At 41.0% G+C, this 144,179-nt stretch overlaps 4 protein-coding genes and 1 pseudogene across 10 annotated transcripts in view; 4 read left to right on the forward strand and 1 right to left on the reverse strand.

Moving 5' to 3' along the window:
• Positions 1 to 15,064, forward strand: part of srgap1a (SLIT-ROBO Rho GTPase activating protein 1a) — an 88,432-nt gene extending 73,368 nt beyond the window's left edge. For 2 of the 4 annotated variants that reach the window (XM_071526277.1, XM_071526286.1), the window contains exons 19-22: positions 4,327 to 4,507; positions 6,368 to 6,505; positions 10,629 to 11,013; positions 11,993 to 15,064. In XM_071526277.1, the coding sequence (XP_071382378.1) occupies positions 4,327 to 4,507; positions 6,368 to 6,505; positions 10,629 to 11,013; positions 11,993 to 12,400 (1,112 nt within the window). In that variant the 3' untranslated portion in view covers positions 12,401 to 15,064. Of the gene's footprint in view, positions 1 to 4,326; positions 4,508 to 6,367; positions 6,506 to 10,625; positions 11,014 to 11,992 lie in introns of all 4 variants that reach the window. The other 2 variants (XM_071526294.1, XM_071526270.1) reach the window with 2 other exon arrangements.
• A 1,056-nt stretch (positions 15,065 to 16,120) lies between these two features.
• cfap263 (cilia and flagella associated protein 263) lies at positions 16,121 to 20,840 on the reverse strand. The gene is made up of 9 exons (XM_071526363.1): positions 20,761 to 20,840; positions 19,997 to 20,132; positions 18,815 to 18,976; positions 18,551 to 18,706; positions 17,772 to 17,882; positions 17,424 to 17,528; positions 17,128 to 17,235; positions 16,653 to 16,808; positions 16,121 to 16,282 (listed from the first exon to the last, which is right to left on the reverse strand). Exons 1-9 carry the CDS (start codon positions 20,838 to 20,840, stop codon positions 16,121 to 16,123), a joined length of 1,176 nt encoding a protein of 391 aa, XP_071382464.1.
• A 1,356-nt stretch (positions 20,841 to 22,196) lies between these two features.
• Positions 22,197 to 30,559, forward strand: parp12a (poly (ADP-ribose) polymerase family, member 12a). Of its 4 annotated transcripts, XM_071526493.1 has the most exons (12): positions 22,197 to 22,598; positions 25,234 to 25,369; positions 25,553 to 25,816; positions 25,883 to 25,897; positions 25,969 to 26,065; positions 26,224 to 26,371; positions 26,572 to 26,740; positions 26,942 to 27,177; positions 27,352 to 27,439; positions 27,549 to 27,679; positions 28,405 to 28,556; positions 29,254 to 30,559. In XM_071526493.1, the coding sequence occupies exons 1-12, from the start codon at positions 22,279 to 22,281 to the stop codon at positions 29,508 to 29,510; spliced, it is 2,013 nt and encodes a 670-aa protein (XP_071382594.1). In that variant the 5' UTR covers positions 22,197 to 22,278; the 3' UTR covers positions 29,511 to 30,559. The 4 variants fall into 4 exon arrangements, with proteins under 4 accessions (XP_071382594.1, XP_071382569.1, XP_071382588.1 ...); XM_071526468.1 differs by lacking the exon at positions 25,883 to 25,897 and having other exon boundaries at positions 25,553 to 25,823; positions 25,925 to 26,065; positions 26,224 to 26,416; positions 29,254 to 30,558; XM_071526487.1 differs by lacking the exon at positions 25,883 to 25,897 and having other exon boundaries at positions 25,553 to 25,823; positions 25,925 to 26,065; positions 26,224 to 26,401; positions 29,254 to 30,558.
• Positions 30,560 to 45,926: 15,367 nt separating this feature from the next.
• LOC139649866 (thromboxane-A synthase-like) lies at positions 45,927 to 60,061 on the forward strand (annotated as a pseudogene).
• An 11,985-nt stretch (positions 60,062 to 72,046) lies between these two features.
• LOC139649815 (thromboxane-A synthase-like) lies at positions 72,047 to 104,737 on the forward strand. Its single transcript, XM_071526321.1, has 13 exons — positions 72,047 to 72,147; positions 77,106 to 77,199; positions 79,655 to 79,707; positions 91,392 to 91,494; positions 92,313 to 92,432; positions 97,126 to 97,214; positions 97,683 to 97,831; positions 98,205 to 98,329; positions 99,620 to 99,976; positions 102,638 to 102,726; positions 102,971 to 103,108; positions 103,713 to 103,875; positions 104,624 to 104,737. Exons 1-13 carry the CDS (start codon positions 72,047 to 72,049, stop codon positions 104,735 to 104,737), a joined length of 1,695 nt encoding a protein of 564 aa, XP_071382422.1.
• The last annotated feature ends 39,442 nt before the right edge of the window (positions 104,738 to 144,179 follow it).

Below are 144,179 nucleotides of genomic sequence, written 5' to 3' on the forward strand. Positions count from 1 at the left end.
CCATTCATATTCTAATGGTTCTGCTTCTCCCTTGGGGCCGTGGGACACCTCCACATCCCCCTTACACAAATTCCATGGTGGTCTCCACCAGTCGGATCCCCTTGGGTAGAGGAATGTTATTTTCTTAGGGTCACAGCCATGGGTCAGATATTCAAAAAGAGTCCTCCGGAAATTTCCTTAAATTCTTGCCCAATTACCTCAAGTAATTTTTAGATTTCTTTTTATGTCTTTGCTGGAGTTTGTGTCAATAACAGTCAGGTTGTAATAGCTCCCCAAAGATTATACTGTCTGTATTGAGTCTGCTTTTAACTACATCGCCATGTGTCCAAGAGAAATAGCATGAAACAAACCTCCAAAACCACCAGACACACGTAGACACTGCAGGACACCATAGACTTCTCTCAGACATAGTGGGAAGAATACGAGTTGTCTGATCTTACATATGGTCCTTTGTTTGAGACCAACGGATACAAGTTGGTCTGGTCCAAATCAAACAGTGACTGAGTTAGTTGAAACCAGAAGCTCAATTGGGATCAGGTGTTGCTGGTTAACATCTAGAGCTGGCAGAAAACAAAGGATAAAAGTTACAGTTCATTATAACGTGATAAATGTTTGCGATGGAGACCCGATCAAATCCAGACAGCGTGGGCAGAAATAGTGGGTCTCAAGTTGAGCCACCCAAGCCTTCACATCCTACCTTAGTAAGAATGTCTGACTCCCCTAAACCTGTTTCCATGGTGATAACAGTCTAAATCGCAGAGTCCTTTCATATCCAAACATATTGTTTTTTTCCCGGGACTTTTTTCCTCCCCGCCATCATTCATCATCAGTTGCCTCAAACAGAATTTATTCAAGAGCGCCACAATGGAAATGCGGGTGATCTATTCCTCATTACATCTGCTGTTAATCACTCTACTTCCAAATCAAACTCATTATCGGCATGTCCTCTGTAACTGAACGGGATATCTGATTAGACGGGGAAACTTCTGTATGTCAGGTTTCCCATTCTAAAGCACAGATGGCAGCGATCAACTCCCAGAGTAATTAATGGAAGATGAAGATGTTTTCCAACCCATCCCATGCTACCATGGTATCCTTCCAGAAATCTCCCACATGGACTGACCGAGTCCCTCCCTGTGGAGTCTTTAGCTGTGGTCAGGCTATTGTCATCAGTTATTTTTAAATCCCCATGATCTCATTTGGATTTAAGACACAAAAGCGAACCGCTTCTCCCGTTCAGTTCCTAGTTCTAAACTCAAGTCTGTAATGATTCGGCTATTATGTTGCTATTCTGATTCAATTAGGTTTTGATGTTTTTACTTTTTTGTTAGCTATTGTTAAAGCAGACAGTATATCATCCATCTCTGCGGTACAGACTGAAATATGTATGTTTTGTTCTCTCCTCTCTTCTCCAATCCCTAAGATGTGTTTGCCCTCTTTTGTCAGGGCAAAGTGAAAAAGCGATAGAGAGAGAGAGAGAGAGAGGGAGAGGAGTAAGTCATTCCACGTGTTGGTCTAAGTAGCTGTCCGGAAATTCCCTCGTCTTGTCAGCTCAGGCCCCCTGCAGTGTGTTAGAGTCCATTAGCTCTGATGGATGATCTGGACTGGACCACATTTACACACATACAGCCACATGCAGGAAGCCAAGCTATTTGGTTGTTGCTTTTATCAGGTGTTGGTGGGGAGGCAATGGTGTGTGTGTGTGTGTGTGTTTGTGTGTGTGTGTGTGTGCGTGCGTGCGTTTATGGGCAAAAATGAAGAGAAGGACGATGACTGTCGATTTTTCAGATGTTGTCGTTTCTATAACTCAAAGCAATTTCAGATTCTATAGTACTTGTTTTATTCAGCTATATATAGTTGTTGGACCCTAAACATAATCCTGTTGGGTGCTGACATACATGACAGTCTCATGTACCACAGCTGTCATGACAGGAGACAGAGTATCTGTTTTCAGAGTGGCACTTCTCGTTCGCCGTCAATACATTGATATCCCATCTGCTGGTAAATACGCTGCAAGGTCAGAGGTGAACTAACTGGCACATTGATTATATATCACCTTGCAGCGGTATGTCCTTGTTGTTACAGACCCTGGCAGGCATTGGATTGCACATGTTAAGGGCAGTGTATCTTACTGTCCGGGGGGGGTTATGTGCCTTCACCCCACCCTCCATCTCTCCAAGTCCAGTCCGGTGCCTCCTGCTCTGTGGCAGGTACAGCAAGACAAGGCTAAGCAGGGCCTAAGATTAATGCTTGTCTGGAGGAGAAAAGGGTGGGAAGGAGGGCGCAAGGGAGAGATGGAGAAAGAGAGCAGGAGTTTTATATCTTCTCCCATATTATTGATCGTAGCTGTATCTCACAGCAGGCTTGCGCTCCCCTATTGATATGCATGGATGTGGAGCGACACTCATACCCAGACCGCTTCACTGGACTGTGTGAGACATCTCGCAATGTGCGGCTCTTACACTGTAGCCCTCTCCACTCTCTCCGGTTCAGTGTTTCTGACTCCGGTCGCAGTGTGAGTGTGTAACTTGGGCGCTTGGGTCTGATGCTTTTCTCTTTTTATAATTGTACAACATGACAGGGGGAATCCTTTACCACACACTGCGATTTGAGTTCATAGTCTGCTGCCTTCGGCCAGTGCGGTGCCACAGCAGCGTTAGAGTCTGCCTTTGGTGAAGACCTTGGATGAGCTTTTGTAGAGAGGAAGAAGAAGACAGATGGATAGACAGACAGATAGACAAACAGATTAAAGTGAGAGAAAGAGATGGAGAAAAGAGGGAGCGGAAGAGAAGAGATGAAGATGAAAGGCCGGGAAGGGAAGGAGAGAGATTTCCTGTATCGATCATGGTGCCGTCAACTTTATTAACAGACTGTCTGCTGGAGTGCGGCCCAATTAATTCAGACAGTAAATTCCTGCTGTCACATCTCATTGAAGCCGTGTCACATCCAGCCCGTCAGTCCTGACAGCCCAGTGAAGCAGGGAGGGTGGCAAGTGAAGGGTCGGGAAAAAAGATAAAAATAGAATAAAAATAGATAGGGTAAATAGAATAAAAAAGCGATAGGGTAAGAGTGGAGCACGGAGATAGGAGAGAAAGAGCAAGAAGGAGATGAAGAGGAGGATATGAGGAGAAATGAAGAGAGGGAAATGCGCGCACACGCTCCGCTCGGCTCCGAATCACCGCCGTCTTTCCTCTCACGTGACTTTTTCTGCTCATCTGGGAATTACTTTCCAGCTCCCGCAAAAGATATATCATGATGGCTTTTTCACAGTCTGTGCTGGCTTCAGCCGTTTGCCTCGTGCCCTACTATTATAGATAGAGACCCTCTGTCAGGGAGGGGCGGCAGGGAAAGGCTGTGTCTGTCCAGGGACCCCCTGTCTGACTTAATAGGATCCTGGGGTGGGAAAGTGAGATGGGAGGAGGGCAGAGGTAGGAGGGAGGGAGGAATAAAGAAGCTATTTTTAGACCCGGTGTTGCTCTTGTGCATACATATTGGTTTGGAGATTTGGCTGGTACCTTTTTGAATCTCATGTCGCTCTGGTAGAAACCACACAGAGAAACCACTCTCTTTAGAAACCACTCTCTTTGACACTGACATAAGACTGATGTTCACTGATTAAAAATGAAAAATAATGAGATAAGACAAAATGAGTCCAAAAAAATGAAAACATTTATCACATTTACTGCTCAATGCACTACTAGTTAGTATTTTCTGTCCTAACTTTTGCTGGTCTTTCCCATGGTCATTTCCCATGTCAGTGATACAGAGGTCTAGTTTAAGTGTACAGTTATTGAGCAGACATCAAGCCTGTCCAGTGATCCATGCAGTGGCTGACAAGCCTCTGAGTCATATAGATCTACTCTCACCAGGTTCTATATTTATCCCTGATGAAGCCCCCGAGGGCCTGTTGTGGCCCTGGCCTGCTGTTGTGGAGCTGGGTTACTATTGACTACAACTAAAATAACCAACTGACACCTTCTCTCATGCACATGCACGCTTGTCCACCATGTGCATGAACACTCACACGTGAGCATGCACACACACCAATATGCCAATACTAGTACTATACTACTATGCATCTTCATAAGACTGCGGCATAAGTGTAGCGATGGGACAATATATCAAAATTCAGTATATTGCAATACACATGAAGTATATTGTCCCATCCCTAGTTATAAGATCTGATTTTATTTCATATTATAATACTGTAACATTTGTATCAGAAGTGGAAATACAGTATGTGCACATGCGATAATAGCCGTCTTTATTTCATATCCCTGCTTTCTCTGACCTACCTGACAGTCTAATCCCCGTCTCTGTTGACAGAGGGCGAGCCCATTGAAGCCATTGCCAAGTTTGACTACGTCGGGCGCTCGTCCCGGGAGTTGTCCTTCAAGAAGGGCGCCTCCCTGCTGCTGTACCAGCGGGCGTCTGAGGACTGGTGGGAGGGACGGCACAACGGCATCGACGGCCTGGTGCCACACCAGTACATCGTGGTGCAAGACATGTGAGTGCTTTATTTTTTATGAGCGTAATTTAATACATGATTGAGTAATTCAGGAATATGTCATTCAGCATTAAGTTGATGGAAGTGGAATTATTAAAGTCCCCATGAAATGAACTCCCATTGCTTTTAATTCCTGGAATTCGTATCTTTCATGGTGACCTTATGCTACACCAGTCGGTGTAAATATAAATTTCTAACCAATAAAACCATCAGATTTTTCTGATGGTTCCACACCCCTCCTATCAAATAAAATTGCCTTTCTCTCCCTGATTCCATTGGTTTAGACTTTTGAATGATCCTTCACTGCATTATGTCCCGCCCACATCCTGTTTCAACAGGAAATGCATCAAATCCAGGAAGTAAAGATGCCATTTAATGTGGTCTTTAATGTGAAAGTAAATGAAATTCCAATAAAAAATATAGTATTATTATTATTTAACGTTTTTTTTTTTTTTTTTGCCAGAATAAATTTCATCAACTCATACAGGTGGTACAGTGAGGAAATGTTGCTGTCTCTTCCCCCAGTTGATAACTAGATTCCCCTCAGGCTGCATAAAGTAGCACAAACTCCACTTAGAGCCTCAGATTTGAGGTTAAAATCTTCCATCTCTCCTTGTGTTATCCCTATGGGTTAATCAACACACTTGTCCTTGTTGACATTCCTCCATCAGAGGCCTTGGCCCACCCAGTTGACTGCAGGGTCGTGTGTAGAGGGCCTTCAGCCTTGTTTGTCCCGCCCTCTGCTGTTGTCCCCGCTCTCCTGCGGAGCGTTCTCCATCTCCGTAGTCCTTAACCAGCCCTTCTGTCACCGTCTGCCGCTCTCGGCCCTCTGAGACACGCGCTCCGCCCTGGCAACCGCCCGGCAACTGTTGGCGCCTAATGGAGTGGATTTACTGTCTCATTAGGAACGGGAACAGAATCGCTCCCATCGTTTAGTAGCTGGCCAGGAAAAGGCTCGTTCAGAATGCCCTCCCCCTCCTCCGTCTCCTTCTTCTCCTCTTCCCCCCGCGTGACGTATGCTGCCGTCCCGTCAGCGCCTCTATCAATAATTCACCAGGAGGGACAGTGCTGATGGGGTGTTTTCTTAGTTAATGAAAGAGCAGGGGAATTTACAGCCGTAAGGGAGCGGGTTGTCCCCTGGCATAGCGACGTCCTGCTCTGTACTTAAGCAGAGGAGACTGAGGAGTGTGAGAGGACACAGGCAGAGTGTGGAGCAGACAGCGTTTTGATCCTCACTTGTCCCATTAAAGAGCCTGGAATAAAACATGCAGAGAGATATCTGAGAGTCCACTTCAGCACTGTCTGTCAGACAGGATGTCTGTTCTCAAGACTTGGCTATTGGGGCGTCCAGACGTGTCTACCTTTGCCTATGTGTCTGTAAATATTTTTTAGTGCCTCTGCTCTGTGAATGTGCTTGTCCCCGCTCTGTCTCTGCCTGTGTTTTATATCTGCTAATACACATCATCAGAGGCAGCAATTCAGCTTAGCAGCTCTGATTACTGCCACCTGACAGGCACTAACTGTACCCAGTGCCCAGTCCTCTCTGAAACTCATACAGCTGGCTAGTGTGTGTGTGTGTGTGTGTGTGTGTGTGTGTGTGTGTGTGTTTGTGTGTCACCGCCACAATGCAGCACTAGAATACTGAGAGGCTGAGGAATATGACTCATCTGTCTCTCTGGACCTTGGGAGAGAGGAGAGCTGCTGACACCACAGGAAACTCTGATATCAAATGCTGTCATCTGAGAAATGGTGCGAAAATGACAGATTGACTGATTTGCCCGTTTCTTCCTCCCTCTCTCTCTCTCTCTTCTCTCTCTCTCTCTCTCTCTCTCTCTCCCTCTCTCTCTCTTTGTGTTCCAGAGATGACAACTTCTCAGACACTCTGAGTCAGAAAGCGGACAGCGAGGCCAGCAGCGGCCATGCTGGCGATGATAAATGCTCAGGCAAAGACATCGGCTCACCCACTGACACCAGGATCTCTGAGGCCTACATCACCAGGTAGCTTTCCAAACTGTTGGACAACTGCAGCATATGGGACTGTACCAGTAATGCTTCTCCGGTCACACCCAACAGTTTCTGTAATGTCCTTTAATTAATAATCGTGGCATTTTCATATACATAAATGTCCATTTGGCTACTCTCCTGCAGAAACTCAAACTTCATTAACAGAAAGACATCGTATTACTGGCAAAACTGATTGAAACTGTGAAGTGATCTCTGGGAAGTGCAGTGCAAAAACACCACAGTAACGACAGGGCTTATAATAACTTATAATAACTTGTGACTCATGACTAAATTGTCATGATGGGTCTTTAGGATTTATTACTGCACACACAAACATTGAACCACACAGAGTTTTCTGAGTTAACAAGCCTCCTACAGTGTTGATTAGTGCCAATCCTTCTCACACCATCATGAACCATGTATGACCAGCACACACCTTGAGTCCACACTGGATGAGCTTTAGCTAATGAGAGACGGCCAATCCAATAACACACTTCCATCCTCGCTGCCTGTCTGCCAGGCAGAGATTCTATCTGCAGTGCCACAGATGTGTGTATGCATGTAGGCATGAATACATGCACACACCTAAACACACTAACTCACAAACTTAAAAACTCTAATTTAAATTTCAAAGAAGAGATTCCCTCTTCAGTGTGATGGGGGACATAGACTAAGATAATGTATGTTGCTGAAAATAATTCTTCAGACATTTTCTTCAATGTGATAACTCACACAAAAAGCTGTTTAATAGCATATCAGTGATGAATGGACCTGGCACCACCTGTTATATGAATAGAGATAAAGAAAGGAGCCAGGAAAGAATCATATGCGCCATAATCCCCACTGTTATATCTGCTGCCTGCTCCTGTCATATCCTTAGCTCACCTCTCTCAGCCTAATAGCCACTGGAGGAATAAACCTCTCCCACTCTAATTTGTTCCCAGTGAACAGACTGTTCCTTCCACAGATGGTTATCAAGGCAGCATCATGTTGTGAAAGTATATTAAATGGCGATTTCTATAGTGGTGCTTAGTCATGAACAGGTCACGCCGGAACACACACACACACATGCACACAGAGAAAAGGCCCACACAAAGCAGACACGCACACGTTCAATCACACCTCAATCTTTTTGGCAGAGAGTGTGTAGTTTGCTGGTGGCGTGCCAGTATTTTGTCTGCTGCTCCTCTATTCATTGCTGCATTCTCATTTCTTGCGGTGGAGTAAGCGACCTTGAAACGTCTGCTACTAGCTCTCGCCAAAACACAAGAATAGATACTGACTATTGAGAAGCATGCTCGCTCGCCCTCTGCTTCCCTGTTGAAATGTTGATGAGTCGTACCACAAGGAGCAGTATTTACAGCACTGCAGGTATTCTGCATGTGTGTCTTCCATGCTTCGGGTGAGGAATACTTGAATGAGGAATCTCTCTCAAATCAGTCTTAATGAAATCCCTCAAACTCCCTTAGCCAGTCTACACAACACTGTCTACCTGTCACTCCTCCCCCTGGCTCTGATAGTAGGCTCTCCCCTGCCCCTCTCTCCCTGTGTTTCTGTACAGTTGGGACCATCTCTCCCCTCTCCTCCCCTTTCTCTGTCTACTGTTCCATTCCGACGAATCCTCAGAAGTGCTGAATCATTTATATCCGAAGCTTTATTTAGATATTTTCCTCTCCCGGTGTTCTTAATCAACAGTGCACTCACCAGACAGACAGACAGACCCCTGGTTGGTGAAGTGCCCAGTAGAGTTCGGTGTCATGATGATAACAAGCTTTGGTAAACAACATAAAAGCAGCCACACAGAGCCACTAACAAAGTGATGATCTTATTAAAACTGCATACATTTCATCTAATGCAATTATCAGGCTGCTCATTATGCAGATGCCTAACATTTTTAGTGGAGTGGATGTACACTGATGGGATCATATCAGTTAAAAACTGCAGTCTTCTGTTTTGAGGGAGAGGAACTCATGGAATGTCTTATGATTTACATTATGATTAGCCAAGACCCCCGCAGATAAACAAGGGGTGAGCTGTCAATAGGGTGACGGTTCATACAGCAGCGTGCGAAGCTGCCTGTTGTTGTCTTTGCTGAGCTCGGTCCCAGAGGGGCTTGTGAATGTAGACCGCTCCCCCTGCAGGCCATCCGTGGTTCCTGCAGTTGTTTACCTTTCCAGGTTTCTCTCTGCAGTCAGAAAAAAAAATAAAAATCTGTCTCAGTCTCATTTTCTCTCAGCAGGCACATCAGCCTGCGCTGCTCCACCGCTGAGTCTGGTGAAGTCTTTATTTTCCAGTCAGTTAATATCCACTGTCAGTGCTGTCAACAAGTTTGTTATGCACAGGGAAATCTTGTATATACATTTACAATATAAGCATGTAGATTAGCAGTTGGTTGCAGAGTCTGCTTGTTGTTTGGTGAAATGATATTTGGGGAGATGCTGCAGCACACTTTGTGTACTGTGATGCATTATTTTGTGTGAAGAGCTGCAGTAAGGCTCTCCAAGACCCTCATGGTCCTTCATATCCGCACTCATTATGACTCTGTGTTTAGCATGATTATGAAGCTCCCCATATCTCTTAATGATAATGGCTGAAACCGTGTTCATTAAGCAGACGTAAGCTGGCGAGTGAAGCCACTTGCCTCGGAGACGTGATTAAAGGATGAGTAACCGACTGACAGTTTATCGCCACAAAGAACAAATAATGTAGACAGAAGACTAATCAAGATACTTAGGAATCAAACATCTATGTAGCAGATTTAAAGTATTATTAAATTAATAGTTTGGTTGATAGATGAGATATCTACCTGTGGGAAAATTTGACACTGTGAAAAAGTGATTGCATGATAGTAAAATGTAAATCTGTGTTTCTCAGATGTTGTGTAATGAATATCAAGTAACGATATCAGTTATTAATTAATTAATTTCCTTGCAAACAATCAAGTATCCTCCCCAGCCATCCTGCCACCTGGCTGTTAGTGACAATGGTGATGATAGTGGTTTTGATTAGACATTACAGTTCAGACTCTGGCTGTCTCCAGCTACAGTAGTGCCGGCAGTCATAAATATGCAGAGCAGAGCCTATTAGAGCCATAGTGAGGGTGACACGCTGCTCCATTGGCCCATTATGGAGGAATAGAACTGCTTCAAGGGAGTAATAGTTACTGTGGAGCAACACCATATGGGTGTGTGTGCATGTGGGTGTGTGTCAGGGAGTGTGTCTGATCAGGTGTGTGTGTGCATGCATGCTCATCCATTTCTCTGTGTTTCAGATGAGGTGTGTGTGTGTCTCAGATTAGGTGTGTATGGGGGTGTGCTGGGCCAGGTTCAGATAGAGGACAGCCGTACTGCTGAGCCAGCTGTAGCTTCTCCCAGGGAGCCTCTTTTGGTGCTCTGAGGAACCACAGGCCTCTTACATCTGGCTGACAGCCAGGCTCCGTTGTACCTGCTCTCCAAACAAGCTTGTTGGAGCTCTTCAGCACCGGCATTAGGGCTTCAGACCTGAACTCTACCATGACATGGAGGGGTCTCGCAATACTCATGATTGTTTTTCCCATAGGGGCAAACATTTAATGAGGATTTACTGTATGTAGAAAATCCTTGTAATGGCAATTTTGGTGATTTTCATGGTTTAAGGATTACATGGTCTTCTATGGGTTGAGAAAATTCCACAACTCCTTGGGCTTATGTAAATATTCTGTTACATGTATGTTACAAAGACTGAGTTGTGACTGTGTATTGATTAGATTGCGTTATTAGTCAAAAAATAAAGAACATTTTCGCTTAGCAAAGTTGTTGTTTTTACTGACTGGCGGTCGCTGCCATGTTGGATCTCACCTCCTTGGGCTGGTGCTCCCGATACTAAGTGCCATTCTCATTTCACTCCTTGGGCTTATGAAACCCAAATAAACTCACAACGCATGGTGGTCAATTGGAAAAAAAACTTTTTCTCAGTTTTTTTCTCAATTGCTGAGAAGTTGATATTTGGGTATATTTGTTGTATATTTGCATACAAGGTTTTCACCCGACAGCGACGATATGATAACTGTGATGCCATGAATAGACCTGATTTCCATGTCTGTTTTTCCCTCTTCTGCCCCGTGCTTCTACCCCAGCAGGCACAGGAAAAGATCTGACCCTCCATCCCGCCGGCCCCCCGCCCGCCCTAGCGATGTCCACTGTATGGTGCATCCCTCCCAGCAGGGTCACGGAGGCCACGGAGGCCACGGAGGCACCCCGGAGATGGGCTCCCCGGTTCTGGGCCACTTCAGCCCGCGAGACATGCTGCGGAGCCGCAACCACATGCCCATGGACAGCCCCGAACGCCGGCGCCGCACGGGCCACGGCAGCCTGACCAACATCAGTCGCCACGAGTCCCTGAAGAAGATGGAGAGCCCCCCGATCCGCCGCTCCACCTCCTCGGGCCAGTACACGGGCTTTTCTGACAGCCACCACCACCACCACCATGGCGGCAAGCCCCTGGACCCGGAGACCATCGCACAGGTCAGCGTGGGACGAGCGGCGCCCCGACCGCAGCTCCCTCCACCATCACAGCCCTGCCCCGCCCTGTAAAAACATAGTCAGTCCCTGTCTTCTGCTACCTCTGGCTGCTACTGTGTCTGTGCTAAATCTGCTCCAAAAAAACTAGCTTCACAGGCAGACAGCGGGGGGCGTAGCTTGACACTGAGACTCATATCAAGCTGCAGTGTATATATAGTCTTGCTTGTCAGCATGCAAAGAGCTCAGTGCTGTTTTGTCAGAAAATAGAAAGCCATTACAAAGTACATCAATGTCTGACTGGTAATAATTTGTGTTAGAGTAGACCCCAATTACTACATCAGAGCTGACAGGAATGTGACGGCTCTAATTTGACTGCAGTCACATGCGTATGGATAGTAGAGCCGTCAACGTTGCTTGTATAGAGCCTTAATTAGAAAGCTGAGGTCACAGAGAGGACATTTAACTGTGCTGGCTGTCTGTCTGCCAACCCGGAGGATGCTCAGATGAACATATCTCGTCATCTCTGCATCTCCTTCGCTATCCAAAGTCATTAGCATGCCCAGGGTGGGACGGCAGTACGAAGCAATACTCGCTGCTCACTCTCTGCATGTATGATGCATGCTGGATGTTTTCCTGGAATTCTGTCATTGTGTTCCTCTGTTAACATCTCTTCTTTTTATGCATTTCTTTTGTTACCCTACTCTACCTTCTCTCCTCTCTCGCTGCTTCTCTTTCCATATCTCCTCCTGTTGTTTCTTATCTTCCAATCCTCTCCCACTTTCAACCCCCCCCCCCCTCCCTCCCCCTATCCGTCTAACTCTCATTATCTTCTTTTCATATACCCTCTCTCTCTCTCTCTCTCTCTCTCTCTCTCTCTCTCTCTCTCTCTCTCTCTCTCTCTCTCTCTCTCTCTCTCTCTCTCTCTCTCTCTCTCTCTCTCTCTCTCTCTCACACACCCTCTCTCTCTCTCTGTCGCCTGCAGGACATAGAAGAGACAATGAACACGGCTCTGAACGAGCTGCGTGAGCTGGAGAGGCAGAGCTCAGCCAAGCACGCCCCGGACGTGGTGCTGGACACCCTGGAGCAGCGGCAGACCTCTGGCAGTAGCGGCGGGGGTCCCACCCCAGCCAGCTCCAGCGAGTCTCTCAGCCCCATCCATAACGTCATGCTGAGGTCCACCGCCAACACTGAGCCACCCATCCGCCGCAGCACCAGCTCTTCCAGCGACACTATGAGCACCTTCAAGCCTGTGGTAGCGCCTCGCATGGGGGTGCAGCTCAAACCTCCGGCCCTGAGGCCCAAGCCCATGGTCCTGCCCAAGACCAGCCAGGCCGCGCAGCCTCCCGCTCCATCTCCTCAGGACCCTCTGGATAAGTCCTGCACCATGTAAACTCTGGGACAGGAACCGTAGATTGAATATCAGCTAAATTGTCAATAATAAACTTCAGTGGAAATAGGGGCTGAGGGGATTCCAGGACTGTAGCAACATGCTAGCAATGTCAATAAAGTGGTTGTTGTAATAACAATAACAATATCTAAGAAAGTGTAACATACATTACCTGGACAGAAAAAGACTCATTTTGAGTACAATGGTAGCTGATTGCTTTGCGAGACGGGTGTGTGTGTGTTGTTGTGGTGTCTTGAAGTCAAACATGAGATCCGAGGGGCATTCTGATGGTCTGAGAGACTGGTGAGTCACAGGACAGACGGACATACTGGACTGATTATTTCAGATGGACAAATCTGTCTAAATAACAACCTTGTATGGATTATACAGTAATATGTTGCTATGCCTAGATTAATATTATCTAATGTATGTCTTTTTTTTTTTTTTTTTTTAAATATAAATGTAAACAACAAATCACAAAGGCTTCCTTCAAGGTTTTAGAAATTTTACACTGGTAGTTTACAGCCATCAGACAACTATGGGACTTTGAAAAAATAAAACAGTGCAAGTAGCTCCTCTGTTTACCACTGAACCTGAAGAGGAGCTTGATGGGAACTGTAGTTTTTGTCAGTGTAACCAGAGTGGCGTTCTCACACATAGAAATAGAATTAAATATGTATTTTAAGCTCTTGCCTACAGTAAATCTAGTAAGGCTTTTGAAGGTTTGGTGCACTGACTCAAAGGCCTTACTGACTTTCAGATGTAGCTGATTCAAATGTTTAAATTGCCATTGTAAAGGTGCTGTGACTACCGGGACAGGAATGGTTTGAAGGTCGGACTGAAAAAGGGGCTGAAGAGCCTGTAACAAAAGGCAACTAAAAGGGTACTAAGGGTCGATAAACGAACAGTATTGATACCAGTATGCTTTTTCATTGGTCTGTATACTCGACACCTTTATACAGCCGAGCATACTGTAGGTTATATCTCAGAAATGTACAAAGATCGCCTATGTGCTGGTTTCACTCCAATTTATTTTAGCACATAACTATTTCCATATTGCCTGGAATTAAATAAGACTATTGGATAAAACCACTATGTAAAAAAACAAAACCTCTCCATCGTGAACATTCTGTGAACATTTCGATGCATTCTTGAATTACTGCATCAATAATAACTTATCTGTGTAACCTATGGAGAGCAGTGTGAAAGTGGTTTGTACTTAAAAGCTATTACGACAAATCATCTCCTACCTGTATACAACACATATGACGTTATAGGGTATGGAGCACATGCCACAGCTTCTTTTACGCCTTGCTTGGCTTTATCTACCCAAAGACATGACTGTACACGTTAAAGCATGGATGTCGACTGCAGTGTCTCCCCTCCATATATGATGCAGGCATTCTTCATAGTGACTGATGTGTATAGACTCATGGCAGCGCCCTGTGGGAGTGCTGCCCGTAGCCATGGACCTGATGACTGTTAATGTAAAAGCCTCCTAATGTGTTCACCTTCGCTTCTTATGCTCCTCCTCCTCAAGATCTCCACATCTTCAACTTATTTGGGAAAACAGTAGCTTGCTTGAGTCCCTCTGGTCTGTTTTTTTATGTTTGGGGTGAGAGTTGAATTCTTCCATTTGCTCTGCGCTGATGTCGAGGCTTTCTCTGTGGAATTTCTCTTTATTTGTGGATGATGAAAACCCCTCCTGAGTGATTGATGAGTGGCAGCGCCAGCCGGACACATGTGGCAGAGAATGGCACGTGTGGAATGAGAGGAACACACACGCGTTCAGCTCATATGCATCTGGGCCGGCTAAAATGAAATAACCCCATAATGCTGTATGTGCCAGAGTTCCACCTGTGTGACTGCACCACCCTTAGGTGTGTCTTTTTTTGAAGTACCCCCTTATACTGTAGAAATAGCAGAACTGGGTGCATGTCATGGGAGTGTTTGGCTAGCAGCCATAGCATAATAACACAAATAATTTGGTTTAAGTTTGCAATGCTCTCTAACAGCAGGTTTACACTATATCTTTCCACTTGACAGATATTTTGTTTTGTGTATAATTATCAAAAGTTAATATGATTTGAATTCTGAATTACTAACCATTTTATTATTTTTGTATTCATTTTTAAAATTTTGTTTGAGTTTTTTTTTTTTCCTTGTTAGAAATTATTAAAATTTAGAACAAATGATGTAGAAAAAAAAAAGTATCCAGAGATACAGGTGTCCTACCTATGAAGCCAGTTGTAAAAATGTGTGCTGTTGTCACTATGTAACATCATAAACAGTAGGAGTCAATTATGCCCTGTCTGTAGGCTGTTAGCTACTCTGTGGTGTCTATGTACATCTGTAGTATGTACAGTACTTGTGAAAGTGCCTTTGAAAAATGTTTTAGAGGAACTTCAGACATATTCTGTACGGTTGCATTCTCATTTCAGACCCTGTGTTTTGAGCAAGTGCAGTGCAGGAGGAAGATGAATGAATAAATAATGATGCCATTTTCAAAAAAAGAAGTTATATGAATGAAAGAATAATAAACAGCTTACCCATTGTGACATTGCACTTTTATGTATAGAACTGTATATATGGCATGTAACATCATAACTTTTAGAGTTCTTTGAGGGCTTGTTCCTCAAAGGATTTCTTTCTAATAAAGGAAATAGTTTGTCGAGTCTGAAGTGTGTTTTTTTCCCCCCGCTGATAGTACAGTATATTTCAAATCAGAGAATATTGTGTAGGTTTTAAATTTTAAATAGGGATGGGTGGATTTTTCTTTTAATATATACAGAACATTGCTATTCCATTCTCCATAATGCTGCATGGCAAAAAAAAAAACCTTTCAAATTTCCACAAGATGCATAATGGTTAGGACATAAGATTACTATTAGACAGGGTGAGGGCTTCAGGCCCATGGTGCATTATTACTCATCATTAATTTATGTAGCTTCCATTGCTATGTAGCCTGCTGGTAGTGAAGTAGTTGAAGTACACAAATACTCTGTCATAATGATCAAGCAATCCATAAAAGTACTCAAATGTATCAAATGTGCTTAAATATACAAAGGATAATATAAAGAAAAGTATGACACATTCAAGAAAATTCATGTACCTCTATGGTGTACAGTACTAAGATGTTAATGGTCCAATTAGGTCCATTGTGATTCTGTTGTCTTATAGATGGCAAGCTCAAAGTAAAAAAAAGTAAAAATTGCATCATTAATGAACTGATCGCATTTTGTATGAAAAACATTTTTCTTCAAGGTAATTAATAATTACCTTAGTTAATTAGATAAATATGGTGTTGTAAAATGGTACATTTACTTTGAAATTTGCACATGTAACTACCAAAGTAAACTACTTTCCTCCACCACCTTTTCATTCTAAAGAAGAGCATCTTTTAACAGTCACAAATAATACATCAACACAGTTGGAAATACCACATTACGTCCCAGTAGCACCCAGAACAAGATCTTAGCATTAAAGATTCATTGGCTGAGAAAGTTTTATAGTGAAAGGCAGAGGGCTGCTGTTGTTCCTGATTGATGCTGCCCATTCACAACATATATGTCACATGTTGGATGAAACTACTGAGATGTGGTGCATGAACAGATTTGACAGTAAGACATTTTGTCTTTATCAGGCTTTTTTTTTTATTATTCAATGTGGGAATGCATAAACACCATAGTATTCTTTAATGAATCTGGTAGGCTTTTTGGTTCTCTACTTGCTGGATTGTCTTGGTGGAGTACAGGGTTCAGGTATGTTGGGCAGCTTTACCGGAGGTTGCCATGCCCCAGTTCTGTCTCCAGCCTCAGCGTTGTTTGCAGCAGTGAGAGCGGCTCTTTGCTTGTACCAGTCCTTGGTGTGGGACTGCAAGGCCAACTGGTGAAAACAGAAAGGAGAATGGCTTTTTTCCAGCTGGATTCAGACTTGTTTTGAACTGAACAACTGAACAACTTGGTATTTTTCAAAACTGCCGAGTGGGCGGAGACAGGCATTTTCTGTCTGGTTCATCGCCCTTTAAAGTGAAAAAGAAATTGTAGCATTACGGATGCTTGGTTATGTGCTTGCCTTGGAAACCACACCTGTTCTGTCACACTTTGAGTCTTATTTACCCCCATTTTACACAAATAACAGAGAATAAAGGAGAGTGTTGATTCCATTTGGGGGAAAAAAAGAGGTGTGGCTGAATACTTCCTTAGCGATAGTTTTGTATTCTCTATTTGAAAAAAAAAAAGAGGCAACGGCTTACCTTGGCAATCTCGGCCTTCCTCTCCCAGCTTTGTACGCTGTGCTGCAGCTTCTTGTGTTTGACCTTGACCTGGATGTAGTCGAGGACATCTGGCACTTGGTATTCTGTCAGCCGGCTGTGCAGGTTCTGGTTGAGGGCCGCTGCCTTTGAACACTCCTAGAGAGGAGGGACAGGGGTGACAAAGAGGAGGGACGGGAAGCAGGAGTTTTTGGGAGACGAGAAGTAGAGAAAATGGGGAATGGGAGGTGGAGGGATGTGGTTGAGGAATGAAAGGAGGATATAGAGGAGGAGGAGATACATGGAGGGTTTGGGAAGAGGAAAAAGACAAGGCAAGGTTCGGTGGAGGCACTTAGAGATCTGAAAGAATTAGATGGGAGTTTCTGTGATTTCAATTTCAGTTGGGGAGCCACATTTGGGTTGAGTTAGGGTTCATTAACTGAGTTTTGATTGGTGTATCGCTGGACCAATAGCAGACCTCCTCAGCATGCCGCGTCTCCTCCTCGATCTTCGCTAGCATCTCCTTCCTTTTGGTGATGTCACTGCTCAGCTGCTGGAACTCGCATGTCACACTCTGCAGCTTCTTCTGCTTGCACGTGCACATACACACACGCACATACGTTCATGCACACACACACACACACAGATTTGGTGGGTTGGGTTAGCTAACATGAAGGAGATACACTATAGTGCAAAGGTGGGATAGGTTTTGTATGTCAAGAGTGAATTGCATTGTGAACATGATCTCTCTCACACAAAACAGCGATGAGTTACCTTGTATGAGCTGAGCATCTGCCGTGCGATATCAGCTTGTTTTTTGACTTGAAGTGGATCCATGTTTTGGTCATCACTCTGGTCCGGATGCTGCTGGAAATTTGCCTAGATACAACACACGCCACCATACACTGTTATACTCATTAACTAGTAAAAATAACGTGAAGTAATATCCACTACTAGTTCTACCAATTACCTTATTAAGTAAGTAAATAGCTACATGAATAAGTAAGTAGCTAATTAACTAACCCTGGTTAGAAAAAACAGATAGCACTTCAGATAGACTTTCTCTTTTTCACTTGATGTTATCCTCGCTAGGCTATATTTACCCTCACTTCCCCTCTCTACCTCATTCTGGATGTCTTCCCTCTCTTTTTGCTGTCGGAGCTGCAGCTGGAGCTTTTTCGCCTGGGCCTTCAAAGCCTGGTTCTTCAGATGAAGCTTCTGCAGCTGGCTGTCCTGTGTGTGTGTGTGTGTGTGTGTGTGTGTGTGTGTGTGTGCGTGTGTGTGTACACAAACAGAAAGCAGAGAAAATTAGAAGAAAGAGGAAGATGAATATGGATAGCTAAAGGGATACTTTGACATGTGTGTAGCATGATGTTATTTTTCTTCACCAGACTTTTGCTACCATGTGAGGGAAGATTTGCTGTGTTAGTACTTCAGTTAAAAAGAAAAAAAACATCATGCTAGTATCATTAACATTCCTCACCCCACTCAATTGCTACTGCTATGCACAAGACAGTATCTTGCAGCTAGCTCTAGCCATAGATTTGAATGAGGAATGCTAATAATGCTAACTTGGGTAAAAGCACAAATGCAGGATTTTTTCCAGTACCTGACAAAGAAAAATAATTAAATGATATATTTTTAGTCAAAATATCAAGTGATCCACAACATTATATCACATTTAGGCCAAAACATATGAATACTATATTTGAAAATGGTAGAAAATATTTGAGCTATGTGAGGTGTGCTTATGTTTTAACTAATTCAGACTAGTTGCTTTGACCGGCCTCAAAGATAATGACATCTTTTGTAAGATAAGTAGAATTAAGTGGTCCGATTGTGTTTCACAATGTATTCGTCAGCTACTTTGCACATGCTAACTCCATTATATGGCATCTAACCTTTGCCTTGATCTTGTCATTGAGGTAGCGGAGCACCTTCTCAGGTCCCATCATCCCCCCTTTGTTCTCCCTCAGAGGTTTGGCAATGTCGCGTTCAAACTCATACTTGGCCTTCCTGATCTCTGCCAGGCACATTTCTGCCTCTTCCAGAGAGGCCTGGAGGGACAAACAGGGGCAGTGAGGAGAGGTGCGTGTCAGTGTGTGTGTGTGTGTGGGGGGGGGGGGTGGGGGTGGGGGTGGGGGGGTATTTGTGTGTGTTGCAACCTTGTAGTTGCCCTGGTTTCTCTCAGATTTGAATTTGAGTTTTTCCAGGTCTCCTTGTGTCTCCTCCACCTCTCTCTGTGCCACATAACATTTTTGTTCCAAGGCCATCTGATGGAAGTGGTCCGACACAATGGACTGGGATCTCTGCCTCCTTCCGCAACCCTGACACACACACACACACACACACAGGACAACTGATAAACATGCAGATGTGGAATTCTAAGGCTTCACACTGCAAAAAATGACAAGCTGCCTGTGCAGTGTTTCCAGACATATCAAGCTTATTTTGTGATATTTTTAGTCAAATTATCTCCCTGCACTGGCAGATAATCTTGCTGTTTTCAATACATTTCGCTTGATACATGACAATATGACTCCTTTCAAGAAATCATCATAAAACCATGAAGAAAATATTGAAACAAGAAACTTTCTCCAAGACAATTTCATGAGGAAATGTCCTGAAACAAGTTACATTACCCTGAAAAAAAGTCAAATTTGTTGAAACCGGTAAAATCATCTGCCAGTGCATTAAGATGATTTCACTAGCAGCAATAGAACGGTTTCCACTGCATTGGTCAATAACTCCACCATTTTTTGACCGATTCCTTAGCTACTTTCAAACAAAGTTGTTATAATATAGCAACAACTTCAAATGGCTGTAATTTGTCAAATCTCAACATATTATTATGTGGTTTGACAGGTCGTGTTAATATGATGTTTCTGACCACCCTTACATATTTCAAGCTGATTGATTATTGTGGCATGATTTACAAACATTTGAACTTTTTGTGCCGAAGTTGAAAAATTCAGTGGTCAGTAACTCTGCCACTTTTCGACTGATAGCTTAGCTGCTTTCAAACAAAGTAAAGGCAAGTCCAATACGCCTGCATGCCAATTGGGGAAATTTGGGTTTCCCTGCTTCACAGTGGAAACCTAATAACTTAACAAATTTGTCAGTTTTTGCAGTGCAGCAGTGCAGTGCAGACAGGTCAGCATCTGACCTAGAAACAGAAGGGAGATGTTCAGAAGGAAGATGTCCTGATACAGTAGATCATAAGCTACAGCTCTATGATCTAACTCCAGGCTGCTCTGTCATTAGGGACAATCATGATAGATAGCTACTGAGTTTTGTGCTGGGCCCTGGGAATCCTTACTGCGGTCTTGTCTCTGGGTGTCACTTACCCCAACCTCCAGCTGGGAGGCTCCAGCTCCCCCCTGGCCCTCTCCTGCAGGCTGGGGTGCCAGGTCCCGAGGGTCCAGGCGGTTGATGAACCGGTCTAACATGTCAGTCTCTGCCTGAAGGAATGCATTGGAGCGCCTTGGGAGGACAATAAAAGGAGTAAGGGAGAATAACACACCATTTCACAATCAACGAGAGAACATATGCAGGCTGGCAGAGCTGGAAGACTGAAAATTGAAATGATTCGAAGGAGTTAATCTTTTAGTTCAAACTGTTTACAATTTGACCACCACTAGATGTCACTGTTTGTTCACTCCCATTCATTTCTGTGGGGAAAATGAGAATGAAATCTTGAGATGTTAAAAGATTATGAAAAAGTTGCTTAACGATACATCCCCATATTTCCTACTCAAACATTTCAAAGTTGGAACATAGTCTAGCTGGAAGGATGTAACGTTAGGACCTAAACTGTAGCCAGCTCGTTAGACTAGAAATAGTTAAAGTTTGATGGGGAGCACTCATTAAAAACATTTCACTTTCTACTGTTAACTAACTAGTTATTGTATCAAAAATCAAGCTTTAACTAGAATGAAACAGCATTAACATTATAGGTATCTAACGTTATTGTTAAGTAGGCTATAGTCACAGTTAATCGTTCCACTTTAACGTTAGGTTTGAATTACGGAGTACGGTAGGCTATGTAAATATTCGCCCATATGGAAAGCAAAGGTTTCTGTGAATATGCTGTGGTAGCTATTTTCATTACTGTAGTTTGTAGAGAAGTTCTTTCTCTTCTTGTGTGACCTCCTTGCTTTTCTCTTCCATCTCAGAAAGCTCGTCCTCCATGGTTGCTAGAGTACACTGATCCCCTCCAGTGGTTGCTAGGGCTAATGCTGCCTTCAAGCTCCAGGAAGCTCGTGCGTCCGATTTACGACGTCGTAACTACTCTTGCTTCACATTCAAGTAGGATGGGTTTGGTCGTAAATAATAAGGAAAATGGACCGTGATGCAAAAGTAGCTTTTGGTGGCTGTTATTTTATTTCATATATCAAGCGGCACAGAGCTACTTTGCGCTGCGGAGGCAGAACGAAGAGGATAGAATGCGCATCAGCCATGTAATCGCTAAAGTTGTTGGCTTCCGTGCTGTCTGTCGCTTAAACCTCACATCTTGGTAACTCGGTTATCATAGATAAATTCCAACTGCCCCAGTCGCACCACTATTTTGGATCGTTAATGTGCGCTCAAATAAAAAATACAATATTTCCGACAGCACCTGAAGGTAGCATATCTCTGTGATGAAGCCTGCAGTGACACCATGCGTCCACGAGGAGTCTTACAGATAAACTGATGCCTCTGTAATACATATAGGCTACATGACCTATAGCCTATGATAGGTCTACTGTGAATATTTTCATTGATCCCAGATAGATTTCTGATGGTTTTATCATTGTCATCTGTTTGCTAATTTCATGTTTTAATTTGAATTTGATTTTCCTAAATAAAATGCAGATCTATATTTCTTGCTTTACACCTAAGTAACAAAATGTTATTTCCATAAATCTAAATTTTCCTTGATGGACTATATGGGAAATTATAGTAGCCTATTTAATCTTCTCATATAGCCTAAAGAAATCAAGACATTCATTATCTGTACATATGTTTTTTGTGTAACTCATATAACTCTATAAACCGCACATATCCCTTAGCTATCAAGCGTTTTTTTTGTTTGTATACTTTTTTGTGTTATTCTGTGAATTTTCAATAAAAACAATGTGGGAAAAGTTACATACTGTTGCTTCCCAGTGTAGCCCACCATAGGCTACTAGTGGGATAAATAGAGCTCCAGTTGCCGAATAAAATAAAATAAATTAAATCACAGGCTATCTATTTAGGCTACAGGCTATCTTATAAAATTCCTACTGGGACTTAACAATGTCTGTGGAACTCAGCATTGAGTCTATCATATCCTGTTTTTGTATACTATTATTATATTCTTATAGTGTGTTGAAATAGTAGGAGTATAAGATATTTTGTGTCCATATGTCCTGGCTACTAACATTAGTTGTGTTGAAAAATAACACAAATGTGCGTCGTCCTACACAGATGTGTTAAAAATGACACATGCCTTTTGTGTATAGCCCGGCCTCTTTATCGCTTCCTTTTATTTTTAAGTTTCGGATTCGTTTCTGTTTAAGTCGATCTGTTGTGGTGACTGAGGCAAAACAGGCTGCTCCTACATGCCTGCTGCTATCGAGTTGTTGTGGTTCATTCACAGGCGACCAGGATGACCTCAGTCGTTTCTAAGCTTGTTTTCGAGACCGTGTGCGAAAACCAAGGCTGTCTGGACTTTAAGCGGCTCCATGAGTTGATCGGCCAGCGTTTGACAGTCGCGGGACCGGTCCTGCACAGCGTCCTCTTCGACGACGGGAAAATCGCCATTCAAGAAGGAAGGGAGAAGGCGTCGAGAGGTCAATCCATCAGCCCGGACAGTCTGATAGTGGCCAAAACCCCCGTGCGGCTCTGTCAGAAGCTCCCGGCAGACTGTCCGCAGTGCGACCAGCTGCACCTGTGCAGGTATTATGTTTGCGGCAACTGCAGATTCGGGTAAGTTTCGGGTTTTCACTTTTGTCTTTTGCCATTACGAAGAACAACTAGCCTATAGTACCTCTATGATAACTTCTACAAGGATGCAAATATAACCAAATCATAGCCCACCACCGAAAATCACATGATGCTGATAACAGATTTTTAAAAAAAAGTTACCTATAGGCCTAGTTCATCATATAGCCTAGGCCTTGTCTGTTCACCAGTAACACGGATATGCCTACTTGTGATCCTGAAGACGGAAGACTGATAATCAGTAGCCTACATTTGTTTTCGGTTTAGTAACTTTGTCAACAAAACTGAGCACGGAGCAGAGTGGGAGTGAGATGATATAGGCCTAATACAGGCATCAGAGTAAGAGTTCAGTTTCCAATATTTGTTCAACACAGTGTGTGTGTGTGTGTGTGTGTGTGTGTGTGGGGGGGGGGGGGTAGCTGCTGCGTCCTTCACCTTAAAGTAGGCTAGGCTACCCAGTTATGGCAGAGATAGTAACTGTTTCACTCCAATGTAAAAGTTGATAATTGTTTTTATATCCAGATGATGATGGCCTTCGTCTTTATTCTTCAATCTTTTAAGCCACAGGGAGGCGACTCATTGCTGGAGAATGTTCAGGAAGGAATCAGGAAGAAAAAATAATAAAAGACTGGCATGTTGTTTGTCTTGTTTTTATTTTTCTTTCACTTTAGACTTGTGTTCACAGGTCTTGACTAACCTGTCCAAGATCCTATGATGTTGTGAATTTTTTTTTTTGAGTGTGTCTGAATTGTTATATGAATATGAAGCTTCAAATTTATTGCGACGGAAGAGTCTACATTTTTGGCTGGACCCAGCCCTATTAACGCGAATGTCTGTGACTGACACTGAGTGATGAAGTTACACCATTGGTCGGCTGTGGCACGTGGCACACCCGTAAACGGTCCAGCCATATACCAGGTTTTGGAATAGATCTTTGATTAGGCCGACCTTTAGGCTACAAAGTTATGAGAACGGTCTCATTTCAGTTTTGTTATACAGTAGCACTCATGATAAATGCTGCTATTGAAAGAAAGTACATTATAAAGAATATTTTTTAGTAAAATATAACATTCAAAGTAAGATGAACCATTTTGCTTTTCTGCTGAAAGACTGATGAAAAACAATAGGAACAATGGAAAACAATAGAAACATTAAAACAGTCTTTGACAAAAATTATTAAGATTCCTCTAATGTATGTGCAATTCAGTTCATTATTTGGATTTACTTTCAAGCTGCTTTAAAAAAAAAGTGTTGCATCTATAAATTTTAATTCTAATATTTGACCACAAGATGGCAGTAATTCACATTCGACTAAAATTTCCCCTCACCACTGTATTGAGTGCTATGGAATGAAGTTGAATAAGACTATAGACAATATAGTGCTGTCTTGCAGATTTTGCTTTACTGATGACAATATTTACAAACACACACACACACAAAGAGGTAAAGGGGAAATACGCAGATGTCAATAAATGCAATGATTATATTCTTAATGCAGATTTTTAGGCCTTCGGATAAGATGATCATTACGTATCTGTATGCTCATCTGCCTGTGTCTGTGTGTGTGTGTGTGTACACAGTGGAAAATAACCTTTATCACACTGATAGAGAAAAGTTGCTCAATAAAGAATTCAAGCTGAGATCTCTGTGTTCTTTCAATAAAGGTTATTTATTAGTGCACAGCACAGTGGCAAATGCAGTTTTCTGAATAGTGAAGCAAAAAAAGTATACAAGTATGATTTTCAACACAAAGACAAGCAGTGTGTAAGGGAGGGTGTACTGTCTTATCAGTCCTGTGTCCTTGAGTGTCTTCTGGAGACAGGAACGGAGCACTAAGGTCTGGTAAACAAGTTTCATGAAGGATTCAGTACTTTTCCACTCCGCGAACAGACACACACTTTCTTTTTCATTGGACTAATAAGTAGGATATTCAATCCTCATCTCTGCCATAAGGTGAAGGAACCAGCAGCTACCCTAAACCTTATTAACAGCTGCTGCTAATGAATTCATACGCTCACTTAATGCATTGCATGGAGGGACTTATGGCCAAAATATTGCCATACAAGCCCTGTCAGTGGGGTTTCATGAAATTCTACAGCCACGATACACTGGCAACACTATGGGGATTTTGATGTGATGAACTGTGTAACTTTTCATACTTTAACCCAAAGGTGGTAAATACTCACACGTGTGTATGCACAATAAAGATATTATACTGCCTGCAAGAAAGCAGATCCTCTCTCAGCCCCTCGTCTCCATACTCTGCTCCATGCTCGGACATGTTGACAAAGTTACAAAATTGAAATGATGAACTGTCACAATAAACTCTCTATGGCGTTTCGCAGATATATCTTAAGTCCCTATAGGCATATTATAGTGACACCATAGGAGATAACAAAAAACAACAAACAGTACCATTAAGTGTGATATGGTCATGATAAAGTCTGTATTGAGTACCACAGTCACACTGTGAGTCTTAGGCCTATGTATGTACAGAAACTATGTATGTCAGCTACTGTATTGTATTGTAGACATCATTTAAGTGCTATCTTCATAGGGTTATTCAGTAAAACTAAAATCCTTTACTGAAAGTATGTGTTGTTTTTATCATTACTTTAAGAAACAAGTGCAAAAATTCCCACATTCTGGCTTCTTCATACAATGCGGCCCTTTTGACGAGATTTGGACTTCAAGACCTGACTGAGAAACAGCTGTTCCAGTTGTTACTGCAGAATGATCCCTATCTGCTTCCTGAGGTACATTGCACTGAACAGTTGGATGGGAATTGAGGTTGTGTTGGAATGGCGTAAATGAAGGAACTAAAGAAGCCTTAATCAATGCTTTAATGAATGAATCAATCAATCTATCAATCAATCAGTTGTCATACATTTTCCTTGTGATGTGATTGCATGGTCATCCTCCTCTCTTCCCACCTCCAGATATGCCCACATTACAACAAGGGCAACGGTGAACATGGATCTTGTAAGTTCGCAGCCTCCTGTACCAACCTTCACCTCTGCCAGCACTTTGTCCAAGGTGACTGTAAGTTTGGGCCTTCATGTAAGAGGGCCCATAATATGGATGCTCATGTCATGAAGATCCTCAATGGCCGAGGATTCAGCCACGAGAATATTAAAATCATCGAGAAGATCTACAGAAATAAGTTCATCATCTCAGGTCAACAGGAGAGACAAGCTGTTGCTGTTCCTGGTACAGTACTTTTTATAGAAAAATTAGGAACTGTTTGTGTTACGTGGTCAGAGCAATAGCCTACACAGCACATTGTGTGTATGTATGTGCGTCTCTTGCAGCGTACCCGGTGGTGAGAGACCGCACTCGCCACCCTTCCAACAAGTCCTCCACTAGTTCTGCTGGCGCCACCAATCCCATCAGTGAGACTGACAGGGATGAAATCTGCCTGTACTTCATTCGCAGACACTGCAGCTTCAAAGGTAACACTGCTGCTGCTACAAGCCACTTGTGATTCCTCACTAAATGAAATGTGTACATCTGGATGTAGAGAGGGAGAGAAAAAGAGACTATGTGCTTTTGTGTGCCACTGTCTAGATGGGTCTATACTATCTTTGTATGTTTGTGTCATTTTTCCCAGAAAAGTGTGTCCGTGTCCATTACCACCTACCTTACAAGTGGCAGGTTCTAGATGTTGATGGCGTGACCTGGAAGGACTTGCCCAATATGGAGGACATTGAGAAGGCCTACTGTGACCCAGGACAAGACACAAGCTGTACCGATCAACCGTCTCAATCCTCGCTGGCTTTTGGATTCCTGTCTATCCAACCAAGGTGCATGAACGATATAACAGACCACAGAGGTGTAGATAGTGTAACTGTTATTCTTACGGATATATTGTCCAGCCCAACATTGGTGTAACTCTGTAGAACTGCCTACTCCCCCTGTGAGAATTGTTGATTTAGACATTGTCGCTGCTTATTTTCAGGTCTGCACCCCAGTCAGTGGACTTCTTGAAAATGAGGTATGGAGGGTCTCCAGTTCGTCGCCTGTCCACTGCCTCATCTGTCTCTAAACCTCCTCACTTCATCCTTGCCACACAGTGGCTGTGGTACTGGAAGGAAGAGAATGGGAAATGGGTGGAGTATGGAATTGAGGTCAGTTAATAGTTTTAAGGCAGACTGAGCAGCTACGGTATGTGTCTTATGTATTCAGTGATGATCAGATGAAACACAAACACAACTTTCAGATTTGCTCCCTCCCTCCTTTCACTCTGTGATAATAAAAATTTTCCTGTTTAATGATTGAAAGATGTTACACTTACTTTGTTCTACACTCTATTTATGTTTTCTCTGTAGGAAAGTGGTGATGCGCCTGCCTCTGTCACTTCTCAAACTCTGGAGAATGTTTATCTCGCAGACAGAGAGACGGATATTCCTTTTGGTGCTGGCAAACAAAAGTATATTCTCTACTTCAAAGGTACGCCTGGAGCCCAGCAGATGTACCAGCAGAATATACAATACAAAACCAAACGAGAGGTCAGAAGGAGGCCTCGCTTTGTCTCTGCTCACGAAGTGGAGCTTAAGCTGAAGAGGTATTTTCAAATGGAGGGAGATTATTTGCATTGTCCTTGCAGTGAGAAATTAGTAACCTATTTTGGATACCACTACCTCTACAGTAGAGGTATCCAAAATAGGTTACTAATTTCTCACTGGTCTCAGCTGACTCAACCAGCCAGATAATTCTTGTGTTCATGTCTCCTTGGTAGCACATCATCAGACAGCTCCACTTCCTCCACAGCTGAAGCTGTCCCAGCCCACTGGGACAAGAATGCCCTACTTGATTTCTCATACAAGGTATTTGTATAGCATGTACTTTTGTGTTGAAATGTTCCTGTTTTTAGTCTATGTTTTTCTCCAGTGCATTGAATATATATATTTATCTGCACTGCATTATATCTTTCAGCTGGTTCCTCTCTCCAACTCTATGAAGGAGTATGGCATGGTTGAGAAGTTGTTTAAGCTCACCATGCCACACAGTGTAATAAACAGCATCAAGAGGATCCAGAACCCCTCTCTGTGGAGAATGTTTCAATGGTAAAACACATGCAGGGCCTCTTGGGTGGGGTGAGGTGGGGGGCACCCAGCACACCTGAGCAGAGCCAGGAGTTCATAGTGATGGCAAGCCACAAGCCTGCCTTTTATGTAAAGATCCATGGCCTGAATAGGCCTACATGTGCTATACGAGTATACTCCAACTAGAGGTCTGTGCAGGATTGTTTTTTTCCTACAGCGCAGCTGAGGGCATCACAAGGCAAATTCAGGTCAGGCAGTTAGTCAGTCAGGTAACGCTTAGTGAGATGATGCGCTTTGTCAGATGGCCTCTAGAGGGCGTCTTTGACTGTGAGATGCAGTGTTTCTCATACAGAGGGACAAAATCAAAAGTTGGTCACTCTATAGAAATGGATCTAAATCGATCTCTAATGTGCCTGATGTGCGCATCACGTCAGAGATGTACAGACAGCAGACCAGCAGCACTGAAATCCACAGAGTCTCCTGGTGTGAAAACAAAATGAAACTTAACATTCCACAGTTAGTAACGGGATTTGCAGACAGCAACTCTGTCCCTATGAACTTTAACAGTAGGTGACATTGTACGGCATTGAATTATTGTTAGTGGAATTAGGTAATTTAACCGTGTCTCAGTGCTTTCGGTGCATAGAATTGAACACATGCAATGTGATATTGGGTCATAAATGACAGTGATTTTATTCATTTCAACATTTCTTTTTAGTCCTGTGTAATTTTTGACTTTGCTTCAGGCAGAAGGAGCAGATGAAGGAGAAAAATGGAGGGAAACCTGTGGATGAGCGGTACTTGTTCCATGGGACAGATGAGTCCCTGATTGATGCCATCTGTGAGCAAAACTTTGACTGGAGGGTCTGTGGTGTCCATGGCACACACTATGGCAAAGGTATGTATGTATGTCCCTAAGCACCCGTTCCAATAGTATGATAAATACTGACAAGATACAACAGAAACATGTTTTTTCTAATGCACAAATATTATGCTCTGCCTGTTCTGGGCCTGGGTATATGGTTTAGCACAGTATAGCACAGGATTGGTACCCTTTGGTTTTCCATTGCAATTTTGAACATATGGGACCCTGTCCAGAGCGCCCATGTGTAACTATAGCAACAGTAGCACCATTGCAACCAGTGTCAACAGCACACTTTAGAATTAAGATTGGTCTGCAATCTGCAATTTTTCGTAGGCCCATAGTGTGATTAGCACTTGTATTTCATCTGTTTCCCTTTGCAGTGTGTTGTCATTGTTTTTCCATTGCTTGTTGATGTTTTGTCTCTTTCTCAACTTTCTCTGACTTTCCACTTGTTTACACCAGCTGGGTACTGGGTTGTAACTGACCATTGACCCTGTGCATTGCTCGTGTGATGACAGCAATCCTGCCAGCACCCTTTGAAAGCGGGCTGGTATCAAACACATTAGGACGCTTTTACTGTACCCTAACCATACTGAACCGTGAACAAAAAACAAATGGAAAACCATAGCCTACTTTACCATGACAGCACTTGTGTAGTGGAAAAAGCTAATTATATTTGTGTTCTCTTTTGGATTGTGATAACAGTACTCATACCTTTTTTACTGTATAGGGAGCTACTTCGCCAACGCGGCCTCCTACTCAGACAGATATGCCAAAATCAAAAGCAGCAAGAATAAGATCATGTTTGTTGCTCTGGTCCTGGTGGGGGAGTTCACCAAGGGAAGCAGCAGCTACGTCCGACCCCCTGCAAAAGGAACCACCAACCGCTTATACGATAGCTGTGTTGACTCCGAGACCAACCCCAACATCTTTGTTGTCTTCGATAAACTCCAGATTTATCCTGAGTACCTCATTGATTACTCATGAAACCTGATGCTGTTGTTGCATTACTACTCTGATGATGTTATTCAGGTGTAAAAACGTTCTTATAAGATGGTCTTAACTTTGGCTGGTAGCTAATTTTGACCTGAGGGCTGCAGTTTGTTGTTCTGTAACTTTGTGTGAAGTCTTCTTAGGGGTCTTGTGGATTTTAATTCTGTACTGAATACATGTAGAAATACCAACGAGAAATGTGTCAAGATTAGAATTTAATTCCTATATATCTATACTGTAGATATTTTTTTGTGTATGATTATTATCATGCATGATGAATGTATTAAGTATTAGAAAGCTCACAGTTACATTCTACCTATTTTTGCATTGAAGAATTTACACTCAAAAAATAGATTCCTTGGCAAATTGCTGCTTTGATATTTGGTGTCTGAAAGGTACTTGGGACTAGAAATTATCTCGAGTTTGAGTTTATCTTGAGTTTATGAATGGGTCATCATGGAATAAACACAGAGTTGGTTACTAAAGTATGTCATTTTTGTAACTTATTTTCATTGTGTAGCCAGCATAGAGAAGATTAACCTCTAACCTTTCTGCCCACCACACTGATTAGAAAGGTGAACTGCCCTTGGACCAACCTCACTTATGCTAATGTTATTTATCATTTAAGTGTGGTAATGCTGTTGCTCTGTTGTTCGTATTCAGTCCTTCCAATTAACCTCCAGGAAAAACACACAAGATAGGCACTAGAGGCACCATTTTAAGTGGAAGATAGCCTAACTATTATGATTAGATCTACCATTTTACTCAGCCTAGTAGTTTTTACAACCCTAACCCATGGATCAGCTGGATTGTTGTTGTTTTTTTGACCATCTAACAAGAGAAATTAGCTTCTAATTGCCTAGTGGAATACTTCTCCCATGTCTCTTCTGGTGATTTTCAAAAATATACCATTTTTAGGTCCAAGAGTGGTGAAAGACTTCAACTCGGGAACCTTTAAGCACCATATGTGAAAGGAACATCTTCCATATTCATCTCTTTTTCAGATGTAGCCCCATGGTTAATAACTAAATATGTGAATATGAATAAATGACAATATTGAATTTTGACTATTTTCAGTTCAGTTTGAAAACTTAACATTTCAGCCTTCTCAGTGAAATAAAAACATATTTCATATGGACTAGTGCAGTGCCCGTTTGCACCGCTGCTGCACAGAGCGCTGTTCGCTTGTTTATTCATATTGAACGTGTCGCGTGTCCACATTGTACCAAATCTGACACTGCACTTCCTTGGGTCCCCAGCAATACACCTGCAAAGTGTGAAGTTGATCGGACGAACGGTTCTCGCGTTATGCAACGGACACACAGACAGACAGACAGATTCCTTGCTTTATAGTATGATGTGTTAAAAATGGCTGACACTCTTTCTATGCCTCTTCCCTGTGAGCTGTAAAACGTTAGCCCTGTTAGGAGCTCGCCGCACTGTAAAACGCCTGTTGGGAGGGAAGAGGTGTAGCCATTTTAAAGACATCTATATATGAAAACAACTAGGGCACAAAGGTGTGATTTTATACTTTATTGCAAATACTTTCAAAGAATATGTTTTACTCATGTAAGAGAAAAGCGTTCAATGACGTCAGAAAGCTTGTCAGATTGGCGAAATTAGGTCGGGAAACCTTGTCTAAATGAAGTCAAAGTGCCGCAAAGACTGTTTTCCGCGCAGTTTTTGATGGAAGGACTCGGGACTAGCAGTCAGTCAGACAGTAACGCTTTGTGAGATGGCCTCTGGAGGACATCTTGTTTGTCTGCGAGCCAAATACAAGCTGAGTGCCACTTAATCTCCCACACACCGGGTCCCACTCTCTGCAGGTCATTTACGAACGTCAACGTCTAACTTTAATGGTAGGTAACTTTATCTTGTGCTAGCCTAATTACTGGCACTAAATAATTTAATCGATAACCGTGTCGCAATGCTCAGCTAGCCATGCTACAACGCATCACATTGAATGTAATTACTGAATAGAAATGAATTTAATTGAATGGAACTGAATTGAATTGTACACCTACACCGCTTGTTTGAGCCCAGTGTCCCTTTTATCCCAAAATAGGGTCTCTCTTGACAGAAACAAGAGGATGATCGGGGAACATGTAACACAGTGTCACTTTGTATGTTACTCCAATTGGAACATGCAATGCTTTATATATGTTCATATATGTTTATATATGTTCAGCACTAGTGTTACTAGTGTTATTCCTAACAACTGCTCGTGACAAATTTTCTTGCTTTTAGTTTTATTTAAACGACCATGCAGTCAAGCTTGTCAATATAATGAGTTAGTGAAGTTATAACTTCAATAACTTTGGGTCTGTAGGGTCTTGAAATCTGTTGGACATATAGCCTGCATTGCCTGTGTATTAAAATCATCATCATCATCATCATCACCTTCACAGATAAAATTGAAATTTCCAGAAGGGGATATTATTTGTAAGATTAGATGAGTGGAAAGAATCTGCTCAAAGAATGGAAGCTATTTCAACAGGATTTAATACTAAAAGTACTAATGTGAAGTTTACCAGTGGCAATTGTCAAATAGAGTGTAGGCTATTCTAAGGAAAGTTGTTGTTAATGTAATTAGTAATTATGAAAAGATCAGTTTCATTACCAGAAAATAGCAACAAAGTATCATCTGTATAACAACGTACCAACGGATCTGGTAAAAAAATGTATTAACAGCTGTGTTTAACGTTCCTTTTCCCATAGACACATAACAGACATGCATAAATTGGAGAAAAACAGGATCCTATCGGAACACCAAGTACAATCTGTCCTGAAAAGAAAACTTTATTATGAAGTGTCCACTCCATGAGCTGAATGAGAAAATCATTAGGACGAAATATGTTAGTAGAACTATCATGTGTCATAGCTAACGGATCCTTTTAGTTGACAACAGGCTATTGTACAGTCATTGGACATCCATAGTTGCTAAAAAAAAACATTCTGTACGTTATCCTATATTGGGGGGAAGCTACTTAACCAAGTCCTTCCAGTAATTAAATAATCAATATTATGATGCAGGTTCAGTAAGTGTCCCATTGTCCCATATGATGGGAGTGTAAAATATTTTTGGAAAAAAGATACAAATTTAAACTTTTTCCAACCCTCAGTCTGTAGAATGGGCCATTTAGCTTTCTTATTGACTGTAATTTTCGAGTCAAAGAAATATTGCAATTCAACAGAAAAAGGTGAATATTCTGTGGGAATGTTATATTTGTATAATGAACACATAATCCTAAAGCCAAATCAGTAGGAACTGTAGCCTAAGGAATTCCTGTTTGGACAAGTGGCCCATCTGGTTTCTCTCTGATTCTCGTGATCCTCTTTTTTCATGCACAACATCCAATATTTGTGCATAAATGTAATCTGCTGTAGGCACATGGTGACTTTCCTTTGTAATTAGGTCACAAAACATTAAGTCACATTCACTGGACCCTTAAAACCAATAACCTGCTCTAAATTAATTTTCTAAAGACATGCACTTCTCCCAAGCCAAGGCATAATATAACATAGGGAAGTTCATGCTAGCCTGAAAGCTATATGTCACTGATGGATTATATAAGCAACATTTTATGACCTACATTAATCAGAAACTATCAAATTCATATCAAATTTGTCCTTTTTACAAGTTTCATTAATTAGATTTTTTATTTGATCTATAAATTCAAGTTAATTGACTAAAATGCAACAGCAAGAGGTACATTTTAAGAAAAAGTGTAATTTTTAGTGGGGATGTTTAGCCTAATTTTTATTCTGTAGAAGGGTTTAATCCATGTTTCGGTTGATACAATTATTATATAATTGATATTACTATTTTAATCTCACTATCTTGACACTGATGTGTATGAGCATCAAGTGACAAGGTAAGGATGTATTGATAGATGGAAAAAGTGTGTTTTTACTGTACCTTGTTACAACCTGCACTTTCCTCTGCCTGACATTGATAACAAGAATGTTTTGTTTTCAGAATGCGTCTTCCTGGTCACCTGCAACAACAAACATAAACATATAAGGTTTGTTATCAGTGTTACATGATGCCATATGTTCTGTGAGAATAACCTGCAGTGTACACAGGAGATAAGAGCAATTTTCTGTAATGTAGCCTCATCTCTAACAAAAAATTACAGTAATGTCCCTGTGACGGCTGCACCAAATCGCCGCATATAAGTGTCAGTACAATTGTGGATTGATGTACAGTTGAGGATGGCAATTGCAAGAAGTGATTTTTAGTGGATTCCCTCTGCCCCGGTCTGCTCCTGCTGGAAGCCCTTCTGCTGCCCACTGCAAGTTGTTGGCTGGCCCAAACTACAGGGCCTGATTGAACTCTGATCAACAACCTGGATTCTAGTGGGTCTATTGAAGAGCTGGAGAGATTTATTGAGGTGAGCTATCGAAAAGCAAACGGGAATATGTCTCAGAAAGATATAAACTTTGGGAACACTGGTGAAAGAGACAAGAAGAAGATCCTAAAGGATATCAATGAGGATTCCAGACCCTCCCCAGGCAAAAGAGCGCGTTCTGACAGTAATGGGAGTGAGCCAACAATGGAGGTAGAAATTCCTCTGCTGCAATCCATTGATAAAAGGCTTGCAAAGCTTGAGATATTGGATGTCATGAGAGAGGAATTGGGCAAGCTCAGAGCGAACCTAGAATATAGTCAGATGCAAATTGATGATTTGATGTCTGAGAACGTGGTGCCAAAATGCTCAATGCTATCCAATTATGAAGGAGCACCGGAGATTAAATGCACATTACCTCATTGATTGTTGACAAGTTGTACATAAACAACCAGTTGTATAGGGACTCAAAGGTTACTCCGTGGTTATTCTAGATCTGTGTATGGTCTGATGGGTTGTCTAGCCCTGGACTCATGATGAGTTTTTGGTTTTCTGTAGCATGTCAAAGCCAAGTAGGAAACAGGTACGCTCAATTGATTTGTCATTGCCAAGGAAAGGATTGCATCTAGCACATTTCTGATTTAATGATGAATAATAATGTGCATATTTTAGCCATAACTGAAACGCATTTAGATGACATAATTAATGATGGACAGATTCACCTTGAGGGATTCAATATGATGAGAAGAGATAGGAACAGGTATGGAGGAGCAGTGGCTTTATATATAAAATATATCAAAATCATATTTGCCTTCAAAGGAGAGACAACCTTTGTGTTGGTCAAGTAACCGAGGTCGAGGTAATATGGGTAGTAATATGGAGTGATACAAACAATACAAATAGAATAAAATTGTCAAGGTTTGCTGAGACCTGCAACTTAAACCAAATGGTTAGAAGTGCAACAAGATTTTCCACTAGAAACCATGAGAAAATTGAGACGTGTATTGATTTGATTTTTAGCAGTTTACCAATGCAGTGTTCTGAAGGATATTCCATTCCTGTGGGTTGGACAGATCACAATATTGTGACGATAACTAAAAACCCCAGAGTTCCCAAGAAACCACCGTGTATTGTTGTTAAGAGATTTTTTAACAATTTTAACCAATGTGAATTTCAGAAGGATTTAGCTGCGGTTCCTTGGGAATTGGTGTATCTTGAGGATAATTTGGATCATGCCACTGAATGTTTCACTCAACTCTTAACAGGTGTGATGGAGCATCATGCTCCAGTCAGGAAAAGAACTGTTAAAGCACGTACAGCCCCCTGGATAGATGATGAGGTAAGTAAGGCTTTTATGGAAAGAAACAGGGCAAAAGTTGTTGCATCAAATTCAAAATTGGATTTAGATAGACAGAACTATAAAAAAAACTCCATAATTATGTACTTAAATTAAATCGCAATAAGAAGGTTTCATTTTACAAGAATGCATTCAGAGATTGTAAAAATGATTCAAAGAATACATGGAATATTGTACGAGGACTGCTTGGAACATCTGTCTCAGCTCCTCCATCTAATGTTGATGTTGATGGGCACATACTAACAAAACCAAATGATGTGGCAAACCATTTTGCAGATTACTTTGTTACTAAAGTGAATATGTTGAGAGAAAAGGTTAAAAACTCAAGTTCTATGAAAACCATTGTGCAGTCTATTGATGATAATATCATGAAGGGTAGAACCTGCTCTATGGCTCTTTCACTAGTGTGTAAGGAGGAGGTGGTTCAATTGTTGGAGGCACTTACTGATGGAAAATCAGTTGGCTATGACTTTGTAGACAACAAATTACTTCAATTGGCTGCCCAGCAAATAGCAACTCCATTAACGTTCCTGTTTAAGTGGTCGCTTGAACAGGGACATGTCCCAAAGAGTTGGAAGCATGCCAAACTTTGTCCCATTCCTAAAGATAATAAGCAACCTTTGATGGTGGACAGTAGCCGCTCTATAAGCATTCTCCCTGCAATTGGTAAACTGTTGGAAACAAATCTGGCATTACATGGAGAATAATGATTTACTCACTATTCATCAACATGCATATACAGTAGAAGTGGACATACTGCTACAGCTCTTGTGGATATGACTGACCAGTGGCTGGGACAGATGGATAAGGGTAATATAGTTGGGGCTTTATTCATTGATTTTAGTGCTGCATTTGATCTGGTTGATCATAATATACTGGTAGAGAAACCTTTGCATTATGGTTTCCAAGAAACTGCACTAAACTGGGTGAAATCTTACCTAACAGATAGAATGCAGTCTACGTTCATCAATGGGTCTTTTTCCTTTTCACATATTATAAAGTGTGGTGTACCGCAAGACAGCTGCCTCGGTCCACTTCTCTATTTAATTTATACAAATGACTTTCCACACCTACTATCTAAGTCCAGCACTACAGTATTTGCTGATGACACTACTGTGCATACAGCTGGACTTTCAGCAGCACAAATAGAGGAGGCCCTCCAAATGGACCTACTAAATATTAATCACTGGGTCTGTAGCAACAAACTGGTCCTGAATGCCAGGAAGACCAAAATTATGCCAAAATTATGGTGCCTGGATCTAGGAAAAAGGGGCTTGAACAGATCCAGTTAAAAGTTTTTTCTGAGGGGGAACGCATTGAACAGGTTTCAGTTATTAAACGTTTAGGTATTCACTTAGATAATCGTTTATCATGGACTCCCCATGTCAGTCACTTATCAAAAAAGGTCACTAGCACAGCGTGTATGATTCGACGGATAGCTGGTTATTTGCATATGGAAGTACTGAAGCAGTCAACCCAAGCCTTAATTGGCAGTCAGGTCAACTATTGCTCAGCCATTTGGGGCAATGCAGCTATTGGTGAGATAGGAAGGCTCCAAAAGGCACAGAATAAGTCAGCTAGAATTGTCTTGAGATGCATGTGACACCCTGGTGACTGAATTACATAGTACTCTAGGGTGGTTGGCTGTAAATGACACCATTGACAAAAGCATGTTATAACGTACATCATACGAAGAAACCAAGAGCTATTTATGACCGACTCCATTGGTGAGTGATAGACATTCTGTCAATACGAGAACAACTACAGGCGCAAATTATGTTATGCCAAAGACAAAATTAGAGCTTGGTAAAAGAGCATTCTCTTATCAGGCTTGTCAAAGGTGGTATAAACTACCTGACACCACTAGGGTAATGCCCATGAATAATTAAAAAAAAATATCTTAAGTTAATGTATGTGAGACAATAGAAATATGTAGTTAATTATGATATAGTTCATTGTTCATTATATGTTCATTGGTTCCCTGCTGTATACGGGACATCAATTGTTGTACTTTGTTTTTTTTGTTTTTTTGCACAATGTATGGGGCTAATTGTGGGTTTTAAGGTTTTAAGTGTTTTAATTGTACACATATTGTTTGTTTCTGTTTGTATCTATTAAAGTGATGGTTTTATGTTGAGGACTCTTGGAAGAATAGCCCAGTTGGGCTAAAAGAGATCCTAATAAAAAATCAAATTAAATCAAACATATAATGTAAATGGTATAGTTGTTGGCGCTATAATTACACAGCAGTTGTCTACTTGCCTCACATAGCTAACCAGACATTCATAATCCCTCTCATTGCCTGGTCTTACTTCAGGTGAATATTATCTGTTTAGATTGAGTAAATGTCTTTATTAGTCAGTATAAAAACCTCATCCTGCTCCTCTCTTCTTATCTCAGGCATTTCTCATTGTGTTCATTTGGGCTGCATGTAAACACTGAAAATTTACTTTGAGGAAAGTCAAAGCCTTTCAGAGCCTGGGCATGACAAATGCTGATGTGCTGATTCAGAGGTGTTAGCCCCTCAGGGCCAATTACACTTTACATATTAGAATTAGTGTCTTATTATCTTGATTTACTGACATGGATCAAACCACAGACTGTTCAATAGAAATTTTCATGCTCAATTTTCATGCTCAAAGGCAACTTACCTTATCAGGGACTACAGCCTAAGGACACTCTGTTTGGTCAGCTGCCACTGTACCACTAAAGCCAATAACCTGCTCTAAACTAAATTTCTAAAGACATACTTTGTTCTGTAGAAAACACGCCATTCTAGTTTTAAAAATGCTAGGTTTTTTCCCTTATCACTAATTGGTAGAATTGAAACTATCCGAATGAATGTTTTGCCCAGACTGCTTTTTCTATTTCAATCTTTGCCAGTGGGAGTCCCTATGGTAGCATTCAACACTCTTGACAAATTGATATCAAGATTCATATGGCAAAATAAAAAACCTAGAGTTAGACTCAAGACTTTGTTACTACCAAAGCAAAAAGGGGGCCTTAATCTGCCCAACATTAAATTCTACTATTGGGCAGCACAGCTGAGGACCCTGATAGCATGGATAACAAATGATATGGAAACGGGTTGGGTGAGTATAGAGCAAAATTCATGCCCCAGTATTTCCCTGGAAGGGCTACCATTCCTGAGTCAAGCATATTGGAAGAAATTAAAAGTAGATAATGAATGGATTAAATTCACAATGAAAACCTGGCTAGTTATTAGAAAACGACTAAACCTTTTTAATTCTATATCCAGAGCTTTAAAAATAGTGGCTATTCCGGAATTCCTACCTGGCAAAATAGATAACGGCTTCAGAAAATGGGCAGATAAAGGGCTAACTATTGTGGATCAGCTTTTTTGTGGGGAAACCTTGAAATCATATGTACATCTTCAGAAAGAATTTGGTCTGTCAGGGATGGATTTTTTTAGATTTCTTCAAGTGCGACACTACTTACTCACATGCAGATTGGGAGCAGATATGTAAACTACCATCTAATTTAGAAAAGATTTTTATGTTGACTATGGAGGGAGTGATAAAAAAGAACCTGATAGCCCACTTATACAGATGGCTTCAAGATAACGTAACAGGAAATACTATGGAAACGAAACAGAAATGGGAATTGAATATTTGTATCACTGATGAAATGTGGGAAAAGACATGCCTTGAGGGTCACAGGCTAACAAGCAGTCCTACCTGGAGGGAGTTTGAATGGAAAACTAGAATGAGAGTATTTAAGACTCCTCTTGTGTTAGCGAGATACAGCAACACCTCAGAATTATGCTGGAGAGAATGCGGGAAGATTGGCGACCATACCCATATTTTTTGGGATTGTCCCAAATTGTATCAATATTGGAGAGACATTCAGGCAGAGATCAAGCAAATCATCGGGGTAGACCTGCCTCTAGAGCCAGCATTCTTTATTTTAGGAGAGACTCCAGAGGATATAGATACCAAACATCAGACATATTTACTTGGGGTGTTGCTGCTGATCGCAAAGAAGATGATTATGGTGTTATGGAGAAATGTAAAGCCACCAACTGTCCAACAATGGAGGGAAAGGTTAAAAAGTGTATATTTGATGGAAAGCATAACAGCTAAACTCCAACTAAGGACTGATGTTTTCAACATTAAGTGGACACCGGTAATACTACAGTTACCGAGACTGAATAAGGACACATCTTCTCCGTAATCTCAGTGGAGGGGAGGAGTTTGACGGGTGCAGTCTACATGTAATTGTAGCCATGTATACGGATGTGACTGTGATTGTGTATGAGTGCGTGTAAAGTGATGGTACAGTGACAAACTAATGGAGATTTCTCTTGACCCTCTCTTCTTTAACATCCAGAGCTTCCCAATGGGCATATGAAGAAGTGTATGGTTAAACATTTGGGTGATTGCATATTGGTTAGGATGAGGTTATTTGGGTGCCTACGTCTGTGATGCCTCTATGAATAGAATTTGAATAAGATAGGTCGATGCGATGCTTACATTTGTTATGTGATTTATGTATTTGTTTGTATGTTCACTTCTATATAATTGCATATGGAAATAAAGGTTAAGTGCAAAAAAAAAAAAATGCTAGGTTTAAAAATGTTAGGTTTTGAATAGGCTACTGTATCTTATCAACCTTGCTTGTCATTAAAACAAAAGAACTACATGGATGGGTATAGTTAGATGTGAATGAGTATGATTGATGCATAAATATATTTCAGCTTTAGCAGTTCAAGACTTGCTTATTATGATTAATTTCCGTTAGAGGAGGCTAGATGACAATGTAACAGGCCACCACTTATATGCCAGGGTGTTCGTTAAACCATTTCTTTGTCTTACAAACACTTTGATCAGAAAGTATTCTTAAAAAAGAGGAAATACAATGAAAAAGTTCTATTTGTCATATGAATCACAACCATCCTGTGCAAAAGCAGTTTTTTCTTTTATCTACTGCAAAAGCCAAGTTGTGGTTTTTGTTAGTGTGTACAAGAGGTGTTTCTTCCTGCCTGAGAGAACTGGTGATTTACCAGGCGAAGCAGCAGTGTAAACAGATTTTAGACTGATCTGAGAATGACTTTTGCATTCATCTGCTTTTTTGGTCTATGGAGCTATGCCAATACATTAACAATGAACACAGCAGAAAAAAACAACCCAAAAGGTGTAAAGGTCTATTAAAATGATGATATGCATAAATACATGCAGTTCTGTTTTCAACCAAACAATGTGTCATGTCTTATAAGCTCTAGACCTCACTGAATCACCTGTTTGTTCAGCAAAATGTTTCTCAAAATGTTCTTTTTGTGTTGCAACATCCTTTCTCATGTCTGTCTGTGAGCCTCACACTGAGCGAGTGCTCCTCATTCTCGCTGCTCGTCTCAGGTCTCTGGACGTTCCTGCCCAAGGGTTCATTTCAACATTTTGAGACTGGTGTACAGCCCTCTGTGGGGTTTTTTTGCCTCTCACCCAGAGGGCATTTATCTGCAGTTAAAACACCTGCAGTTTTAACCAAGGTGCCTGTGACAAAGTGGCTATGACCGCTTCATTTGTCACTGTTTCCTGACCGTGATCCCTGTTTCCTGACCCTGATCCTGACCCTGGCCCCTTTGAGGTCTCTGCGGGGCAACCATCCAGCCTACGGGTGAGATTTCCTGGGTGGAAAGGCCCCAAGATGCAACCTTACCGTGAAGATGAGGACATTGAACATTACCTGACAATGTTTGAGAGAATTGCATATGCATGTCAGTGGCCTCCAGAAGAGTGGGCTTTGCATCTTGCCCCACTGCTCACTGGCAAAGCCGGAGCTGCTTATGTTGCAATGGACATTGAGGAAACAATGAACTATGCTAAGGTCAAGAATGCTGTTCTGTATAAATATGAAATCAATCCAGAGACGTATCGTATCAGATTCCGGACCAGCGTCGTGGGAGATGACGAGACACCGAAGGAGCTGCAGGCTCGCCTCAAGGAACTGTATGACAAGTGGATGGCTCCTAAAGAAAAGACCAAAGAGCAGATTGGAGATGCCATTGTCATGGAACAGTTCTTGAGAATCCTGAACCCTGAGCTCCGGACCTGGGTCAAAGAACGCAAACCCCACATCTTCCAAAGAAGCAGCAGAACTGGCAGAATCTTTCCTGGCTGCCCACCGGACTTCAAAAGGGTTCCCCACTCCCAGATCCCACTCTGCAGCTTCATCTGGTAAACCAGCAGGCGGTAATGGGCATAGAGCCAGAAATTTCAAGCAAGGGCCCTGTGGCTCAAGTAACAGTAATGTTAAGGAGTTCAGAAACAGAAATCCTTTAGCATGTCACTTATGTGGTCAGACAGGGCACTTCAAGGCAGATTGTCCAACCCAGCATGTCAGTAAGACCTACATGGGTTTTGCACCCAGAGCAGATGACAGGCAGTTGGAAAGTAGGGAACAGCCAGAGTATTTGGATGAGGAATGGACAGCCTGTGTATTTATTGAGGATAAACCATGTGTAGCCCTCTTAGATTCAGGCAGCAATCGCACCTTGGTTAGGCCAGACTGTCTTCCTAGGGATGTGATTTTCGATGAGGGAAAGGTTAGTGTCTGGTGTGTCCATGGCAACAAGGTAGAATACCCCATAGCTGAGATAGCCATACAGGTTGAAGGTCAACAGTATTTGCTTGCAGTCGGGGTAATAGAGAAGCTCCCATACCAGGTAGTGCTAGGCAGAGACCTCCCAATCCTCTGTGAGCTCATAGCCAGTCACGGGGTTGAGCAAGGTGCTAGCAGAGCCAGCGAGGGTATGGTAGCAGTCACAAGGTCCAAGCAAATCCAAGCAGAGTCTGAATCAGCTTTGGGGTGGGATGAGCTACGTTTTGCAGAAGATGATGTGCCAGGGGCTGAGGGAGCCAGTCAGCCTCGAGCCAAGAAAAGCAGGAGTCAGCGAAGGCAAGACAGACTGACGGGAACTGAGCTAGTAGAGCCTGTGCCTGAACTTGGTAGTTCTGAGATGCAGCTTATTCCTAGTAACATCACTCAGTTGCAGAGGGGGGACCCTTCTCTAAAGCCCCTGTTTGCCAAGTGTGTCCCTGAGTCAACCCAAGTGACAGAGAAGGGCAGTGAGGTCTTCGTGTTGAAGGGAGAACAGTTGTTTCGCCACAGCAAACTAGGTGACCAGCTAGTTGTTCCCCAAAGTTTAAGGCCCATTGTTCTCCAGCTGAGCCATTCTGTTCCTTGGGCAGGCCATTTAGGTCAGCTTAAAACCTTCTCAAGGATGATTTCTCGCTTTTATTGGCCACAGCAGTACGCAGACACTGTCCAATATTGTAAAGCATGTCCCCAGTGCCAGTTAACAGCGCCAGGCAAAAAGGGAGATAGGGCCCCACTAGTCAGCATGCCCATTATTGACATCCCTTTCTCTCGCATTGCCATGGATATTGTTGGCCCACTAGAGAAGAGTAGTTCTGGCCACAGGTACATACTGGTTGTGTGTGACTATGCTTCAAGATACCCGGAGGCATTCCCACTAAAGAAGATCAAGGCCCGTCAGTCAACTGCCTGGTCCAGCTGTTCTCTAGAGTCGGGATCCCAAAAGAGATCATCACGGACCAGGGGACTAACTTCACCTCTAAGCTGCTCAAGGAGGTGTATAAGATGCTGGGGATCCGTGGGGTGATTACGAGCCCATACCATCCACAGACTGACGGCCTTGTAGAAAGATTTAACAAGACTCTGAAATCCATGTTGAGGAAGTTTGTGACGGACACGGGGTCTGACTGGGATCAGTGGCTCCCTTTCCTTCTCTTTGCCTATAGAGAGGTACCCTAAGCTTCCACAGGCTTCTCCCCTTTCCAGCTCCTGTATGGCCATCCGGTGCGGGGTCCACTGGACGTTCTGAAGGAGGCCTGGGAGGAACCGAAGCAACAGCAGCACTGCAGTGTCCTCTCATATGTGTTGAAAATGAGAGACAAGCTCGACCAGTATCAAGAGCTCGCCAACAGTCATCTAGCCGGTGCCCATCAGTGTCAGAAGGAGAACTATGATAAGGCTTCCTGGAGGAGGGCTTTTCAGCAGGGCCAGAAGGTTCTCCTACTGCTGCCAACTTCAGATTCAGGCCTCTTGGCCAAGTGGCAGGGGCCATACGAGGTCACAAAGAAGGTGGGTCCGGTAACGTATGAACTGTATCTACCTGACCGGTGCAAGAAACACCAGGTGTTTCACTTGAACCTGCTGAAGGAATGGGTGGACCAGCCGAAGGTATCGACACAGTTGTGGGCACGGACCATAGTCGATGAGGAAGAGCTGCAGGAGCAGTATTTTCCTTCGTCAGGTGGGACCCAAATACTGCCAGATCTTAGTCATCTACCATCCGACCGTCGCAAGGAGTTAGAGGTACACATGCCTCTTGAACTGTTCAGTTTGCAGCCTGGTAAGACAGATGTCATTCAGCATGACATCCGTCTCCTCTCCTCAACACAGCAACCCATCAGGGAAACGTCCAGCAGAGTTCCAGCAAAGCTCATTCCAGAACTTAAGCAAGAGGTGGAAGACATGTTGGTGATGGGAATCATCGAACCCTCTCGCAGTGAGTGGTGTAGCCCTGTGGTGCTGGTCCCTAAGAAGGACGATTCAAAACTGAGGTTCTGTGTCAACTTTTCTCATCTGAATGCTGTGTCAGCCTTTGACCCTTACCCGATGCCAAGGGTTGATGAACTGATTGACCGCTTGGGGAATGCGACCTACCTGACAACCCTTGACCTCTGTAAGGGGTATTGGCAGGTACCCTTGACAGAGGCATCCAAAGACTTAACCACTTTCAGAGTGCCAAGTGGACTGTTCCGGTTACGGGTGATGCCCTTCAGACTGCATGGAGCCCCAGCGACCTTCCAGAGGTTGGTGGATGAGGTGTTGAGAGGAGCAGATGACTACGCCGCGGCCTACATCGATGATACTGTAGTCTACAGCAGGACGTGGGAGGACCATGTGGAGCACCTGTCAGATGTTCTTCGCCGTATCCAGAATGCCGGGCTGGTCATCAACGCAAGGAAGTGCCACATCGCCAAGCCTGAGGTCCAGTATCTGGGTTACGTCATAAGTGGTGGTGCCATTCACCCTCAGGTGGGGAAGGTTGAGGCCATTGAAGCCTGTCCATTGCCATCCACTAAGAGACAGGTACGATCGTTCCTAGGGTTGGTCGGCTGGTATCGCCGATTCATCCCTGATTTCTCTTCCTGTTCCGCAGTTCTCAGTGATTTGACCCGAAAATCCAGCCCCGCTAAGGTTAAATGGACACCAGTGTGCGAGGCTGCTTTTAATGATCTGAAAAACTGTTTGTGCAATGAGCCTGTGTTGCAATGCCCAGATTTTGATCTCCCTTTCACTGTGCAGACAGATGCTTCCGGGAGGGGTCTTGGGGCTGTGCTGCTGCAGGGAGAAGGTGATAACCAGATGCTGGTGCAGTACATCAGCCGCAAGCTCTTCCCGAGAGAAGTAAGGTACTCAACTGTTGAGAAGGAGGCCTTGGCAGTGAAGTGGGCTCTTGACTCCTTAAAGTACTATCTGATTGGCAAGGAGTTTCTTCTAGAGACTGATCATCGGGCTCTGCAATGGATCCACAGAATGAAGGACACCAATGCGAGAATAACTCGATGGTACCTTTCTCTCCAGCCGTATCGTTTCCAGGTTAAATACAAACCAGGATACAAGAATGTCATCGCCGATTTCTTGTCCCGTTCCTCTGATGAGTAACATGCTTAAGGGGGGGGGAGTGTGACAAAGTGGCTATGACCGCTTCATTTGTCACTGTTTCACAGTATTTCTTTATTCATAACTTAAGCCCATTACATCTCTACATATCTGTTAATTACATCATGTATGGAGTCGACCGGTAATTTCACTGAGTAATGCAAACACACATAACTATCCCGGGTCTGTTTGTGTTTAGTTATATTTTGTTGAGATTTCCACATTCCATATTTTCAGTTGAACACAATAATCACAAACAAACATTGTTGCCATTTCATTTACCTTTATTGTTGTTTTAGTTACAGGATTTTCAGAATTGTAGTCTATAGTTACCTTTTCTTTGTTCACAAACTCTTACCTGCCGCGGGAATCGACTGTTTGGGAGGGGGCCGTCCTGCAGTTGCGTGTGTTATGTGGTTGATGACGTCATCGATGACCTATTCCATGTCGGAGGGGGGTTTTTACTGTGTTACTGAGTATTATTCTTTTGCTGTGGGAGATCGTGGCTATTTACTGTATATGTTTGGTGATGCATTTAAGTACACTAGGAAAATGGAATTCTGTGAAAATAATACTATGGTTAATAATGTGTAAAAGCTATGCATGTAATAGCTTGTAATATGTCTCACCCCTGTAGTGAGGTTGGTGAAGGCCAGGGGATGTGTATTGGAAATTGATGGCTGTATTTAAACAGTAGTTCTGAGGCAGTTGAGGGAGGAAGGTCAGGCAGTGCAGATGCCAGTGCACGTGCTGTTATTTTGATTTGGTATGAGTTGAGTTATCCTCTGTTCTGTAATCTTCAGTTTTTGTTTTTTTTTGTTTGTTTTTTTGGGTTGCACTGTAAATAAATGTCCACCTGTGGGACCTTCAAATTGCCTTCTGAGTCCACCTCCTACTTCACTAAAGGCCCTCAGGCTACAGCTATCTCGCAGTGCCATAAACATATCTTCTCCTCTCTTTATAGGAGCAGGACTGAGAGGTGTTTTGTCCATCATGGAGCCTGTAATTGACAATTAAAGGTTTTCCATGTCGAGGCCAGTGGATTTTCTGTGTCACTCAGCCTCTTCTTCATCTTTCTGGCTCTTCTATACTGGTGAGTCACTTGAGCTCAATAGATTGATTGAGAGCAAAAGAGATACTTAACTTTGTTTTAAAAAGGTGAATAATAATAATAATAATAATAATTTGTTTTGGGGGGAAAGTTTTACACTTTCTTACCTTGCTTTCTTTCTTTTCGGATAGATCCTTGTGCTTATGTGACCATGAAATTAAACTTATAGTTGCGATCATTGATCTGTCCTCTAAAAAAAAATGAGATCTTTTCAGTGTGTTTCTGTGTGTCAGAATGCTAGCTTTTTGTGTAATCCAGACAAATGTGTAAAGTGGTTAGTGGGGGTCAGATGTAACGTAGTGGTACAACTGTACTCACAGTTAAACAAACACAGCATCAAGCGCTCCTAGGTCCAGCAAGCGTCAAGTTAACGCTGATTCAACACTCTCTCTTACTGAAGTCACATTAGGCTACTTTGTTCCAAGTGCAAAAATATTCTTGGGAGAAGAACAGTATTTGCTCATGAATAGATTTGTTAAATAAATATTAGGCCATTAATATAATTATTCTGGCAATTGCCATAACCCTGCAAATAATATCTAAAAAAATGAATTGATACAGAAGAGGATTAGGGCCACATGTGAAAAGTTTATTGGGGTTCTGAGATTAATCTCAGAATTCGCTGAATTCTGAGTTTAAAGTCAGAATTACTAGGAGTGTTTGTGTCATCCGTACTGATGGGTGATACTTTCTCCCCCTCCCAGTAACTTTATGGAATGGATGGTCTTGTCGGACTTGATCAAAGTGGCACAACAACCCTGGCACACTGATCGTCCTAATGGAAAGGCATCAGTTACTGTCCCATTACACTTTATACAGCTTTTTTCTTATGGCAATTTCACCCAATGACCTTCTATCACCCAAACCAAATTTCTAAAATGTTTTAAACAAACAGATATGCTCCACTCCACACTTCATATAGGCAACCTGACAGCATCCCTGACTGAACAGAGTGTATCGACTATCTCTCTGCTTGGTAGACTATTTGAAATAATTGATCCTGCTACCCGATTGTTGCTCTGTGATGTCAGACACAGAGAAATTTTCTGTTTGCGTAGAGAAATTGGACGTTGTTTTGCATTAAGTTGGCCTTGCTGGTCAGTGTTTCCCACAGGTTCTTGGGGTATTTGTAGTGGTGGGAACCTGGGGTGTGAGGGAGGAACAGAAAATAATCTGTTTTAATATGTTAGTTTATTAGTTTGCAGTGGCCTGGTATTGTGTTTAGCCACTACAAATGAGTCAAGAGAGAAACACTAAAGTTTGAATTGTTTTACACAAGGCTACAGAGTGCAGAGGGTGAAATATCCAGGTGGTACAGCTACAGTGTATTGAAGAGATGTAATCAGCAGCAATAGCATCAGCATCACCCTGTTCTCTGCCATCACTAGCTTGGTCAACTCTACACTGGCTCTCTGACACACTGACCCATGTTTCACTTACAGCCAGTTAGCAGGTGAATAAGCCAGCATGTGTGTGTGTGTGTGTGTGCGTCCTCAGGTGTGTGTTCGTGTTCAGGCTTGTGGTCGAGGTCGTCTGTGTCTTTGTGCTTTCAGTCTAACAGCTTTATTTGCTATCTGTAAACGCCGTCACCGCGCTCTTCCTCCCAGCACACAAGGAGGAAACCCTTTCAGTAATTGGCCTTTCATCGGTCAAGACATCCATCCCTGCTACTCTCCTCTCTCTGTGGAATTCTTAAGTAAGCAGCAAAGCAGACACCAGACGGACGAGGCGTATTACATGACTGAATAACGTCCCGCCACATCCCATAATGCCCCTGAAACAAAGTCCCGTACAGAAGTCCTCCCCGCACGTCCAAGGACTTGTGCGTCACGCAGAAACCGTGCCGATGTAAATATGAATAATGCATGGCAGAGGTTTTGGGGGATTTTTACATTCCCCTGAGCAAATAAATCCTTCAAGTGTCATAATGTTGTGTGTTTATGTGAGGCGCTGCTTAGGCGGTATATCCAGGAGATTAGATGTGGTAATCTTGGTTGGAATTCTTTACTCTGTTGGCTTTTATTCATCACTCACCAAGACACCTCTGCACTCTTACTCTCTCTCTCCTAGGTATTCAGTCTTCCCCTATTCGGTCCTCTCTCGATGTGGAATCAAACATCCCAAGCCATCACCGTTCTTGGGCAACGCTTTGCTGTTTCGCCAGGCTGGTACATGGCTGTGGAAGGTTTGATATAATCTCTAACATCTGCTGTGCATTCTGCATCCAACTTGTGAGATTTTCCTCTGGTTTTCTAGTCTTTTGTCTTCAGCAAAGCATTTCACCCGTGTCAAAACCACTTAAGACCTTGAGTCAAACACACACACACTCACACACACAGACATGTTACCCCCTAAGGTGAGAGAAATCTTGCTTCCAACATATTACTGCACTTCATTAGATTTGTTCATTAAAGAAGGTTCACAAGTAATGACTTCTTGTACCATGTGACCGCTAAATAGATTAACGTATTGATAATTGTTTAGTTAATTAGTTTTGTGATGAATATGTAAAAAGAAGAAAAGGTAAGTGGGCTTGTTTTTTAATTTACTTTAATATACAAAGTATGTACGTCTGTATTGACATTTTTGCAGTGTATTCTTCTCCTCTTTATCTTCTTTTTCAACCAACCCACCCTCCCAACAGCCTGGCCACTGTCACTGTCACTCTCTCCTTGAGGAGTGTTAAGGCCAATTTATACTTGTGCATTGAAATGTCGCTATAGCTACGCCGTAGGTCATTGCGGTGCCAGTGTGTGAGTGCCACTGTGAGTGGCTCGCTTCGTATTTCCTCCTATCTGCATCTGGTTGATGTCCACCTATAGTAAAGACAATGGAGCAGATCAAAGAGAGACTAATTAAGGAGGTTTGCAAATTACAAAGAGTACCAGATGTCATTGAAAATTTCCTGACGTTGCTCTTTAACTTTCTTTTCAGGGCTATTTCGAACGTGTCACTGATCTCATAGAGAAATACGGCAAAGTGTGTGGGTAAGACAATGAGACATTTCTACATTAGCATTCTGTCAAACACAATGGTCTAAACAGAATCCTTTTTTAATTTCAATTTTCCCGCAATGTGTTGTGAGATGAACACATAATGCTAATATTCAGGGCAAATTAAAATAAATAAATAGTTCAATAATCAAATAGTGAATAAATTAATAAATTAATAAATACAGGTATTGTTACATAAGTAATTCAATATCTAAATAAACAGATAATTAGATATATAACAGTTATCTATTTATCTATTTGTGTACTAATTTATTTATTTCAGTGTCATAAGATATTCACACTGCCTGTTTCAAAACTTGTTAGGTGAGATAATCTGTAAGAGTAAAATGCAGCTCAATTGTATGTACATAGTATTTTCTTCACTGTACCATTTTACATCAACTATTTTGGTAAGAATATTTGTCAGGTATGATAATATATCTAATCTAAATCTAATAAATATCACTATTGGCCTTCAGAAACCCATGTTGGTTGAACCCTAATGTGAATGCATGTCTTTGTGTGTTTTGTCTCAGACTCAATTTGTTGTAATTCAGGTACTACATGGGCCGGTCACCGGTGGTGTTGGTAGCAGACCCTGACATTCTCAAACAAGTGATGGTCAAGGAGTTCAGCAGCTTCCCTAACAGAACAAGCAAGGTACAAACACACACACACACACACACACACACACACAGGGAGTCCTCGTCGCGCTCCACAGAGCCAGCAGTGCAAGGCTACAATCTCTCTTTATCTTATATTTTTGTCTTAGGCTGCAATGAATAACTGCAGTAACTCCTTCTTAAGCCTTACATTCAGGTGCACTACTCAAAACACACACAAATAACATCATATCGTACACCCATCTATTTTAGACTCTTTTCAAGGAGGAGTAGGATGAAAGAAAGACTCTAATCAGATCCTTTTAACCAAAATAGCATAGCCAACATTTATTTCACAATAAAAATAATTTATTCCAATAACCTCTTTAAACAAAATCAACATAAATCATTCCAATACAAAAATAAAGTTTCTTATATGTTTCAGTCCATAAATTCCCTCTTTGTTTAGTGTCCTTTATCTCATTCCTTTTTGGTTTAATTCCAAAAGAAAAAATTCTGAGCTCTGTTAAACCCAAAGTATCAAAACAAAAAAAATACTTCAATGTACATCTAGTATGGTTTTAGTGGAAAGAGATGGTTGTTAGCAAATCCTGTCCACTGCACCTCTGTAGTAGACTCCTCACTGTCCATCAGCAGTAGATGGTCCACGGCTCAGCAACATCAGTCTTCTCACTCACAAAACCAAGCACAAAAAAAAAACAACAACTAGAGAATGAATAAACATAACACACAAAAAGAAAATGGGTCTTTTTATGGATTTATGCAGTTCACATCAGTTAGACTTCACTTTACTTTACCTCACCGTTCTTGCACTTCTGCTGTATTGCTACCTTCATTCTTTCTTTGTGCAGTTCTGGAAAATTGTACTCTGCTCGCTATTCTCTCTCTCTCTCTTGCTCGCTCGCTCTCTCTGCAGTTCGCTCCAAAGACAGGCTGCTACTGACACCTGCTGGCGGAACACACCAACTACTAAGACGACACATATTGACTGTGCTCACATTAGGTGGGCTACAACAGCATAGCAGGAAGGTCCAGAAGAAAACACAATAATGCAGAGTAGAACAAAACAGAGCAGAGGAGAGTAGATCATGGTAGATCAGAGCAGTGCACTGAAGGATATGACAAGGTATCCCAGGATGCCACAGTCTAATAACAGGCAACATGTATCATAGAGGGTTCAGAGGTCACAAGGCCGCCCTCACTTTCATCATCATCCATATTGGCTCTGTGCTGTACAGGGCCTGTGAAATGTCAAAGGGGGATGGAGCAGGCTGGGGGAAATCAATGCACTTTGGAAACACTGTAGAGCTCCTGGGCTTTGTTTTCAGCACACGAATGGTGGGCTGGTTAGGGTGCAGACAGTAGTGCCTCATACTTCTGGATCCCCAGTGTAATGTGCACACTACAGAGGGCTGTTTATGCATGTGAACCACACCATGAGTCTCAGATGTGTGTCTATGGCAAACATATTTGTGCTCACCCATGATTCTGACATGAGCATGAGCTTTGTAATTTCATGTAATAATAAAAGATGTGTTTTTGCCCGTCCTCTCCTTTCCTCGTATGAAGACTTTTAGCAATTACACCAAGCCTGTGACTGACTCTCTGCTGCTGCTGAGGGACGAACACTGGAAGAAGGTCCGTGGCATGTTTACCCCATCTTTCAGCGCTGCTAAGATGAAAGAGGTGAGAGAGAGTGACCTCTGTTTCCTTTCTTCCCTCTTTCACCTCCTTCCTCTCTTTCTATCATCCCTTACCTCAGCCAGCATCTTGCATGCTCCCCGAGGATGAAAAGTTAAAAAAAAAAAACAGCTCTGAAATACTAATTTCTAGTAACGTTTAATTAGGATATCTGACGAAATTAACCAGATAAATTAAAAACAAAGAAAAAATTCACTTCCATAAATTCACAGTTTATCATACAAAACAAGATGCCACATCAAACAGTTGCTTTTTACAACAACCAATATAATTTTTTTAATCATATCACTTTTTAAACCTTTAGGATGTTTTATGACTCAGGTGCTAAACAAATGAGAGATCTGATGTGACAAGAGCTGTTTGTCAGTAGGCTTTCAGCCAAGCTATCTAGTTTGGCCAATTTCTAATTAATAATAACTATTATAATAATAATAATAATATGAATAGTACAGATTTCTGCTTTGGAATTACAGTGTTTTATGTAGTTGTGTATTCCTTACAACTAAGTGCACTGATATTATGTGGTTTCTAGTCATTTATTTATTGTGGTGCACTGGTCTTTTGTCCAAGCCCTGTTACAACACCGGCTTTAGCTTGAAAAAACTGTTAATTATAAAGTACAATACAAAAAGCTAGCAAGGAGAATAATGAGCCATTCAAATCAACGTTTTAGACAAGATGCAACCCATCTACTGTAATATGGTGAAGAATAAAGTTAGCTACCTCACTATCTGGAGCCTACTTAGCTAAACTGATGGTCAACACTAGCTTAACTGAGTACCCAACATATTCATAGTCATGCTGGTAAATGCCAGTGTAGATAGCTGGCTAAGTAGGCTAATGTCAGCCTGTTTTTTGCATAGGGGGTGGAAGGACTATCCTGTCTGCTGCTACTGGTGTTAATGTCGCTTTATTTTCACCTCTGGGACCGCATTAGTTTCACGCCCTGTTGAATAGCTACCAAACTAACGTTGGAGTCAGTTTAGCTGCAAAACAACCACCTTGCTATTTTAAAAATAAACAGATGAAAATATGGTGTTGTAATGATAAGAGGGAAAGATTATATACTTAGAAGCATGCAGGAGACGGAGGCAAGTATTGGCAATTTCTACATAGGCCTAATTGTGACAGAGCCATCCCGTGCTTTTTGGGGGCCTTAAGTAGTGTTGCACATAGTGGCAACAAAGTTTTAACCATTTGTTGTTGACACAGTCATGATATAAGAAGATTATAACTTTTTACATACATTGTATTCCTCCTTGGCACAATATCATCTCTTTCATTTGTGAGCCACAGGAACTAAAACATCAACAAACGTGTGTCCTCCTCCACAAGTCCCAATAGCCTAACCTTTAGAGCAGTGGTTCTCAACGTGTGGTCTGGGGATCCCCAGGGGTCCTTGAGGGGGTTCCAGGGGGGTCCAAGCAAATTGATGAATTGTTAAACTTCACCATTATTTAATTAACACAATTAAAGAATGTGGAAGAATGACTGTTTTGATCATAGTTTCACTGTTATCGCTCTACCTACAATACAGATAGTCATGGAATTCTGGACAAAATCATATCTAACAACTAGAAAAGGCTAAATTTCCTAAAGAAAATTTAATTGTGCTTGCCGTCCACGCAACAGTCACTTTGAACCGGCCTTTATTAGAGTGCCGCTAAATCGCGGGTATGGTATCGCCAGCAGTCTCTACGCTGTTTCTAGGTGATCGCTGGGGTGTTGCTAGGTGGTTGCTAGGGTGTTGCTAGGTGGTTGCTAGGGTGTCACTAGTGGTTGCTAGGTTACTAGGGAACAAAGACAATCCAAGGGAAAAATGAATTGTGTTTCCAGCATTTACGGTCACCGAGTTACGATCGTTTAAAACTTAATAGGTCGCTGTAGCGCCCCCTATTGGTGAAATGACACAAAACACAGGCGGGCTGAGACATGATACGTGCACAACTGTACCAAATTTGGATGGGATAGCATAATGCGTTCATGAGTTAGACCAATTTTTAAAGCATGACAACATGTCATCAAAATTTGGAAGCCCATAACATCAAAACGGTACGGAATATCAAAAAACGGCTCGATAACTTTTGTGCAGGACAGTCCAGACATGCTGTGTGCCAAATTTGGTGAAGATTGGACAATATTTGTAGGAAAAGTAGCGAAAAAACTGTTTTGGACAAAATTCTAAATTGCGGGAAAATCTTTCAGGCGGAAATGGGCGTGGCCTATATGAGTAGATGCGTATGGACCCAGTGAATCCAGGGAAAAAGGAATTTTGATTCTACAGGCTACGGTTCAACAGTTATGGACCAAAACGTAAAGAGGGCTGTTATAGCGCCACCTTTAGGTCAATTGGTGTAATTTTTTAGACCAGAGTAGAAGGGGACACTGTGCACCTATCTACCGAGTTTGGGAACTATAGCTCTTACGGTTTCTGAGCTACAGCTACTTTTATGCAAAATCCCATTCAAGTCAATGGGGCCAAAAAATCGCACTTAATCGCGAATATCTCAAAAACCCCACGACGAATCTCTTAGAAAAGTAATAGCACACTTCCCCTCAATAAGCCGCACGTTTTGATGTCTCACTTGTCCATGTAGTGTAAAAGCTGTAGGAGGAGTAGCGCGCAGAACTTTTGTCCGGAAGACGGAATAATAATAATCGGAAGAAGTATGTGAGATAATAAGATTGTGCTTTGCCTACGGCAAGCACAATAATAAAAATATTCTCAGATTTGGGTACAAGAGACAAAATCTCATTAAATGGGGTTCATGGCCCAAATATGTACTAAATTAGGGTTCCTTTATATGAAAAAGTTTGAGAATCAAATAGATATAGATATAGATCTCAGAAATCAGATATTTATCAATGCACAACCGAAGCTGTGGCGAGCTAACCAGTGTATACTGTATATTCTACTGTGGCTGGCCATCACGGTAAAACATGATCCGCCATGCTAAAATATTTTCCATAGTGTTTTCTATAGTGTTTGTATAATCAATTAGTAGCGGCGCCACTGCTGAAAATGCACAAGATTTAAAAAAACTCAAATGTATTTCTGCCAAGATGCACCTTCATGATCAAAATGACAAACAGTGACGTGTGGTCACAGACAGAGCCCCCCCCCTTACTGCTCAAACACACATTCTTTTTCCAACATAGGGATTTTCTAAACCAAACACGTCAGTTTAACAAAAAGGTGATCTTTGCACTACCGTATGTGCCAGGTGCGTCGAAGGAGCAGGACAAAGTAAAATCAGTAGACTCCCGCACACTGTCTTCACTTAAGAATTTATTAAATGACACGTTTCGGTCAAGCGACCTTCGTCAGGTATCTCTTTTTTTGTTTTTTCTAAACCAAAAATAAATCACCTACCGTATCATTCTCTCTTGTAAGAGAGACATATTTCAGCACATTTTCTCCACTGAAACATTGTTGTCTTTGAAAAAAAGTGTAAACCATTCCCAGGAAGTCCCAGCAATCATGGCAAGTGTCTCTGTCTTTCTGTCTGTGTATAGATGGTTCCCCTCATCAATACAGCCATTGATAGCCTGATGAACAACTTGATTGCATATGCAGAGTCAGGAGAGGCCTTTGACATCCACAGGTAATTACAAACACATATATAAATACTTTCCTCATACAGTCTTTTTCTTTGATTCAATCTAATATCAGATAACCATAGACTATGCACTCTTCTCTTTTCTACATAGTAGAATTCTATATAAATTCCTCTGTAGGTTTCACATTTGCATGTATCTTTTATCAAACCCACGTCCATGCTTCTGTGTTTTTGGATCTGCAATGTTCATTTTTTCACCATGAATAACGTTTAATAAATGGTTATATGGCATCAAAAGTATATGATGTACGCTTGCAGCTACAGCAGTATATGTTATATTGACTCACTGGGTCTCTTCTGTATGTATGGTTGTCACATAGATGAAGGCAAGGTGTCTTATGGCTATGTAGGCATTATACTGTGTTCTCGACTACCTAGGCTTCCTATATTGATTAGCTATATATGTGTGCGTGTGTGTGTGGTTTACAGATGTTTTAGTTGCTTCACCATGGATGTTACTGCCAGTGTGGCATTTGGGACCCAGGTGAACTCTCAGAAGAATCCCAATCACCCATTCGTCCACCATGCAGAGATGTTCTTCTCCTTTTCTTTGATAAAGCCTATCACGCTCCTATTCAGTCAGTTCTATCTATTTGTATTTATATGAGCCCAGGAATGATGTAATCAATACAAATATTATAGGTGATACACAGATGATCTACATACTGTACAGTATTTTGTCTTTATATTCTGTTCCATACTGTATGACCATGTTCAAGTGGAGAGTGAGAAATCACAGAAAATACACCAGAGTTCCCAATTAATTGTTTAATAAAAAACATTGCACACAGAATCTACTGTGTCATACAGTTCAGTCTTGGCATGTTGGGTTTAGGTGAGGCACTAGAAATTTGGTTTGTGTCTCTAGTTGCTTTTCCTTCCATCTTGGCTCCCCTGGTGGATCTCCTCCCCAACAAAAGACAACATCAGATCAACAATTTCTTCTCCAGCAGCATTAAGAAGATTATCAAACAGAGAGATGAGCAGCCTCCTGAACAGGTGCTACTGAGTGACATTACTGGCATTACAACAATCAGTCATGCTTTGCGGAATCAAACTGACCAATGTACCTGCCAGTTAATTCACAGCAATATCAGAAACAATCACATACAACATATACATCACACAACTTAAAAAGGTGTGGCAAATGCTTTTAGAAAGGTAGCCAACGTAGACTCCCCTATCCTGTATCTATCCTGCATCCATCCCCCACTAGTACTGCAACAATCAGTACAGACTATTGTTTTCAGATACTGTTTAGTAAAACTGATTTGGTATTTTGTAACACAAAACCTACAAATGGCTGTTCATTCTTTGTCCAATCCAAGAGCTGAAAAGAGAATAAAACTCAAGTTTTCCAAACAATTTCAGGGATAGAGTATGGAAAGAGATTAGTGACAGCAGAGACTGAATTGAACAACTTCTCTGCAATAAATGGAAATATTTATTTAACCATCCAATAATCATATTCAATAAAATAGGCAATATAAGGCACTGTTATTGATCACCAGAATGAAATACTGAAACTATAGACTAAAACAGGTATGAAATGTAATCAACAAATTAAGGATGAAAGGAAAATGATAATGAAATGTAAGAATAAGAATTGGCAGCAGTAAATGGAGGTATGCATGGATCAATTATGCAGAGGGACGAGGCGGAAAGCTACGGGACAACTAACTATAAAGCCTAACTTTCTTGATCTATTTAATTTGAGTCTAAGCTTTTGCATCAACTCTCAGCAGTAAAGACGTGGATAGTCAGAGCCTACTTTGTTCCGTTGGGAGGTCTTGCCGGTCGGGTTGTCTGGTCCCGCTGAGCTCGGAGAGACGGACTCGGCGTGGCCGGTTACCTGGCAACGGCAGACGCTGGATGGAACAGCTGGTCTCTGGTATTATCGTCACGTCGAGGCAAGCAGCGCTACCGGCTCAAAGCTGTAGTCGTCAGGCCCGTGGATGTAGAACACTGTGGCGATGTTGCACCAGTGTTGGCTGCTGGATGGAGTTGAAGTTTCTAGCTCTTCTAACTGTTGTAAAAGTCTAAATAATCTCGTTCCTAAATAGCTTTGAAAGCAATCTTCACTTGGCCAGGCGTTGATAACTTCTTGACTATTAGACGCGAGGTTCAAATTTCTTGCAAGCGATTCTTAAGTTCATCTGTAGAAGACGTCTCTAACTCCAGGCTCAAACTCTAAGTTTCACTAAAGGCGAATTGCAGCTAAAATTGTTGATCTTGGTTTCAGCAGGTTTCTTGGCGAGAGCATGTTGAACTGCGAACAAGGCCAGATAAGAGAGTTTTATAGATCTTTAAATTTTCAGGCGTGGTTTGCCATGCAAATCACGCTTCGCGCTCTTTTTTCTGTTACGACTTGTTTACTAATTAATTTCTGTTTGAGAAGGTTCCACCCTGAATAGGGAGAGGGGGGGAAAAATGAATGTAAGAGGAATTTTTCCTCTAGTCTATTTTATTTTGAGATCCCTTACAAAGTGATCTTAATTAAGATTTCTTCCTAAAGTAATACGCAGGTATTTTACATCTCCACCAATTACTGTCGTCAATTGATCAAAATAATAAAAACCCGGGAACTTACATTCTAAATTATATGGCTAGCATATCAATATAAGGACCTCAAATAAATCTTCATGGCCTAATCTATAACTAGACAGTCTTTACCAAGTTAACTCATATATGTAACTTGTGTTTCTAACTATGTGACTAATGTGAAAAACAATTTAACGATTTAATACCATTAAGCTTGGTCAACATTATATTGACCTGTCCTAGTTATAAATGACCACAAGGTGGCAGTGTGGTACCATGCAAAAGGAAGGGAGAGTAAAATAATTGTAATCATTTCCTCAACTAAAATAGTTAACATTGTGGGTGCATACAATTCACCACGAATTAAACAGCTTCAACATATTTGGTTGACACATTTAGCCTATACTTCAAGATACATAATAAACTCATTAAAAACATTTTAAGAAGTATAGGGTTGAGAGTAAGTTCAGAGGAGAGAGCAGAGAGAGGGAAAAGATTTATGACAGTCCTGTTCCAGAGAGGGGTAGTGATGAGACTCTGATAAGTGTCAACAGCAGTTCCTTCGTATTGACACATTGGTATGTATACCCGTTCTCACCCAATGGTGACTGTCCCTTTTGATTAATCAGAACAGTCTGGTACTCCAAATGAAGAAAGGAGGATGATTCCCTATATTCATAGTTGTGGAAGGTATGGGTGTGTGAGTGTATAGTTCATTAGTATTCCTGAGTCCTTGAGTCCTTCTCCTCCTGATGGCTGGAAGATAAAGGTCATTAACTGTAGAATGTGTGAGAAAGTTTCAAACCTCTTCGCAGTATCCTGTTGTTAATACCCAAGAGCTTTTGGGGAGACCTCTCCTGCTATCAGATACCACTTTTGAAGCTCTGGGTTGTGTCACATAGGCACCTTTATGGCCACTTGTTGTGATAGGCCATTTGGTGTTGATTCAAGAAAGCAACAGAGAGGTTGGGGCTTTCTCCAAAGGTCTCACTGGTATCGCTACAGGCTAATCTATGCTAACAAAAAAGTATTTTTGCTGGCGAATGTTTTAATTACAACTAGATTGAGCTGGCAGAGTTGTGTTTTGCATTAAAGATTTGTAATTTATCAAGTGCCAAAACAATTCTTTGACATACTTGTCTACGCAAAAACAGGAAAAACCTTGTCAGGCTGTCCATATCTGAAAAGATTTAGATAGTGTTTTGCCCCACGATGGGCGTGTCTTTCGAGCTCCACAGTGTGTCTATAGAGGATTTTTTGTTGTATACTTTCAAATTCTTTCTCATTTCTCCAAAGTAGCCTACCCCAGCTTTAACATGTCTTATACAACCTTGAAACTTTCAATTGTCCTCTCATCTCCCATACATTACTAACACTACATATACAATAGTAGCAAAATCCATGTAGCCTATTGCACCTAATCAAAATGCAATACAATATGTGTACTGCATTATTCAGTATTGCTTTAACTGCTATCTGGACACATAACATACAGTCTCATTCCCATGGTCAGAAAGGGTGATAACTTTTACTTTGTTTACGTTTACGTTTACTTTGTCTCAGTTGTAACAGGGCACAGGTTTTTAATGTACTGTTTAAATTTAATTTGTACACCAAGAAAATGACTCACCATCTATTGCTTTTAATTAATCCCAAAATAAAACTTCTGGTTGATCCCCAGGTTCACGCCAGAGGCCAAGGCTAATCGGCATCCATTTGTATACCTGCCGTTTGGGGCAGGTCCCCGTAGCTGTGTGGGAATGAGGCTTGCCCAAATGCAGCTTAAGATGGCACTGGTGCATGTGTTCCAAAGGTTCAACATTGTGGCCTGCTCTGAGACAAAGGTGGGTTGGCCATGGGACAATTTATGCACAAGAATCTCTTAAATTAACATTTAGAATTTTGGAATTCATATGACAGTATATTACATTGGCGAAACCCCCCAGGAAGTCCAAAGATTATTTTGGGAGGAGACGAAAGATCATACATTTCCATATACATTAGTGGTTACAAACTTTTTCCTGTGAAAAAGTTCATATTTCAATAATTAATTAAGTAAAACAGCCTGAAAAGGGAAAATAAAAATCATTATTTGGTATCAGAGTTCACCATTCTGCATGTTTACATAGCAACAGGGGGACATGAGTAGGCATCTCTTACAACTCTTAATGTAATAACTTTAATGTCGTAAACCAAATGTACTAAACCATCCTGTCAATGTAATATGAATCACATTATTAGGCTAAAATTTTCAGTTTTTAAAAGTGAAATTCCTGAACTGGAAATGTAATAATAGTCAAAATTCAATATCCAACTGTCATCCATTCACATACTTAGTTATTAACAATGGTGCTACATCTCAAAAAGAGATGAATATGTATGGAAGATCTTCCTTTCACATATGTTGTTCTTTTCCTTGGTACAGGTTCCTCTGGAGTTGAAGTCTTTCACCAGTCTTGGACCTAAAAACGGCATATTTTTGAAAATCACTAGAAGAGTCATGGGAGAAGTTTAAATGAATTCTCCACCAGACAATTAGAAGCTCACCATTTGTCATCTTCTTTTATGGTTGAAGCAAGTTACTGAGGCTCACATCATTACCCTATGTAGAAAAAAACATCAGAAATGAAATATGTATAGTATGTAGTATATGAGAGCCAAAATGTATAATACTACAGTATGTACATGGGATTATCCACCATCAAGGTCGGGAATACTTGAAACAATATTCGAATTATAAAAAAATATAACTGTATTCTGTTATGCACCCTAGAAAAACTAGAAAGGTAAATTTCCTGGAGAAAATGTGTGTGCTAGCTGTAAGCTACTGGATAAGATACAATAGTTGTAGCAGCAATAGGCCCTTTTCACATCGTCACGGTAACAGCTTCTGTATTGAGAAACAGGTGCATTACAACTTCCGGTTGCCAGCTCTGGCCTTCACTAAATTGCTCCACAACCTGCCCAGAATTAACATTGGTGAAGTACAAAGACTATTTTTGCTGACTCCTGCATCTAAACTACAAGTTCTTCGCCTAAAGTTACTAGTTACATAGTAGTACTAGTAATAGTAGTAGTAATAGCAGTAGTTCCTAGTGTGTTACTAGGTGGTTGCTAGGGTCTCACCTGGTGGTTGATTACTAGCGGTTGTTAGGGTGTAAATAAGTGTTTACGTGGTTATTACAAGTAGGGCTGCAACTAACGATTATTTTCATTGTCGATTAATCTGTTGATTATTTTCTTGATTAATCGATTAGTTGTTTGGTCTAAAAAATGTCAGAAAATGGTGAAAAATGTGGATCAGTGTTTCCCAAAGCCCAAGATGACGTCCTCAAATGTCTTGTTTTGTCCACAACCCAAAGATATTCAGTTTACTATCAAAGAGGAGTAAAGAAACCAGAAAATATTCACATTTAAGAAGCTGGAATCAGAGAATTTTGACTTATTTTTCTTAAAAAATTACTCAAACCGATTAATCGATTATCAAAATAGTTGGCGATTAATTTAATAGTTGACAACTAATTGATTAATCGTTGCAGCTCTAATTACAAGTGGCTGCTAAGGTGTTCCTTGGTGTTTGCAAGAGTCTCACTCTTGGTAAGTGATCTCCAGTAGTTGCTAGGGTGTTACAAGCTGGTTGCTAGGTGGGTACTAATGGTGTCTATGGCGTCACTAGGTGGTTGCTAGGCAATTACTAGTGGTTGCTAGAGGGTTGCTAGGAGATTTGCAATTGGTTGCTAAGGTGTTACTAGTTGGTTGCTAGGTGATGATTAGTTGTTGCTAGGGTGTTACTAGGTGGATGCTAGGTGATTAGTAGTGGTTGCCTGGGTGTTATTAGGTTGTTGCTAGGTGATTACTAGTGGTTGCTAGAGTGTTGTGGTTGTTATGGTTGCTAGGGTGTTTTCGGTGGTTGCTATGCAATTACTAGGGGTTGCTAAGGCATTACAAGGTGGTTGCTAGTTGATTAATCTCACCTTTGTGTGGCTTGTCCTAGTTGTTCATATGGATGTCTTAAAACTGACTGCCACTCTTCTACGCCTCTTAGTGTCAGTCCCAACAGGGCTAGTTGGTTGCTAGTGTCTTAACTGGAAGTTGTGAGGTGATTACTAGGTTTGCTATGGTGTTACTAGATGGTTGCTAGGTGATCACTACTGGTTTCTATGGTGTTACTAGGTGGTTGCTAGGCAATTACTAGTGGTTCCTAGGATATTAGTAGGTGGTTGCTAGGTAATTACAGTTGGTTGCTGCAATGAAAAATCCTCATCTGATCAGATGATGAACCAAAGGCTCCTAGAGGTAGATCTAAGACTAACAGAGACACTACAGTGCAAGAAATAGCTGTGCCAAACTTACCATCTGTATTCACTGTGCACCTGCAGTGCCAGGTTGGTCTCCTGTGCTGTGTGCATCGTGATACACTGCTCTCCACAACGCATAACCAAATAGGCTGTAATCTTCAATGCTATTTCCTAGCATTAGGCCTGAGACTTTTCAAATAATTTCTCAAATAACCTAGCCATGAATGTCAAGCTAATCAGCTATCAGTATCAACAGAGCAACCATCTATCCATCCTGTGTCCACTTCACCGCAACAGCCCTCAAACTTTATGGGAGTGTAGAATTGTTATTATTGAATATTTTATATTAATCTCTTTTATGATTTCCATGGTTGCCTCTGGGGCAGGGATGTGCAGAGCTTTCTTCAGGGGCAGGGACTCAAATGACAAAAGGTACCTATGTTGGATTTGACATAGAGTTGCTCAGTTTTCTTTACTACACTTTCTTTAAGGTATTATAGTAGCAAAACACCTGAAAACTTGCATGTTATTTGTTAAATGTAGCTTTTTAATGTTTGTTCATGGTGATCAATTTTGTTAAATTATCGGCCTTATAATTTCCAGTGACGTATACTTTATCACCTTTAAATATTTATCATAAGATTTCTCATCATTCTGGATTTGGTTAGTTAAAATTTGGGTTAGGGTTAGCATATAAGGTGATATTTAGAATTTTCTGTTTGTTTAAAGATGACCAAGGGAGTTTTTGGCAACTACTGGCACTAGTAAGCAAAGTGGGTCCCTGAACAACAACAAAAACAAAAACATGACAAACAAGCATGCCACGAGCATGGAGGTGACATAGTAGACAATATTGTGTGGAGAGGGAGGGGCTTAGGGCACCATTCCAGGTTGTTTTTGCTCTCTGCTCACTCAACCACGATGGTAGAAGAAAGAGATAAGAGACACAACTGAGTTTGGGAGAGCAAAGTAACAAAATTCTGATCATTGAGTGGAGAAAACTTGTGGATAAAAGGAGACACCATATTAAACTTGCAGTATTAATACTGGAGAAGCATTTGATCGGTGAAGAAAAGTGAAGTTAGAGAAAGCATTTCGTACTGATGCAGTAGCTTTCTTCTTACTCAAATGGTAATGGACTAGCTTGCTGGCTAGTCTACAGTAGCTATGTCTAGCTATTACTTGTGTTACAATCCTGTATTGAGCTGGAAATTCTAGTAGATGATGTGCTGATGGGTGAAGTAGCTATGGTTACCTGGAATGCCTGCAACAAGAGCGTCAATCAAAGGGGTGGGAGCTTCCTCTCCAAGCAGCTGCACTGAGATCCAGATGTAAACATTGTAGGCTTGTAAACATTGAAAATTAAGACAATTAAGAGAAACATTAAGAAAAAATGTATTCAACATAGGCATTGAGTTCTAACAACATACTCCATGTCTGTATGAGTGAAATTATGAATATAAACAAATCCACATTGTTTACATGGAAAACTCTGTTGTTCATCTTTAATTCAGCAGACTTTGTTATTCTTTATTATGTAATCTATGACCATGATTCCTAATTGAATTCAGTTATCCCTTTATTTTAGTAAACATGCCTGTGTGGATGTTGGAATGTTCACGTTAAGTTTATCTTTTAAATTCTATTGTGTTGATGACTACTAGAAATAATATTTCCTATGTCTGTTTTAGAAAACCAATCAAGTAATATCAAGAACCAAACATCCTGTCATATCAACTTCATGTCCTGCAATAAATTGTTAAACGCATTCATCCTCCTCATGTGCTCATTGTGTCTGACCAGCAGACCCACAGTGTTAATTCCTCCTGGAATCAGGAGTTTCCAACTAATTTTGTCCTACTCTACTCAAAAGTGTTAATAATGAGTTTTATTTAGTATTATCTAAGTCCATATGTTTGGTAGAAACAAAAAATTGCTATAAATTACAAATCTTACGACTGAATGCCCCTCTCTCTGTCTGCGACAAACTCCTGCTGCCATTATAAAACCTCCTTGGCTCCCCATTCCTACAGAGCTGGCTAGTCACATGGTACTGTAGGTCAACATATATTTTCCCCATGTTAGCCACTCATCCAATTTTGTTCTATTGTTGATTGAAGCCAATCTGTATTATCATTATCTTCTACAGGGTGAAGCAAGGCTTCATTATGTGATTGCTATCATCAATAACTGCAAATGTTTCAACCTGTGTGTTGAAAAATACACTACATCTTTGACTGACAGCAGTGTGATATTAAGACAGGTATGGGTTGATAGCATAGCAGCCCCTCCCAACGTTGGACCGGCCCATGGTTGAAGTCAACGTGGAAATTAATCGAAAATAACTAACACACTATAGCTAACAGTGTGAAGTGATAGATGTTAGATGATAGTTTTGGTACAGTCGTTAAAATAGGCCTACCAACAGCAAAAAAATATAAAGGTGGAGTGGAAAAAATATGTAAGTAAATATGTAATGTGATTTTTTAACAGGTCATTCACACATTTCAACCCCCGTCTAAACCACAATTGGAACACTGTATCCATGAGTGAAGGTGTAAATAATGAGTTAGCCATGATTGGCAAAGCCTGATTGAATCCAAAATGATTCCTAAATTGGGCCCATATCTTCAATGAGCCCTTTATAATGACGTTGCCCTGTAATCCTGGCTGCTTTAATGGAAGTGGAGCGCATACCAAAGAGGCAAAGGACACCGGATTACTAAAATATTGCTCCATGTGAGTCCAAACTGGTCCATCTCCCTCACAGTACACAGAAACCCAATAGGCCATTTTGTGAATGTTGGCTGCCCAGTAATAATAGATGAAATTTGGCAACGCCAAGCCACCATCCTCTTTATAACGTTGTAGAAAAGCTTTCCTTATCCTGGGAATACTCTTATTCCAAATGAAAGTACTTATACATTTGTCCAACTCCTTGAAATATGATTTAGAAAGAGAGACAGGAATTGTCTGAAACAAAAACAAGAATCTGGGCAAAATTGCCATCTTAACAGAATTTATTCTCCCGGCCAGTGATGGGGAGTGCAGACCAGCGAGTAAGATCTAATTTAGCACTCTCCAGTGCAGGCTTAAAGTTATGTCTAAATAAATCCCCATACTTGCGTGTGACTGAGACCCAGAGATGAGTAAAACTGTCTTGAGTCACTTTAAATGGATAAGTTTCATATGAAAGTAGTCAAGCCTTTTCATTAATTGGGAATAACAGACTTTTGGTTAAATTTATCTTATAACCAGATATTTTCCCAAATTCTGAAATAACACTTAACGTCACAGAAATAGAAATATCAGGATCTGACAAATACAGAATGAGATCATCTGCATATAGTGAGAGCTTATGGATCTGCCCACCCCTACCAATGCCAGCCAGCTGTGTGGTGTCTCAGAGCATGATTGCCAGCGGTTCGAGGGCGATATCTGGGATAACAACTTATTTGTGTGGACAGCGGCCCTCTGTGAGGAGTACAACACCCTTATCCATCAACAAAAGGAGGCTCCAAATCCAAATTTCTCTAGAGTTGTAAATAAATAGTCATATTCTATGCGATCAAATGCCTTATGGGCATCTAAAGAGATCAGAACCTCTGCTGATGTCGGTGAGTGAGGAGAGTAAAGTACATTAAACAGGCGCCGCAAATTTCCAGACATCTGTCTCCCTGAAATGAAGCCGGATTGATCAGCGTGTATAATCTTATGCATGACTGAATCCAATCTAGTGGCCAGCACCTTTGTTAAAATCTTTTAGCAATTGCATAACAGACTGACCGGCCTGAAGGATTCACATTTTAATAGGTTCTTATCTTTTTTAAGAAGCACTGAGATCACAGCTTCAGTTATCGTAGGAGGTAGTGATTTCTGTTCAAATGCTTCATTATACACCTCACATAGGAGTGGTACCAGCTTAGTAGAGAATTTCTTAAAGAATTTGATGGGGAACCCATCAGGCCCCGGGGATTTGCCACTTTTCATCTTTTTAATTGCCTGATCTATTTCGGCTGTTGATATAGCCTCATCTAACTCTCGTTTATCATCAACATTAAGAATGGGTATTTAATTTTTTTCAAAAAATTGGTCTGTTTTAATTTTGTCACCAGATTCAGATGAATAAAGAGCCTTATAAAATGTCTTAAACTGATCATTGATTGCTCTCTGATCAATAGTTGTCACTCCCTCGGCAGTTTCAATTTGATGAGAAAGTAGCTTGCTAGCTCGTTCCCCATGTTCTTGTGTTTTTGACGAGCCCTTAAGTGTAACTCTTCAGCCAACTCTGTAGTTAGTAAATCAAATTCAGTTTGTAATTTAACTCTCTCCCTATAGAGGTCAGTAGAGGGCGTGGTCGCATATTTTTTTATCGAGCTCACTTATCAAAGAAATTAACTCATCAGTACGCTTTGTCCTCCTTTTGTTCATGCCAGCGTTGTATGATATCACCTGCCCCGTCAAGTAGGCCTTCATAGTTTCCCATAGAATGCACTTGGTTGTACTAGGTGTCTGATTTGTCTCCAAAAAAAATGTATTTGGTTAGATATGAAGGAGACAAAATCTTCATTATTTAGCAATCGCGGGTTAAGTCTCCATGAGCGATACGCAGGTTCAGTTTCAGGGAATCGTAATGACATTTCCACTGGACTATGGTCTGATATGATGATATCCCCACATCCACTAGATGTCAACAAAGGAAGCAGTTTTTTGCCCAGGAGAAAAAATTCTATCCTGGAGTAGGATTGGTGGGCAGGTGAAAAAAATGTATACTGTCTAGTTGCGGGATTTTTAAATCTCCAAGGATCAGTTATTCCATACATCTCAAGAAAAGAGTTGATACACTGTGCTGACTTGCTTAAGATTCCAGTTGTGCCTCTGGAGCGGTCGAGAGTGGGGTGTAGGACACAATTAAAGTCCCCCCCCAAGTATTAAATGGTGGGTATTTAAGTCTGGCAATAATGAAAAAAAGTCTTTGAAAAATTGAGCATTATCCCAGTTGGGAGCATATAGGTTCACCAACACAACAGGTAAATTGAATAGTTTTCCGTGTACAATTATGTATCTGCCATTATTATCTGAGATAACTCTTGAAACTAAAAACTGGACATCCCTATGAATGAGTATTGCTGTCCCATGACATTTTGCATCGAAATTTGAATGAAATATCTGTGAAACCCCTCCTCTCTTGAGTCTAGCATGATCTTTAATCAGCAAGTGTGTTTCCTGCAAGTATGCAATATCAGTTTTCAGTATAATTAAGTGTGAAAACACTTTATTTCGCTTCACTGGATGGTTAAGTCCGCGAGTATTCCAGCAATAAATTTAGTCTGAGGCTGTCCCTTCCCACCAGTACTAGAGTATGCCATGATCAAAAAATCTAATACTTAAGTTTCTAGTTAATTTGGATTGTTTGGAAAAAAAATGTTGGCGATCTCCTGTAAGAACTTTGAAGTAGCAATCAAATGAAAACCAAAAAAAGAGAAAACAAAGTACAAAACAGAACCTTAACATAACACACATATACATATACCCAAACTTGGATAGATAACGCCCCCTGCAGGCCACTCCCCAAATGAGAGGCTGCCCTGGCTCCTAACTGCTCACTACTGTACTGCATAATACCTCACTAATGAGTCTGAGCCTCTCCTAGAACTATATAAAGTTTAAAAATCAATAGCTTACTTCCTTCAAAAGAGAAAAACGTAATGACCATAGCTTACTGTAATACCTCACCTAGGCCTACAACTGAAAAAATAAAACATGGGGGTTAACTGCTGCATGGTTTGTATTTAGGTTAAATCTTGGTGTCCGTACCCCTTCACGTCACATACGTATCAAATCAAGTAAACAGAATATAGTCTACATACTGTATCTGGCCTTGGGTTTAAACAGGATACCGTTAACCACTTCCATTTATAAACACATAACAGAAATGTGTCCGGTTGCCCAAATAACTTGGAAAAAACCTACCGGCTCGGTGGGCTAAAGCAATTCTCCTGTCGGAGAAGAGTCTGTATTGAGAAACAGGAAAATAACGCCGGTGACTGTAAAAGTTCCCCAAAGGGTTTAAGAGTCTTTTCTTTTCAGATTAGCCATTATGAAGTCCTTAGCCGTTGTGGGATCCTTGAAACTTTTGCTCACGCCGCCATCCACTGTTATTCAGCTCCGCTGGATACCATATGCGGAAGTGCACCCCATCACAGCTCCTCAGCATGTTCCGTACCTCGTTGAATGCTGCGCGTTGTTCCATCACTGCCTGGGTGTAGTCTGGTAGGATACGGATCCTGTCTCCGTCACTGGTCGTCACTTGTTTCTGCTGTCATGCCTTTTGGATAATAGCCTCCCGCTCCTGAAAGTAATGGCATCTGATGACGAAGGCCCTGGGTGGCTGGTTGTCTTCTGGCCGGGTTCGCAGAGTGTGATGCGCTCGGTCTAGTATCGGTGGGTTTTCCAAGCCAAGTGCATTTTGTAACATCTTAGAAATATACTGGACCAGGCGCTTCCCTTCCTCTCGTCGCTCCTTAATACCGGTAATACACAGATTACAACGGTGTGATCTAGCTTCTAGTTCTTCATTACGTGCTTTGAGCGTGGTTACTTGTTTTTTCATCTCGAACACCTCATGTTGAAGGGTAGTGATGGAGTCTGAATGGTCAGTTGCCGCTTGTTCAATGGAGGCTATTCGTTTCCCCAATGCCGGGCTATCGGCTTTAGCAGCCTCGTTAGCTCTTTTCAGATCCTCTCTCAGTTGGTCCACTTGGCTACCTATCATAGCCGACTGGCTTTCAGCCTTCTCTTCAATTTTAGCCAGCAACTCCATCTTCAAGTTGCCGATTGCTTGGAGGATAGCACTTTGTTCAGTCGGCTCCATTGTTGTAGCAGGTGTACCACCGCTAGCATGAGAGCTAGAGCTAGCATCTGGATTCTTCGCACTACGAGGCATTTCAAAATTTCTAAGTTTTCAGGAAAGCATCACAGCATTCCCAAGTTATCACTATGCTACATAAGCTGAATTATTGGCAAGAAAGAAGCTCAAAATTATAAAATAAAATATTTCAGTCGAGGAGCTCAGTAAGGACGTCTCCTCACATGGCCGTCACCCGGAAGTTCCTCCACAATACTGATAGTTAGACCACAATTACAGGAGTTGAGCAATGGAAGACATGAATCAGCAATGGTTGCAATAAAGGAGCAACAGTATAACTATCTGGAAAACTGACTTAGATGTACATTGAATAACAGGAATGGCTGTGTAGACTTGCAAAGCGCTGAGTCACTAAGTACAGGGAGCTGTAATAAAGTGTATGGTATGTTGTATGAAGTGTCATGAAGTGAATGACTATGTGTGACTATATTTTATTTTTTTTATTTATATATTTTATCACTACTGACATATACGCATGTTTACCAGCACCAGTGATATACACGTTTGTTTGGCCTCATTGTATCCATTGACGTATCTTGAACAATGATTGTTTTGTCTCCTTTTCTCTGCATTGATTTACTTTCAAATCATGTGACTTCTGGTTTATTGTTATGTATTTAAATGCTCTTTGATATAGACAATGGTATTTTTTAGGGCTGTGAATCAATAAAAAAAAATTAACTAATCAATCGCACAATTTGCTGTGATTAATAGCTATTAATCGTTCTTTTTTCCCTTAAGACTGAAGCTTGTAATCAGGGATAAGTAAACGTAGAATCACCATATTAATCACTAAATCACCAAATTAATGTAGAATCAATACAAAGGAAGCATATTTTAAATCAAGTATTATTGCTTAATAACAAAAGCCACAGCTGAATTTCAAAATCACCAAGACCATCAAAAAAGGCTACATCAGCTTAGAGGGAAATAGGCAAAAAAAAATAGGCCATTTTAACAACAAAAATAATTAACCAGCAACAACAAAAAAATCTGTTGAATTTCAAAAAGGTCCATAACAGTCTTTCCAATATGCAAAATAAAAAAAACCCCCAGAAAAATCCTGCTGAGAATTCATCCTGTTGAATCTTTTTCACCCCAATTGGACCTACTGTACTCCTTTACATTGAGCCAGCTACTGAGACAGACCAGTCTGTTTACATTATCGGGGGTCAAAGCAGCTCCCTTTTTTGGATGATGTGCCCTGAGAGTGAGAACAACCTCTCACCTCTCAACCAAGTAAGAAGACGGACGTCCTCCTCTTCTTTGGTGGCTGTTTCCCTGTTGTCTCTGCAGATGGATTCTGTGCCAGCCTCTTCTCCTTCATCAGGTTGCTTATTGAAGTCCACACCTCACTCCTTTCAGCTCTCACTCCACACTTTAATTAACTCAAAGAAAACAACATGTGCCATTTGATAAGTTCAGTATTGTCTTCACATTAAATTCACGGATTCCCGCCTTTGTACATTTTTCTTGCATTTGTTCCCTTTCCTCCTCATATTCATATTACACGTTTGACTGACTCTTCAACCTGACAGATCATATACAGTAGACCAGTTGGATGCTTTCCCTTAACGGAGTTGCTGTTTCGGGACGGCTTAAGATGATGTTGTTCCCACGAAAAGGCATGCTTGCATGGTATTGGGCATACTATGGTATATTTTGTTGTACTTTTTCTTAAGTTTATGCCTTACAATACTTTACAATACACTTAATAAGTGTATTAGGAGTTAATAAATGTATTTTATATTTGGTACACCTGGTAGATGTGGCTTACCATTTAGAAGTCCCTGTTTCCAGGGCTTGAGGAGGCTTGTGGTTGGCTGTTGCTAGGGCGAGCTTGTATGTATAGCAGTCCAATAGGCTGGCATTGTAAATATCTTGTAAATATTTTTGAAAATAACTCTTTTTTCCACTGCTGGTTTTGTTGGTATTTCTGGAGCACTAAATAAACACCACACTGCAAAAGTGCTATTCGAGCCATCATTTACAAAGGGTGGAGTGAGCCCAGTGGCTATATACTACCTGACAGAATGAAAACAATATAGCGATCAGTCTCCCCTTCTTTCATTCCTCCCTCTCATTCTTCAAATCAATTTCTTCAAGGTCTCATTTCTACCAGGAACAAATAGCGGGACAAAAGATTTCCAGGTGTCTTTATGTAGGCTACATTACACATCCTGCTCCTCTCTTCTTATCTCAGGCATCTCATTGTGTTCATTTGGGCTGCATGTAAACACTGAAAAAGAACTTTGAGGGAAGTCAAGGAGCCTGTACATGACAAATTCAAGGAGCATCTTTCTTCCTCTTTTCCCTCTGTCTTTCTTGTGTCAGTGGAAAACACTCTCAGTTGTTACTGACCCCTAACCTTTTGACATGGCCCTGTCATTTCCCCAGTCCTGCTTCTCTCTCCCTGGTGTCTTTTCTGTGTGCTTCATTTCTATGCTGCAGATTGGCCCAGTGGAGAGGAAGGAGTGGCTGTGATTACTCCAAAAATGACACACCTGTGGGCAGGCCTATAAAGCCCATGAGGCCCCTGGGCTTGGGCTTGGTCTCTCAGTCTCACAACAGCATGGCCATGGACAGCACCTTGTAGTTTAGCTCTTGGTTTTCCTTTGTATTTTATGTTTGACGCCCAACACACACCACATCCATTCTCACCCATGCAACACCCTACTGGCATACTGACTATACTGATAGACCACACTACATCATATTGGTTTGTGATTTATGATTTAGTTTGCAATAAACCCGTTTATACTTTATGGTGTTGTGGTCCACTTTGTCATGAGTTTGAGCGGATCATGAAAGACCCCAAACTGTACACTGCTGCATTCCACCTTTAGCCCCTCAGGGCCAATTATAGGCTACTTTACATATTAGAATTAGTGTCTTATTATCTTGTTAACTGACATATATCAAACCACAGACTTTTCAATGGAAATTTCCATGGAAAAATAGTTTTGCTCTAAGGCGACTGACCCACCCAGTTTAAGATGTGCACAGTATTTACACTGGCAACTTGCCTTAATCAGGAACTACAGCCTAAGGAAATCCTGTTTGGATAACTGGCACATTGACTGTACCATTAAAACCAATAGCGTGCTTTAGATTAATTTTCTTAAGACATACTTTTAGAAACTCTTTCTCTCACCCAGAGGCAATCTGTCTACAGTTAAAATACCTGCAGTCTTAATCAGTGCGTCATAACCATATAATCAACAACTCAGCACAGACCTAATCTTTTTCTGCTTCTCCTCTCTTCATAGGAGCACAACTGAGAGGTGTTTTGTCCATCATGGAGGCTGTAATTGACCTTCCAAAGGTTTTCCAGGTTAAGGCCAGTGGATTGTCCGTGTCACTCAGCCTCTTCTTAATCTTTCTGGCTCTTCTCTACTGGTGAGTCCCTTCTTTCTGCCTTGAGCTCAATAGGTTGAGAACAGAAGCATATTTTCCTCATAATTATGAGAAACAGTCTTGTAATTCTGAGATAATAATCTCTTAATTCTGAGATAATGATCTTGATAAATACGAGTGGAGATGACAATGTGTGCTTGTAGACAGTGCTGGAAATGGTCAGATTTTACTGGAGGGACCCATCCATGGAGATCCCAGGTATCATCATCCAGAAAACCAATACATTTACTTACATACATTACATTACATCACAATTAATTACATACATGCAATTTAATGCACCTGTGATAGCCTACTAGATTAGTCTGCTTTTTCCTCATTCTAACTTTGCCAAGTTGTTGCAATTGAAAATAAATCATATGATTTCTGCTTGTAGAATATTATGTTTGGAACACTGGACTTGTTTTCACAGAGAATCTCAAAGATACCTGATCTATTCTTAATCTTAATCTACTTAATCTACTCTGTGGTGATCGTCCTTATATCAAAAAGAAAACTGTTCACAGACCGACCCTACTTCAAGAGGCTTTATGAATTTTGCCCTTTTATGCCACATCACTGTGAACAAGTACCTATAAGATGAAGCTCATCGTATTGACCTCTGGTTCTGGAAATTCCCTATTTCTCTGAATAGTTTTTGTGCAGTGACTCTGCAATGACTTTTTCCCATGAAATCACTGATATTTCTTTTTATAGTTAATGGTACACACACACACACACACACACACACACACACACACACACACACAGACACATACCTGCTTTCTATTTGCTCACTTCATAATGGCAATGCAAGACCTGACCTATGCTATGAAAGAGAAATAGACTGGCTCCGTCATCGGCCCTACAACACCAGCAACCCACCGGGAATCTTCCTGTTTCTCCTGATTACCCACTCCGGTATTGGGTCAAGGCATAACCTCTATCACCTAGAGACAAACTAGTTTGCCTTGAGACTCTGGTTAATTTAACTTCAATTCAGTCCAATGCACCATGGTCAAGACGCACGGCCACTCTACTATTCTGTAGCACCAGTGAGCGGGGGATCTCTCCTGGCCAGCGGGAAACCACATTTAGGAGGTTTATGTTGGCATCACAGATTAAATGAATGTTTATAGAGTGGTATTGTTTGTGATTTAAATGGGGAACTGTGCTTGGAGACGATTCTGTGATGCACACAGTCTATTGCTCCTATGTTTGGCAGGCCAGCAATAGCATGGAAATCTGCTCCAATAACAGCAAATATGCTGCGGTCTTTATATCATAATAAATCACTTTATCAATCAGTTAACAAGTGTTTCCAATTGTATATAATTTGTATATAATTGTATTCGTACCAACAAATTCAGGTAAGAAATGCTGAAATGTTTTCATGGAAACGTTCATCTTATTGTACACATGTTTCATGTATGAGGCCCCTGCAAAGCCAGAGTGCTGGTACTCTTTCCCACCAGCTAGCTCATTGCATTCACTTGTCATCCCAGGTGTAAAACAGTCCCTGGCTGAGAAGCAGGAATAAAAAACCCGTGCTCTGTATTGTTGGCCGTGGCTGCAGGGCACCCACAGTGCCCATTCAAATTCTTCTCACGGCTACATCATCGTTCAATTCAATTTCTCTACAAATAAAGAGGCAACAATTTAGCTGAACAGGCTACGTGCCTCTAACAGGAATAGCCTAATGATAAAACAATATTTAACAGCAAACCAAAATTAAATCAAATAACCATAGGCTCTCGTTTTTTGGAGCATAGAGCCATGGATGAAGCTGGGATATTAAATATTCAGCTCATTAATCGAAAAATTAAGGTGCTTAAATATTTGTCTTTTTTAAAGACAGGCGTAGCCCAGGGGCTAAATTAGACCGGAACGATCCGGAACGGCATTCCGGCACCCTGTTTTCCCCATATACAGAAATAGAGTATAACTTGATTTGACCATCCATTTTCATCTATGATCTGCCAGTCTTCCCCAATATCTATATCCTGCCTTGGCGGTCCACCACGGTTGGCCACACAGATGCGCCTATCGCCACGGCTGCGGAATGGACGCGCAGCGTGAGTCACAGGCTTGTGCTCCTTATCTTTTACGCCAATGGCCCGCTGAATGCGGATTGGCTGCCGACCAATTCTGCCATCATTCATTTTCTAAGGGACACGAGTAATTCGCTGTGCTGACCAATCACTTTCGAAAAGCCAGGAAATTCCAAAGTAAAACTTGTGAAAAGTGTGAAACTTATAATGCAGTTGATAATCTATCCAAGTAAAAATGGAGGTAGTTATTAGGGCATCAAAAGTGGGTCAAAGTGGGTACTAGGTGGGGAAAGGCAGCAGGGAGGGCTGCGCCTCCCACCTATTAGGGAATATATGGATGATATGACTACGGTAACGACTACAGCTCCTTTTACAAAAAGGTTGCTGAATAAATTGAATGATAACCTGAATTGGGCTAGGATGAAAGTTAAACCAAGTAAGTCAAGGAGCATATCCATTGTTAAGGGGAAGCTAGCAGGCAAAAGGTTTTACATAGACGAGGAAGCTATACCGACAGTTCTAGAGAATCCTGTCAAAGCCTAGGAAGGTGGTATGATACAAATCTGAGTGATAAGGAGCAGGTTCAGGAGATACGAGAGCAGCTGGTTGGAGGTATTCAGGACACAGGGAGATCAAGGTTACCAGGCAAGCTAAAGTTGTGGTGTTTGCAGTTTGGCCTATTGCCTCGGCTAATGTGGCCCCTGACAGTATATGAGATACCACTGTCAAGGGTTGAGAAGTTGGAGAGACCGGTCAGCTCATATGTCAGGAAATGGCTCGGAGTTCCACGCTGTCTTAGTAGTGTAGCTTTGTATGGGAAAGGAATTCTGGAACTACCCATATCTAGCCTAGCAGAGGAGTTTAAATGTGCAATGGTAAGATTGGAGTTGACACTGACAGAATCTAAGGATCCAATAGTCAGGAGTGCAGCACCTCCTGTGTTAGCAGGGCGGAAATGGAACCCAAGAGAGGCAGTGCAACAGGCACAGTCAGCACTAAGACAACAGGGATATTGTAGGGCAGGTGCAACAAGGGCGGGGGGGCTTAGACCTGGGAATAGGGCAACTGTTATGGAGTAAGGCAACTTCATCAGAGAAGAGAAAGATGGTTGTAGATCAAACACATCAACAGGAGTCAGCAAGGTATGCCAAGGCAGTGTCTCAGGCAAAGCAGGGCCAGTGGATGAAGTGGGAGAGTGTAGAGAAGAAGAAACTCAGCTGGAGAGAGCTATGGGGGATGGAGGCAAACTGCATAAAAGTCAACATAGGTGCTACTTATCATGTGTTACCCTCTCCCCAAAATCTTAGCCAATGGGTAGGTGAGGATTCTGCCTGCTCACGGTGTTCAGGCATAGCTACACTTAGGCATATACTATCAGGTTGTAAAACAAGTGTGTCTCAGGGAAGATACACCTGGAGACATAATCAAGTGCTTAGGTGCCTAGCAGCAGCAACTGAGGATAAGCGATTAGAAATAAATTCATTGCCTGATAGGAAAGAGGGTAGTAAGATTAAGTTTGTCAGAGAGGGAGAAAAGACCAGGAGGGAAGCCATTTTAGGCAGGCAGGTCGTAGGGCAGCTAGGGGTGGGGCTAGGGGCAAGGCGAGATTGGTTAATAGTGCAGTGGATTTAGGGAAAGTCAGCTCAAAGAAAGATAGCTCAAATTTAAGAACAGACTTGGTATTATGTAGTAATGGGAGAAACAAGGCTTTCTGAAGCTTTGAACCAATTGCTTCAGAAAATGATTCACTGTTTCAAAACACTTGACACACCGCACGCTGGTGACATCTGCTGGTTAAATGCGTGCAAATACAACGGGAAGACATTTGGCCATGTTTATTTGTTTTTATTGGAAATATTAGCGGAAAGACACATCAGGTGATTTGCAGGAAACCTGGAATCACTGACTGCAGATCAGCCAAATCTCATTTGAATCAGTCAGTTAGTATGAGCCTAATTTATGACAACTGATTCGAGATCAGTATAGTTGCCATAAATTTGACACAGGTTCACTTTGGGCTTGACCCCCTCACACCCAATCACCAAAACTTTGACACGTTTCGAAACAATGCGGTGCTTGCTGAAATCATGTGACTTGGCCACTTTGATACACACCCCGAAGTGTTGCAAAAGTGTCAAAGAGTTTCAAAATGCTGTTTCGAGTCCGCCCATCACGAGTTCTGGCTAAAAAGCGACTCCGGTTATTGATCTTGGAAAGCACTTTCTGTGCCACACTCACTCCAGAAAGTGTTATCTAAACTACAACCAAGAAAACTTACCAACACCTTCTTAGCTCTCATTGAAATTGATAGATCCAAATAAGACTCAGTCTTCCTAGGGTGAAGAGACAGCTAATTGTCACTTAACCATCTTCTGACTTTAGTTTAATTGAGTTTTGAACTCAAGTATCTTCTATCACCCTTTTGTCTTTGTGGGAAAAATGTAATGCAGAATCACCAGTATAAAGAAAGAGGCCGCAAGAACATGCAGTTTTCATATCATTAACATAATAACAGTGGACCAAGAATGCTCCCTTGAGGGACTCCACAGAACAAAGTTTTGGGTTCAGACAGCACCCACTTGCTTCCATCATCTGTTCTCGGCCATTCGGGTAAGAGCTTACCCAGCTAATAGCTGAATCCTTAAAACCCAAAGCCTTCAATTTCAGAATTGAAGAATAGAGTGATCTACTGTGTTGAATGCCTTTTGAAGGTCTAACAAAACCATTCCACATAGTTTTTCATCTATTTCTCTATACATATGAGCAGTTAGATAAAGCAAACAAATATTAGAGTAGGATTTTCTGAATCCAGACTGGAACTCAAAGAGCAGTGTAGATACATAAATATCAATCTATTCAAACTCTAACCTTGATTTAACTTACCACCTTTGCATTCTTTCTCTCTCCTAGGTATTCAGTCTTCCCCTATTCGGTCCTCTCTCAATGTGGAATCAAACATCCCAAGCCATCACCGTTCTTGGGCAACGCTTTGCTGTTTCACCAGGTAAGACATGACTGTGGAACGTTTGATATAATCTCTAACATCTGCTGTGCATTTTCCATCCAATTTGTGAGATTTTCCTTTGGTTTTCTAGTCTTTTGTCCTTAGCAAAGCATTTCACCCATGTCAAAACCACTTCAGACCTTGTATCAAACACACTCTCACACACAGAGACATGTTACCCCCTACGATGAGAGAAATCTTGCTTCCAACATACAGTATTACTGCACTTCATTAGATTTGTTCATTAAAGAAGGCTCACAAGTTAGTATGAATATGTAAAAAGAAGAAAAGGAAAGTGGGTGTGTTTTAACATTGCTGAATTAATGACGTTTTATCTCAACCTCAATTCTGCCATGGTGACAAAAAAAGACACCAAGGTTTTTCAATGACGTGTTTCACTGAAGGGATTATCAGTTTACTACTTGAATATACAAAATATATCTGTATTCCTATGAATAACTTCCACGCTGTTATCACGGCAGCTTTGAAAAATTAAAAAGGCAAAAATGAAGGATAACCAGTCTTTAGTTAAGAAGGCTATGTAGCCTACTCTTATTCTATGTTGTCGTATAACATTAGAGAGCATGTAGATGTGTCTCTGCAGGGCAGATCCTGATGGGGATCAATACTCAGTCGGCCAGGCACAGTGGGTGCGACCCCCCTGTCAAAGCATGCTCTAAAACCTTATTTATCTTAAAGTGAAAAATTCTGCCAGTGCAGTGAGATGCTTATGCTTGTGTCAGTATCAGGAAAACGGCACTTGATTAAAGGAAATTCTTGTTCAAGTTGATGTGCATTGGTAACAAGTGAAATGCTCTTACCCCCACTGACAATTCTTCCACTTCTTTCATGAAAAATAATATGTTAAGACTTCATAATGGATATTTTTGCAGTGCATTCTTCTTCTCTTGAGTTTTCCCCTTATCTTCTTTTTTGACCAGGTTCCCTCCCTCTCCCACTTGTTCCTTCTGGTCTGTTGTTCAATTGAAGTATTGTTGACACTTTGAAGAGCCCACGCAACCTCTTTATTTATCAGACAGACTCACAGCTGGGATTTACTGAAAGCTAAAGCTACCCTTTAAAATTATATCAAACATATTCTTATAAAACATTAATAAAGGTCCTGAAAATGAGCCTAAAATAGCATATGCACAAGCTCCTAAAATCCAATTTATTGTGGGGGGTGGTTAACTTCATGAGCTGAATACTGTGACAAAGCTGCCATTTAGCAATGGTTATCATACCAAAATATCATCTACGGACATATACCTTTTAAAAAATGTTAACTAGATTTTGCAACCTTGAGTGGTATCGAAATCTGGTCTGGCCGAGGTACTAAGGCTAAATGCCACATTCAGTCTCATACACTGATGGTGTCATATTGGATCTCACACAGAGTCACACTCTTTGCTGTCAATTTAGAGACATCCACATCTTCTGCTGTCCTGCAAACCATAATGTAACGTTATTACCTGTGGTATGTGATGTTGGTGGAATAGGTAATTTAACCAATAAATGTTTCGCACTGGCCGAGCATTGCTCCGACCAGTGGCGTCATCAGCATCGGGCTTCTGGGGCTTTAGCTGGTAATGTTTTTTGACTAGCCCCGAATCTCTTGACAGAGGAAAAAAATCTAGGCTATATCAGGGGGTCATTGGGCCGGAACACACCGGTACACCATTCCAGGAGTGAATTTGACGACATAACGCGCGTTCCAGTTCTGAAAAAATAAATACAGAGCAGTATGGTGGTTGTACCTGTTATAGAGCTTAAACTGGCTCCGTTCATTTTATGAGTTTTCTGGCTAGGCGGTGTTTGGACCTTCGGGCCAATCACAGTGCTTAAAAAGGGAAAACTCCACTCAACCGGGAAGCCGGGCCACATTAAACAAGCGCACAATCAAATGACAGGCACACACAGTTTAATCTGAGCTGGATGAAGTTGGCAGAAGTAATTACCCATTTGTCTCAAAAGGGACACAATTCATTTTTACTTAACAGTTCAATTTTATTTTTTCATTGACCTACAAGACATGTACACACATGTACACATAAACATACCCATGCACTCACAAATGTGCTTCATGTGAGACTGTGCATGTGTACACGAGCGCGCGCACACACACACACACACACACACACACACACACACACACACACACACACACACTGAGTTACTTGTTTTGTTCTCTTCTCTGTGTCAATTCAGCTGTCACCTTGTTCCAGATTCTCTCATACTGCTAGCTGCTCTGCAATTTACAATAAGACAATGGGCTGTGCCTATTGACCAAATATCAATCTGTCTCCAACAGGGAATTATTTCATTCTAATGTGTCTTCTTCACACAGTCGATTCTAAGATTCCTTTCTGATGATGTTTTTTTTTTTTTTTGCTTATCCAATGTTGCAGTCATTGCTACAGTCCTTCCTGATGTTGTTCTTTAACTTTCTTGTCAGGGCTTTTTCCACCCTACCATTGATCTCATAAAGACATACGGCAGAGTGTGTGGGTAAGTAAATGAGAACTTTCTACATCAAGCACAATGTCTAAACAGCATCTTATTGATTTAAATTCTCCCACAATGTGTTGTGAGATGAATACATAATGCTAGGCGACAGTGGAGGAATATTCAGGACAAATTAAAATAAACAAAGAAATAGTGAAATGTTATCATAAATAAACGTTTCAAAGTTGCGAGGAGTCGCTTAAGGACTGTCTCAAAAGTGAAGACGCTGGAAGAGTCAGCTCAGGTGACGGATGCACATGTGGATCAGCTAGAGAAAGACTACAAACTACTGCAAGCTAAGAACGATTTGCTGGCAAAAAAAACACTCGGGACAGAAGATGAGCATATGGGCGCAGAGTTACGCCAGCAACAAGTCGAGTTCAATGAAACCAGGGGCTTGCTGCGTAAAACCAACCTGAAATATGGAGTAGTATACCCGGCGAAGCTGCTCGTCACCTTCAACAAAGAGACTCACACCTTCACCAAAGCCGTGGATGCCATGAACTTCTACGAGACTATAAAACAACCTCTGGAATAATTCTCAGGAGTCCATGTTGCACATCAACGGAACTTATGATCAGGTAGGCCTCCTTGGCTGTATCTGTCTATTAGTTAAGAACTGTTAGTATACCCTGATCATTACATAGACTGATCTTATGTGCATCAATGAATACCGGACTATCTGAGGGTGCGAAGGTTAGAAACATTATGCCTCATCGATAGGGGGGCTTATGCACCTTGTTGGTAGGCTATATGCCATCAGTCAGGCTAAACTTTACAGGGGGTTGCAGGCAAGAGTGGTCTGTTTATGCTGTCGCAGCTCCACTTTATTGTGTGGAGAAAGAGTGGTCAAAGAAAGGGAATTATACGTCTAATGTTTCTTTGTCTGTGTTATTGTGATCAGTTTTCACCCTTTCTGGGATGGGAGGGTTTTGTGGGGGAAGGCTGGGGTGTAGTGGCAAATGGGGGGTGGAATAGGTTCCAATTGGAGTACATAATGTTAGAAAAGTATTAAAGATCACTGGCTGTCTTGATGTTATTGGCAGAAAAATAGCAGACATTGCATTACTTCAAGAAACACTTGTTATAAAACAAGATATATATAGAATTGCCAACTGCAATTACAATGTGGCTGCGTTTGCATCTGCCTATAACAAATCCAAGGGTGCTGCTATAATTTTGCGTAAAGGGCTCAAGTTCCATATTGTGGATAAAGGCTCCGACCATGAAGGGCGTATAGCATATTTAAAGGGAATTTTTTGTGGTAAAAAAGAAATAGCTTTGGTGAATGGGTATTCTCCCAATTCCCAATGAACCTTTGTTTTATGAATCCTTATCAAATTTTATGGCCAACATGATTGGTTACCAAATTATTCTTGGTGGGGATTTTAATGCAGTATTTGATCCGTTGTTAGATAGATCTAAGAACACTGTTAACAACCCCCTCTCTAATATAGCATTATATAATTTATCCCTAAACTATACATTAACTGATGTTTGGAGGTCTAAAAATCCTTTTAAAAATAGAGCACTTTTTTCTCAGCCAGACATCAAACATATTCTAGGATAGATTTTATTTTAACATCCCTAGGATAACTGCACTTCGTGAAACCTGGCGTTATTACAAAATCCACAATTCTCTGAGCAATTTAAATCAGGACTACAGGAATTAATATCCTTCAATAAGGATTCAGTGACTGATGTGAGATATATGTGGAATGCTATTAAAGGTTATATAATAGAATCCAACATAAAGATATATCAGATTTAGAATTTAGGCAGTCTATATTAATCAGAGAACAGCAGAATTCAGTTTCAATTCAGAGAGAGAAAGACAGTTAATTAAGATCAAGATAGAGCCTAACGCTCTTATTATGAAGCATTCAGAATTTCTTGTGCATAGGGTCAAAGAGAATAATTATCTTGATGGAAGTAAGCCAATATTATAATGAAGGATTGGCTGTAATTTCCTCAATCATGAATGAAGCTGGTACCCTTCTGTATGATCCCTCCCTTATAAATTCAGAATTCCAACAATTTTACAGTAGGTTATATACATCTAGTATTAATCCCTCATTTACAACTAGAGAAATTTTTCACAGGCCTGAATCTTCCCCACTTATCCCCTTTGGAGGCTGAACAAAGACATTAATACTGCTATTATCTCTTTATTACACAAGAAAGGCAAAGACTCAAAATTATGTTCAAGTTTTAGACCTTTATGTTTAATAAATTCTGATGTTAAATTGTGTGCTGGAGTTATAGCACAACGTCTCGTCCATCTTTGGTTGATCCTGATCAAACAAGATTTGTTAAGCATAGATTAGCTTCAGACAATATACGTCAGTTACTACATATCATACACCTATCATCTAATATAATATCCCCATGTGCTATACTCTCAGTCAATGCCGACAAAGCATTTGATAGGTTGGAATGGTCATATTTGTGGTACACCGTAGACAAGTTTGGTTTTGGTAACAGATTTATGGGTATGTTAAAAACATTGTACAGTGAACCAACAGCAATAGTTCTTACTGGTAATCAATGTTCACCGTTTTTTACAATAACTAGGGGCACAAGACAGGGCTGTCCAGCCTCACCTTATTATTTGTGATTTCATTAGAACCTTTAGCCCAAAAAATCAGAATCTCACAGAATACATCCCACAAGACTTTGCTTTATGCGGATGACATCTTGTTGTATATGGATAAGCTACCTTCAACATTTTTTTAACCTTTATTTAACCAGGAGATTTAAAATCTCTTTTGTAAGAGATACCTGGCCAAGAGGGCAGCATGGAGGACAAAATGTACATAAAAGTTGCTTACAAGAACAACACAAATACAAAACACTTTGCACAGTTAGGCAATCAAGTACATAATTTAAACAGTGCATAAACATTGTTCAATAGAGTTACTTTCTAGACCCTTCAAAATAGAAGAGAATTCACCAAAGGAAATCATATCAATCAGTTTCAAATCATTCTGCAGTGTGTTCCATGTAGAAGGAGCTGAGTACTTAAAGGCCTTTTTACCCAACTCAGTTCGAACACAAGGAACATGTTCTGTAAACATTCAGCTGAGGTATTCGTGTAAAGGAGATTCCCAATGGTCCAGCAGTGGCAAAAATGTTGCTAAAACCAGGTATTTCCTAGCTTGAAAGGAGAAGCAGGCTTTATTCCTAAAATAAAAACCTAACTTCAGTTTAAGCTTAGAATTTCCTAGCTTGAAATGAGAAGCAGGCTTTATTCCTAAAATAAAAACCTAACTTCAGTTTAAGCTTAGAAACAAGATTTTCAAGATTTTCAGCACCTCCCCTCCTCCTCCTGCCTGCCTGACCTGTTGTGCTCCCACTGACACTGAAAACACCTCCTGCTGCACCAAGGAGACGCAGCAGGCCTGGAGCTGACACCAAAATATTGCCAATGATAATATAATTTAACAGATTTTTTTCACTAGCAAAACTCCATTTGATCAGAGAATTTGATATTTATGTCATGGCCACATGTTGTGAGGCGACTCACCTTTGATCCAGTGTAGCTGAATCTTAAATCAGTACGTGCAGCATCATAATAGTGACTACAAGCAATACTATCTCTACACTGAGGCAACAGCATGTTCATTAACTTGGACTATGTAGTCTAGATTTGTGGCTTTAGTCAATATTGTCAGAAAGTACTCACAAAGAAGACATTCAACAAGCGTGAATTCGCAATAGCTGTGACCACGTACGTGCATGCATACACGCGTGGGGAACTTTTTGTGGACCGACCGACCAACCGACAGAGCGAGCTATAGAGCTGCTGGTCGCAGCTAAAAATTTATCAGTATATATTCTTGTAACACTGGCTTGTATAATTACAAACACTGTTAGTAACACAATATTGATATTTGTGACTTGAAAAACATATAATTAGATGTTGGTAATGCTGCTGTAATAACCAAGGTAAGATGGAGAAAAGTAATTTGAGGGCAGTTCACTACAATGTGATGACAGATAAGACAAATTGTTATATATAGTGTAAAGTAATACACATTTATTTCAAAATAAAAATGTTCCAATGGGCGAAACATTCTAAGCCATATTAAGCATTACTAGATAGTCTCAGATACAAATAAGACCAATCATCTATGGACTGAAACACAAATTTTAATAGCTCCAGTCCACAGAGGGCAGCTGTAATTTGTCAGTACGAGGTAAGATTCAGCAAGGGGAAGAAATCTACTGTAGGTGTCACTGTAACAAATTGAACATGCTTACTTCCAGTATATGAACCAAGCTCCTGGTTTGATAAAAGGCTTATCATCAGAAAGGATCACAAACAACAAAAAGTGATCTTAAACAAAAAACATGCCACTGGAGCATATAAAACTGCCTCGCTTGATGTGCTGAAAGTGAGGTAAAAAAAGATGCGGATGCTTGTCTCATACCTTACAACCTTCTTTGACTTAATTTGAGTACCCAAATAAATAAGTAAATTGTATACACTATGAACACTACATCTGAATACATAGCAATTTACTAGTGAAAAGGCCAGAACATCATAAATAAGTTAATTTCTCCTTGCTGTTAAACAAACACTGGGAGCATTTTCCAGAGAAGTGTCAGGTTGTTCCTGAAGAGCAGGAGTTTCTGTAACAGAAGAAAGTGCAGTAAGTATCTGAGGCTCAGTGTCTTACAGAGAATATAAACATCATCATGATGATTACACGACACAACTATTTCATTTGTGAAGCATTTTGTGAAGCATTTGTGAAAAAGATTTTACCAAGTCATTGCTGTCTGATCAATGTATGAACCATCTCACATTGAAAATGCTCAACATTAAGTTCAAAATAAATCTCCTTACCAGAGGGGTATTCCACAAAGGAGGCTAAAAGTGGGAATTACTATGAAAATACTGACTAGTTAGCCTAACAAATCAATCTTGAATTAATTGGTTCCACAAAGCCAACGTAATCAGGGTAATTCAAGGCTGTTTTGAACAATCAAGATAATTGTGTACTATATATATATGAATACTTTTAATTTACACATTCATGTCCGAATGTTTAACCTATGCATGTGCAAGCATTTCATATGTATGTATATGAGTATACAGGAGTATACATGTATGTGTGTTTCAGATATGAATGTACACAGAGTATGCATGTACTATATGTATACATGTGTGTGTTTCATATATATATATATATATAAGCATAGTATGAAATATAGCCTACACAGCCCCTCACAGATTTCACTAAAAAGGCTAGAAGGTATTAATCAATACAAGAATGCAGAAGTAGCCAAACACTGACATCCCTTGTAGGAATCATAGGTAGAAATGCATCTTTTGAGCAGACATTAACGTTGCACAAATCAATAATATAACTAGAGTTAGCAAACAGTTTCCCTATAATATCAAGTAGGCTAACACTAAGCATGTCTATTAACAAAGTTGCACAGCCTGTGTTAGCCTAGTAGCTATAGGCTACACCTTCGTAGTAGCTACTACACCACGACCGAAATCGCATTTACCAAACGTCTAAACACTGATAAATCGATTAAAAGTTAGCAAATGTAACGTTACCTGTTAGCTGACAGTAACTCAAATGCTGGCAGCTGTCGGGACCTTGGTCGGGACTGTCGGGAAGTGAACTGCTCCTCTTCTCTCTCTGTCAGGTCCTTAGTGCTGATAGTATATTTCGACTACTTTCTCGAAATGTTACGACTTTATTCTCATAATATTTCGACTTTTATTCTCGTAATATTTCGACTTTTTTTCTCTAAATATTATGACTTTATTCTCGAAATTACGACTTTATTCTTGTAACATTATGACTTTATTCTCGAAATTACAACTTTATTCTCGTAATATTTTGACTTAATTCTCGAAATCTTAGATTTAATTTGTTTTTACAGTGGCCCTAAAACGCTGTCGTAGTTTTTTGGTAACTACCATAATTTAATGCCAGTTTACGTTGGCATAAGCAGGACTGTATAACATCAAAAGCAGATTGCAAAAAATTAAAAGCCTGTAAAACAGAAGACGAACAACAATAAAATAGTGCCATCGGCATATAAATGGTACATAGCATTTGATATATTGTGACACAGGTTGTAGACATAGATGGTAAACAGAATTGAGCCTAGTAATGAGCCTTGGGGAACACCGTTGGAAACTTTCAAAACAGGTGAGGTGGACCCATCAAACTGCACACTGCATTCTTCCAGAGAGGTAGTTAGCAAACCATCCCATAGCTTGACTAGATAAACCAATGGAAGAGAAGGCTGTTTAGCAAGATACAGCCAATCCTTCATTATAATATTGGCTTACTTCCATCAAGATAATTATTCTCTTTGACCCTATGCACAAGAAATTCTGAATGCTTCATAATAAGAGCGTTAAGCTCTATCTTGATCTGATAAATCAACAAAAGAGCAACGCCGAATTTTTTGCTTCAGTAATGTCATTTACCACCTTTAAAGCAGCAGTGACGGTGCTGTGTTGTTTCCTGAAACCTGACTGATATTGAGATAAAATACAAATTGAGTATAAACATTCTTTCAGTTGTTCACTCACTAGTTTTTCAAGAACTAGTGAACGGCCTATAATTATTCAAATTAGAAGGATCCCCCCCTTTTAATAGAGGGAGAACATAAGATGACTTCCAAATTTTAGGAACGTCATTATTAGTGAGTGTGAGATTAAAAAGAACGCACAAGGATTCTGCAATAAAGTCAGCAGCGATGTAACAACGCATTATGTAATAACACGCCAAAATGTAATACATTTTCACTTCATTATGTAATAACACCTGCATTTTGTAATAATCTGCCGAATTTTGTAATACACAGCCTGAACGCAATATGTAATAAATTTCCCCGCATTTTGTAAAAAATTATTACATATTGCGGTATGTGTGTGTGTGTGTGTCTCCTGACATTTGTGTGTACCAGTACCTAGATGTTTGTGTCAGTATAACACTCAGTGTCGTGCAGTTCCTATGTCTCTATGAACCCTCAAGTACAGTTTCTATTAAACTAAGGAATACAGTGACACTTAATGCAGTTCTGACCGATGAAAGATACTACTAATCTACTGAACTAATAGTATCTTTTTAGAATGAATTTTGAGTCAGTATGATTCATGCTAGAATGCATAAAATAAACGTTGTTATAATGTTATGACAATTTTTATGAATGAAGACATCCATTTTGGTTGGTTATTACATAATGCACCATATTATTACATTTTCTCCCGTATTTTGTAATAACCACTGCAATATGTAATAATTTATTACAAAATGCGGGGAAATTTATTACAAATTGCGTTCAGGCTGTGTATTACAAAATGCGTCAGATTATTACAAAATGCTGGTGTTATTACATAATGAAGTGAAAATTTATTACATTTTGTCGAGTTATTACATAATGCGGTGTTATTACATAATGCGTTGTTACAGGGCTTTATGGACCTCAGCCACAGAAAAGGGGGTAAAGTAAAGTAGCTGTTCAAAATTCTCACATGGAACACAGGATGAAGAGTTCAGCTGGACATTGGAGGCAGTTAAATCAAGTGACAAGGAATGTGTGCCAGAAGAAACAAAATGCTCATTAAAACAGTTGATAGCAGACTTGTCAGTCACAGTGAGAGAGTCTTTAACAATTTGAGGAGGCAGCAGACTATTACTTGAGGTACGGGAAGAAGACCAGCATTAGTATCAGTATTAGATGTATTTAAAGAGTTAAGTTCACATATGTCAAACTCAAGGCCCGCTGGCCAGATCAGGCCCGTGGCACAATGCTATCCGGCCCGGGGGATGATTTTGATTTTCTATTAATATTGGCCCGTTTCTGTAATTCGAACAACATGCTACACTCCCCCAACAATCCCCAACATGCACTGCAGCATGTTGCACTACAGGTTAGACGCCCCCTCCTCCTACTGACAAGTTGTTGTTTTTTTTTAATCAATCAGTTACTGGACAGATTCAGTAGCAGCCAATCTTGAACTGGTCATCTTCGCTTCTAATGGGATAGCTAGCTAGCTAGCTTACAGTCGCCAAAATGGCAAAAAGAAAAGTGGACAATGAAAACCGTGGTTTTCAAGACAGGTGGGAGGTCGAAAACCTGCCTGCCTCATTTGTGGAGCTGATGTGGCCATAATGAAAGAGTACAATATTAGGAGACATTATAAGACAAAACACCATGACAAATATGCAGAGTTGGACAGAGAACAGAGGCTACAAAAGGCAGCGGAGTTGAAGGGGAGTCTCATGACACAGCAGGCTGTGTATACCAAGGCCAAATCACGGAGTGATGCTGCGGTAAAGGCCAGCTTCATCGTCGCAGAAGACATTGCTAAATTGGGCCGGCCATTTGTTGAAGGTGATTTTTTGAAGCAGTGCATGCTTAAAGTTTGCAACGTTGTATGCCCTGAAAAAACACAGGCATTTGTCAACATAAGCCTTAGCAGAAAAGTGGACGATCGAGTTGACAAACTAGCCACCGGTCCAAAAGAGCAACTTATTGAAAAAGGAAAAGACTTTGTAGCTTATTCACTTGCTGTTGATGAGAGTACTGATAGTACAAATACTGCACAGTTGTCAATTTTCATTTGTGGCTTGGATTCAAAATTTTCTGTTACGGAAGAGCTACTGGGTGTTAAAGCAATGCACGGCACGACCATGGGAAAAGACATTTTTGAAGAGGTGGAAAAATGTGTCAATGATGTGAAGTTGCCCTGGGACAAACTCACGGGACTGACGACTGACGGGGCGCCTGCTATGTGCTAGCCTGGTAAGACCATCCTGATCACGTGACCTCACATTCTGTTTCGCTCCACGGATCAGTCTGGACTTCTAGCTGCCCACATAGATTTCAGTGGGCGGGAGTACTTGCCGCCTGTTCAGTAATCTGTTTGCAGCTGAAGTGGACAGCGCACCAATGAACATACAAATGGAGTTGAACGAACTCCAGTGTAACAGCACACTCAGGGCCAAGTACAATTCTGTCGGGGTAAGCGAGTTCCCCCGTTTTATCCCAGAAACGATGCCCGAAATCCACCTGCATGCTGCCCATATGCTGTGTATGTTTGGTAGCATGTACCTGTGTGAGCAGCTATTTTCTATCATGAAGATAAATAAAACATTACACAGAACACGTCTCACTGACAGACACCTGCACTCCATACTGAGATGAACACTGATGAACTTGCAGCCAATATAGGTTACAAATAGGTGAGTCCAGTAGACCTGCAAACCAACCGAGGCATGTAAAGAGATTGAAAAAAATGTATTATTTTTATTCTATGATTTTTTCTTTAATATTAAGCTTCAAGTGCAGCAATCCTATATGTGGTTATTGTTTGAGTTTTGAAATGGCCACGCATATTTTGATGCACTTATTCATATGGTCAAGTGTTAAATAGATATGTCTCTTTTCTGGGCCGTAAATTTGTCATGGCCCATTCATAGATGGAAACCATGAATAAAGACTTCTATATTGCAACATAGTAAAAAACGTGGAGGACAGAATTTGCCTAATTTTGAGTTTATATTATTATTATATTTCATTTATGCTTCGCCCTTTGCAAAAATGGTTTGAAGAGGAATGTCATCCACCCTGGCTCAAGATAGAGCATAACACATAGAGCTTACTCACCCCTTTGGCTTCTCAACTTATACTGTATAAGTCGAATGTACCTCTACTCTGCATCCACTTTTCTTCAGTGATTTCAAGAGCAGCAGGGTGAGTCATGGGCAGTGCTTAATTTGTAAATGATGAGGTCCCGGAACACCAAGTGATTGGTGTTCCTGCGAGTCGGTGTGGAGGAAAAAGGTTCCGGAACATATCAAGACAACAAGCGCATTGGAGGCACGGAGTGCAGCCATATAGCTTACTGTAGACCTAACAGCCTAAACATTACTAAATAACCGACTATATGACCTTAGAGCTCCGACTACTGCTGACCTATAACAATATTTGATTATTGCATAGGCTACATAATGCTCATTTTTACAAACCTGCCCTTCAAGTAGTAGACTAAAGATACACTGTGCACAACATAAAAATGCCCACATAGGCTACTATGAGACATCCTAATCATACATAAAGGAGAGTAGTTACGCATCAATATTCAATACAAATACTTTCATAGGATATCGATTTTGAATGTAGGAAACAATGTCAGCGAATAATGCAATAAAACATGTCGTGGTGCAGCTAGAAGTCGGCCTAAATGCGACACTCAGCTGGACTGCGCTGGTTTTGAAATGCCCACATTAATGTGGCTTACAGCCCTTCATGTCAACCAGTTCTCATGTTATTACCAATTATTTCTGGACACGCAACATAACATGCGCAATTGCCTGCATATTTAACTGTGGGACTTACAGATCCACACTCCAAAACAAAACATTTACAAACAAAAAAAAAATCATGCTTACCGTGTCTAATTTTCCAAAATAGTCCACACAGCCGACATATGGACAGCAAATTAAACTTTTAGCCATGACGCTGTCTTAAGTTTACCATAAATGAGACAGGTTTTTGGAAAGGAGGGGAAAGGAAAGAAGAGTCAATTATTGCCTGTGGCAACCCCCCCCCAGCATGACCAACTCAGTGGTGAGTCTCTCCAGTGTCACCACGCTAACACACCATCACTATAAGTCCTCATCACAGGTTCTGTGTCCGAGAAGTAAGCACAGACCCAGATAAAGACCCAGACATGTCCAACAGATAGAATCTGATGCTTCGTACAGGTGATGCTGTCCTCTGCGTCTTCAAGCGCTGAAGAAATATGGATGCAGAGTAGAGGTATGCTCACCTTATATAGGGCGAGAAGCCATAGGGTTGTGTAGGCTTATCCTGATTGGCTCCGCAGCACTGAGGCAACTAGATGAGTGGTTAAGCCAATAGAGCCCCGTCAGAGGGCAAAGCCTGTGTGAAATAGAACTTGTCTTACTTTTTAACCTTCATTTTATGCCCAAGACACTCAATACATGGGCTGCTACAGCTAAATGTATCAATATTCATGTTTGAAATGAAACACTTTATTTCATACTTTATTGCCAAATTATCTACATTGAACGAATAATACCCCCTTTCCCTTACATTGATTTCTATAGAATAGAGGAAGGGTACTTTCAGACTCAACTCTCTTCTTTTGTGTGTGTATACATGACAGACATGCATACACACATACCTCTCCAGGCCTCAGACTGGCTGTAATGACCACTGTGTGTGATTGGCATGCTGTTATTTATTTATGCTTGCACTGCATACAGTACATGTGCACATATGTGTTTCTGTATGTGCATTAGGTTTAGACTGATATATCAGGGACTGATATTTGGCTTTTATTAATATTATATCAAATATCGGTCAGTCGGTGTCATCCACCTCTGATATGATGAAGGTTGTTCCCTGACCACGCCTATATAGAAAAGGTCAGGTACAGGACAGGACAGTTTGAGTATCACATATTCTAAATAATGTTTTAGAAGCTTTTCCACTCTCAAGTTTTTATGGCATAAAAATATAAAGATATTGAATATTGGCACAAAATTTCAGCTATTGTCAGCTTCAATACAAACATATCTATCACTACTGGCCTTAAGAAACCCATATTGGTCAAACCCTAATGTGCATACATGTCTTTGTGTGTTTTGTCTCAGATTCAATTTGTTGTATTTCAGGTACTATATGGGCCGGAATGCAGTGGTGTTGGTAGCAGACCCTGACATTCTCAAACAAGTGTTGGTCAAGGAGTTCAGCAGCTTCCCTAACAGATTACAAAAAGTACACACACACACACACACACACACACACACACACACACACACACGGCGATGAGGGGCAGCCGGCACTGTGGCAGCAGGGTGACCCTTACCCTGCTGCCCAGAGTGACAAGATGAATTTGAGCTGAGGTTAACTTAATAACAATAATAATAATAATAATAATAACTATATCAGATAATAATGATAATAATTACACTTTATTTATATATGTATATATGTACTGTATCACATTATTATTATTAAAACCAGACTGAATCCATATTGAAGCCAATCCTATCCAGTGAAAGCGAGCAGCTGCTAAGGCTGTCAGGTAGCAATGTTTTGTATTCCTCCAGAGTTCTTCTCCTGTTGTATTTCTGCCTCAGAGGCCCAGGGTCTCTGAGGATTTAGCGACGATCAAACCCACTGGACTGGACAGGAATAACACAACAGGACAGGCTCTCTGACTCCTCCATCTACTGTCGAGATGATTTGACCGGCTGGGTGGCGGGGCGGTGGAATGAAATAATGATCCAGGGAGCTGTTGATGGAGGGTGGAGGTGACAGAAGGGACGGCAGTGGTGTGGTTGGTGGGTGGGTGGGGGAACTGACAGTATGGCCATTTTTCTGTTGCTCAGACTTCTGGATCCCCAGTGTAATGTGCACACTATAGAGGCTGTTTATGCATGTGAACCACATCATGAGTCTTAGATGTGTGTCTGTGGCAATTGGCAAACACATGCGTGCTTACCCATGATTCTGACACAAGCATGAGCTTTGTAAATGAATGTAATGATAACAGATGTTTTGTCCCTGTCCTCTAATTTCCACCTATGTAGCCGGCATTTGGCTTGCCCACCAAGCCTATGAGGGACTCTCTGCTGACGCTGAGGGACGAACAGTGGAAGAAAATCCGTGGCATGTTTACCCCATCCTTCAGTGCTGCTAAGATGAAAGAGGTGAGAGTGACCTCTGCTTCCTTTCTGTCCTCTGTCACCTCCTTCCTCTCTTTCTCTCATCCCTTACCTCAGCCAACAGCTCTCCAGGGCATGCTCCCCCGGGAGGATTTTTTTTTTCCAAAAACAGCTCTGGAATGCTCATTATTAGTAACTTTTAATTAGGATATCTGACAGATAAATTAAAATCGAAGAAAGAATTCACTCCCATAAATCAAAAGTTTATCATACAAAACAAGATGCCACATCAAACAGTTGCTTTTTACAACAACCAATATCATTTTTCTTTTTAAAAATCATATCACTTTTTAAACCTTTAGGATGTTTTATGACTCAGGTGTTAAACAAATGAGAGATCTGATGTGACAAGAGCTGTTTATCAGTAGGCTTTCAGCCAAGCTATCTAGTTTGGCCAATTTCTAATTAATAATAACTATAATAATAATAATAATATGAATAGTACAGATTTCTGCTTTGGAATTACAGTGTTTTATGTAGTTGTGTATTCCTTCCAACTAAGTGCACTGATATTATGTGGTTTCTAGTCATTTATTTATTGTGGTGCACTGGTCCTTTGTCCAAGCCCTGTTACAACACCGGCTTTAGCTTGAAAAAACTGTTAATTATAAAGTACAATACAAAAAGCTAGCCAGGAGAATAATGAGCCATGCAAATCAACGTTTTAGACAAGATGCAACCCATCTACTGTAATATGGTGAAGAATAAAGTTAGCTACCTCACTATCTGTAGCCAACTGAGTACCCAACATATTCATAGTCATGCTGGTAAATGCCAGTGTAGATAGCTGGATCTTTATTTTCACCTCTGGGATCGCATTGGTTTCAGGCCCTGTTGAATAGCTACCAAACTAACGTTGGAGTCAGTTTAGCTGCAAAACAACCACCTTGCTATTTTAAAAATAAACAAAATATGGTGTTATAATGATAAGAGGGAAAGATTATATACTTAGAAGCATGCAGGAGACGGAGGCAAATATTGACAATTTTTACATAGGCCTAATTGTGACAGAGCCATCCCGTGCTTTTTGGGGGCCCTAAGTAGTGTTGCACATAGTGGCAACAAAGTTTTAACCATTTGTTGTTGACACAGTCATGATATAAGAAGATTATAACTTTTTACATACATTGTATTCCTCCTTGGCACAATATCATCTCTTTCATTTGTGAGCCAAAGAAACTAAAACATTGACAAACGTGTGTCCTCCTCCACAAGTCCCAATAGCCTAACCTTTAGAGCATGTTGCTTGACAGATATTTATCTGTGCACACCGAAGCTGTGGCAAGCTAACCAGTGTTTCCCTTAAATATATATATATTGTACTGTGGTAGGCCGCCACGGTAAAACATGACCCACCATGCTAAAATATTTTCTATTGTGTTTTCTATAGCATTTCTATAGTAATTCAGTAGTGGTGCTGCTACTGAAATCTTTTTTTAGGGGTCCAAGCACATAGTGCTGGAACCCTATTGTTTTTACTGGAATTCTTTCTTTCTTTCTTTCTTTCTTTCTTTCTCTCCCCTAAAAGAGTCTGCAGCTCAGAAACTGTAAGTCCTACAGCAACCATATTTGGCAGGTGGGCTCCTATGGCCCCTGTGAGGGACCGAGCAGGTAGGACACAAGAGGCAAAAATAAGGTGCAAAAAAATAAGGGTTTTTATTAACCCAAAAGTATTTACAATAGGATGGGTAACAAGAACCAGGTTTAAAAAGTGCAGATAAATAGATAAACTGTTCTAAGCCTCACTGTAACTGAGGTCAAATTAACAGAACAGAACTTAACAAAAAGCAACATAACCAGTGCACAACTAAACCAAAATGGCTGCCTGAGGATGGAGAGTGGGTCCTATATATACCATGCTGGCCAGTCCATAGTACATCACAGTTCCGAAATATAGGCTATACAACTTATACATATTATTGTTTAACTTACATTAATTATTTTCTAGTAACATACAAATTTCATACATTTTAGTATTGAAGACACAGATGAACTCTTTAGGTAGTATCAATTAAACCCCCCCTTTCATCTCCCGGGAGATGGTTCATTCCACCACCCCCAACCCAGTATTTGGTACTGGCCGAAACGAGCTGCTCACTCTTTGGCAGTTGGACGAGGTGGGGGACGACTCCTGGTGAGATGATGCACATAGAGACAGAGGATGAGAGGAGAGAGAGATGAGGTGAATGTCAAACATGGTCAACTTAAAATAACTGAACAAATAGCAATAGTGACTATACAATTTAACTAAGAAGCGCGCACTCAACTTAGACAAACTTGTAACGTCAAATCGCTAATAAAGGTTTGAGTATGCTAGATGAAACAAATGCTATATGTCGTTATTATGGGGTCCATGTGTAAATGCATTGTGTATGTTTAAAAAGTGTGTAATGGCCATAATAAAACAAGGTGCAGGGTGTGACACTAAGATTCAATGTGCGGCTGATGGCGCGGCCGTCACAGCCCCCCCACTACTCAGGCAAGGCAGCCCACGCATATTGGCGAGATGGTAGCGCTATAACAAGCAACTTTACGTTTTGGCCAATAACTTCTGGACCGTGTGTCCTAGACTGAAAATTGTGTCCATAGATTCTTTGGAAGGTGCCGAGTCCAACCCAAATATCACTATCAATGTCCACCATATTGTATTGTCTGCCATTTTGAATTCTTTAAGAAACACTTTTTTCGCAACTCCTCCTAGGCCGTTCATCTGATTCACACAAAACTTGGTGTGGAGAATCTTGGGACCGTCCTCTTTCAAAGTTGCATAAAGGTTATTGATAGGCGAAACGGTTTGGCTTTTATTGACCAATAAACTTTTAACGAAACACGCCCTAACACTAAATTGGTCATAATTAATTAACCATTCATCTAATCAAGCCACAATTTGAAACACATGTTGAGCAGTGTTGCTTGAACATGGTCTCAAAAGCATTTTGAGCTCTACCACTAGTGGACGCTACAAACACAAAAAGTTTATATCTCATAATTGACTGCATAGATTTTAATGAAATTTTGTGCTAGGATCATGTCGAAGTTGAGCCAATAAATTTGGTCGTGATTGATGAAAGTGGACGTGGCTTATTGCATAATAACCAAATCTTCACAGATATTACAGTCAAAAATTCATAAAATTTATAAAATTTCAGCTGTATGTCCTAGAGAGCTGACATTTTCAGGATATATCGGCTGGAGTGAGATAAATATTTTGTACACTGGTACCTACCCCCGATTCTGAAGTCGCCCCCCTCTGTTTATAGCAAAAACTGACTGATATCACAGTGTTATCCTCCTAAAGCGTATGTTACAGGAAAAAAACAACATTATTTTTTAAATCATCATACCTTAATTAGTAAACAGCCCAAAAATTGTGATGATATCTTGAAAACTGAGCGTACGGTAGATGGAAATGTGCAGCTGACATTGCAGTGACTGAAATTGACAATGTGATATGTTCAAGATAGTTTGATCAATCTCCATCAAACTAAAGGCAAATGATGTCTGGACTCTCAAGATGATGTCTGTAAAGCCATGTCTAAATTGATTGATGTGGGGCACTAATACAGTTATAATATTCTTTCTGAGGCTTTCAATATGGGTTGGACTATCACCTATGACCAATCACTTGTCCCTTTTGTTTTGTTTCCTCACTGTGGCACACCAAAGTGGAAGAGTGGGCAGAGTGGTTAAGCTCAGGTCTTTGGACCCCAAGGTTGTGAGTTCAAGTCCCTAATGAATGTGTTTTGAAGTTTCATGAAAAGTAAATCAACACTAAATGACACTCAAACAGGTGTTTGACATCATCTGTCAATGGCAAAATACTTGATTGTCATCACTGATTGGGGTGTGGCTAGAAGTTTCATCCAGAGAGAGCAGTACAGTAGCAGTTTTCTGGCCCATGTGACTGTTTTATTTGTTAATGGAGAGCACTACAATGTTCTACAAAATGATTAGCACTGTCAATCTGTCAATCATAGGCTGCAGTACCTTCTGTAATGTTTTGTCTGTCTTTTGAAATTGTGCTTGGACCCCGCAATTGGCTATATTATATATATAAATCGGCTATATTTTTAAATGAAATGGATTTCTGCCAAGACACTCCTTCATGATCGAAATGACAAATAGCGACCCCCCCGTTCCAGTTTCATTACATTGCATTTACCATGCTTGCATGAGCGCTCCCTGTTAATTAATAAATTAATTAATTAGATCTTATTTGATCCATCATCATCAGGTCTCTTTCCCCCTTGGTAATGACCTCAGTAATGGTGTTGACTTTAATGGGATTTTAATTGATATGGCTGCTTTAGTCTTATGGTGTGTTTGTGTCCTGCACCCCTCAGCTATGCCTCAGACAGGGGCTGGAGGTGAGGAGACGAGCTGATCCTTACTGCTCAAACACACATTCTGTCATGTCTCCTTTTTCCAACATGGGGTTTTTCTAAACCGAAAATAAATCACCTACCGTATAATTCACCGGTGATCTCAGTTGCCTCATTCTATCATATTATGGGAGGAAAGACCATTCTCTCTTGAGAGAATGGAGACATATTTCATTTCATATATCACATTTTCTCCATTGAAACATTGTTGTCTTTGAAAAAAGAAAAAGTGTAATCCATTCCCAGGAAAGCCCAGCAATCATGGCAAGTGTCTCTGTCTTTCTGTCTGTGTATAGATGGTTCCTCTCATCAATACAGCCATTGATAGCCTGATGAACAACTTGAATGCATATGCAGAGTCAGGAGAGGCCTTTGACATCCACAGGTAATTGCAAACACATATATAAATATGTGTTCCTCATACAATGTTTTTCTTTGATTCAATCTAATATCAGATTACCTTAGAGTCTGCACCCTTTTCCACATGGTCGAATTTGGTATGTAATTTTAATTGCACTATATAAATTCCTCTATAGGTTTCATGTTTGCATGTATATTTTACCAAACCCACGTCCATGCTTCTGTGTTTTCAGTTCTGCAATGTTTGTTTTTTCACCATGAACAAAGTTCATTAAATGGTTATACAGCATCAAAAATATATGTTGCACTCTTGCAGCTACAGCAGTATATGTTATATTGACTCACTGGGTCTCTTCTGCATGTATGGTTGTCACATAGATGAAGGCAAGGTGTCTTATGGCTATGTAGGCATTATACTGTGTTCTCGACTACCTAGGCTTCCTATATTGATTAGCTATATATGTGTGTGTGTGTGTGTGTGTGTGGTTTACAGATGTTTTAATTGCTTCACCATGGATGTTACTGCCAGTGTGGCATTTGGGACCCAGTTGGACTCTCAGAAGAATCCCAATCACCCATTCGTCCACCATGCCAAGATGTTCATGTCCTTTAATTTCACAAAGCCTATCATGCTCCTATTCAGTCAGTTCTATCTATTTGTATTTATATGAGCCCTTTTTTTACAGGCTGTAATCAATACAAATATTATAGATGATACACAGATGATCTACGTACTGTACAGTATTTTGTCTTTATACTCTGTTCCAAACTGTATGGCCACATTCAAGTGGAGCATTCCCAAGTAATTCCTTGAATGATAAATTAAAAAAGGAAGCACAAAGTAAAAAGTGAAATACTTTTCTTCTAAAAGTAACAAAAATGTACATTTGATGATTGTAAATAAGTGATTCCATTGCACGCAGAATCTACTGTGTCATACAGTTCAGACATGAGGACTGTCTTGGCATTTTGGGTTTAGGTGAGGCACTAACAGAAAGTTGGTTTGTGTCTCTAGTTGCTTTTCCTTCCATCTTGGCTCCTCTGCTGGCTTTCCTCCCCAAGAAAAGACAACCAAACAATTTCTTCATCAGCAGCATTAAGAAGATTATCAAACAGAGAGATGAGCAGCCTCCTGAACAGGTGCTACTGACATTACTGGCATTACAACAATCAGTCATGCCATCACTATTGTTTTCAGATACTGTATAGTAAAACTGATTTGGCATTTTGTACTGTAACACAAAACCTTCAAATGGCTGTTCATTCTATTCAATCCAACACCTGAAAAATGAATAAAACCCAAATTTTCCAAACAATTTCAGGGATAGAGTATGGAAAGAGATTAGTGACAGCAGAGATTGTATTTGAATTGCTGAATTTGTCACGCTCATACCATTCGAATTTGAATGAATTTCCCCTTGCCAAACTTTATTTTTTAAATAAATTAATTAAAAAAATAAACTTGTAAGGAACAGACTAGCCCTGATACAGGACCCTTTGGTCATATTGCTTGTTGTCTCCAAAGGGGTCCTATCCTGCCCCATTAAGAATTCTCCCTAAAAAAGTTGGAGAGGTCTGTAACAAAAAAAACAAGTCCAATTTTCACTTTCACTTACAGATATATGTAATTCTTCACTTGTCCATTTTCACACCACTGATGCGCGCATAAATAAACTTTAAAATGTAGTTAAAAACAAATATACCCAAAAACTCACCTGTAACAGAATCAACAATGGGTGATAGACACCTCGACTTCTTCACTGGCGAGCGTATTGCTTCCGAGCAATATGCTCGCTGCTGCCACAGATGATCGAAAAGTAAGACTACAACAACTTTGGGTGGTGGATGCCCTCAATCGATCAATCAAATAGCTAAATCATTAGAACGATCAGACGATTTAAAATAGTCGCCTCACGTGTTTATGACCATATTTCATCAGTCGAAATGAGTGATTTAAGAAGCACAGTACCAGCGAAGAAGACAGAGGCCCAATTCAGAGTTTAACAGAATTTTCCGGTTCCGGTTCCTCCATGAGAACTTGAAGTAGGCCTATATCCCTCTAGACCCCATAGCGGCCAGAAGCGACCATTCTATATTTCACTATATCGCCCAAGAGCGCCTGTCATTTTTAATTCCTTTAAAATGTATCAAAAATGGAAAATCAAGTTATGAGTCTGAATTGACAAAAAGGAAAAGTGAATTTTGAATTACAGTTTCAATAATAATCACATTGAATTTCAATACATTTCAAATTGTGCCTTTGTATTCATTTTTGCATTCGACAGATCAATATGAGCATGAGAAATTCGAATGTATGCAATTTAAATACAGTAACTGTGGAAGTCGACGGTTGAATTCACTAAAAAGTGGTTCTTCCCTTCTGTCTGTAGGTGATTTATTTTCTGATATATTTTTTTGTGTGTTGAGTAGAGGCGTCGAGACTTCCTCCAGCTGATGTTGGACGCACGGAGCAGCCAGGAGTGTGTCTCTGTGGAACACTTTGACATGGTGAACCATGCTGATGAGCTAGATCACACACACCAACAGGCACCCAAGCCAGCCTCAGAGAAGGACAATGGCAATAATCACCCATGGGTGTCACCCACCAAACGTCCACAGAAGACGATGCTGACGGAGGATGAGATTGTGGGCCAGGCTTTTGTCTTCTTCCTGGCGGGCTATGACACCAGCAGCAACACGTTGGGCTTCACCTGCTACCTCATGGCCATCCACCCTGAATGTCAGCGCAAAGTGCAGGAAGAGGTGGACCAGTTCATCGCCAGACATGTGAGTGTGTGGCACTGTGGTTTGGTCTGACCTACAGTACATCTCCAGTTAGGATGTAGGATGGCAGATCTGGGCAAAACAGTAGCTGAATATATTTTTCTACTAGAAAATATGAGCCATACTCATATTTAAAGCTACAATAAGCAAAATGTTCTGATCACTAGAGGGTGACAGAAATTGCAACACATTTGTAAATAGAACACAGCAAACCCACTGCTCTATGGTGGCCTACTAAGTACAAACCTAGAAAAGTACAGTGCATAAAGGCTAATAGCTAAGCTAAACGTATGGAGAAGTGTCGCTGGTTACCAGTCTCGCTTTGACAGATCTTTCTCCCGAAGAAGGTTACACATCCCACAATGACAAGTGGAGAGGCAGGTAGCAAGTTTACTAGTTTACCGTTACCGTTAAACTTTAGCCATTACAAGAGTTTTTTCCAGGATTTTTTAGGGGGAGAGGGCTGCTTTTAAACAGTGAGGGAGGTGCCAAGCTAGTTTAAAAAAAAAAAAAAGCTACTGAATGGACCGGTATTAACTTCGTTCCGGAGCGGAATTTGATAAAAAAGCTTTAGGAAATAGATGAAAACAGCAACACAGCTGGCCCGCCTGTGTGAATATTGATTTATATCATTATAAGTTGAGGCTGAGTCAAACTGCAGACAAAAACAAAGCTGCATAGATCAAGTGAAGAGGTGTCACTCTGGCCCTAAATTAAATATTTTCTAACTACGTGTTCTGCAATATTAAAATCATTCCACTGACGTTTTGGCCCGCAAAGGCAGATTGTAAAGAATATAATGGCTTACATTCTGATGTAGGCCTTGTGGGCAAAACGACAATGATATTGGAATGATATTAACTGTGTAGAAAAAATAAATACAATTATATTGAAGTGGTGAAAAATTATATATTTTATGGGTCTTGCACATGGGTGTGGCAAAACGGCTCGATAGCGCCCCCTACAAAATTTCAATGGAGTATCCCTCGCCATACGTTTGTCCTAGACTTACGAAACTTGGTAGGCACGTGTATCATGTCCAGACTTAAAAAAAAGTCTGGCGGTACCATGCGCCTAAAACCAACAGGAAGTTGGCCATTTTGAATTGATTGTGACATTTTGGGGCGTTTTTGGCCATTTGCAGGGGTCGTACTTTAACGAACTCCTCCTAGGCGGTTGATCGGATCCACGTCAAACTTGGTCAGCGTGTATAAATGACCTGGACGAAGAACAGTTATCAAAAGCTTGAGTTTTCGTCACACGGCGTGGGCATGGCGAGGCGGTGAATTTCCTTGTTTCGCCACGAAACAGGAAGTGGGTTGTAACACCACTGTACATGGTCAAATCTGGCCCAAACTTCACACGTTTGATGAGAGTCCCGCCCTGAACACATCTACAGGCCGATATTCGGTTATAGTCATAGCGCCACCTACTGGCGACAGGAAATACCATGTTTTAAACTTTGCGGTGCTTCTCGTAGCGGGTTGACCAGATCCACCTCAAATGTGGTCAGAAAAGCCGTAGGACCTTGATGACGCTTAGTGGTGAAGATCGGGAGCTTTTGTCGAACGGCGTTGCCATGGCAGCACGGCGAATTTTGATGTTTCGCCATGAAACAGGAAGCTGCGTTAACTTGAGTTTACATTGTCCGATCTGCACCGGATTTCACATGCTGGTCCAGAGTCCAGGCCTGAGGACATATACAGGCCAGTTAGGAGTCATAGGCATTGCGCCACCTACTGGTGACACGAAACAGGAAGTGGGTTGTAAAGTGACTGTGCATGGTCAAATCTGGCCCAAACTTCACACGTTTGACTAGAGTCCAGGCCTGAGGACATCTACATGCTGATATTCGGTTATAGTCATAGCACCACCTACTGGCAACAGGAAATGACATGTTTTATACTGTGGTGTACTACTCCAAGCGGGTTGACCAGATCCACCTCAAATGTGGTCAGAAAAGCCGTAGGACCATGATGACGCTTAGTTGCGAAGATCGGGAGCTTTCGTCGAACGACGTTGCCCTGGCGGCGCGGCGAATTTCAACGTTTCGCCATGAAACAGGAAGCTGGGTTAACTTGAGTTTACATCGTCCGATCTGCACCAGATTTCACATGCTGGACAAGAGTCCAGGCCTGAGGACATATACAGGCCAATTAGGAATAATAGTCATTGTGCCACCTACTGGCGACACGAAACAGGAAGTGGGTTGTAACGCGACTGTACATGGTCAAATCTGGCCCAAACTTCACACGTTTGACTAGAGTCCAGGCCTGAGGACATCTACATGCTGATATTCGGTTATAGTCATAGCGCCACCTACTGGCAACAGGAAGTTGTGTGAACTTGAGTGTCCATTGTCCAATCTGCACCAGATTTCACATGCTGGACAAGAGTCCAGGCCTGAGGACATCTACAGGCCAATTGGGAGTCATAGGCATTGCGCCACCTACTGGCAACATGAAGTAAGCCTTGTGTGACAATCACCACTTGATTTACATGGAATTTTCATGGTGTGGGCCACGTCGACCAGTCGGTGTCCGTTAACTACGCCGCGGCTGCGACACACCCCGACTGCAGCACACCCCGACTTGCACACAGAGGCGAGGGCCCGCTCATCACTGCTTGCAGTTTTAATTTATATTGTTTTCTATTCTTTTGTAGGAATCACCAGATTACACCACTGTCCAAGAGCTTAAGTATTTAGACATGGTTATATCTGAAGTGTTGCGCCTCTACCCAACTGCATTCAGGTACAGTAAGCAAATGCATGTAATCCTGTGGCATACCTAGACATTGGTGAAATCCCAGCACTGTCTTATAGTTAATGTGGAGTAGGGCAGTTTCTTCTCTTCCACATTGATTTTCAGTTATCTTTATACTGACCAATACAATGCATATAATCATCACTTGTCAGAAGGAATACAGGGAAATGATGTGTTGAGGTGTATAGAACATGCAGGATCCTTCTTTTCAGTGTTATTTTGCCCCACACAGGTTTGGCCGTCACATTGACCATGACTGTGTGGTGAATGGCTTGTTTCTACCTAAAGGAGCATTGCTGCAAGTCCCAACATGTTTCCTACACCACGACCCAGAGCACTGGCCAGAGCCTGAGAGGTTCATCCCTGAGAGGTAGGAGGCTGTCCTTACAGTACATAAGCAAAACTACAGTGTCTGTACCTGTATTTCAATTTTATCCAAATCTAGCAGATTGCCAAACTGTACTTGCTGACACATTCTAAGCCTTTCATCTATTCACTTAAACTGTAACTAGCTAAAGCATATTCTGTCTCCCTGTGTTATGGTCTCTAGTGAAAGAGAGAGAGAAACTTTCAATTGTCCTCTCAATTACAGTATTAACACTACATGTAGTACATGGTATTTTGTTATCATGTATATTGTGCATGGTAGCAAAATCCTTGTATTGCACCAAAGCTAAATGCAATACAATATGTGTACATTATTTAGTACCACTTTAACTGCTATCTAGAAACATAGCATACAGTCTCATTTCCATGGTCAGAAAGGGTGATAGACAGTTTACTTGTTTACTGTCTCTGTTGTAACAGACGGTCAATGTAAATAGCACAGCCTGTCAGTGTAAATAGTTCAGCCTATCATACGGGGATTTGAGCACAGGTTTTTAATGTACTTGAATTTGAACACCAATAAAATGACTACTCATCCTCTGCTGCTTTTAATTCATTCCAAAATAAAACTTCTGGTTGATCCCCAGGTTCACGCCAGAGGCCAAGGCTAATCGGCATCCATTTGTATACCTGCCATTTGGGGCAGGTCCCCGTAACTGTGTGGGAATGAGGCTTGCCCAAATGCAGCTTAAGATGGTGCTGGTGCATGTGCTCCAAAGGTTCAACATTGTGGCCTGCTCTGAGACAAAGGTGGGTTGGCCATGGGACACTTTAAGCACTAATGACAACAATCTCTTTAATGAAAATGTGACTTTTAGAAAGGATTCATAAGACATTATATTACATCGTCGTGGCCCCTCAGGAGGTCCAAAGATGATTTTGGGAGGAGTTGAGAGATTATATACAGTACTTCCATATAAATTAGTGGTAACATACCCTTCCTTGTGAAATTATTTGCAGCCTCTAGGCTTGTTTCAATAATTAATCATGTAAGCAGCATGAAAAGGTAAAGTAAAAATCATCAGAGTTCACCATTCTGCATGTTTACACATGCACTTGATGTGACAAGGTATCAACTCTTAATGTAATAATGTCCCATTAATGTAGTAAACCATTAATGTAGTAACAACTTGCAGTTAATAGTGTAATAATCCTGGGTTGAGTCCTAATTGCAGCAGCATGGGTTGGAATCCGGCCTGTGCCATTTGCTGCATGTCATCCCCTCCCTCTGCCCTGTCTTTCCTGTCTCTCTCTGCTGTGACTGTCCAATAAAACAATTATTATGTTATAGGGTTTTATTACATAACTGAGAAGACATTTTCAGTTTTCAAAAATGAAAGAACTGAACTGAAAAAGTAATAGCCAAAATTCAATATGCAAGTGTCACCCATTCATATATTTGGTTATTAAACACGGTGATACATCTGAAAAAGAGAATACAGTATGTAATGTATAGTAGATGTTCCTTTCACATATGGTGCTCTTTTCCTTGGAACAGGTTCCTCTGGAGGTGGAGTCTTGGAACACTCTTGGACCTAAAAACGGCATATTTGTGAAACTCACCAGAAGAGACATGGGAAAAGATCAAGTGAATTCTCCACCAGATGATTAGAAGCTCACTGTTCCTAATCTTAGATCTTAGAAAAATTCCTATGAAAAAAGAAAAGCAATAATGAAGCAGTGTAATAATGTCAAAATGCCATAAGGTACCTAAAAATTATAGATCTAATGATAATAGTTATATATTCCACTTAAAATGGTGATAGTAATGCCTATATCTTGTGTGTTTTCCTGGGGTGGTGAATTGGAATATTATGGAATCAATATACTATAGGGCTAATACTAATAGTTAATAGCTAATAGTTATATATTCCACTTAACATGGTGACTGTAATGCCTATATCTTGTGTGTTTTGCTGGGGTGGTGAATTGGAATATTATGGGATCAATATACTGTAGGGCTAATACTTTTGAGTTGAATAAATAGAAAAGTTGTAAACAAAACAAAAATTACTGTAACCAAAACGCATTTCTTGTAAGGTAAGATCAAGAGCCAGAAAACAATAAAGTTGAGAGAAAAACAATCAGACCTAAACTTGTAAACAATAAAGATAAGTAGAAATAAGTAGATTTTCTAAATCATTCTCTTTTCTGTTTTTCTCAGTACCAACTTTGTTTCTCTCATTCACAAATCATTTTGCTGCTTCCTAAAGTTCATTTTCTCCTCTTGTAATTTTGTGTGCCAGCAGTGTTCTTGTAGTGGAGTGTAGAGGAGTGGTGATGACTTGCTACCGGACAGGTGCACTGATTGCAGACGACGGCCAGGTGTGCAGAGAGAGAGAGAGCGGGCAAGGGGGAAGGGAAACGAATGGACAGACAGACAAAAAAAAAAAAACACACCCACACAAGCAGTCAGGTGTCACGGAGGAACGGTTGTGACACAATTCCTTTCAAATAAATCAGAGAAATTCACCGGGCTGTTAAAGAGCCATTTTCTTACTTAAATTAGAATATTGGGGCTTCAAGGGAGTGTTTAGAGTTAAAACTTAAAAGAGGTAGTGGTGGTGGTCTTTGCTATCATGGGGGAAGGGAAGGAACTGGCTTAATTGGGAGTTAATGGCCCAAACGTTTTAGCTTATGGATGTCTCTCATGTTAAGCAGAGAGAGTCCATGCTTTGCAACATATGCTGTCCAGAAACATGTTCAGGATCACAGTGATCAGAATGAGGACGTCGTGGAAAGTGTCCTGGAATCATTTTATGTGGATAATCGCCTTCGATCACTGCCATGCCATGCACTGCTAAGCAACTCCTCCTCAAGATAAGGGCTTCGTTATCCTCTGGTGGGTTTGAAATTAAGCAGTGGGCCAATCCGTTGTTGATCACTTACCCTCAGATGCTCGTTCAGACAGTGCTGAGCTCTGGCTGAATCAGAACTGGACAGATCCTGTGGAGAGTGCACTGGGATTAAGTTGGCACTGTGACCTACCAAGCTCCAACCATAAGAAATGTGTAGAAAGTGCTGGCTTCACAATATGACCCTTTGGGATCCATTATTCCATTTACCATAAGAGCCAAAGTTTTACTCCAGTAGCTTTGGGCAAACCACAAGCAATGGGATAAACCCATCCCCCCTGGTGACCTGCTCGGTGCTGGGATGAATGGGAGAATGAACTCCCAAACTTAGCTCACATTTCTTTCCCCAGATGGTATGACAGTAACAACCCTAATGCATCCTGTGAAGTGATAGAGAGCTACACATTTTCTGTGATGCTTCAGAAAAGGCATATGGTTAAGTGCTACATATGAGAACAACTAATCAGAGTGGGCAGATCAACATCTCATTCATAATGACTAGATCACGTGTAGTTCCATTGAAACAGCTTACTATCCCCCGCTTGGAGTTATCAGCAGCCCTAACTGGAGCCCAGTTAGGTGATCAAAGCTGAGCTTACAGTCCCTATTGACAGAACTATTCTGTGGTCTGATTCCACTGTTGTACTGACATGGCTTCACTCTGAGTCTTGTAGGTAAGTAAGTAAGTAAGTAAGTAAATAAAAGTTTATTTAGTATAGCACCTTTCACAGAGCAAGGTCACAAAGTGCTTAACAAGACTAAAATTGTTAAAAATAAAAATAAAACCATAAATACAGTAAAAAGAAGCGAACAATAAAACATAACACACAAAATACAAACACTAGACAGCACGAGGCGAGACACTGGCCAGTTTGAAAAAATTAGTCTTCAGCTGCTTTTTAAAGGTATCAACAGAGACCTCAGATCGTATGTCTATAGGAAGTGCGTTCCACAGTGTCGGAGCCACCACTTCAAAAGCACGATCACCTTTTGTTTTCAGTCGGGCACGAGGGACAGGGTTGTGACACAACTGACCTGCGTTTGGCAATGTTTCTTAAATGGAAGAGGCATGTACAGGTCAATGATTTGATATGCTGATCAAAGTACATAGACTGATCAAATACACCACCGAGATTTCTAAGATTAGACTGTACAGCTGAAGAAAGGGACCCAATACACTGAGCAACCTTGGAAGCTATGCTATCCGAAGCAATGATAAGGACCTCAGTCTTATCTGCGTTCAGCTGTAAAAAGTTGTTCGCCATCCAGTCCTTAATGGCAGTCAGACAATCATGCAAAACAGTCAGTCTGTCAGTCTCATCAGGCTTAAAAGAGACATACAGCTGGATATCATCAGCGTAACAGTGATATGAGATACCTTTAAATTTGCTGATAATATGACCTAAGGGAAGCATACAAAGCAAATAATATAGGACCCGAGACAGAACCCTGAGGCACACCACAGGAAAGAGCAGCAGTTTCAGACGTGTAGGGACCAAGCGACACAGAAAAACTCCTATCAGAGAGATAGGAGGAGAACCAGTCCAGGGTGCTGCCAGAGACACCCACCCACTGCCTAAGCCTTTCAGTCAGGATGCTGTGATCTGCAGTGTCAAAAGCTGCGCTAAGATCCAGCAGCACCAAAACAGAACATTCACCCACATCAGAGGACATCATTATATCACTGGATACTCTGAGAAGAGCTGTTTCAGTGGAATGCATCTGATGGAAACCAGATTGGAATTTATCTAAAATGTTGTGTGCATTCAAGACAGCAGTGAGTTGTTTGGCAACAACTTTCTCTAAAATGTTTGAGATAAAAGGCAATTTTGATATAGGCCTATAATTTTTGGGAAGGGGTGGATCAAGATTAGTTTTCTTCAGGAGAGGCTGAACAACTGCATGTTTAAAATAAGCTGGGACACAACTAGATTGCAGGGAGCCATTTATAATAGTGACCAGACATGGACTGATAGACCCAAGTACATCATTAAGCAAGGAAGTAGGTAAAACATCAGGGCTTGAGGAAGGTTTCATACTGCCCACCAGATCAATGAGGTCTTGCAGGGAAATAGGAGAGAAGCAGTCTAAAATTGACAGCCGAGTTGGATAAGCAAAAAAGGGAGTAGAAGAGGGGATGATGCTAGCCCTAACATCTCTAATCTTATCCACAACGTAAGAGAGAAAATTATTGCAATTTGAAATGACAGGCACATCAGGAGGTACAGGAGTGACAATGTTGTTTATGGTGTCAAACAGGACTTTAGGGTTGCGTTTACAGGAGGAAATTAGGTTAGCAAAGTAAGAAGCCCTCGCATCTTTAACCATGTTGTTAAACTCAGTTATAAGGTCTTTGTAATAGAGACAATGAACATGAAGCTTGGTGGATTTCCACAGTCGCTCTGCCCTCCGACATTTACGCCGGCAACAACAAATATCGTCATTTAACCAGGGGGATGAATTTATGGAGGGAACAAGTCTAACGAGCCACTTTATCCAAAACGGTGGAGCACTGTGTATTAAAGGAGTGGACCAGACTAGTAACGTCAGCGTGAGAAGACAACACTGCGCTTGGATCAAAAGCTGCAGAGAACTTCTCAGCTAAGAGGCGATTTATGATGCGAGAGCAACTTACACGTTTACTGGGCAGAGAATCTAAATTTAAAGACAGGTTGAACAAAACACATTCATGGTCAGTAACATGTAGCTCCTCAGAGCAAATACAATCAATATTTAAACCTAGTGTAAAAACAAGGTCCAGGGTATGACCCCTGATGTGTGTGGGACCAGACACGTGTTGAATAAAATTAAAAGACTCAGTGTCATTAAGAAAATCAGCAGCAAAGCTGCAAGAGACATTATCAACGTGAATATTAAAATCACCAACCATAATAACTCTGTCCAAGCCAATAATAGAGGATAAAAAGTCACTGAATTCAAACAAAAAAGAGCTATTTGAACCAGGGGGACGGTAAATTAAAATACAATAAAACGGATTTGAATGACCAACTTTGGTTATCTGCAGTTCAAAGGAGGAGAAAGCCCCAGTGCTCACCATCTGATTTGGAAAGCAGTTCCTGAAAACCACTGGGAGTCCTCCACCCCGGCCTGAGGTCCTGGGAGTGCTGATAAAAGAACAATCTGGCGGGCACAGTTTGATTAGGGGGCTGTATGCCATGCTCCTCTGCCAAGTCTCGGTCAGAAACAGAAAAAAGGTGTAAGGTCTTTGTAGCCAAAAGAATTGTGGAGATACTTGAACTCACCTCAGCCAGTGAATGGATGTATATGGATTTAAAAGGCAAGAGCCTGCTGCTGCCAAGGCAAAACAGAATATGAGGGAATACACACAGAGAACACACACACACATTACACAGGGAGCACAGACACACACACTAGCCTACTAGCCCGTAATGTAAACACAGCAACGGAACCAATAAATCAGTTTCACTGCAGCCAATCTGCTATCTGACATCAAATCATGTACAGCTTGCTTTGAGACCGATATGCAACAACAACAGTAGAAACATTAGAGGCCTGTCCAGGTGAGTGCATCGACTCAACAACAGCATCATCAGCAATCACAGGACTCTCACAGGAGTCTGTTGGCTGTCCATCGCAGCCAATAGACTCAGATCAAACAATACGCATCTACAATTAGCCCTATATAGTACAGAGTAAATAGATACTTAAAAGATACAGGCAGCAAACAGCAGCGCACAATATTAGAAGTGTTTATGATGCATGTGGTAATGTATTAGGTTAGAGAGGCATGGGTTCGGTTATGGTTAATAATATGGGAGGGCAGTTATATGAATGTGCCGTAGCCTACCATACCATAACAAAACATGTTCTTACCTTCTTTCTTGTTTTCCTTGCAGAAAAGTCACTGATAACTTTCTATAGGGCCAGATGATTCAGTCTCTTTTGTTCCATGGTTGACCTAAGTCTATTTTTGACCAGGGCCAGTTTTGAAAAAGAGCGCTCCCCATTCACATTGGTTACTGGCAAAGTCATGTACAGTCGGGGAGTAATATCAATATTTGGATATATTGGCTATAACTGGCCGCAGCCTGGCTGAGCTCGGGGTCCCGCTGTGGCAGTACAGCAGACTTGAGTCAACTTGGGGATCTTTTTAGTTGTTCCGGGTCACGTTGCTCTTTCAATCGTTGTGGTTTTCGTATTTGTGCGCCGCTATCATATTTTCTCTTTCTCTCTTTTTAATGCTAGCCTACACACAAATTTGCAGCACAGCTGGCGAACTGAGTGACACAGTGACGTAAAATCTGCCAAAATAAATGTACATTTTGAATAGTGGAATCAAAGGCCCTGCTAAAGCCAAGGAATGGGAAAAAATTACTTGTGCTGCTGTTAATGCAGTGTTGTCTGTTGTGTGTATGAACTATAGTATTCCTATACATTTTAGACTAGAATACTAAATAAATATCACAACAAAACTATAATTCCCTATAGGTAGGGCTGGGCAATGTGGCAAAAATCTTTATCACGATATAACATTTTTCTATCAGTCGATATCGATATACAGTACACTATTAAATATTATATGCTTTCGTTGACTTATTTCTGATAGTAGGACTTCTCAGAGCTGGTAGAATTTTTATTAGTCTTTCGCGTCATTTTTATGACTGAAGCTTCCAGACAAATGGGCCAGATGCCTAACTTTATATAGCATTATATTGGGGTGTCAATTATGCTAATTCACAATTCTCATGAACGTGCGTTCATTTAGAACAGGTGGAATTCATCATGTTTACACAGGCCATTTACGACAGTTTTCTGAAGATACGAGCGTTTGGTGAATCTGACATGGCACACTCGTACGAGTCCACCTCACGAAAAACGTAAGAGAAAATTGAAATAAGAATACGAAAATGTTCTTGCATGAGGCCCATTATTCCCACATGCAGGATACGCCTGAGTATCCTCCGGCCACGCCTCATTGGAGGACGGCGGCAAGTTGACATGAGTCAGTGTCATTATTCAGTTCCATGTTCTTGGTGGTCTCTCCTTTTTCACACAAGCTGCACAAACCATGTAGCCTTAGATCGCCACCTCAAGGAGCTATAGAATAAGCATCTCTGGAACTTATAAAAATAACAATAATAATAATAATAATAATAATAATACATTTTATTTATACAGCACTTTTCAAAATAAAGTTACAAAGTGCTTTACATGGTTGCACCAGGAATAAAATATTTCAGGACTGAGGCAAATAAAATCAGGCAATTAAAATAATACAGAAATAAAATGGAATAATAAAAACCCTCAACAATAGAGACAATAACAATAATAATAATAAAACAGATAAGACATGTTGGCAATAAAACGGTGTGCCATTAATTAATCAAAGGCTTTTTTAAAAAGATATGTTTTGAGAAGTGTTTTAAAAGATGTCACTGATTTTGCAAGCCTCAGATCCTCTGGCAGGGAGTTCCAGAGCCGAGGGGCCTTGACTGCAAAAGCCCGGTCACCTTTAGTCTTGAGCCGGGTCTTAGGAACAGACAGCAGAGCCCTGCCCGAGGATCTGAGGCTGTGCTCTGGCTCATAGGGGAGCAGCAATTCAGCAATGTAGCTGGGGGCTAAACCATGAAGAGCTTTAAAGGTGATCAGTAAAATCTTAAAATCAATTCTAAAATTGACTGGTAACCAGTGAAGAGAGGCTAAAACAGGGCTGATATGATCTTCTATATGGTATTCTAGTATTTGTTAAAAGCCAAGCGGCTGTGTTTTGTACCCGCTGAAGGCGTGAGATCAGGGTTGAGCTCAACCCTGAATACAATGAATTACAATAATCTAACCGAGATGAAATAAAAGCATGGATGACCTTCTCGAGATCAGGCTGAGAGAGAAAAGACCTGGGCCCGTATCCACAAACATTCTGAGAGTCCTCTCAGAGAACGTTTATCTTAGCCTAAAATTCATTAGCAAGGAGTCCTAGCTTAGGAGTGATTTAGGAAAGTTCTCAGAGTGACTCTGAGCAAGGAATGGACAATAACTTTTATCTTAGTGAGGAGGTGTGGTTGACCCCGTTGCTAGGTGTGATGCTCTCTTTGGACGCTGTCATTGGTTGATCAAGAAAAATCAACGCGCCTCTTTTTGTCATCCAGAATGAACACAAGGAATCACACAAGATAAAACACAATTTACTTGATATTAACGCGTGGTTTGCTTATACAATCAAAATTAAAATAAAAATAGAGCTCATTGGACAAAATCTTTGAAAACCATACAAACAGTACTTTTTAATACTTGTACGGTCCTCACAGGTTTACACATTATGCCTTTATTTGGGTGGATGCAGTAATGTTATTATACTTTACTAATTTGATGTTAAGATTTGGTGTAAATGGTTCAAGACTCAGTAGTATTAGTATAATTTATAGACTATATTGGCAAGCTTATATGGATAGGAATTTTGAACAAGAGTATATTGCAGATGATGCGGACATGTGTCCCATCAGTGACCAGACACTACAGAGAAAACTTGCTGTATCCATAGCTGCTGTTTTGGGAATTAAATAGGTTGCGAGCTGTGATTGTTTATGTGATTATTCTACTATGTGGTTGCATTATCACTGCTGCACTGTTTGCCTGTTGCTAAATATCTTAACATTGTGATAACTTTCATAATAATAATAGCATTAATGCGTCTTTTCTGCGTCTTTCAGCCATTTTCTCCTCTCCTTAAGAAACTCTTAAGCTCCTAAAAGTCCTCCTCTCTACTCTTAACAGTTTTCCACCTTAGGAGCTCTCTTAAGGGCTAAGATGGTTTGTGAATAGCTTTTATCTTTACTAGGATTTAGTCTTACTTTTAAGGGGAAATTCTTAGAAAACGTCATCACTCTCAGAGTTTTCTTAGAATTTCACCACTAGGACCAACTCTTAGTACTAGGAGGCTTTGTGGATACGGCCCCTGATCTTTGAGATGCTCCTTAATTGATAAAAGCATGATTGAACAATGTTTGTAATTTGTTTTTCAAATGAAAGGTCACTGTCCAATATCACACCCAGGTTTCTGGCTGCAGGTTTGATATTTGAAGACAGGGATCCAAGATGTTTCTGTAAAATAGGGATGGACTTTGCGGGACCGAAGATAATTATTTCCGATTTGCTTTCGTTTAGCTGGAGAAGGTTTTGGGACATCCAGCACTTTATTTCTGACAGACAAGATAAAAGATGATTAAAATTGCCTTCTTCACTGGTTTTTAATGGGACATAAATTTGTGTCTCATCTGCATAACAATGGTACTGGATTTTGTGTTTATTTATGATATGTCCCAGTGGTAGCATGTACAGAACAACAAGGGGCCAAGGATGGAGCCTTGGGGAACACCACAGGTCAGAGGGGCCACAGAAGAGGAGGCATTACCCATGACTACTGAGAAAGTTCTGCGCACGCCCACATTGTGTATTGTAACCTAATCTGATTTATACTTACTGTGTTATTATGCATGGAATAGTCTATCAAAGTGTATGGGCACTGCTTGTTTATGCATCCTTCTGTTTATATTTGCCTGTCACACACAAAACTGTGCTTGTTCTCAATTCTAGCTGCTTGTACAACGCCAACCGCTGTGTCACTCAAAGCCACAGAACACAATCCATTGAATACAATAGCAGCTTAGTGTCAGACACAGAGCAACAGTAAACTGTATGGTACATTATATCTGAGGTTTTACAGCTTAATAACTTAATGAGTGTTCCTGCTGAGAGTAGCCTATCCCACACCAAATGCTTTATATCAACATAAAATTCTATAATTTTCTGCTGCTCAGTGTTTCCCACAGGTTCTTGGGTAATTTTCAGTAGTGGGAACCTGGGGTGTAGTTTGGAGTGGCATGATATTGTGTTTAGCCACTACAAATGAGTCACTAAAGTTTGAATTGATTTGTACAAGCCTACAGAGTGCAGAGGGTGAAATATCCAGGTGGCAAAGCTACAGTGTATTGAAGAGATGTAATCAGCAGCAATAGCATCAGCATCACCCTCTTCTCTGTCATCACTAGCTTGGTCAACTCTACACTGGCTCTCTGACACACTGACCCACGTTTCACTTAGAGCCAGTTAGCAGGTGAATACGCCAGGATGTTTTTCATATGTATTTACAATGCAGGCAAGCAGCTGATTAAGGCCACATCAGTCTTGGGTGATGTTTACAGTTCCCTGAGCAAATCAATCTTTCAATAATGTTGTGTGTTTGTGTGCTGCTTAGGCGGTATGTGCAGAAGATGTGGTAATATTCGTTGGAATTCTTTACTGTTGGCTTTTATTCATCACTCACCAAGACACCTCTGCACCCTTACTCTCTCTCTCCTAGGTATTCAGTCTTCACCTATTCGATCCTCTCTCGATGTGGAATCAAACATCCCAAGCCATCACCGTTCTTGGGCAACGCATTGATGTTTCGCCAGGTAAGACATGACTGTGAAGATCTGTGCCCTGATTGAGAGCTTGGGCTCCCTCCCTTGTTTCCTCTCTCTCAAAAAGCAACAGTGAAACCTGTTCAACTTTTCCTGTTTGTAGCAGAATGTCTTCAGATGGAGGCATTATTCTTTCAACATGTAAAGCTGGCGTACGTGCCCATAATGTCAATGTCAATTCCACAAAAAAAAAAAAAAAAAACCAACACATTCTAGCAAATATTTCACTAGTTATCATTTCATCTTGCCCCCAGTGTCTTTGACAAGCATCTTGTATTGAGGTTATGTCAATGCAAGTTTAGGTTGTATCTGTGAAGTCATGACTTGTATTTGAGTGTTTGCAGACACAGTATGTGATCTGTTCTTATGTGGTGTTTGAGAAGGTCAAACCTCAAGACGAAGCTTTCTCTAAGCCTGGGACAGCGTTCCCATTCCCTCTACCGCTAGTACTGGCTCTACCAGCCACTGACCTCTAGTGGCCTGGGATGGGACTCATCAACCCCCTTTTACTGGGAATGGTGATCCAAAATCAGTTTGTCCCTTTCACATTAGGGTGAAAAATAAGGCAATGGTCAAAGGTACAGTGGTCTGCGATTTGGAAACAGCAGTCTTGATAAATATGGCCCACAATATTTGTTATCTGGGATATCCAACACTAAATTAAAAATGAAACTGTACATTATAACTCACATTTGTGTGTGTGTGTGTGTGTGTGTGTGTGTGTGTGTGTGTGTCTTTATTGTTTCAGAGTCAGTCTACCACTCAGTGATCAGAGATCATATGACGTACACACACACACACACACACTCACACTCAAAAACACACACCCCACATACAGGAGCAGTGCAGAGGTCAGGACTGATGTATTCTACTGAGAGCCCACCATGATCCATGACGAGATCAAGCTGGGTTATTAAATTTGGACCCACTGGCTTCTGTAGGATAGTTGGCTGGCTGACCTTGACTTGCTGGCTGGCTGCTAGCATGATGACTGACTAGGTTTGTGGTAGCTGGCTAGCCAGCAGGCTTATTGACTAGATGTATGCTTGGCAGGGTTGGCTGACTAGTTGTCTTGAGTGACCTTTTTACTGACTGACTGCCTGGCAGGCTGATGGACTGACGTATTGTCTTGTTGGTGACAGGGTGGCTAAACGGCTGGCATAGGGGCTATGTGGCTGGTTTTGAGCAAGCTGACTGACTTCATGCACGTTGACTGACTAGCTCGCTGCTGTCTGGATGGTTTGCTGCTGTACATTTCATTAGGCCATCAATTCCCCAGCAGCTCCACTGTCACACAGCAAACCTCTCACACACATCTGCTATCACAGACACCTTTATCAGTATGTGCTGGACACACACCAACTAGATGATAATGTGCTTCATACATAATTTAACACATTCACAGAAACAGGCATGTGCGCACACACACACACACTTGGCATCCTGGCCAGCAGTGGTCAGGTAACACCAGGAGGGAGATGAGGGCTGGGGTGGTGGTTTGGGGCAGAGTTAGGGAAGAGTTATGTCAGATGTGTTTGAAGTAGAAAGAGTGACATAGTATATGATGCATAGTATGTATATGATGTATATGAAGTATGTATTCTATATAACATAGTATAGGATGTATATGATGTGTATATGTAGTATGTACTGTATATATATGATGCAGTATATGACATGTACTGTATATGATGCTATGTAAAGCCCTTTGAGACATGAGTGCGATAAAGGACTATATAAATAAACAAGACTAGACAAGAGTGCCATGTTTTGAAAAAGCTGTCTGTGTGGCCTTGTTTTGTGATTTTCTCAATCTGAATAGAGTTCATGACGTCTCGCATCCAATGCAAATATGAGGGGGGGAGTAGCTGCCTTCCAACTGAGTAAAATGGGGCGCCTAGCAATAAGCGAGGTCATGGTATTAACTTGCTGGGCAGCAGGATCCAGACCAAGCCACAAGAGGACAGGGGACGATTTTTATAGAAAATATGTCAGAGAAAGATTTAAAAGTGGAGCTCCAGAGGGAGCCCAAAGCTTGGCAGTACCAAAACATAAGAATTAGCAAACCGGGGGCTTGGTGACAATTCAAGTCAAGTCATAAATGGGATTGATATCAGGGCTCATTTTTTGCAAGTTTATTCTTTGACCAGTAGATACGGTGAAGGAGCTTGAATTGTATCAACGAAAGGTGAGCACATATAGAAGATGAATGAATTTGGGATAAAGCCATTTCCCATTCTTTATCTTGTAAATTCATGATTTAGATTGGACTCCCAAGTTCTGTTTGATTACCTGGAGAAGGAGTAAAATACTGTGGCGCGTGTGGCCCCGCTGCAAGGCTAACTGGCTAGTAATGTGGTTAAATGATGAGGAGACAGGTGGCTTATAAACTTGAACCAGCAACCAGACTTTTATTACCCTATTCCATACAGCTAGTATATGGGTTGGGAGAGTGCTCCATAACAACAAAGCACCCTCTCCCCTTCCATTGCCTACTTCCCCCATTTTTTGTTTCCCTTTCTTTTGTCATGGAATTTTTCAAGAACTACTCTCTGTGAACTGCTGTTGATTATGCTTTATTTTACGTGCATGGGAGAAGACCATTGCCATGAATCTTTCTCACCAGACACTAGGGGTGCATCCCAAGTCTCTTATTTGAAATTTCCTCGCTCCTCGCTCCTCGCTTGAACCGGAAGTCATTCTGGTCCTCCATTTTGAAGGTCGTCCCAAAGCTCTTATTTCTGCTCTGAGGAGCGAAGATCGAGGAGTGAGGAGGGATCTCTGAGGAGCTATGAGCTAGGAGACACGAGAGCAGCCTTCCCGGAAGACTTTCAGCTGAACGCCATGACATCAATTACTCCGCCCCTACACCTGGCAAATTTGAACAAGATGGCAGAGAAACAGTACCAGTGTAAGTGCCCGTTATTTTATGCGTTTTGATATATAACATTAATGCAAGAACACAGGGAACCTAAATTACGTTTATTTCATCCACAACCCGTTTTGTCATGCAGAAACGGACGTCGCTTCACATGACGCTTCAGAGGAAAGGACTTCTCATTTCTCTAAAAACATATTTCCTTGTTTCCTCTCTCCTCGCATGGTTTCCTTGCATCTCTCCATGCATCCTTGGTGGGAGGGACTGAGACGCAAGGAAAAGACGCAAGTGAGGGAAACGTGGATGCAATTTAAGAGACTTGGGATGCAGCCTAGGTACTGATCAGTATTTATACTTGCTCGGGGGTGGAGCTAATAGAGGAAGTAGAATCTTACATACAACCAGCCTGCAGTGACACCTACAGGTCTGTCCCTTTTTGATCATATAGATCAACCTGACATTCTACTATGTGGAGGCGTAGGCTTTTGTAAGAAATGAAACCATGAAGATGAAGAAAATGAAGAAGAAATTATACAATAAAAATAGTATATAATGAATGGGAAATGGAGCTAGGGAAGTCTATGTACAGGTAGGATAAAGGTAAGGTAGGTCATCTTCGGTAATAGAGTGGCCATATCTATTTATCATGAGGGTTGTGAGAAGAGAATTACTGTTTTAAACAGTATATCATCAGTAAAGACATATCTACACAATAAATCATACAGAATATAATGTAAAGTAATGTAACAAAGGCATTAATCTTATCAGAAAGCATAGTAAATGGGCTCCCCGGTGGCTCACCGAGTAGAGCACGTACCATAAGGCTTATTCCTTCCCGCAGCGACCCAGGTTCAAATCCAGCCCACGGTCCTTTGCTGCATGTCTTCCCCTCTCTCTCTCCCATACCTTCCTGTCTCTCTCTAACTATCTCCCTGTCAAATAAAGCATGAAAATACCAAAAAAAGGTTTGTTCAGTGGAACATTATAATTTAAATTTTCATCTCTCTGGTCGGTCAGACACCGTGCTTTGTCACGCTCCTTTGTAGCTCTTTTAGCCTCTTGTAGAACTAGTGCTGGCCGCTGATGGGTTCGTGGGGTTCCCGGGGTTTGGTGACCAGAGTCTCCGGTCTGCCATGTTCCGGGGGGCCAGGGAACGGGTACTTCAAGCCGATCGATCCATGAGGCTACCGGGAGCTCCGGGTCTGGCGCTGCCCTCCCTCTCCTTTTTAGCTCTTTTAGCCTCTTCTGTTATAGGTTTTTTGTTTTGTTTTGTTGCAGAGGGTGCAGCAGTCAGAGTCCTGTCTTCCATGTTACCACTATGCCATATTGATTAGCTTCACGCTGTGCAACTAGCCTGCATTCAAACTTGTGTCGTGATTGGTTCTAAAAGACAGCCAATCACACTGCTTTCTTTCAAATCTGTAGCCTAGATTATCTTTTTGATCTTAGCTAACATAGAACCAAATGGGCTCCATATTTTCATTCACATATATTGATTTACACTTAATAAGATTTGCTGTATTTTAGATTTGCTGTATTTTAGAGAGAAAGAAGGTTCTGGAAACTTTTTTGTCAGCCAACACATTTTAAATTATTTTTTTAATGGACTTTGTTCTTATGCCTAGCTGCAAATGCGCTTAACTGTCCATGGCTATTAAGGCCCTCAAGTAAATACATTGTATTTAATAGATGTGTAAAATTAAATAGTGGTTGATTAGTTTGTATGATGTAGCTTCAAATCAAGCATAAGGCATTTAATTGAATTTGCTTGACTACAAGATCAGTTCAATGCTGAGATTGAAGCGAAACCACTGTAGGTTTTGTTTGTTGAGTTTGAGATTCTGAGCTGGAAGAAGAAAGAGGATTTTCTTTTGAAGTAACTACCCATTTGTCTCAAGAGGGACACAATTCATGAACAGCGTGTTTTGCCGAAAATGTAACTTACACCTACAAGCTGTGTACACACATGTACACATAAATATACCCATACACATGCATTCACAAATGTGCTTCATGTGAGAATGTGCACAGTGCATGTGTGCACGTGAATGCGCACACACACACACACACAGAGTTCCTTTAACTTGTTTCGTTCTCTTCTCTGTGGTTTCAGCTGTCAGTCATCTGTCATAAATGCAGCTCTTATATGGGCATGTAAAAGAGTCAGGAGTTGTAAAGACAGATCAATTCAGCTGTCACATACGGCAGAGTGTGTGGGTAAGTAAATGAGACATTTCTACATCAAACACAGTGATCTAAACAGCATCTTATTGATTTCAATTCTCCCTCAATGTGTTGTGAGGTGAATACATAATGCTAGGCGACGGTGGAGGAATATTCAGGACAAATTAAAATAAACAAATACATGCATACTTAAAGAAATAACTCAATATAAAAGTAAACAGATGATTGAGTTGGAATCAGGACCTTTTTCCAGTCATGAATAGTTATTTTATCCATCTGTACCATAGAGTCAGGTTACACAATAGCAATTCTTAATTAAAAGGCTCATAACAAGCAGGAGCTTCTTTGATTTCTGCTTCAAGTTGCTTTAGTTTTCACTTCTTTTGTGTGTGTATGCATGACAGTCATGATTAAACTCAAATAAAAAATGTTAAAAGAGATACATAAAAAGCCTTGCCTAGGCCCATTTGTGCTCTTTACCAGAGCCATTTGTTCCTGACCAGTGTTGATGTTCTTTGTTCAGTTCCTTTCCACGGGTATATAAAAAAGATCTGTAAAAGCTGGTCGAACCCTAATGTGCATGCATGTCTTTGTGTGTTTTGTCTCAGACTCAATTTGTTATGTTTCAGGTACTACATGGGCCAGAAACCAGTGGTTTTGGTAGCAGACCCTGACATTCTCAGACAAGTGATGGTCAAGGAGTTCAGCAGCTTCCCTAACAGAATAAGCACACACACACACACACTTCCACATGAGTGTGTGTACAATGCTATTCTTTTAACGTGGACCCCAGCCTTGAAATCCAATACAAAAACAAAACAAAAATATTATTATTTGCACTTACAATTCCAAATGGAACCGACTCAAACGTTCTCAATCAAAGCGAGTGAGGATCAGATGTGTGTGTTCTCTGCATTGTGGGGGATGATGTGTGTTTTCTGTACAAGTTCACGCTTTGTGATTTCAGGAGAATAGTCTTCGGGGCTTTGGTGGCACTGACAGAATGTGCCCTCTTCATCCTCAGCGTCCCACAGTTGAACCTAATACAGGAGAGTGGTGTATGGCAGAAGAGGGCAGAAGAGGGCAAGGCAGAGAACAGAGCGTGAAGGAACAAAGCAGGACAGTGCAGGGTGCAGGAGAGCAGGGTGGAAGACAAGGAGAGTTGAGTGAAGCAGAATGATAGTTACCAATGGTAACTCTATTTCTATGATCACAGGCGGAGTACTCAATCTTGAGATAGAAAGTCCTCTTCAGCTGTACAGTGGACAGCCTAGTCTTCCCCACCTTGGAACTGCATTAGTGCTACATGCATTTTCAAGTGGAGCAACTGCTGCATATTCCTGGGACTTGTAGTCTCATTCCAGTCTTCCAGTCTCCAGTCTCATCCCCTCTCTTAATGTTGGAGTGTGCCCAAAAGAGAGACTGTTGATGTAAAAGAATAAAATGGAGTCAGTGGACTTACAGGTCTTATTTTAGCCTGTAATGTAATGATGAGGGGCTTTTGCAGTGTGCCTCATGTGCTTTTGTGGCACTCTATCTCTATCGTCTTCATTTCTTTTCACTCTCTGCCCTGCTTCTGTGATTGAGAGATAAGTGGCAGTGACACCAAAGACCGATCCACCCTTGTAACTCACCCTTATAACCACTTATCTATTAGTATTTAAACTTATACCGTAGGGGGCGGCACCGTCGGCTCAGTGGTTAGCACTATTGCCTCACAGCAAGAAGGTAATGGATTTGAATCTCGGCCCTGGTCCTTTCTGTGTGGAGTTTGCATGTTCTCTCTGTGTTTGGGTGGGTTTCCTCCAGGTTCTCCGATTTCGTCCCACAATCGAAAGACATGCAACTGAAATTGTAAATTGAAGACTAAAATTGCCCATAGGTGTGAATGTGAGCGTGAATGTATTTATCTGCCTATGTGTAAGCCCTGTGAAAAACTGGTGGTCCAGGGTGCCTTCCACCCAATGCATGCTGGGTTAGGCTCCAGCCCGCCATGCTCCTGAAAAGGGTATAAGCGGGTAAGCAAAATATGTATACAGAAGAGGTGGCATAAAACTGTCAGAGTGCAAACTGGCTCACTTCCGGTATGGCGCAGAGCTGACTAGTCGCATTTTTCTGAGCTCCGCTACTAGTTTGGAATAAATCCTGAAAATAAGATCACCTTCAAGCTTAAAGTACCAGGGAGGCCAGTTTCAGTGTACTAGCTTCCAAAACCCACAATGCCGGCCAAGAAAAGTCATCCCAAAAAGCCGGACTTAACGAGTGAAAATTTTGAGACTGAGGACGAAGGCGTCATGCTAGCTTCATGTGCTAATGCTTGTGGTGGAACCAGAACAGAGGCGACAAATACGAGTATTGCCGTGAGCTCTGAAGATATTCTCAAGGCCATCAAAGACATGAATTGAAATTTGAAAATGTACTGTCTGCAGTGAACACTGTTACAAAAGAAGTCAAAGAATGTGGTGGGCGAATTTCTCAGGCTGAGGTATATCATAGCCCTGCAGGCAACTACCACCGCTCTTGAAGAAAAGGTTAAAACGCTTACCTCTAAAATAGTCGAGCTAGAGGGCCGCAGCAGGAGATCTAACCTGAGGCTGGTACACCTTCCCGAGGGCGCTGAGGGAAGTGACGCTCTTTCCTCCAACGGTGGCTTCCTGAGGCTCTGGAGATGGAGCCACTCCGCTCTCCCTTGATAATTGAGAGAGCCCACCGGATTTCTGGCCCAAGATCCGACCCCAACGCACCCCCGAGGGCTCTGATAATGAAGTTTTTAAACTATCAAGATAAGATCCGTGTTGTGAATGCAGCTAGGGCAAAAGGGAGAGTACTCTAGAAGAATAACAAGAATCGCCAAGTTATGTTCTTTCCAGATCTTCCCATGGAAGTTCATAAACAGCAGAAATGCTTCGACGGAGTCAAGCAGCGGCTATGGGCCAAGTCTATCCGATATGGAGTCATCTTTCCAGCGCGTCTGAGGGTCTTCCACGGTGACCGTTCCTACATCTTTGAAACACCGGCCGAGGCGGAGCAGTTTCTGGAGAAGCTAGGCAGAGATGTGGAGGCGGAGAAGCGCTGAAGAGGTGATAGCGTAATATTAAATCGGGAATACATCAACAAGGCCAGATCACCGTGTTATAATTTATCTTGGGACAGTAGCTCAGTGACATTGTTTATTGGTCTACAGTAATATGGCCAGTTCACAAGTAACTGTATAATAATTTAATATTCCACGCAACAATGTTTTTATGCATCGGAACATCCGGGTGCGGGTTTGTTTTTGTTTTTAATTATATGAGACTAGATTATGGTGGTCGTATTCTCTGGCCAACCCCTGGTATTTTGTTGGGTTTATTGTTAAGTGGTGAACATAGGATAGTGTAAAGATATGTAGCGGGGCAGAAGGTGCACAGAGGGAATAAACGCAGAGGCAGAAGCGGCTCCTCACGTGTGTGTGGATCTGCTGAGCACCTTACACGGAGTATCGCCGAGTGGGGGGAGGGGGGGTCTGTTATAGACTTTGGGGTAAGAGGGTTAATCACAAGTTTGTGGTTGATTGTTTGATTTGTGTTTTTGTTGGCTTTGTTTTGGTTCAATGGCGTGTTTTATAACGTCCTTTGTGTTTTTGTTTTCGGTGGTAACAGAGATTTATTTGTATATTATTCTGATCCAGTGTGCTTCTATGGGGCAATGCTCTAGTTTAAGTGTCTCAGGTAAATTTGATGACTCATAGTGTTAAGGTTAAATTTACATCCTGGAATTGTAGAGGATTAAATAAAATCGGCAAAATAAAACAGGTAATAAGTAGATTAAAACAACTACAGTCGAAGATTCTATTTTTGTAAGAATCAGAATTTATTATCTGGCGACATTTTTAAAATATGCAAGAGGTGGCCTGGGCAAGTTATTTCAGCCTCATTTAGTTCTCGTTCAAGGGGAGTTATTATTCTTATCCATAAGTCCATTCCATATCAAATTTTGCAAGCAATTTGTGATCCAGCGGGCAGATATATCATTATACGGGGTACCTTGCTGTCAGAGCAGTTGAATTTAATTAATGTGTATGGTCCCAATGAAGATGACTCTAAATTCTTCAACAATCTGTTTCTAAATATGTCCTCACTTTCAGGCAATTGTATTGTGGCAGGAGACTTTAATTGCACTTTAGGTCCTGTTAAGAATCGCACTCCAGGCTCAAGTATCTCCCATACCCAATCTAGGAAACCATACAGCATTTTATGGAGGATCTAAATTTAATAGAGATTTGGAGAGAAATGAAACCAGATGACGTGGAATATTCCTGCTACTCTAGCACTCACTTGACTTACTCCCGAATCGACTATTTTTTGATTTCAGCAGCTTTACGCTCTAAAATTGAAGATTGTTTTTATAACAGCATCGTCATCTCTGACCATGCTCCAGTATCTCTTATATATTCTGACATTAAATTAGTGGGGGAATCGCCGAAGTGGCACTTTCAACCCAAATGGCTGCAAGATACAAGTTTTATAGAATATATTGGACAGCAAATTGACCTATACTTTTCAATTAATACAACTCAGACTTCAGCTTGTATTAGATGGGAAGCCTTTAAAGCTTTCATAAGGGGTCAAATTATAAGTTTCACCAGCTCCAAGTCAAAAATACACGCCAAAAAATGACATTACTTGAAATTAAAATCAAAACTCTGGAGAGAGAAATTTTCCTTGGTAATTCGTCAGGTGCGCACAAGGAATTATTCCTACTTAGGGCTCAATATAACGAAATCTCTGCTGGTAGAGCTGCAGCAAGCTTACTGAGACTAAATCAATCATATTATGACCAGGGTGAAAAAGCTGGGAAACTGTTGGCCTGGCGAATCAAACCGCACCAAGCAGAAAAAGCAATTAATTCAATTCAGGATGCAGGGGGAGATGTGATAGTAGACCCTCGGGAGATAAATAATACTTTTAAATCTTTTTATAAGAAATTATATGCATCAGAGTATCCTCATGAAACTGATTCTCAGGCTAGCTTTTCAGATACCCTGAAGTTCCCCAATTTTTCAGAAGAATCTAAGAACATTCTTAACCCTTTGATGCACAAGCTATGCAAACCCCTTCTAATGCACAACATGGGTCAAAAATGACCCGTATTCATTTCCTATGTTATTTCATGCATGGCTGAGTGTTTCTTTGCTATATCTTTTGAAATCAATGTATTTCATCATTTAATATTCCAAGTATTCATTAAATATCTTGTTTTTGATTACCACAAATCATTATTTTCATTTTTCCTTTCTTACTTTATGAACAAAGATAGTTTTTGTATGACTACATCAAGTTTACACACATGGGTCAAAAATGACCCGTATTCATTTCCTATGTTATTTCATGCATGGCTGAGTGTTTCTTTGCTATATCTTTTGAAATCAATTTATTTCACCATTTAATTATCAAAGTAGTCATTAAATATCTTATTTTTGATTACCACAAATCATTATTTTCATTTTTCCTTTCTTACTTTATGAACAAAAATAGTTTTTGTATGACTACATCAAGTTTACATACATGGGTCATTTGACCCATGTATGCAAGTGTGATTTAAAAAAAAACATAAAGACATACTATAATAATAATTTTGTTAAAATAATTATTTTAGCAGTGATTTGGACCAAACAATAATACATTTAATATTTGAAATATGTATATTTGTCACTTTGTCACACATAACATTCAGATATCACTAACCGATAACACTGATATTGAACTGTAGTGTAACTGTAGTGAACTGTAGTGAACTGTGGTGAATGTGACCAAATGTATGCCTCACAAATGTCACAAATGACAACTACGTGTTTGTGCTACTTGCACACAGGTCTGGTGCACTGGGAACCCCAGCTGACTTTTCTGTCTTTGGCAGCTGGGCAGATCTTGCACCTCTTCCTCTTCACTTGGCCCTCCTGTCTGATGTCCACCTGTGGCTGGGTGGTGGCTGTGTTTTGTTTTTTTATCCCACATCTTCCCATTGCCTCTGTAATATGCTTTTGGAGGTGGAGTGTGCCCTCCATGTGCCTCTTCATATGTGGCATGACAAGCTCTTTGCCCAGCTCCTTGATGAAGAGCCGCCGTGCATTGGTCACACCACCCATGTAATCAGGGTGTTGTGCAGTGAAGTTGGTGTAGGCATTGAGGGTGGCAACATCCAGCACATTGTGCCAGAGCACCATGGGCCACCAATGGGAAGATGTGGGATAAACAAACAAAACGCAGCCACCACGCAGCCACAGGTGGACATCAGACAGGATGGCCAAGTGAAGAGGAAGAGGTGCAAGATCTGCCTAGCTGCCAAAGACAGAAAAGTCAGCTGGTGTTCCCAGTGCACCAGGCCTGTGTGTAAGGAGCACAAACATGTAGTTGTCATTTGTGACACTTGTGAGGCATGTAAGCACTGAGATGGCAATTTTGTGCTTCACTACAGTACATTTTTGACCCATGTATGTAAACTTGATATAGTCATACAAAAACTTTGTTCATAAAGTAAGAAAGGAAAAATGAAAATAATGATTTGTGGTAATCAAAAACAAGATATTTAATGACTACTTTGATTATTAAATGATGAAATAAATTGATTTCAAAAGATATAGCAAAGAAACACTCAGCCATGCATGAAATAACATAGGAAATGAATACGGGTCATTTTTGACCCATGTTGTGCATTAGAAGGGTAGTGATACAAAAATGATTTTTATTCAAAAACTAAGAAAGGGAAAATTAAAATAAGGATTTGTGATGATTAAAAACAAGTTAATTGAGGAATACCTGGAGTACTGAATGATGAAATTAATTTATTGCAAAGATATAGACAATTAAAACTCAGCCGGGTCACTTTTGACCCATGTTGTGTATCAAAGGGTTAATGCTGATTTGAGTGTGGAGGACATTTCTGATGCAATCAATAATATGAGGGGGGGGAGGTCCTCTGGCCCTGATGGGCTGCCCATTGACATCTACAAGAGGTTTAAGAATAAACTTTGCACTCCCCTTCTGGAAATGTTCCTGGAATCTTACAAAAATGGTCTTCTGCCCCCTTCTCTGAGAGGAGCCCTGATCACTCTGCTTCTAAAACCTGATAAGCCGTATAGCAAGTGTGATTCTTATCGTGCTATTTCACTTTTGAATTCTGATACCAAGGTTCTTTGTAAAGCACTTGCGAGGAGGTTGGAGGGTCTCCTCCCGGATGTGGTGGGCAGTGACCAAAATGGCAAGGTCGTCAAGGATTTCATAACGTCAGGAGAGTGCTAAATATTCTACATTCTAGAAAGGGGTCGCCTGACACTGCAATCCTATCATTGGATGCGGAGAAGGCCTTCGACAGGGTTGAGTGGCCCTACCTCTTTGAAGTGTTAACTCGTTTTGGATGCGACAGAGGTTCTCGTCAGGGCTGCCCTCTTTCTCCTCTTCTGTTTACCCTTGCCATTGAGCCTCTAGCTATAGCTCTTAGGTCACACCACAAAATTTCAGGTATCGGAATAGATCAGATAGACCATCGAATTGCCCTTTATGCGGACGATATAATTTTGTTTCGTTCAGATTTGTGCAATTCCATTCCCGCACTTATGGATCTAATCAAAGATTTTGGGGTGTTTTCGGGCTATAAAATAAACTAGAAAATTTCAGGAAATTTTGAGTGTGCCTGCTGCTTGGTGCGCATCTCCATCCCTCGCACACACACAAACACAAACAGTAACACACACACACACACACACAGATGTAGACCACAATTAGGTCCTCACAAAGATGGACACCCTCATCCATACACATGAGTGTGTGTGTGTGCGTGTGTGTGTGTGTGTGTATTTGCCCCTGTGATACGTTCATAGGCCACACAACACAAAAATAGACACCCTCATCTATACACACACACACACACACACACACACACACACAGACAGACACACGCACATGTCTGTGTGTATGTATGTATTTGCCCCTATAAGTTCGTTGAGCGGGGGAGAGGAGGACATTAGCTCTCACAATAAGCCAAGATTGTCCCTGAACAAATCCCTGTATCTCGAAAAGTAAAGCTCGCATCAAAAATGTTTTTTCACTTTGAGCGTCCCAACACTGGCGACACTGATGTATGACGTGTCTGTATGATTTTAAAAAAAAAGGAGCTGTGATAAAATATAAATCACCTTCTTTTCTTCTTCTCACTCTGGGTTTGAGCAGTCAAATTACATGGAAGCGGATGGGAGTGTTGGACAGCACGACAAACATGTGTGTTTGTGTCTGTGTATATGTATTAGTTTTTACATACACACGTAGATATGTATTAGCTTTTACACACTGAGAAGTTAACTGTCGACCTAGCCAATCACGGGCAGGTGTGAGAATTTCTGCCCAGAGACTGAGTCACTAGTTGCTATGGGAAACTTTGAACTAATGTTTCATTAGCACTCACAATAAGCCAAAGCTGGTCGCCAAACAAATCCCTATATCTCGAAAACTAAGACTTGCATCGAAAATGTTTTTTCACTTTGAGCATCCCAAGACTTCACTGGTGACACTGATGTATGACATGTGTCCTTATAATTTAAACTAAAGGAGCTGTGATAAAATATAAATCACCTTCTTTTCTTCTTCTCACTCTGGGTTTGAGCGGTCAAATTACATTGAAGCGGATGGGAGTGTTGGACAGCACTCCCTGCCCTTTCGGGCGATTTATTCAAAAACCGGGTGAGAGAGGACAAAAATGCCTATAATTTGGTGTATAAATCTTGCTTGTAGAGTGGAAGCTGTGGGACTAAGATGATAATGTTTGGAAGATTTCTGATAAAACTTGAAGGCGTGGAGCTAGAGTGTGTGATGACATCACGTGCTCTAGGTCTGAACATTCCGCGCAATACACACCCATCATAAAATCTGAAACTGTCCAAAAATCTTATAAAACGTAAACTGCGATTGCGTAAAAACCGTAGTAGCTCTTGAAAAGTTTCTTTAGACCAACAGAGATCAAAGTCTTGTGACCCGTGTAAACTTTTAATCATGTTTCTGCGACAAAGTATGACCAAGTGGTGTGGCTCCAAAGAGGGGCCGGTTTGATGAATTTCTGCGATTTTTTTCCCGATTCTCCATTCATTTCAATGGGCTGAAAATGGCACGTTTTCGCACTTCGTACGAAAACTTTACGTGCAATCTCTAAGAAAAGTCATAGCACTTGATTCCCGTTCAAGGCGCACATTTTGATGTATTTTGAGGGGTGACGTGGCTACGCTGCGAGACTAGTTACGCGCCGAAGTTTTGCAAGGAAGAATAATAATAAGTATGAGCAATATTAAGAGTGTGCTCCTTTGCATTGCAAAGCAGGCACACTAATAATGCAAAATCCTCAATTATGATGCTAAAGGAGGATGAAAGACATAGACCCACACCTCTGACTTCTTTTTTTAATTCAACAGAATGCTTTACATATCTTGGCATTCGCATTGTACCAGAGACTGACTGCATAGTCTCAACTAATTATGACCCCATCGTAGACTCAATAACAAAATGAATAGATAGATGGTCATCTATTCTGATATCTCTAATTGGCCGGATTAACATTCTGAAAATGAATGTCCTCCCTAAACTGCTGTATCTATTTCAGAATATTCCCTTGCCACCGCCACCATCCCTTTTTAAAAAACTTAATAAGATGTTTTCTACTTTTATTTGGAATAATAGACGTCCCATAGTTTGTTGCAGCACGCTGTGCAGTCTTCTCCACGTGACTGACTGTTTACATCCAACACTGCCCCTCTGAAACCTCCACCTCCGCCCATAGTGGCAGCTCAGAGTTCTGTTCCCCCCGCTAGCTCCCCCCTCTGGCCTCATCTGTCATTTACCCTCTCACCAGGAATTTACCCCATACAGACCATTATCAGGCACAGGGCCACCCATCCACACGGCGTGTAAACCACAGTGTGCTAACTCCGCTAGCTAAATCAGATGTATATATGCAACTCACCATGTGCACTAACAAAACAATATCCACTACCAAACACAGCTGCTCTTCTTCGCCTCTACATCGACCCACTGTCCCTCGTACCCGCTCCCCCTGCTGGGCGGGTGCTAAATTGCATTCTCCTGACCCTGTACCGTCTCATGGTGGATGGCCCACAAGACCCATTCCTATTATAAACAGGGATACAACCTTCCCCATCCCTGCTCGGACAACTTACCGAGTAAACAAAGTGTTTTCAGCCCACACTCCGCATCTCCGCACTAGCAGAGTGGATCCGCGGAACCTCAGACAATTGCAACGTGCATCCTCTTCGCCAACCGACTCCGACTCTGACTCTATTAAGATGGCCCTGGTCAATGCCAGATCACTATCCAACAAGTCGTTCATATTGAACGATCTCTTTACTTCCCGTGGATTGGATTTTCTATTTGTGACTGAGACTTGGCTACGAGTTGGGGAGTCAAGCCCCCTCTCCGAACTCTCCCCCATCGACTGTAACTTTTTTAGTTCTCCTAGGACTGCTGGCCGGGGTGGGGGCCTGGCGTCTATACTTAAAAGCCGCTTCCACTGTCGTCTTTTGACCGCCGACTCTTATTCCAGTTTCGAACTACAGCTACTTGTAGTTGAACTATCAAACCCGGTACTTCTTGCCGTGGTGTATAGACCGCCTAAATCAAGCGAGAACTTTATACAAGAGTTCTCTGATTTGCTGGCCTCGATCATGCCTAAATGGGATAGAATCTTAATTCTTGGTGATTTTAATATTCACGTTTGTTGCCCTGCTAGACCTTTGGTAAGGGATTTTGAAAACCTTGTTGACTCATTTAATCTTGTTCAAAATGTCAGCGGCCCCACGCACCAGCATGGCCACACACTTGATCTTGTTTTTACCTATGGTTTCCCCGTCTGTAATGTTGAACTATGTGACCAAGTATATTGCTTATCCGATCACAAGCCCATTGTGTTTGATGCCATTCTCCCCTGCCAAAGTTCACGCAAACCTCGTCTCCCTGGTCGTTACTCTCGCTATATTAACTGTTTGACTGCCAGCCAGTTTTCAAACTCCTATGTAGCTGATCCTAACTCCTGCACCATCGAGGTGGCTCCCCCTCACCTGAGTGTTGATGAGTTGGTCGCTTTATTTAACTCCACTTGTTTAAGCACCCTTGACTCTGTTGCCCCCCTTAAATCCAGGCGGCCTAAACCCAAATCTCAGCCCTGGCTAAATGATGCTACCCGTGCCATAAGGCAGGACTGTAGAAGAGCGGAGCGTAAATGGAAAAAGGATAAGCTTAAAGTATCTTATGATATTCTGAGAGACTGTCTAACCAAATTCCAAGATACTGTCAAAACTGTCAGAGCGAATTATTTTTCTAATATCATTGCCAACAACTGTCACAGGCCGAAAGTTCTTTTTGACACCATTAATGCAGTACTTAATCCTCCGGTAACTGCCAGCCTTGATGAGTCCCCAACAACCTGTGAAAAATTTCTTAAATTCTTTGTTAATAAGGTAGCTGATATTAGATCACGCATCTCACCTTCCACAAATGATCCTTCTGTCCCCCCAGTGTCCACTGCTGTCTTATGTCAGTTTGAGCCTGTGTCCCTCACTTGTTTACTGGAAATAGTTACCCATATGAAACCCACAACCTGCTCCCTTGATACTGTTCCCTCACGCCTCCTTAAAGAGGCTTTCGACAGTTTAGGCCCTAGCATTCTGTCAATTATCAACAGATGTCTTGGCTCAGGTTATGTTCCATCTTATTTTAAACACGCTGTGGTTCAGCCTCTCATCAAAAAGTTACATCTCGACCCCACAGTTCTCACTAATTTTAGACCAATTTCTAAATTACCCTTCCTTTCAAAAGTTCTTGAAAAGGTTGTTCTTAGCCAACTACAATCCTTCCTCGACGACAATGCATCCCTAGAAGTGCTCCAGTCTGGGTTCAGAGCACGTCATAGCACAGAATCCGCTCTGTTAAAAGTTACTAATGACTTACTCTTAACTGTTGATTCTGGGGACTGTGCTATTTTAATACTGCTGGACCTCAGCGCTGCTTTCGACACGGTGGACCACAAAATTCTTCTTTCACATCTCAAATATGGGGTCGGCATTCAGGGAACAGCCTTAAATTGGTTCACGTCATACCTACAAAATAGAACCTTTTCAGTTGAGATTGGCAATCTCTCATCCTCCTCTGCCCCCCTCACCTGCGGGGTCCCCCAAGGGTCAATTCTAGGTCCCATTCTATTCTCTGTGTATCTGCTTCCCCTGGGTTCCATTATCCGGAAACACGGCATCTCCTTCCATCTTGACGCTGACGATACCCAGCTGTACCTCCCACTAAAACCAAATAGAACACGCTCCCTGAAACCCCTGTTCGACTGCCTTGAAGAGATCAAATCCTGGATGTCCAAAAATGCTCTTATGTTAAATGACAATAAAACTGAGATAGTTCTATTCTGCCCCCCGAAAACAGCAATGACATCTGCACATCCCTTGGACCACTATCTTCCTTCACTAAACCACACGTAAAAAACCTTGGTGTGTTGTTCGACTCTGCCCTCAAATTTGACAGGCAGATCAACTCTGTTGTAAAGGGAAGCTTCTTCCAACTCAGACAGCTAGCAAAAATCAAGTCCTTTCTCTCTGCCCATGATCTGGAGAAAGTCATTCATGCTCTCATTTCTTCACGGCTGGACTACTGCAACTCACTGTATACAGGAGCTGCTAGCTCCTCCCTCTCCCGGCTGCAGCTAGTCCAGAATGCCGCCGCTAGATTCCTGACTGGTACCCGTAACGGGACCACATCACACCTATACTGGCCTCCCTTCATTGGCTTCCAGTCAAATTCAGAATTGATTTTAAAGTTTCATTATTTGTTTTTAAAGCCCTGAATGGACTGGCACCACCCTACATCTCTGACCTCCTGTGCCCCCATTCCACTTCTAGATCACTTAGATCCTCTGACCAGATGCTTCTCACTGTCCCGCGAACCCGGTTGAAGCAAAAGGGTGACCGTGCTTTTTCGGCTGCTGCCCCAAAACTATGGAATAGCCTGCCCTTCATTGTTAGGTCCGCCCCTTCCTTGGACACTTTTAAGGCGAGACTAAAGACTTACCTTTTCTCCCTGGCCTTTGAATCTTATTAAAATCATTTTTTTTTTGTTTTTTTTTTTGGCTGTTTTAACTCATATGCTGTTACCGCACATGCTTTGAATTCTTTTATAATGTTCTGCGTATCATGCACGTCTTTATCTTCTGTTCTCTATATTATTGTCTGTCTGTTATATATTTTTATGCTGTTTTTACTCACATGCTGTACAGCACTTTGGTCAACTCTGGTTGTTTTTAAATGTGCTTTACAAATAAATTGACTTGACTTGACTTGTTTGTCCATATTATACTTGCCATATGACAGAGGGGGGCTCCACTTACCTAATATCCAGTGGTATTACTGGGCAGTTCAACTTTGCACTGCTATGTACTACTTTACTTCCGATTCTCTCCCTGCGTGGATGGAGATTGAAAAGTCCTCAGTTGTACCCAAATTACCCCTCAACCTATATATTTACTCAGCTGATATTAAGAATCTAAGAAAACAAACAAAGAATCCCTTTGTTTTTAACACAATTAATGTTTGGTATGAGGTATGGAAATTTCTGGGTGAAACACATTGTTTGTCATGTTTTAGCCCTATATGGGGAAACCAGAGTTTCATTCCGGGGAGAACTGATCCAGGTTCCAACTTTGGGCCAGCAAGGGTTTAAGGAAAGTTCTAGATTTGTATAAAGATAAGATTTTTATGACATTTGAAGAACTTGTAGTGAAATATGATATTCCTAAAAATCATTTTTTTTTTATATATATTTACAGCTAAGGAGCTTCTTCACAGCTGCTCATAACCAAAATCTATTAGAACCTCCTCTGTCTACTTTAGAAAATAAGATCTCAACCCATTGTAATGATAAGGGCAGAATTTCAGCTCTTTACAATATGCTAGTGTCTGCCTCAACTGAATCATCTGTGTACAAACTGAATTCTTGGAGGGAAGATACCCAGGAGGATATACCACTGGACGAGTGGAGTAGCATCTGCACCAAAGCTCAGACACAGACTGTGAACACTCGGCTAAAACTATTACAATACAATTGGTTAATGCGAACATATGTAACCCCTGTTAAGTTAAATAAGTTTAATAGTATGAATTCAGATATGTGCTATAAGTGCAATCACTCTAAAGGGACTCTGTTTCATTGTCTGTGGGACTGTGAAAAAATTAAAGACTTCTGGAAGGAGGTATCCCATATGATATCCCAAATAGTGTCAGTAAATTTACCTCTCCATCCCAAAGTGTATATCCTGGGGTTATATCCATCTATTCCTTACCTAAAGAACAATGTACAGGCACTTATAGATATGGCTTATTGCAAGCAAAGCGCCTGATAGCTCTCGCCTGGAAAAGCGTGAACAGGCCTAGCATTGGCCAATGGCTCAGGGAAATGTTGTCTTGCCTTGCAATGGAAAAGATAACATATATGCTGAAGGGTAAACAAAATACTTTCGAAAAGGTTTGGGGACCATTTTTGGATTTTGTTAGGCTGTAAGTGATGTGGGTATAATACTGGCTAATGAGGGGAATTCTGGGTAACTTGTTATGCTTTGTGTTTAGGTGGGGTGGTGGAGAGAGAGTTATCTAAATGGCTTGTGGCACTGTATTTAATTTGAAATATGTCCCAATTATGTTATATGTTATATATTATAACATATGTTATATATTATTGGATCAGACCATTGTAGAAGGTAATTTTGTTAGTTTTTCGCCCCTGTACCACTTTTACCATTTTTTTTTCTTTTTGTTATTATTATTATTACTTTTTTTTTACTATTATTATTTATTTATCTCTTATATTCTATTTATTTTAGTTGACTTTATTATTATTATTATTTATTTTTCTTGCAAATTATTTTTTTATGTGATTATTGACTTTTGTTTTATGCTGATGTTGTTTTTCATTTACTTACTTATACATTTTCTGTTAAAAAGAAAAATCAATAAACATATTGATCAACAGAGTGCAAACTGGGAAAATGGATGGATGAATGGACAAAAATGTTATTTGAAAAATGTATTTGAGGAGTCTGCTGCTTCTATCAAGAATAGGGAATTTGTTTTTCTGACCAATTCATCGTACAGTTGTACAGTGCATGTTGATATTTGCAAATGCTGATATAACCGGTATATTAATGTAACGAAACAGCAAACAGCCATTTAGCTTTGAAGAAAATAATTATTTTTGCCAGACAGGATTATTTAGCTGTAATATAAAAGGGCCAACCAGAGGGCTTGGGTGAACTGAGCAGAAGTCTATAATTACCACAGACACAGAGAGAGACGGACAGACGGAGAGAGAGATTGAGAGAGATAGAGACAGAGAGAGAGAGAGGGGGGGGGGGGGGGAGACAGACAGAGAGAGAGAGAGAGAGAGAGAGAGGTGATTTAAATGGGATGTTAATTGTAATTACCACTCTGGTGGGATGTCGCCATAGCAACCTTAGCCACCACTGGTCTCAGCATGGCCACAGAGATTATGTGTGTGTACGACAAAGAGGGAGACAGAGAGAGACTCAGATGACCATTTTATTCAAAGCTTTCCTCCTATTATTAATACCTCTCAGAGCCCATAATTTCAACTACCAAATTGCACACTACTCTTTCACTCCAATTCTGCAGCCAGTTGCACCAGCTGAACGTAAGCTCTATCATAAGTTAGGGTGTAAAGTCTACACTAACTGTTACGTTGAAACTAGTTAGTTTGACACTAAAGCTATGTCTTTGTTTAGTTGCACCAGGAGACTTAAGGTACATCTTAACTAGTAGAGCGTAAACGGACCACTAACCAAAATATTGTCGTAGACAGTGATGTTTTCCCCTGCCACACCGTTAATATAGAACCCATTAATATAGAACCTCCTTGGGCCACACCTAGAGCTAAAATCAGCGACTATCATCTAACCATGGCTACGCGATAGCAACAGATGATGCAAATGATTAGAAACCTTGGAAATTTGCAAACGTCTACAAACACATCAACAAATAGGTACGTTATCGAGTAGAAAGTAGGCTGTAAGGATTCATGTTAGTTTGCCTCCTATACCCTATACCGGTCATCTAGCCTAGATAGTAGCCTACAACTAGGCTAGAATTAATATAGACAACAAGTGACATCAAGCGGTTTAACTGTTATTTTCAACGGAGCAAAAGTTAGGCATTTCCCCCTCATTAACTATTATTGATGGCTAAAGAAAGTTGTAGATTTGTTATTCGTCAGTTCAGTGATCTAAACTCATGTCCAAGATATAAGTCAGTGGTTCCCCCTGTCCCCCCGCAGTGTTGTCGCTCTCTATAAGTCTGGAGCATCTCTCCTTAGCAAGTGAAGTGAATTGAAGTGGAGCAATATCATCATCATCTGGGAGACTGAAATGTTCTGATTATTGAAATATGCATGACAGACAGGGGAAACTTTATGAAATCGCTGTATGAAGTACGTATTCTGCATAGATGAATACAAATAATCACCCCAAGTGTATATAATACTCTATAATACTGGCTAACACCCAAGTCTGAACGCACCACCGGGGAAGCCTATAAAATGTAGCCTAATTTAGGCTCTGATGCTGTGTGCGTATCGAAAACGAAAGCACGAGTATAAATCAAAATCATCATACGGTTCAAAAGGATGTAATCTATCACGGAGGACGCGTTGCCGACATAAACCGCCCTGGATTTGTCCCTCCTGCTCCTCTAGCAAGTTAAAAATGTCTGTCAAATTGATGCGCCGTGCCAACGGTTATTTTACGGAGGACTTTACACCTAGTAGGAGGTAGGTGTAAGTTTTAAGTTGTAACTTAAGTCTACGTTGTAACTATTTCAGTTGGTGCAACCGTTAAAATTTTAGTAATGCGTAAACTCAGACTTAGTGAGACTTTACGTTCAAACTAGCCTACGTTTGAACTTAAGTTCAGCTGGTGCAAGTGGCTGCTGGTCCTCAACTGAGAATCGTTTGAGCAAGAGCTCTGGGTGACCCTGAGAGGGCTGTGGTCTCTCTTTGAGCTGTCTGAGCAGAGAGGAGCAAAGCCACTGGATGACAAGGAAAGATCACACAGGGATAAGAGGAGGCTGTGACTGATCATTGATCTGTTTGTTTCTGTGTAACTTATAGATTCACTTACCATCTGACATTTTTCTAGCTATGTATGATTGTTTTTAGGTACATGGATATGTGTGCATTTGTGTCTGTGTCCCTCTGTATTTGTGTGTGTGTCTGTCAATAAAATAGAGGAAAAGAGCACAAAGTCAGCAAGATGCTGGCTAATGCATCATACCAAGAGTGAAGCTGGGAAAAAAGCTGCACACTCTTCCCTCATTTGTGTGACATTTACTTAAGTTAAGCGATATTACACGAGAGGGTGTGCTTTACCGTCATTATTGGCACGACAGTGATGCGGTCAGGACCGAGGCGCTTGCGTGTAATATTGCGATTATACAACAGTGACCATCAAAATAAAAGATATAATCAAAATGTATTCATATTGTGGGGCAATTCGCTCTCAAAATAAAAAACTTTTTGCTAGTGTTATCTCCGTTTCCCTGGAAATACATGGCGTCTGACTAATAACTGGAAAACAATCAGTCACGTCAGTAGACTCCTATGTAATGGAACCTAGTTTACTACTCCTGCAAGTAGGCCGACCCTTAGTAACAACCTAGCAACAGGTTTCTAGTCCCTGTTGAGTCAGCCAGCCAACTTGAGCTAATGCTTTCTAGAGCTCATGGGATTTCCCAAACTGATTAAATACCACACATATAAGCACAAAACTGTCTTGCTAGCTCAATCTTGTTGTAACTAAGACATCTGCTGAAAAAAATATTTTTTTCATGGACAGATTTAGCTCCTACGTCCGCGAACTTCACATGTATTTGTGCATGTGTGTGTTCAGTACATGGTGTATGGATATATCTGTGTGTATATGCATGTGCATATGTGCCAGCACGAGAGTCTGTGTGTGTGTGTGTGTGTGTGTGTGTTTGGGTGTGGGTGTGTGGGTGTGTGCAGGGTTGGGAAGGTTACTTTTAATATGTATTCCACTACATATTATTGAACACATGCTCAAAAATGTAATCTGTAACGTATTCTCTCAGATTACTCAAGGTCAGTAACGTAATCTAAATATTTTTGAATAGCTTGTTTTTAATAGACGTAAGGGAAAGAAGGAAGACGAGGGATAGCAAGTGAACCAATTCTTAAAGTTCAGAATTTTAAAAAAAAAATGCTGCTTCGTGGATCAATGCTGAATGGAAGAAAGGATGTTACTGATTCAGGCAAAGGGCACAAATTGTATACTACGAGGTGTTCACGTTTGCCGATTAGCAAGGCACTTATGAACAGGGTTTGGCTTTGGTGTACTCCCTATAGGTTACATGTGAAAACACAACAATGCAAAAGTTTTTTTCTTGTCAATTTCTCAATTTCTTTATTCTCAGGATTTCTAGCAGTTTTTTTCCTCTTCCACGGCCCTAATACGCTGTTGTAACAGTAGCTATGTAGACTACGTACCTAGCTAGCTGCTAGCTAACCCAAATGTAGCCAAACTCTATCTAGCTAGAAAATATAAAAATGACAATTTACTAAGATGTTTCTTGAGGTTTGATGTCAATTTTTTTGATGCTGAGAGCAGTTTAGTTGCTGACAGACACAGCTTGCACTGTAATGCAGAAGTGGTAGAAGTACACAAATTCCTTACTCAAGCAAAAGTGCAACTCAAAGAATAAACGTACAGGTTTTTTTTTTTTTTGCTACGGATGGTTGTGCCAGCACCCTGCGTGGTAGCTTGCCACCATCGCTGTATGAATGGGTGAATGTAGGCATGTTGTAAAGCAGTCCGTTTACTCAAATTTTGTATTTTAAATACATAACAAATGTATTTTAAATGTATTTCGTTACTCCCCAGCCCTGTGCGTGTGTGTGTGTGTGTGGGCCCTGGTCCAGTGGTGTTTGACTGACCAGTGGTCTCTCTCCTAGCCTCTGGCGTTCTGTTGCCAGCGTCACGCCATATAGATTTTCATTTGAGACACTCGGTGCTGTAGAGGAGGAGGACACTGCTCCTGTCACAGCCAATCAGCTGGCCTGTGCTTCTTCATCTAACCCCCTTCTGTCTGCCTCAGCCACTGACTGGGCCTCCGCCCTCAACCCAGCCTTAAATCCATACCCAGCCCAGACATCCCTGTTTCTCTCAAACTCAAACCCCTCAAGTAATCTTTTTGTTTTAGATCTCACTCATGGCAATGAAAGTGGATGTGACTGTGCCTCAATTACAGCCCTGTACTGCGGAACTAAATGCGCTATCCTGTCTCGCCCACAGTGTAAAGATCTCATCTCTCATTTGATTCGACATGTATTGATTGCTGGGCAGTGTGGCGTGCCAAAGCAGAGGAGAAGGGGAGATAGTGAGAGATGGCGAGGGGAGATAGGGGCGGGATGAATTTTGAATTATAGTGTCAATAATAATCACATTGAATTTCAATCCATTCAATTTCAAATTGTGCCTTTGCCTTTATTTTTTGCATTCAACAGTTCAATATAAGCATGACAAATTCAAATTCATGCCATTCAAATACAGTCACTGCAAAATACAATCTCTTCTATCTATCTATCTATCTATCTATCTATCTATCTATCTATCTATCTATCTATCTACATATATATATGTATACATATATATATGTATGTATGTATGTATGTATATATTTGTGTGTGTGTATTTGTGTGTGTCGAGACTTCCTCCAGCTGATGTTGGATGCGCGGAGCAACAAGGAGTGTGTGTCTATGGAACACTTTTAATTTGGTGAACCATGGTGATCAACTTGATCACACAAACCAACAGACACCCCAGCCAGCCTTGGAGAAGGACAATGACTGTAACCCACGGGTGTCACCTATCTAGTTAAGATGTAGAATGGCAGATCTGGGTAAAAACAGTAGTTGAACAGATTTATATACTAGAAAACATGAGCCATACTCATATTTAATGTTGTGCAAGTCTGGCAATTTAAGTCAAGCTCACTTCAAGTAGTTCAAATATTTCAAACAATATTTAAAAATGTGTTATCAATGCCTGAACGATGAGACTTCTGCTGATATACTGTAACTCTATAAGAAGCTAAGCACCCTGGGTAAGTTTGCAGTGGGTATGTGCTTGAGGAAGGCGGAGAAGGGGCCAAGATTTGATTTGAGCCTTGATTTGCTGTTATAATGACATCGCTGAATGATAGAGGTCAGCAGTGAACCAGAAATTACATATAAAGCCTTTAATGGTAACATTATCACTTTGTATCTTATTTGAACATGCTCAGTAACATTCAGGTTGGTAGAGCATGAAGATACAACAAATATACTCTCATGAATGAAACACTACAACCAACTTCAGGCAAGCTCAAAGTTCTACAGCTATTTATCAGGATGCACACAACTAGGCTATCCAATATTTAGGTAACACTCCTGACAAATTTAAACTTAGCATGCACAATTACCAATTAACGATCACAACCATTTTTCCCAATTAACAGCATCCAAGACTGCAGCACACTGAAGCACACAAACTTCAAGATAGAAAACAGTCCAACAAGGGAAAATATGGCCTTAATAGTTCACTAATGTGTGACAAAGTTCTTAAAGCTTCATCAGGCAAGCTGCAACTGATAGGGCTGTGTGTGCGGCAATCACAAATGCCCAGGTAGAGCTAGGTGTTAGCAGAGAGGGGAGAGAGAGCAGTGGTGCTTTGGGGGAAAAAGGGGAAGGAAAGTCAATGAGTGTGACAGCCTTTTTAACATGTTTTGATGTAATGAAGCAGCAGGTCTGCAGTTATGACGAGAAAAGTCACAGTTGTATTCCGCAATGACGCCCGGTCATGGAGTCTCACAGGCTGAACCAACCAGGAAGACCTCTCACTCGGATCATTTTTTAAATATCGGTGCTGGAGAGAGAAGATACAACAGCTAGGAAACAAACCATAGACCGAAAAGGTTAGGTCAAAGTGAAGCTTTGTGTGACATAGCCCTATGACAAGGGTGTAAACAAGGAAGTGGAGGAGATTCGCGTTTTTCGAATGTTTTTTCGGCTGTAGTGATTTGTGAATGAGAGAAACAAAGTCAGCACTGAGCCAAATTCAAAGAGAACTAAGAGTTTTTATTCATGTATTTGATCAACTGTTAGTGTTTCTACTTATCTTTATTGTTTACAGGTTTAGTTTAGTTTACTGTTTTTTAGCTCCTGATCTTACCTTACCAGAAATGCTTTTTGGTTACTGTAAAGTTTCAGAATAAAACACTGACACAACTGAGTATTAACGTTATAACTTCTTTAGTGAACTTAATCAACTCTAGTAGATTTAATACATGTTGCTTTCCCCGCTGTTGCAGCTATCACCGGGCTCTGATAATCTGTCAATCCTATTTTCCCAAAAACACAATACCACCGAACAAATAAGAGCGTCCATACCCCAACAACAAAACCAAGTGCCCCCCCCCCCCCCCGTGGACAAAATAAAACACCATCAAATTACAACATAAACATCACATACGTTATAAGCCATAAACATTACAGTTACAATAATTTCTATTTTGTTTACAACTTTTCTCAACTCAACAGTATTAGTAATATGCCAATTCGCTACCCCAGGAAAACACACAAGATACAGTATATGCATTACAATCACCATTTTAAGTGGAATAACTATTATCATTAGATCTATCATTTTTAGGTACCTTATGGCATTGTGACAATATTGTACTGCTGCATTATTGCTCATCTTTTTTTCATAGGAATTTTTTCTACCGCCTAAGAATAGGAAAGGTGAGCTTCTAATCATCTGGTGGAGAATTCACTTGATCTTCTCCCATGTCTCTTCTCATGATTTTCACAAATACGCCGTTTTTAGGTCCAAGAGTGTGGAAAGACTCCACCTCCAGAGGAACCTGTTCCAAGGAAAAGAGCACCATATGTGAAAGGAACATCTACCATACATTACATATTCATCTCTTTTTCTGATGTAGCCCCATGTTTAATAACCAAATATGTGAATGGGTGACAAAAAGTTGTATTACTGGTTTATTATTAATCACTGGGAAATTTGATACATTAGCAGGATTATTACACTTTTCTGTGAGACAAGGAGACAGAGAGGGGATGACATGCAGCAAATGGCCAGATTCCAACCCATGCTGCTGTTATTAAGACTCAGCCTTAAAGGAATAGTTCACCCAAAAATGAAAATTCAGTCATTATCTACTCCCCCCATGCGAGTTGAAACTCCTGTGAAGTTTTGTTAGTCCATAAAACAATCACAGAGCTTTCCAGCACGACTTCGTATGTGTTCTCCAAAACAACTGAAGTTGTCTTTAGAGTTCCGAAAAGAGCAGAAAAATAACAGAAAATATCCATAAAATGACTCCATACAGCCAATGATCACACAGTGAGTGGAAAAGATAGCGTTAGAGTGAGAAGAATGTCTGATAAGTACGTGGATAGCATTATAAGTCACTTTCAGCAGAGTTTTTGTTAGCGTGACTAGGAGTGTAAACAAGGAAGTGGAGGAGATTCACGAATGTGCACGCGCAACGTTTTTCAACTGTTTTTCAAACGTTTTTCGGCTGTAGTGAAGATTTGCTCTAAATAATGGTGTCGATATCAGTCTGTGCGATCATTGGCTGTATGGAGTCAGTTTATGGATTTTCTGTTATTTTTCTGCTCTTTTCGGAACTGTAAAGATCGGTCCCTAATGACTTCAGTTGTTTTGGAGAACGCTGCTACGAAGTTGTGCTCGGAAGCTCCGAGTTTGTTTTATGGACCAACAAACTAAATCAGAGTTTTGACTGACATGGGGGTGAGTAGATAATGACTATTCCTTTACTTGCTCTACCGGTTGAGCCTCTGGGGTGCCCAGAATTATTACACTACACTGCAAAAAATGTTGTCTAGTGATTTTATCTTGCTTCCAGACCTATCAAGCTTATTTCATTTTTTTAGTCAAATTATCTCACTGCACTGGCAGATCATCTTGCTGGTTTAAATAAATTTAACTTTATACATGACAATATGACTTCTTTCAAGAAATCATCATAAAACAATGAAGAAAATTTGGAAACAAGAAACTTTCTCCAAGACAATTTCACTTTTACCAAGGAAATGTCCTGAAACAAGTTACATTATCCTGAAAAAAAAGTCAAATTTGTTGAAATTATCTGCCAGTGCAGTAAGATGATTTCACTAAAAAAATCCTACAATAAGCTTGATAAGTCTGGATACAAGATTGTTATGTGCCCTGTGTTCTGTTGGAGGTTTGCCTTTTTTTCCTCCTCTCGGTCTCTCTCTCCTTGTTCTCTCAGGTTCGTGGTTTGGTGACCAGTGTAAAGGAAGGAGGTGTCAATCAACAGCAACCAATTGGTGACCTACTTGATATTGTATAAAGCCCTGGCACTTCCTGGAACTCCCTCTCTGCTTGCTGTTGGCCTGGGGCTATATCCACAAACATTCTGAGAGTCCTCTCAGAGAGCTTTTATCTTAGCCTAAAATTCCTTAACAAGGAGTCCTAGCTTAGGAGTGATTTAGGAAAGTTCTCAGAGCGACTCTGAGCAAGGAATGGACAAGAACTTTTATCTTAGTGAGGAGGTGTGGTTGACCCTGTTGCTAGGTGTGATGCTCTCTCTGGATGCTGTCATTGGTTGATCAAGAAAAATCAACACGCCTCTTTTTTTCATCCAGAATGAACACAAGGAATCACACAACATAAAACACAATTTACTCAATAGTAACGCGTGGTTTGCTTATACTATCAAACATTTTTTAAAATAGAGCTCATTGGACAAAATCTTTGAAAACCATACAAACAGTACTTTTTAATACTTTTACGGTCCTCACAGGTTTACACATTATGCCTTTATTTGGGTGAATGCAGTACTATTATTATACTGTACTAATTTGATGTTAAGATTTGGTGAAAATGGCTCAAGACTCAGTAGTATTACTTCAATTATAATTTATAGACTATATTGGCAAGCCTATACGAATAGGATTTTTGAACAAGAGTATATTGCCGATAGTGCAGACGTCTGTCCCATCAGTGACCAGAAACTACAGAGACAACTCGCTATATCAGATAGCTGCTGTTTTGTTGGTGCACGTTGCGCACGTCCAGTGGGAATTAAATAGGTTGCGTCACAATATGAGGCTGTGAAGGAGCTGTGATTGTTTGTGTGATTGTTCTATTTGGTTGCATAAACCTAAATTATCACTGCTGCACTGTTTGCCTGTTGCTAAATATCTTAACATTGTGATAACTTTAATAATAATAATAGCATTAATGCGTCTTTTCTGCGTCTTTCAACCATTTTCTCCTCTTCTTAAGAAACTCCTAAGCTCCTAAAAGTCCTCCTCTCTACTCTTAACAGTTTTCCACCTTAGGAGCTCTCTTAAGGGCTAAGATGCTTTGTGAATAGCTTTTATCTTTACTAGGATTTAGTCTTACTTTTAAGGGGAAATTCTTAGAAAACGTCATCACTTTATTTTCTTAGAATTTCACCACTAGGACCAACTCTTAGTACTAGGAAGCTTTGTGGATACGGCCCCTGTTGTGTGTATGTTGTGAGCTCATGGT

The sequence above is a fragment of the Centroberyx affinis genome, unplaced genomic scaffold, assembly GCF_046629955.1.
Source record: "Centroberyx affinis isolate AG114_WGS23_722 - 3 ecotype Tasmania unplaced genomic scaffold, CSIRO-AGI_Caff_v1 ptg000111l_1, whole genome shotgun sequence".
NCBI lineage: Eukaryota > Metazoa > Chordata > Actinopteri > Beryciformes > Berycidae > Centroberyx > Centroberyx affinis.

Excerpts from the sequence above, each read along its gene's own strand:
- LOC139649815 (XM_071526321.1), top strand. The coding sequence starts at position 72,047 with ATGGAGGCTGTAATTGACCTTCCAAAGGTTTTCCAGGTTAAGGCCAGT. Across the intron at positions 77,200-79,654 it reads ACGCTTTGCTGTTTCACCAG|GGCTTTTTCCACCCTACCAT; the intron begins GTAAGACATGAC and ends CTTTCTTGTCAG. Across the intron at positions 91,495-92,312 it reads TCCCTAACAGATTACAAAAA|CCGGCATTTGGCTTGCCCAC; the intron begins GTACACACACAC and ends CCACCTATGTAG.
- cfap263 (XM_071526363.1), bottom strand. The coding sequence starts at position 20,840 with ATGGAGGACGAGCTTTCTGAGATGGAAGAGAAAAGCAAGGAGGTCACA. Across the intron at positions 18,977-19,996 it reads CCTCCCAGCTGGAGGTTGGG|GGTTGCGGAAGGAGGCAGAG; the intron begins GTAAGTGACACC and ends TGTGTGTGTCAG. Across the intron at positions 16,283-16,652 it reads GGAAGGCCGAGATTGCCAAG|TTGGCCTTGCAGTCCCACAC; the intron begins GTAAGCCGTTGC and ends TGTTTTCACCAG.
- parp12a (XM_071526468.1), top strand. The coding sequence starts at position 22,279 with ATGACCTCAGTCGTTTCTAAGCTTGTTTTCGAGACCGTGTGCGAAAAC. Across the intron at positions 27,440-27,548 it reads TACTTGATTTCTCATACAAG|CTGGTTCCTCTCTCCAACTC; the intron begins GTATTTGTATAG and ends TATATCTTTCAG. Across the intron at positions 28,557-29,253 it reads TGGCACACACTATGGCAAAG|GGAGCTACTTCGCCAACGCG; the intron begins GTATGTATGTAT and ends TTTACTGTATAG.